The sequence below is a fragment of the Lampetra fluviatilis genome, chromosome 51 (genome assembly GCF_964198595.1).
Source record: "Lampetra fluviatilis chromosome 51, kcLamFluv1.1, whole genome shotgun sequence".
Lineage (NCBI taxonomy): Eukaryota > Metazoa > Chordata > Hyperoartia > Petromyzontiformes > Petromyzontidae > Lampetra > Lampetra fluviatilis.
The window spans coordinates 2,886,917-3,012,750 of NC_136325.1; the positions used below are offsets into that span (position 1 = coordinate 2,886,917).

The following is a 125,834-nucleotide window of genomic DNA, read 5'->3' on the forward strand; positions in this document are numbered from 1 at the left end:
CAAGCCTCAGGCCGCTCACGGTGCGTGGCCCAAGGCTTCCGAAGGAAGTTGAACGCCAGGGCTCTCAGTGTGCACAGCGAAAGCTGACCACTCGGCCCCCATGGTGCTTATAGCGTGAGCTAATCACTAGTACCCCCTAGCGCTTACAATGTGAGGGCCCCCAGACCCCTTGGTGTTTAAAATGTGAGCTGACCACTACCGCCTCCCAGACCGCTCTGCGCTTACAATGTGAGGGCCCCCAGAACCCTTGGTATTTAAAACGTAAGCTGACCATTAGGTTCCCTGGGCCCCTCAGCGCTTACAGTGTTAGGGCCCTCAGGCCCCTCGGTGCTTAAAGCCTGAGCTGACCACTAGGGCCCCCAGGCCCTGCAGTGCTTACAAGGTGAGGCCCCTCGGTGCTTAAAGCATGAGCGACCACTAGGGCCCCTGGGTGTTTACAGTGCGAGTTGACCACTAGAGCCTCCAGGCCCCTCGGTGCCTACATCGAGCGTAACACCTGGGCCCCTTGGTACATACAGTGCATGTGTAGTGGGTTGAATAACTAGAAGGCTTCTCTTGAGGCAACACAGTTTTTAGTTAACAATTAGCACTTAACACAGAGAGATAACGGCCCCTCACACCCGGTACACTATGGAGGTTACTCTCCAGACTGCTACGCCTCACTGGCTAATCTACAAGTCCTCCGTGAGTGAAGCTTGAGTCTTCACTGGTATACAAGCTGGAGCCGACCCTTGCCAGGGGTACGGCTCTGCCCTCTAGCTCTTCAGTCTTCAGGAGGCTTCTTGTCTTCAGCTGGAGGACGACTGCCGGGATCGTCCAGAGGTCCGGCTTTTATACAGAGCCGTGGCTCGCTCCTCCCCGGCCATGCCTTCCTTCTCGAACCTTCGAGAAGCATCTGGAGATGATGTCATCCCCCAGCACCTCTCCTGGGGTCAGGGGTCTGCCCCTTTTACATACTGTTCCATAGGGTAACCGTTGGACCCTATGGCGCAGGGACTCTCAGCACTGGGCTCAGTCCATCTGTTGCCCCCTATTGGCATGAGGCCGGTATTGCCGGCAACCGCATGGGAACGGCGCATATTGGCCCAATAACACCATTACATCACCCCCCCCCCCCCCTATTCGTAGCACTCAGCCGTCCTGGCAGCCATCAATTACCTTAATAAAGTGTTATAACAACACAAATCGAACCGTGTGTGCCTCGTTAATAACAGCGAACAAAAACACAACAGCAACCCCTAAATAAATACCCCAATCCACCTGTACAAATACACACTATGTACACAAATATACAATCGCGAACGGCTATACCCCCCATCCCTGCCACAACACACCAATCATGGCGAAACGACGTGCGCGACCCACAGTAAATAACAGGCGACATCCACCAACCGCGGCGATCCGGCGGGAGTTAAGGTAAGTGGTCGGCGCAGTGCGCGTGTAGGTGCATTGGGCATTAAAAGTCATGAAAAGTGCTCTGTTTTTGGCGCGCGTCCGTGTCGCTGGTCCGTCGTAAGGAACGGGGTGGATCGGCTTGGGGGTGGATGCGACCGGCTCCTGCGCAGGTACAGTAGGCAGTCCGGTTGCGTGGTCGCCGGCAGGGGTGGGCAGCGTGTACGGGGCCGGAGCCTTAAGGACCTTCATGATAGTGAGCGACCCTGCATCAACCTACGTGGCCGTGAGTCAGAGCCATTCCCTCTACACTTTGGGGTGCAACAGGGATGTCCTCTGGTTCCCACATTATTTTAGATATATTTGGACCACGTCGTTCGTGAAGCCTTCAATGGCTGTACGGGAAGAATTCCCATCTGCTACAGATACAATGGAAGGCTGATCGATGCCCGGGTGCGGTCGAGGGATGGCTCCCTATTGCTCAACCACGTTATGTATGCCGATGATCTGGTAATTGCTGCTTACTCAGAGTAGAAGTAGGAGGTGCTGCTGCTCAACCTGGAGCTTGCCACCAAGAGGTGGGGCCTTACCATCAGCCCCACCAAAACTAAGCACCTGCCTGGGTATTTTGTACCATCGGGCACTCCACTCCCACAACTCCCAATCGGTGATAGGGCAGTTGTGGAGAGAGTGGAGAGTTTGCCATACCTTGGCAGTGTGCTCATGACCGGCTCCGGTTTAACATCAGAGGTCTCACTCCCAATCAGTCGAGCGGCATTATCTTTTCATCGGTTGCGTAACGCTGTTTGGAAGCTATCATTCTGCACGAAGTTTCAGGTCTTCTCGGCCACGGTCATTTCCTCCCTTCTCTACGCTTGCGAAACGTGGATCCCCCTAATGGAACATCTTCGCCGGTTAGAAACATTTAGGCTGGCCTGCCTATGATCCATCCTGGGTTTAAACCACGCTGGATTGTGTGTGGAGCTCACAAATCCTTGAAATATGTGGACAAAGTCCCATCGGTGACCTCCTCCAGCAGCCAAGGCTGCGCTGGCTGGGTCATGTAGCCCGCATGCCCAGTCACCGCATGCCCAAACAGCTTTTGTTCGGCCGGATCGAGGGGGTAAAACGGGCGCGGCATGGGCTGGAGAATAGATGTAGTGATGTGGTACAGGAGGACGTGGAGCTGAGTGGACTTGCCGATGACTGCTTCCAGCGGTGTCATGATCGGCCTCTGTGGAGGAGGCAGTTGGAGGCAGTCGCCCTCCAACAGCAACGGAGGGCGGTGAAGCGATGCTCACAGCAACGAGTGGAGCGCCGGGTGGCTAAAGCACAGCAAATAGGGGGCACAGGTGGTGCATCAGCCAGTCGTCTCAGTCAGTCGACCTGTGGCACCTGGGTCTGCCCCGTGACCTCCTGCCAGCGGGCGTTCAACACTTCACATGGCCTCAAGGTGCACATAGCCTGGCACAAGCGTTGTGGTGACGTCACCGCCACTTAGTAGCGGTTGTTGTTGTTCAGTCTATGTATGTATGTGTGAGTTGATATGTGTGTGTAAGTCTATGTGTGTGTGTGAGTGGATTTGTGTGTGTAACTACATGTGTGTCTAAAGTTGATGTCTGTGTGTGAGTCCATATGTGTATGTGTGCGTGTAAGTCCATGTGTTTCTATGTGTGTGGGTCGATGTCTGTGTGTAAGACCATGTGTGTGTCTGCCTTTTTCGCCCGGGCAACGCCGGGTACTTACCGCTAGTCTAACCTATAAAAGTAATTTTTTGTCTGTCCGTCTGTCTGCGCACGTGCGCCTGCGAGGGATTTGGCTCTCGAACCGTGGGGTTTATGGCAAATTTGTTTTGGCAGGCAGCATGCCGTAAGCCCCATGGTGGGCAAGCGCAATGCTGTTTTCCCATCGGAAAACTTTAAAGTAGTTAAAATAGTGTTTTTGTGCGATTTATCTTCATTTATTTATTTCCCTGCCCCGCTCAAGCTGCTTGCCCCTGGAAACGCACGCGCGTCATCGGTGGAGGGTGGGGGGATTTCTCATTTGTGTTCAAAATGGAAAATAAGTAATATAAACAAAAACTTTTTTTCAAACACGCTTTCATGAAGTTTACTAGTAATGGAAGGACTCCACCACTCCAGGAAGTGGCCCCGAAGCTTGCCATAACGTAAGGGACCGTGGGCAATTACAGCCCACGTTAGTTGACCACCCAGGGAAGCCTCACGGCAGTTAAACTTTCAGTATTGGGATATTTGGCCAACATGACTTACATCGATTTTATTCATTTTGGAGTGACTGGCAGCGTCACTACCGAATGTACACACACACGCACACGTGTGACGTCAATACGTGGGGGGAGCGTCACTACCCCAGGGGTCGACACACGCATGACATCATCCCGTCAGAAGGCGGGAATGACGTCAGGGCTGGTTGAGGACTCGGGAGGCCAGGGGGGTGAGGCTACAGGAGGTGGTGTGAGGCCATGGCACTCTGTGTGAACCTGGCTGGACACGTGACCGAAACCTGGTGGGGGCCGGGGGCCCGCGGGGCACTTTAGGGAGCACGTGGCCAGCCGAGGGGTTTCGGAGAGGGTTCTTGAGGCCGTGTCGCTCGGCCTCATGTGCCAGCGAGTCCGGCGGCCCGATCTTCCGCGCTCGTTCAAGGTGCCCCTGGCGGTGCCCGCGATCTTCTCGTGCTGCTGCCTCGGCATCGTCGAGTACTCCATCTACTTCTTCCCTGCCAACCTGGGCGTGGGTGCCCTCATCACGCTCAGCGGCGTGTCCATCTACGCCGCCTGCCTCATGGCCCGTGGCCGGCGCGCGTGGCCGGAGGGCGTCCGGCGCCGCGCCGAGTGGATCACTGAGGAGAGCTGCAGTTACTCATGGAGGTGGTACCATAGGAGGAGACCAACTACTGATCTCAACTGACCCAGGAGTAAAGCATCAGCACAAGATTTCAAATGAAACCGATAACCCCAACCGGTATTAGGAGGCAACTACTTCCACAGTCCTCACTTCTCCTACTGGGGAACATTTTTCTGCCAAGACACAAATCGCCACCACTTTTTGTGACAAGTCACAAGGAATGAGCATCCAATTGGATAAGCGAGCCAAAAGTCTTCCAAGTGACCTGACAATGAAGTGTTCCTTTTTACTATTCGTTGTCGGTGATGTGGGCGAATCTATTGTTACAGTTTGGCCAGTGGGATGCGTACAATTTGAAAATCTTCTCGCAGACCACTGTCTGTAAACAGGACACTACTTCAACTCGACCGAGTTGTGCAACAGATAACTTTGGCCGTTTCAAAACTTAACACTTTCAATAAATGCAATGGACATCTTCGCTTTTGTAAACCACTTGATTCGTACAATGCAATATTAAAACGTGTATTGGAAGCTATTTTTACGACTTGCTTGACTTGCATTCCACTGGGATTTTTACACAGCGTTGGTGTACGGTGCTTTTTCTGGAAAATTTTGCTGTTTTTTCCTGGATTTTTCTGTTTGCACATAGTCACTTTAAGATGTTTTCTCGATCATTTTTTTTGTTTGTTGCGGTTGCACCTGATTCAAGAGCCAAATGGCTCACAGGGCTATACCTAATAAATGAAACTGAAAACTGAAACTTCTCGAAGGGGAGGCCGATATAAGCGGCCTCATTTCTATGTTCGGGGCTGTTCGTGTCAAGACTGGAAGAGGCATCGAGAAGACAGAGAGAGAGAAGAGTCCAGCCTCCAGTCAGCGGACCAGCCTGTAGCCCGGCTGGCTGAGTCAAGCTAATGTATCCGTAGTCCGTATATAGAGAGTGGTGGCGTGTGTCAGTAAGAATAGGCTGGTGGTTACCACCCTATGTAATAGATGTTGTGTTAACAAATAAATAGTGTTGCCTCCCAAAAAGTGTGTGTGCCTAATTGAGCCCGTTACAATTTTATCTACAGGCAGGAAAACCCATGCAGTACAGAGTTGAGAACATACAGACTCCTCACGGAAGGGCGGCAGAGTTAAGAAATCGAATCGAGGCCCGTCTGCTTGTGAGGCGCCGCTGTGAGCACTGTGCATGTCCGCAGCCCTCAATTTAAGACCGCGTTGAGTAAAAATGCCACAACGGAAACTCTCAAAGCTCTTCGATGCTAAGTGACGGCTGCGCACTTGTGATGCATTTTAAATGGATTCCTGCGTGCATGACCGGATGCTCAGGAGGGTTATGCGGTGATTAGACGCATGGGACAGCAATTCTTGAGATCTTACTGTGGTTGCCAACCACAGGAAAACAGCATCCCGTGGGCACAAAGGTGGTAATCTCAGCCCACGCATCGGTGATTGTCCCGAAACAAAAATGCTAAACACTAAATTTCTGCTTTCCCTAAAGTCGGCCATACTCATCTCCGGGGTTAACAGCACACCTGGAGGGATGCGTGATGAGTCTAGAGATCTGTGCATTCTCCTGGGAGAGAATGTACCCAAACGTAACGTGACTACATCTACCAGGAATCACCAAAACTGTGACATTGCTGTTAAATACCCACTAACATCATGTGCAAGAGCAGGCCAATGTGCCAGTGACATAACGAAAACCTCAAAGTTGAACATTTTCTGCAGATAAATTCTCACAAACACAAAGAGCAGACCCTTTCCTTGCACAACGATGGTCATCCAGACACGCGCGTATGCTTCAAGAGATACCTCAAATGGCCCCCGATTGCGTTGATAAGGTTCTTCAAAATTGCTTTTAATTGACCAACATCCTGACATAATATGTCTACTGATAAATGTAACATGAATGTAAAAAAAAAAATCTCCCACTCCATATCAAGTTCGTTTCCACTAAAAGCCCCGCATCTGTACTCGCTATGCGGCCATATAAGTTGCTTCGCCAGTCATGGATATTCTTTCTAGGTGTTGTTACCGAACGTGGCAGGGCAGTCCAGCTTTTAGCTTCATCCGTGAGGAATTGCTCGAGACGTTCAGTTGTATTAGGTGAGAAAACGACGGTGCCATGTGTATACTACGTTGATCATCTTCATGTTGATAATGATCTGCCACGAGAAAAGTAATAATAATAACGATCAATTCGTTTATCGGTACAGCGCCCCTCCTATACGCCGGGGCGTCTCGGGGTGCTTTGCATCATAGCTCTCATCTCAACACATTTCAAAGGGCACCCCCCCCCCCACCAAACTGGCAGCTGTCCCTGTGCAGCACAAGGTGACTCAGCACCTGACCTGCATGCGAGGATTGTCTGCCAACCAACAGGGCGAGGTGGTGGTGGTGGTGGCTGTGGTTGTTTCGGTGGTGGGGGCGAGGGCGATGATTACTACGTACAATCCAAAATGTAGTTATTTTCTCATTTGGAGATTTTGTGCCGTCATCGCGGCACACAATGGCCCACTCGTCTTGAATGACAAACCTCTGGAATAAGTGGCAAAACGGGCACTGGAGCTGCGCCGTGTCACCATCCCCAGGACTAACGACCTCTTGCTAAAACCGCCCCGGCACTAACCGCTCAAGCCATGCATTGAGGGACGGTGCTCATTTCCCGCTTACAATGCTGAAACCGGTACAGGAAATTGCCCGTGGCGGGAGCGAGTCTCTCCGTAGGACGACCACTGTTGACGAACACCACAAAGTCCGCACTTGATTTGTTGACACCAGAGAGACGATGGGCCTGAGTCAACTACCAAACAAGGATTTTTTTTTTAACTCGCAGCATTCCGATCGTGAGCCGTGTGTCCTGCAGCTGAGCCAACCGGCCGCCTTGCCACGAGACTAATTCACTACGGATGTCGCCTCAAACTAACTAATCATCTTCCTGCATCACCACTCGCCCCATCTGCACTGCTGCGACACCCCACTTTCCGCCAGTTTAATCCTCCATTACAGCAATGGAGAGAGCTCCTGTGACTGACACCAGCAAGCAGTGGCCATCGTTATCACAGCGGCCATCGCCGCATCATTGGTGCCATCTGCTGAGCTTTAACATCCCCCAATTAGGTTGTGGTCCCATGGGGGTTGCGATGGATATGTGATCACGAATGTGGTTAAGTGCCCTTAACAGTTAATTGGTCCGGTGAACCAGCAATTATGATGTGTGCTTAGGAGACCGCTACACTAAATATCTGTCACCGTAACCTTCTGAAAAACAGCGATGGAATCCGACGAAAACAGCGATGGGATCTGGTGCGAAAGAAATTCAACATATATATACCTGCATGCAGATGTAGAGGCCCTGCTTTAGTGCAGAAGGCAAATGCTGTGCTTCCTCCCTGGCAGTAAACGCTGAAGCCCCCCCACCTCTCCCTCATCGAATCCCACCACCACCATCATCATCATCCCCTGCACATATCCTTTTCTCGCCTGGCTGCTGGCATGTTGAGTGGCCGAGCACTGGCCACGAGGGGCTCGGTAAATCAGTGCAGTGCATTAAAAATAAGTAATATTTTTAAAAACACGCTTTTATGAAATGTACTAGTACTAGAAGAACTTCACGACTGCAGGAAGTGGCCCCGAAGCTTGCCATAATGTAATGGACCGTGGCCAATTCCAGCCAACGTCAGTTGACCATGGACAATTAGACCCAAGCCGAAACATAAGATATACAAAATTATGTTAAAAAATATTTGTATTACATTTTTTATGATAGAATATAGTATTTGCATCAGTATGACATAAGTATACCAAGTTTGCAGTCGATACCACTTTGGGAAGTGGGTTAAAATTGAGTTACAATATTTGAGGATACAACAACGACAACGACAGACAGTGAGTTAAATGAAAGGGTGTAATAAAAATACACGCAACGCTGAGGTAAATTCATCAAAGTGTCGTCTCCCCCCCCCCCCACCCAATGTGTGCACTTACTATTACAGGGTCGGTAGATACTAATATTCTAGCGCTTAGATAGTATTACTGTAGATGGTGGGGGGGGGGGGGGTAGCAGCCCAGCCCCCAGCCTGGCAATGTGTCACCTGCTCCGGCTGGGCAATCTAGGCGAGGCCGCGGGCTCTGCACGGGACTAGGCCTTACCACGTCAATGGAAAGTATAATTTTATTGAATATTTCGCTAAGAACTCAGGTTCATTGTTACTATTATGAAACAAATAAGTTGACAAATATTACAATGATGTTTGTGTGCAGATAAGAACTCAGGTGCATTTTTTACTATTATGAAACAAATAAGTTGGCAGATATTACAATGATAATGTTTGTGTGCACAAAACAAAATTTTCATTATTAGGCTGCTAAATACTTCCTTTTTTAGCTGTGTTGTTATGACACTGAGACGGTGTACTGCCAGTCTGTGCTGTGACCTGCTGACTGCTGAGTAACTAACGTCAGTGCACTGGTACTCTATTATCTACACTGCTAATTTATCTTTTGGCCATTATGAGTGTATGCCAGTTTATAATATGTTGCCTGCTTCTTTACCTCACTGAGTGTACTGCCAGCCTTTCATGTCGACTGTATCCTGCTTTTTCAGCTGCTGACCGTATTGCCAACTTTTTATGTCGACTGTAGCAATGCTTATGTCATTGAGTCGGCGTACTGGTAGTCTATAATCTAGACTGTAGCCTGCTTCTCAACTTACCTGTGCGTACTGCTGCTCTTTAATGTAGACTTATTTCAGCTTATTTCTTCAATGCATTTCTATTGTTTCTATTGCTCACGTCACGATTTTTACTGATACGTAGTACTGCAATGCTGATTATTATGTTATACTGCTAAATACGTTGAACTTTCTTAGCTACAGCCCATTGCATTTCGTCTATCGTTTTGTTACATTCGTGGGAACATCACCCATTTATATTTTGCCATACCGCACCTTTACTTTTCACCAAAGTGGGGAGCACGCAGGGAGGTTCAATGCCCCAAATATTGTTGACCTTGCTTTCTTACTTATGGGTGAGGGACATTGTGAGAGAGAGATTGTTCTTCCATACCAAGAAAACACCATCCCACGATTTCCTGACACTAACAATAACACATTTTCCTGTCACAAGGCCAAGATGGATACCACGTCAAGATTCCTCCAATTACAAAGCTGCAGGACAAAGACATCCTCATGAAACTGTCTCCTCTAAAAAAACGTATATTCCTTCGTGATCATGGACAGAGGAGGAAACCGCATATTATGGCGTGTCAACCTCTTTCACCAGTATGTTGTCGATGAGTATGCCAACATTGAAAGTGAGCGCCTTCTTTACATTCAACTGAATCAAAACCGCCTGCGTGGGAACAGTATGCTCATCTCTGCGATGCCATCAATGCCGAAGGAGATGCAAACGGTCACAATGTGGCCTGATTAGTTATTTTGCCTTCATCCTTCACACCTCCACCAAGACACATGCATGAGAAGACTCAGGATGCCATGACGTGCATCAGCCAATATGCCACACCCCATCTCTTCACCTTCACTTGCAATCCCAAATTAAAGGAAATCCAGGTTTACCTTGATTCAAACCAAAAGCCACCAGACAGACATGACATCTTAGCTAGGGTCTTAAAACTCAAAAGTTTATGACCTCGTGATGCTTATTACGACCAACGAAGGCGGCACCTTTGTATAGACAAGCAGTAACTTGCACACCATTGGGTGGCAAAAACGTCGTTTTCCTCATGCTCACATTTCGCTATGGATGAGGGAAACAATTAATGCAAGTTACATTCACACATTTATCAGTGCTGAGCTACCTCACCCCCATTAAGACCCTGCCCTTTTTCTATGTGGTCTGCAACCAAATGGTCCATGGCCCATGTGCCCAGTTCTATCCAAATGCACCATGAATGCAAGACCACAGGTGTACCAAGAGGTATCCATGGAACTACTTGACAGACAGTCAGTCGGGCCATGATGACTATCCTCTATATCGTCACAGAAATACTGAGCATAGTGGATTTCAAACAATGCTCAGACCTGCCACTAACTTGCTAATTAAAGTTCACAACCGGTGGATCATTCCCTACTTTCCTCTTCTGTGCAAGATCTTCCAGGCCTACTTTAATGTGAAATTCTGCTATTCTAAAAAAATTACATAAAATATGTTTGGCAATACATCAACAAAGGCTCCGACATTGCTGTCTTTGCTTCACAAAACAGAGGGCCAAAGTGTGCATGAGCTCAAACTTTTTTTCCAAGGAACATACATCAGCAACAATGAGGCCATTTGCTGAATTATTGGCTTCCCCATACATGACTGTTCCCCCACAGTTGTCCATTTGGCACTTCATCTCCAAAATGGTCGACACATCTATGACACCAAAGGAAATGCCCAACAACAGGCCCTGGCTCCACAACATACCACCCTTATGGCGTTCTTTGTTTTGTGCCCAAGTGACCCATTTGTTGCCAACCTGCTCTAACATTAAGTTCCCTCCTACTATACATGGACTGCTAAAAAAAAATGGAAGCGACGTGCTGCTGACGGTGAATCTGATGCCTTAGGACGAGTGTACACAGAGTTGCTGTATGTGTGTACGTCGATTTGTGTAACTCCATGTGTGTGTATATAAAGTGGATGTCTGTGTGTGAGTCCATATCTGTGTGTGTGTGTAAGTCTATGTGTTTGTGTGTGTGGGTTGATATCTGTGTGTGTGTCTAAGTCGATGTGTGTCTTTTTCGCCCGGGCAACGCCGGGTACTTCCCGCTCGTATGTTATAAAGGGGCCCTAAATACAAAAAAAACGTAAATATTAAAACACATACATTTTCACCTTGCATAGTAAAGTAATTGTATTTTTTCATTTGCTATACAGCCAAAAAATACGACAAATCGCTTACCTTAAACACCCAGTCGTTCATCAAAGTTGAAGGCAGTATAGCACTATAATGAGAGCAAGTGCAGAATCACTGAACCGGAATTGATAGCTTGAAATAATTTAGCATGGGGCCCTTGAAAGTGCGGGGCCCGTAGCTACTACATATGTTACTCGGATAATCCGGCACTGTTGAAACTCCCACCGCGGCCTGTGTTGTGCATAATGGTCACCCATTCATAGACTCTCCAAAGGCTCAAAAATCCTGCCTAGACTATGGGAACCTCATTTGCCAGTAAAAATATAATTGGTTTTTTACCCTTCTATCTGGCAACAAAACTGACACCTTTTTACAAGGAGTCATGTTTGCATAGACCGCAATACCTGCAGTCATAATACAAACAAAAGACATAACTCTGATAATGTGCACTGTCCTTGAACTGACACCTTTTTACAAGGAGTCATGTTTGCATAGACTGCAATACCTGCAGTCATAAAACAAACAAAAGACATAACTCTGATAATGTGCACTGTCCTTGAAGTGGACAGTGCACATTATCAGAGTTATGTCTTTTGTTTGTATTATGACTGCAGGTATTGCGGTCTATGCAAACATGACTCCTTGTAAAAAGGTGTCAGTTTTGTTGCCAGATAGAAGGGTAAAAAAACAATTATCCTGCCTAGCTTCTGAGAAATTTCACGGGACTCGGTGGATCCCGGGCGATTCGGTTGTGATGGTGGCGGGGCCTTGCGGTAGCGTGTTCGCCTCTTCTTGCAGAGCTTCGTGGTCTCTTAATCCCAGCCGCGACCCTGGTTCATACTGCACGTGTATGAATCGTAGTGGATGTTAGAAAAAAAAATCCCGTGACTTCGTTCGCAAGAGTAGAGCCATCGTTTAAACATCGTTACGGTCCAAATTTACCACGTTTTGAAAAAGTAACCTGCAGATTATTCAATTGGAACCTATAAAGCAATCATTGCCCCCCCCACGCCCTCTTGTATAAACCTGACAGAAACCTCTTTAAAAAGTCACCACTCTCAGTGAGGCTTTTCTGGGTTTAGAGGCGAAATAATGTGGTTATATAACGTGAGAAATATAACCATACGCTAGCCAATTAGTACTAAGATCCTCACAGGTTGTTTTTCTATTATATATAAACTAGCTTCCTTGCCCGTCCTTGGACGGAAGCTGTAATATTTACGAAAAAAATGAGCTGAGTAGAATTGTATCTTGTGTAAATGTAATGGCAGTGAATCTTGCACGAAAGTATGTCATCAAACACTTCACTGCATTTCACTGTAGCACTGTACAGTATATAACTGACCTTGAATTTGTTCAAATTCACTGCTCTGATACTTTATTCAGTCCCTCCAGAAAAACGCGGAGTTTTTTGGTGATTGTTGCGGGCAAAAATCGTTGATTATGCGGCACGTTTTCTTTAAAAATGCGATGGAATATGCGCGATATTTATGCAATTTTATGCGATTAAATTGCGGGAACTTGCAAAAATTGCGGGAACTTGCAAAAACTGCGGGAACTTGCAAAAACTGCGGTTTGATGAAAAAGAGAAAAAAAAGTGATTCCCCCAACACCCTATTCACTAGGCTACTACTTTAATGTAAAGAGTCATTTCTTATTCCTATAAGCAAGCATACTACATCACAGAAAGTGCTGGGAATATTTAAGTTCTCATCTTGTTTTATTTCAGACCTTAACAAACAGATGGCTCAAACTTACAAAACATTGAGTCGAACAAGTTCTGTAGCTTTACAAAATGAATATGCTACAACTTCTGTAAAAATGAATAAATAAAATATTAAAAAATAAAATGTGTGCTTCCTGTTTTACAGAGGTAGCTATATAAAACAGACATCTGTTAAAATAAGTGTTTTCAGTGCACAGTAACGTAAGCAATACAGTAACAGTACAGTCTTACAGTAATGTAAATTTACATACTACCAGAGGTGTGGACTCGAGTCATGTGACTTGGACTCGAGTCAGACTCGAGTCATGAATTTGATGACTTGCTACTCGACTTGGACTTGCATAACAATGACTTTGTCCCACCTCTGCATACTACTAACAAAAAAGTGCAATCTTACAACTGCTTTGCGCGGTCTTTTGCGCTTATGTTTGTTGGCAAATGAGAAAGATTTGCGGGCTTCATCATGGTTTCATTGGCATCGCGGGGTTTGCAGCTTTTCAATGATGTCGCGTAATGAGTGACGTCACTTCATAACGTTCCCATGGCAACAGGGGAAATGGCTGCGCTTGTGTGAAGTAAACGCAACATTTTTCAACTTTCTGCTAAGATATATGTGACTTTTTGCAACGAAAATGCGGGGATTATGAAATCATGCAAGCCCGCATATTTTGCGCGCGGAAATCTGCAATTTATGCGGCGAAAGTGCGGCGTATTTGAAAAAACGCGCCCCCCCGCATAAATATGCGGACTTTGGCTGATTTTGCGTGGAATCATGCGATCGCATAATCGCGTTTTTCTGGAGGGACTGTTTATTCTCTTCTGCTTTCGATTGCTGGGGTTGAAATAAATTGGAAATCAATACAATATCTGGAAAATCACCGAGAAATGTATATTTTACCATAATGTAGAAGTATAAATTTGACTTACCTTTTGTCTCAAGTGCTGAAGAAATAAATACACCAAACTCACTCTGTTGCTGCGTAGAATTACTCATTGGATTAACTTTCAATAAAGAAACGTCTAACTTAAAGCGAATTTACGGGAGAATATTTTTTTTCCGCTCAACCTTCTGCGGGAGTGAAAAAACCCACCGGCTCATGAATATTAATGACGGGGGAGGTGTGGCCTGTGGAGTGACGTCATGCACGGGATACACAAACAGACATTATTGGCTCATTCTAGTAGTAATCGCAGTCCGTTTTGTAGAAGTGTGGGGGGCTGTGTTCTGCACCCCTGGCCACAGCGAGGTCGGTGCGATAACCGCTTCGGTCCGCCAGGCGGCGCCTTGACAATTTGGAGCTTAACTATTTAAATAAACACATTTGTACGTGACCTTTCTTGCCAGTATTAAAATATAACGATTGGTTTTACCCTTTTAGGCAATAAAACAGTTGTGTCAAGATGTTAAAACACCAAACAGAATCCTTATTCAAGGAATCCTGTCTGCATTAACCACACACAATAGTTGATGGTGAACATACAAACAAAAATATGCTCTGGTAGTAGATGGTGCATTGGCTTTGATACTGATTGCTCCACACCATAAAGGTCCCATATTGTAGCTGCTCACCCCGAGCTATAAATGCCCTGATAGTGGCATTATCGTTTTGCTGTTCGCCCTTTGGCGTTCTCTGGTCTAACACTGTTTGAGACGAGGCTCTAAAGAAAGCTGTCTCTGGTGTGGAGCAATCAGTATCAAAGACAATGCACCATCTACTACCAGAGCATATTTAAGTTTGTATGTTCACCAACAACTATTGTGTGTGGTTAATGCAGACAGGATTCCTTGAATAAGGATTCTGTTTGGTGTTTTAACATCTTGACACAACTGTTTCATTGCCAGAAGGGGTAAATCATATTGTTAAAAATACATTTGCATTGTTTAAAATAAAAAAAACATTTAGATTTTAAAAAAGTGATGTTTTATTGTTAAACCAGCTAAGGCCCACTGGACTATACAGCTATTTTTTTGATGAGGGAATTCTTCTGGGATGAATGGTGGTGGGAATCAGGTTTTAGGTAGGCATCAGTATGGGTTACTTTCCTGGACACAGAATGGCTCATTGAGCCATCTGATCTCTTTTTGATTAGGACATTCAAGAAGGGTAGCTTGCCATCCTTTTCTACCTCCATGGTTAATTTGATGGCTGGGTGTATGGAATTGATGCTGTTGAGGAATTGGTTCAGAGCTGCTCGGCCATGTGGCTAGATGACGAACGTGTCATCCACGTACCTCTTCCACAAGGACGGGCGTAGAGTGGATGCCTGGATGGCGCCCGTCTCAAATTTTTCCATGAAAACATTGGCCACAACCGGAGATAAGGGAGAACCCATCGGGGTGCCTTCAGTTTGTTTGTAGAATGTTCAATTCCAGGTGAAGTAAGTGTTCGTGAGGCAGTGTCTCACCAGGGCCGGTACATCAGCATGCAGTCCTTGTTGGACCAAATCTTCAATGATTGCAATGGTATCGGGCACAGGATCTTTGGTGAACAAAGAAACTACGTCGAAACTGAGCAAATCACCTGGGGACAGTGAGATGTCCTTAATTGACGATACCAATTGAGCTGAGTGCAGAAGAGGTGGTCTTACCAGTGAATGGCTGCAAGGTCTCAGACAGATATCGGGCAGTTTGTAGGTGGGTGAGCCAATGGTGGAGACGATGGGACGAAGGGGTGTACCTTCTTTATGTATTTTTGGTAAGCCACATAATCTGGGTGGTCTAGCAGCAGAAGGTTTTAAGGAAACCGTTTGGTCTGTTTAATTAATGAAGCTGAATCAGTGATGATACTGTTCGTTTTTGTAACGAGGCTGTTGGTGGGATCTCTATTATTTTTTGTGTAGCTACCATCATTAAGTAGGTCCTGAATTTTATTATATACGGTTTTGTCCATGATGACCGTGGCATTGCCCTTGTCGGCTGAGATGATGACGATATCATCACTCTTTTTCAATTGAGATAACTCAAAACGCTCATCCTTACTGATGTTGCTAACTGGTATCTTAGCGTTTTTTAGGGTTGCAGCGATTTCAGATCTTGTCACGTCTGCAGCGATGTGTTCCAAACCCTTAAGGGATACATCGACCTGAGCAATAATGTCATCCACTGGTATGTGTTTGGGGGTGACTGCACAGTTAAACCCTTTAGCCAGAACCGATTTTAGACCATCGGAAATTGGACTATTACTCAGATTGAGAACGTTGTCAACGTCTAACTATTTAATGTGTGGATCTGGTTTCTTCTTGGAAAGGAGGTTGAACTTGGAAATCAGGTAATCTTTACATTTAGCTGACATTGTGGCAGCTGATGAAGCAGTCATGTTATCTACATATTCCCAATCAGATGTATACATTTTTTCGGGCAATGTTATGTGTGATTTCAAGAGTGTCTTGTCCACATGATCTAGTTCAGTACGGAGCAGTCAAATTCTCTCTGAGATCAGGGCCAAGCCAGCCTTGAACAACATTCGTTTGGCATTGGGAGATGTGACAGCAGCAGAAGTCAGTGTAAATGAGATCGGTATTAGCTTAGGGTCGCGGAATCTCTTCAGAAATGTGAGTGACTCGATCAGATGAGCTTTCTTGTCTGGGAGTTTGTTAAAAGATCCAATGATTATGTGGAAACCCTCCCCGTAGAGGGGGTAAATTTTTTACTTAAAACTTTTGTGACTGCAGGAATTCATATTCTTTGATTATTTCGGTAAAGTCAAGTAGATGGAAAAATAATAAAAGATATAGCATTGACAAAGCACACACTAGGCAGTATACACAGAACACAGCGGGTAGTATAGACAGTACACTTTAGGCAGTACACAGCATACACTAGGCAGTAAACACACATGAGGCAGTCGAGACACAGTACACATTAAGCAGTAGAGACACAGTACACATTAAGCAGTAGAGACACAGTACACATTAAGCAGTACACAGTCCAGCACTGTGCACAGCCAAAACTCTATTCTCGAATCAAACTCCACCTGGGACCGCACTTAACACGCCCGCCAATGACAATTGACAACAGGCGACGTTTCGGGCAACGGCCCTTTCGAACCGCGGGTAAGGGATCGCGGCGAACGCTCTCCGTTCGGCAGCAACGCGCGCGAAGACGTCGTCAAATCGCTGCGGACCCTACGTCGGAGCTCGTCCGCCATGCGGTCTCCTTCTCATCCTCCTCCTTCCTCCTCGTCGTCGTCGTCCTCGTCTCGGGTCTCCCCCTCCTCCGTCCTCGCTGCTACCGCGTGGGAACATTCTGGTGCAATGCTGCAGGTGAAACCCGCGCGCACACGGAGACACATGCAGAGAGAGAGACGCGAACAGGCGGGCTGAGTGTTCGGCGCTGTGAGCCGAGACCCGTGGCTGCAGTTGGGGTGGGAGCCCCATTGAGCCACTGGAACTGGGACCCCCCCTCCTCCTCCTCCGCTCCCCCCCCCTCCTCCTCCTCCGCCCCCCCCCCTCCTCCTCCTCCGCCCCCCCCCCCTCCTCCTCCTCCGCCCCCCCCCCCTCCTCCTCCTCCGCCCCCCCCCCTCCTCCTCCTCCGCCCCCTCCCCTCCCCTCCTCCTCCTCCGCCCCCCCCCCTCCTCCTCCTCCGCCCCCCCCCTCCTCCTCCTCCGCCCCCCCCCCTCCTCCTCCTCCGCCCCCCCCTCCTCCTCCTCCGCCCCCCCCACCTCCTCCGCCCCCCCCTCCTCCTCCTCCGCCCCCCCCCCCTCCTCCTCCTCCGCCCCCCCCCTCCTCCTCCTCCGCCCCCCCCCTCCTCCTCCTCCGCCCCCCCCTCCTCCTCCTCCGCCCCCCCCCTCCTCCTCCTCCGCCCCCCCCCCTCCTCCTCCTCCGCCCCCCCCCCCTCCTCCTCCTCCGCCCCCCCCCTCCTCCTCCTCCGCCCTCCTCCGCCCTCCTCCTCCTCCGCCCCTCTTCCTCCGCCCCCTCCTCCTCCTCCGCCCCCCCCTCCTCCTCCGCCCCCCCTCCTCCGCCCCCCCCTCCTCCTCCTCCGCCCCCCCCTCCTCCTCCTCCGCCCCCCCCTCCTCCTCCTCCGCCCCTCCTCCTCCGCCCCCTCCTCCTCCTCCGCCTCCTCCTCCTCCGCCCCCCCTCCTCCGCCCCCCCCTCCTCCTCCACCGCCCCCCCCCTCCTCCTCCCTCCTCCTCCCTCGCCCCCCCCTCCTCCTTCGCCCCCCCCTCCTCCTTCGCCCGTCAGCCATGGTCGATCCACTGCTGGATACAAATTCTTCCACCACCCCCACAAGTCACCAGCCATCGCGTGCGATGTCACCGTTCACACCTAGGGACCTGCACGGATTTGATCGCTCCCTCCTCGCCGAGGCTGATTCCATTGCTCCGTCTCCCTCCGTGGAAGTTGTTCTCTCGCTTGAGTTCTGCTCCTTGGCTGCTACTCCGCCACTGGTGCATGCATGTTGTATGCATGTTGTATGTATGCTGTAATTATGTTGAACTTATTTCGTACCGTACATAGCCAAGCGTGCCAGTCACCCACATCCCTTATTGCCATGAGTGTGTCCTGCTTAAGGCCACTTAGATTTTCTTAAATATTTTAAGAATCCATATTAGAGGTGTTTTTCGGGTTCGATAGCTTAAAGATAAATGTGTTGTTAAACCCGCCACCACCCGACAGCCAATTAGTAAGGTTTGTCACGTAACCGATGCAGTATTGCGCGATGCATTTCGTTTTCGTTTTCCCTCAACGTAAGAGCGGTCTTCTTCCGTCTCCTTTGTCTAGGACAACACAACCAGACCCATGATGCCGGGGTATCGGTGGGACCGCAAGAAGGGAGCACGCTGCACACGTTGAAAAGGTCTGCGATGCGAAGAGCATCGCGATCTGGTGCGAGAACCACATCGGTTTGGCTTTACACAGCGTCGAGATTCAAATGTCGCAGATGGCCTTTGTAACCAGGTGAGAGCTTAACGAGATTAGGAATATTTTGTACAAAGGAGACCCGGGTTTATGTACACGCACAGCAACACAGCCAATTCGAATGGGTAAAGCCATGCAGAGGACATCACTTTAATCAACAAATATGAATACACTTTTGCCGATGACCAAATCGGCCAGATTTTGACCGATCCCATCAGATCTCGGGAGGGCTGTATGTATGTATGTTGAACGTCTTTCGCACCGCATGTAACCAACTGTGCGAATCAAAGGTGCGGGGGAATGGACAACAAACTAAACACAAAAAAGTCAAGCAGGTTTGAGTTTGGATGGGCGGTCCAGGTTGTCTTAGCGGCCGCGGTTGCTACGTGGTGTGGTCAGCAGAGGGACGGTTTAGGAAACTCCATTATTGTTAAGCTCTCACGGTGACGAGATGTTCGCTACCTTGCCTGGTATACGGGAGGTCGTGGGTTCGATCCCGACCCTGACGGCCGTATATTCGGAGTTTGCACGCCTCTCTCCCCCTGGTCGCGTGGATTTTTCTCCGCGTCCTCCGGTTTTCCCCTCCACATTTAGAATCGACATCCGTTTCGAGGAGTATTTGGCTGCTATAAATGTCCACGTGATCAGCCACTTTGTTGGTCTATCATTTGTGGCCAGGTCACTTCTGAAAAAGAGCTACATAGCTCACTGGGGCCTTGGTAAAAAATATATATTTAAAAAATATATATACTACCGTCCGCTATTTACTCACGCATATGCTCCAGGCCTTCACTCACCGACTGACCGGCATGGTGAAGTTTGGGTAAAATAGACCCCCACAAGCCTCACGGCATGGGCAAGACCCTTGTACAGCAGTGCATTGACAAAAGCAGTGTCCCAAGTCAATTTAAAGATCACAGTTTGAGACAGTGAGCTTTTAAGCTCTTCATTTTCTAAAATGTTGGTGTTCGTAATAGCAATAGGAATGGGAATGCACAAGCAGGTATTCGTACACACCACACACACACGTACGGTGTGCACAAAACACCGCAAACTTGCAAACCAAAGGAAGCGAATTGGCCGCCGTGAGGTTTTATACACTCGTTTTTAATTCTGTGGAACTCTTCGGCGAACCAATGTGTAAGCGAGATTTAACACCGGACACAAGGAGCTTTGGAAAGATTTGCCGGAGTGCGCGTGTCACGATTTCACAATTGTTTTTTGGAATATGCAGAGTGCCAATTAAACGGATTTGCTTTGAACAGTGCGGTGCATGCAAATTGGCGGAAGATTTGTATTCACGGGAGACTGAGAGCGGCTTTCGTTGGAAATGATGAAACGGAGAGTAGTGGGAGTGTTTTGTTGTGTGTGTGTGCGCGCGTGTGTGTGTATCAATGTTTGATGTACACCACCACCACCAACCACATGGCAAAATTAACCGGGTCTGACGTAACCGAATGATGACCTTCGAGGAGCAAAGAGGCCAGTTTAATTGGCCACTGATTAAAAAAGTATACTGCCTGGTTATGCTTGCCTTGTGTAATATACACTCCATGTAATTTCACACACACACGCGAGTAACAATACACATAGTCCCCTTTACACATTCGTACAGCAGTGTGTGTATGTGAGTGCTCGTGGTTTTTTGTGCTGTAGTTGATTAACGTGTTGGGGTGGGGGGGGCAGTTTCACAAGGCGGGTCTGACAGAGCCCTCTCTGCAGTGGGGGGGGTGGTCTGCAGACGACCAAGTGCATCTGAAGCCAGTCCGCGCGATCGGCTCGTGATGAAAACACACACGTGGGCGCGCGCGCCCGCGTGTGTATGCGCACGCCCGCCCGCCCGAGTTGCCCCGTTTTGTGTTCTTCCAATGGACTCTCCACCAGGGCGGTGGCATCTCGGTTGCACCAGCTGAACCTCTGGTGCACCAGCTGAACCTCCGCCGTCCTGTGAGCTGATCCAACGCAGCGCGCTCTCAGTCCGAAATCCCGCACTGCTCCGTTCTAGTGACCCGGTTCGCTCTTGCAAATGAGGCTGTCCCATCGTCTCTTGAGTGTGCGTATGCGTGTTGAACTTCTTTCGCACCGTACGTAGCCAACCGTACTCATCGGAGATGCGGGGGAAGGACAGCAAACTAAATAGCTTGTGGTGGGAATGTTGCCTTTATTTTTCAGCGTGACCACAGCAAAGCCATCTCCACGTAACAGTTCATATGTCATGGATTTCTCTACTTATGAACGAGTTAGGTTCCAGAGGTCTGTTCGTAAGTCGATTTGTTCGTAAGTCCAACTTTACTCCGGTCGATTCCAAACATGTACGGTGTGTGCACTAAACACGGTGAATGGCTTTCTTTAGTTCTTCACGTGCAGAACTAGATGCCACCACCGCCATCTGTTGCGTGGCGGTTGCACTTATGACTGTCGATCCGAACAGGCAACTGTACATACGGACAGATTTGTTCGTATCTCTAAAAGTTCGTAAGTCGAATAGTCAGTCGATGAATCCCTGTACGTGTGTATGCATGTTGAACTTCTTTGGCCCCGTACGGTGCGAAAGTTGTTCAGCGTGCATACGTATGTAATATTAACCTTTTTTCATTGTGTTTTTTTCTTTCCACGCGCGATCAGTTCAAGTTGTTAATGTGGAAGTGTTACAATATATGTTTTATGTGCGATTTATTTCTTGAAAGGAAATTTAAGTTTTCACTGAAAGCAATCTAAGTGCGTACATGGGCATACAATCTACATGCCCGTGAGTTGCATCATTCACTGATTGCAATGCAACATTAGAGCGTATGAGATTAAGTCATGCCCGGGACCAAATGTCCTGTGATTTGTGTTTAGAGATGTCCACACAGTGTTTTGACATATCAATGAGTCAAATCCCCCGTATAGCCTTAACACACTTGGGGCGAGTGCTGTTCACGAGCACCGATGAAGGTCGGCACGGCACACGATGGGGATGGGTGGCCAGAACCATGCCCCAGTGGCGATGTTTACATATCACACATTTAAGGCTGAATCGACCTAGGGAAGGCCCAGGACCGGTTCAAATATTCGCCACTGTTATTAGTCGTGAATGCAAATCGAACTTGGGCCACTGAGTTTTTAGTGTGCGCTAACCACGACACTGCCACTCCCTATAAGTATCAGTTACTAATATAATAGCCCAGAAATGTGTGTAATGCGCGTGACGTCACTCCACATGCCGCAACCCCTTCCCCCCCCCGTCATTAACAATAAAATAATCATGAGCGGGTGGATTTTTACACTCACGCGGAAGGTCGAGTGGGAAGATATTTTTTGCAAAGTCGCTTCAAATATCACGTTTCTTTACAAAAAGTGACAGTTAAAATTAAATATACGCAGCACAGTGCGACATCCGTACGTGATGTCACTGCAAAAGAGGCCCCCCCCCCCCCTCATTAATAATCATGAGCGGGTGGATTTTTACACTCCCGCAGATCGAGCGGAAATAAAATAAAATTACGCAAATTCTCTTTAAATTTGACGTTTCTTTATTGAAAGTTAATCAAATGAATAATTCTATGCAGCAACAAAGTGGATTTGGTGTCTTGATATATTTCTTCAGCACTTGAAACAAAAGGTAAGTCAAGTTTTTGCGTCTAAATTATGATAAAATATTTACATTTCTCCTTGATTTTCCAGGCATTGTATCGAATTCAAATTGATTAGAGCGAAATCAGAAGAAAATAAAGTATCAGAGCAGTGATTTCGAACTAATTGAAGGTGAGTTAAATGCAGTGCTACAGTGGCATGAAGTGAGGTTTTTTATGACGTAGTTTTGTGCAAGAATCACTGCCATTAATACAGTACAAGAGATTCACACAAAATATCGAATACCGAGGTTTCATTTTTTAAGTTAAGAATGTTTTTTTTACGTGCAACAATTCCTAAAACAATTAACAATCGCACAAGAAAACGTGAATGTACATCTTTAATATTACAGTTTCTGTCCTAGGATGGGCAAAAGGCTAATTGAAGGTCAGTTAAACACAGTGCTACAGTGACATGTAGTGAGGTGTTTTATGACATCGTTCGTGCAAGCATCAATTCCATCAATACAGTACCACAGTTAAATGCAGTGTCGTGTTTGATGACATTCTTTCGTGCAAGATTCACTGCCATTACATTTACACAAGATACAATTATACTCTGCTCAACTTTTTCGCAAATATTACAGCTTCTGTCCTAGGACGGGCAAAAGGCTTGTAAAGTATAGTAGCCATCATCGCTGATTCTGTTTACACTGCATGACGCATAATATTTCGTTCAAAGTCTTCCATTGTGATGTTTATTCCTCGATGATTAATACTCGTTATTTTTCTTTCTGCGGTGTATCTTAAGATGCAGGCTACAGACTTGCAAGGACTTCCTTCATCATCATCATCAACCATGATCAATACCCTGCTGGATGAAGGGCTTCACAACCCCTCCTCATGGCTCAGCGGAGTACCAGTCTACCGGTCAAGTTTTCAAAACCAACGTGGGCACGTCACAAGCGCGGCAATGTTGCAAGAGACGCGCACGGTGTCTCAATTTCAAAACGAGCTCGCGTCACATCCGGCCAGACGACAACTAGCCGTGCCAAAGGTCGCCGTTACAATATCAGCAATACAAGCGATCGCTTGATAGAAAAAATGAATTGCTCGCTCAGGGAATTGAGCACACGTCGGCTCATTCAAACCTTGGCCACGTGAACAGACGGCCGTCAGTCTTGAAGAGGGCTTGGTGGTTTTTGCCAGTGGTTAAGAAGGTCAAGGTGCAACACCGCAGGGATCCACGTCTCGTGGGTGAATTTGAGCCACTCTTCCACGCTGGTTAGACGTCTTGAAAAGAGGTGGGAGTGCCTACCTTTTACCCCCACCATACCCAACCTTTTGTTAGACCAGTTAATTCTACTGAGTGGACAGGCTGGAGGAATTTAAGAAATTTGCACCGTTTCAACTGCCACGCCGGGAGTTCCAACCGCCGACCTCTGGGTTGTTAGTAAGTCCAGCGCGCCAGCGGTTAATAAATACAAATATTGTGCCGGCTTTCACATCCGTCTCGACCGCTTTGTTGCTACGTGTCAGCCGCTGACTGCTGCTGTGTATTTTGCTCGTAGATCAGCCACTAAGGCCGTCGGCTCGGAAGGAAGGAAGGCGGGGTCACGGTGTCTCCACTTCCCGTGGTTTTACTGCCGCGGTGAGGCGACCGAACCGTGGCGGCGGCGGCGCGCAAGGAAGGCATGGCGGAATCCGACCTCAAGCTGGAGGCGTCCGACAGCGGCGACGACTGCGTGGAGGTCTTGGACGAGGTGCTAGGGTCCTCCTCGGAGGAGGAGGAAGAGGAAGACGATGATGACGTTTCGTTGGTCGTCGTGGACGCGACCGACAACGCGACAAGGGGGAAGCCCGCGGCGGAAGAGGGCGGCTCGCAAATTCGCTGGACGCAGGAGCTCAGCGTGGACGAGGTAGCGACCTACGGTGGTGAAGGGTCGCACTCATTGCGCACAAAGTGCTTGCCACAAATGAACCACAATACCTTGCTGATCTCATCAAGGAGCATAAACCATCATCACACGAACTCCGGTCATCCTTCTGGCTAACCGTCAAACAAAGACGATCACCGTATCGCACTCTTTCAGATGCGCTTCTGCGGCCGTCTGGAACGCTCTCCCGATATTAATAAGCCACTGACGCTATACAATTTTAGATAATCTAGATTGAAAACTAATTTCTTTAGATCTGCTTTGTGTTTAGTTTTTTGTCCTTTTCCCCCACCTCCGATTAGCACGGTTGGCTATGTACGGTGCGAAAGAAGTTCACACGTATGAGGAGAGGCTGTGGATATTCATTTTTCAAACATCCCAAGAATTAAAACGTTTGTAGGTGTGTACATTCATTAGAACAGTTAGGACAATTTATTTAGAATTGCCCTGTGAGCTAAGAAGCTCTTGAATCGGGTTTCATTGATAATCCAAGTGTGGGAAAATTACTTAATTGGGACCATACATAGCAATTGGCGCCCTATAGTGGCACTATAGTCAAACTAAACGACTAAACTATTTTTATTTTACCAGGTAAGGCCCACTGAGCTATATGACCTGGCCATCACAAATGATGGCTCAGTGAAGTGGCTTATGTGGAATTTATTGCAGCCAAATACTCTCAACGCATGTTTCTAAATGTGGAGGGAAAAACCGGAGGTCGTGTGTGACCCTGCCTTATATTTGGAGTTTGCATTTTCTCCCTGTGGTCCTCCGGTTTTCACTTCCACATTAAGAAACGTGCATTGAGAGTATTTCGCTGCTCTACATGTCCACACGATAAGCCACTTTTTGTAGAGCTGTCATTTGTGATAGCCACGTCGCTCCTGTAAAAGAGCTATCCAGTAATCCCGTGCCAATCCGCGAGGGTTGGGTTCCTGAAAACCTCCCGCGGTTAGTAAATTTGCGGTTGGTAAACATCAAGTTCAAGTTAATTTATTAGGTATAGCCCTGTGAGCCATTCGGCTCTTGAATCGGGTGCAACCGCAACAAACAAAAAAAACAAAAACATGAACAAAAAAACATCTTAAAGTGACTATGTGACTATGTGCAAACAGAAAATCCAAGAAAAGACAGCAAAATATTGCAGAAAAAGCACCGTACACCAACACTGCAAAAATCCCAGTGGGATGCAAGTCAAACAACAACAACCACAAGACAACTTAGATTAAGGCCATCAGTCTAACTCTGTAACTCTGTACTACAACATGAGGACCTTAAGGGGAAAATAGGGTGAGGGTGACCAAGGTGGCGAGTGAAATCCCGTACAAATATTGTTTTTCGTTCACTAAAATTAATCGATGAACACAGCCAACTAAATAAAGATAATTTTAGTGACGTTTAAGACGTGCTTAATGAATAAAAGTGCGGTAAATTAAATTGCATTTACCTTTGATGATTATGATGGTGATGATGGGGTGATGGTTGAGGCAGGCAGGTGGATTGTTATTGAGTCCTCTGAACCCTTTTTCTCCTCCATCTCCACACTCTCAGGGTCGTCTGGGTCCGAATCAGAAAGTGGCTTGAGGCTTTAGCAGGCTTATCATCTATAGGGCGGAGGTAGCAATGTGGTGGAACGGAGAGAAGATTGGGGGTAGCTCCAGAGCTAGAGGCACCTTCTCACATCTCACGGGAGTCTGTGAGACAACGCGGCGGACGTGGCAAATTTTCTTTTGTTGTTTTATCAAAACACGAGGCCCCTTAACGGCGCATTATGAAGCTCGTACGACCCGTCATAGACGTTTGCGCGAGATACTCCCAATGGCAGCTGTACCGTTCGACAGACGTGGGGGAGATAGCCCGTAGGTTACGGGGGCCCCACCGTCACATTCAGTCGGGAGCTTCGAGGAGGGGATGTCTAGCAAGGGGGGGGTGGGTGGGGCGGCAGCGGCGATTTTGATTTGACGAATCGGCGCGACGGCTCGCGTTTCGCGTAGCACTCAAACCGAGATGCTCGTCGCGTTGGTTAACAGGTGGACGGGATTTAAAGATTTCGTGACTGCAGGAAATCATACTCTTTGGGTCTTTTGGTAAAGTCACGTAGATAGAAAAAATTATAGATCACGACGTTTCGATCGCAACAAAGGCAATCGTCTTCACTGAAGTCTTCACTGAAGACGATTGCCTGTGTTGCGATCGAAACGTCGTGATCTATCTTTCTATCTACGTTACTTTACCGAAAGGCCCAAAGAGTAGGTGTACGGGAGTCAATTTGCTTATACTCAAATCTCACGGTAAACAGCTATACAGACATAAATCCGCATATACAGTACTCTAATCTCACGCTTGGTTAAATTCCCAGTTGGGAAGGGGTTACTGTACACAGGTCGGTGAGCCTTAAGTGATCAAATAAAATAAAAGTTTATTCTTTGTTTAACGTGACTACCGCCGCTGTGCAGGTGAAGGTGGAGGCGTTCACTCGCAGCTCCGGGCCCGTGCACTCGCTCAAGCCCGGCGCGGAACCCCTGGAGTTTCTGAAGCTCTTTCTGGACGACGCGTTCATGGAGCGCATCGCCGCCGAGACGAACCGCTGCGCCGCGCAGAGCCACGCCGTCGGCTGGAAGCCAGCGACCCGCGCCACCGTGTCCACCTTCCTGGGCGTCCTGCTCGTCATGGGCATCAACGTCCTGCCCGAGCTCAACCAGTACTGGGCCACCGACGACTGCCTGGGAAACCAGTTCATACAGCGCGCCATGTCCCGCAACCGCTTCAAGAACCTCATGCGGTGCGTTCGTCGGCGAAGTGCCGGTGGGGGGGCGGCGGGGAGGGGGGTGCGTTAACATCTCACCAAGGTGGAGAGATCTTAACTACCTCGTCCGGTATATAGCAGGTCGTGGGTTCAATCCCGGCCCTGACACCTGCTGTATATTTGGAGTTTGTATGTTCTCCCCGCAGTCGCGTGGATTTTTCTCCGGGTCCTCCGGTTTTTCCCCTTCACATTTAGAAAAATGCGTTTAGAATATTTGGGTGCTATAAATATACATGTGATAGATCCAAGTCTGCAACGCTTAAATAATTTTCCAATGCTGTAAAATAAAATTCAAAGGGATCTTCCAATGAATGCTTTTCATTTCATTGGGGCGCCGTGGTGGCGAGATGTTGACTACCTCGCCCGGTATGCAGGAAGTCGTGGGTTCGATCCCGATCCTGACGCCTGCTGATATATTTAGAGTTTGTGTGTCTCTCCCTGTGGCCACGTGGATTTTTCTCCGGGCCCTCCAGTTTTTCCCTCCACAGTTAGAATCAACATCACGCGTTTAGAGTGTTTGTCTGCTGTAAATTTCCACACAATGATAAGCCACTAAGTGGAGCTATCATTTGTGATGACCAGGTCGCTTCTGAAAAAGCTACGTAGCTCAGTGGGCCTTACCTGACCGTGACACCAGCGCACGGGATAGCACAATAATCATCGGTGCCGTTTTGGAGAATGTACGTGACAAAATAATCGAACACTACATCTCCTTCAGAAATCCGTCTCTATGTAAAACATATTATTTACACAGCCAATAGGGCCAACAGCTTTCTGTGAGTGCATCATTTTAACAGTATTTATTCAAAACAATCAAACCGGTTGTCACCCAAAAGTCTCTGTACAGACTCAGAGACCGCCAGATGTTATCGGCAAGGTCCACCAAGATGTTTACTTATTCGATGCACAAACTCCTGCGACAGGTGACAAATGCGCTACCTCTCGCTCGGCCGGCCTTTGGGGCAAAAGGAAAACTTGCGTTGCGACTTTTGGGCGCGCTTTGCAAAGAGCTTCATAGCTCATCGGACTCCTCCAGGATAAATAAACATTCCGCTTCCGATTGTTACGCGATGGGCGCAGGTACCTCCGCCTCACCGACGACGAGAAGATGCCCAAGAAGGGCGAGGCCGGCTACGACCCCCTGTACCGCGTGCGGCCCTTGATCGACCACCTCCTCTCGGCGTTCCACCGGCACTTCGTGCCGTTCCGCGACATCACCGTGGACGAGGCGACGTGCCGCTTCAAGGGCACCATGGAGTTCTCGCCGTACGCCGAGGCGAAGCCCACCAAGTACGGCATCAAGGTGTTCATGTCGGCCTGCGCCGCGTCGGGCTACGTGCACTCCTTCTTCGTGCACACGGGCGCCGACGAGTACATCATGCGGCACGGCATGGGCCACCACACGATGATGCAGCTGACGCGCCGCCTGCGCGGCCACCGCCATCACGTCTACTTCGGCAGGTTCTTCACGAGCGCCCGCCTGCTGCGCGACCTGCTCCGCCGGGGGGTGTACGCGTGCGGCGCCGTGCGCGCGTACCACCGCGGCTTCCCGCTGGACCTGCGCGACGCGCGCCTCCGGAGGGGCGACGTGCACTTCCGCCAGAGCGGGCAGCTGGTGGCGTGCGCGTGGGGCGAGAAGAAGCGCGTCACCACGCTCTCCACCAACTGCCGGCCGATCATGGAGCCGGCGCAGAAGAGGCCCGGCTTTTGCTCCGACGGCGGGTGTCCCGAGCGGCCGCAGCCCGTCGGCAACTTCAACGCGTCCAAGGACGGCGCCGACGCCGCCGTGCACCTGCGCACCTGCTACTCGCTGGGCCGCGAGGGCAAGAAGTGGTGGCGCCACCTCGTCTTCGTGCTCGTCAACACGGCCGTGGCGAACGCCTACACCGTACACCGGCTGAGCAACGTGCCGCCCCCCAAGCTGCCCGCGAGCCACCTGCAGTTCCGCTTGCTGCTCGCCAAGCAGCTGGTGGCCGGCTACGCCGAGGGGCGCGCGGCGAAGCGGCCGCGGCGCAAGCGCGACATCGAGAAGGTGATCTCGACCGAGCACCTGAGCAGGCACGTGTGCGTCAAGTTCACGGGGCGCAAGCGCGTGTGCGTGCTGTGCAGCCGCCGCGGGTGCCGCACGGCGAAGGGGCGCGGCGTGCAGAGCAGCTACGGCTGCATCATCTGCAACGTGCACCTGTGCCGCGTCGGCTGCTTCCTGCAGTACCACGAGATGGCGCACCTGCCCACCGACTTCGTGGTGGACCCCGCCGTTCAGATCGTCCACTGCCCCGCGCCGGAGGCGGCGAGGAAGCCGCGGAGAGGCGCCGCCGCCCGGGGCTCGGCCCGTAGCAAGGCCGCCAGGAAGCCGGGCGGGAAGGCCGCTTCCAAATCCACGCGGGGGCCGGCCCCGCCGCCTCCTCCTCCTCCTCGGCGTCGCCCGCCTCCTCCTCGTGGTCGTCCGCGGCGGAGTGGCGCACGAGCCGTCGCGGTGGAGGAGAGCCCCGGGGACGAGTCGGATTGCGTCGTGGTGAACGAGTATTTGCCCAAGCGGGTGAAACTGGAGAGCGAACCGGAGGACGACTTGGAGGACGAGTTCGTGGAAGAAGTCGACCAGTGCACGCAGGTGTCCGAGAAGGAGGATGAGGAGGAGCTCTCGGGATCCGCTGGCGGAGGCGACGGCGGCGGAGCCTCGGTGGGCGCGGATCGCGGCTCCCCCGGACGAACGCTCGCTCCCGCAGACATCGACGACTCGGCCTGCCGCTCCACGCGCGAGCCGGCGGAGGAGACCCGTCGCGGCGCACGCGCGGAGCCCACGAGGGATTCGCCCGGGGGTGACGCCGCCGGCGGCAGCCGTGCCAGGTGGCGGCGCCGGGAAGAGGGGGCGGAGGGCGGGCGACGCACGTCGCCTGACGACGCTTCCGACTCCCGCAAGCTCCCCCACTTGGGGGCTGGCGCGGAGGGAAGAGGCGCGAGAAGCGATTGTTGCGCTCCGGAGGGATTTACCGAAGACCCAGCCCGGAGCGGTCGGGGCGACGCCGAGACACCGGCGGGCGACGCCGAGTTTCGAACGTACGATCGTGATCGCACAAGCGGGAGCGAGGCCCCGGCCGTTGACGGCAAGGAGGGAGATCGGTCGGGGGAGGAAGCGCCGGTGCCGGCGACGACGGAGAGCGGCCAGGGTGACGTCAAGCACCTCGCTCGGGCGCGCGAAGATGTTCCCGCTCGGGATCGCATTCAGGATTTGAAGCAGGAGCCAGTGCAGGCGTACGCCCAAGAGGCATCGGCCGGGAACCTTCACGGCGACGCGTGCTCATCTGACGCTTCTGTCGTGACCACGCGCGATGCGCCGGGCGGCTTACCACGAGGTCCGCCTGTCGACACGCTGCGAGGAATGCCGTGCTCCCTGTTCACTCGCGTCCAGGCCGCCCCGCAGGCGGTAGCCGCCGTGCCGGAGTCGGGCCGGGCTGTCGGTGTCGACGAGGCTCTGAGCTCCAAGTACGCCGCCCGCGAGCGAGCGCGGGCGCGGGCGCCGGCCGGCGACGCTGATGCTCGCGAAGTCCCGAGCCGGCAGTTCGGTGCGACCACGGAGCAGCTGTGCCCCCCAGCGTCCGCGGCGCTCGGGCAGAGCGCTGGGCGACGGTGCCCGCCGATCCCGCCGTACGAGTTCCTACCTCGAGCCTCGCCTCTCCGCGCGGGGTGCGGCGCTGAGAGAGCGGCGCGCGGGCGCCACGTCGAGCCGCCGCAGGGCCGAGAGCCCCATCGCGGGTTTCCCCGTCTCTGCCCTCCCTTGCCGCCGCCACCAGCGCTGCCGAGCCAGCACCCGCACCAACTTCTGGGCCCCATTGAGAGTCTGGCCGGGCAGCCGGTGGGCTCTGGGCACCTTGCCCGGCACACGGCCAGCCCGCAGCAGCAGCAGCACGGCTACCCGGCGTTGGGGCTGTACCCCTTCCAGGAGCTGTACCGCCCGCACCTCCCGCTGCTGCATCAGCTGCTGCCACCGCAGCTGCAGCAGAAACAGCAGCAGCAGCGGTGGCACGGAGGCGGCGGCGAGCCGGCCCCGCCGCCGTACGGGCTGCAGGACGGGCCGTACGGACTTCACGAGGGGCCGTACGGGCTGCAGCCCGGGCCGTACGGGGCCCGCGCGCCCACTCAGCACGGCGAGCAGTGACGGGGGCCGGTGCGCTCTCGCTCGTAGCGTTTCCATGCCGTCAACCCGGGAACCTGGGCCCCTCCGACCTGCGGGGCCCCGATACGGTCACTGCGCGCGCTCGACAGCCACGCCGGCACAGATCTTGTCGATGGCGGAATTTGCCGGCACCACCGGGGCTAGGATTTGACGTCGGGGTTTGAATGGACCGCGGTGAAAGTCGTGCAGCGTTTGTCGTTTGTTGCTGCACAGCCCCTTGGCGCGGTCGCACGCCCTCGTTCGTATCGGAACCAGAATAAACATCCACGCGCCGTCTGTGACGTGATTGTAGCTCACCAGTCGGAATCTTTATTTATACCGGAGGAATGCCATGAGCAATAAGCCTCTTTTTCACAGGTGTCCAGTAGGGGGCGGGTCAGAAAGTTACTACAACAAACACTCCTAAAGTATGATAGGAGTTCAAAGAATAGGAAAGGTAAGCTGATCACTAAAAATATAACTTTTATTTCATCAGGTAAAGCCCACTGAGCTATTAGCTTCTTTTATAGAAGCGACCTGTCCACGAAGTGGCTTTATCACGTGGGCATTTATTGCAGCCAGACGGAGCCGTGACTACGGGCGGCGGTCTCTCAAGCGCCCCCTAGTCACGTGTCAGGGAGTGAAGGCAAGGGCACGGCACGTGACACGGGTTTCTGATCAGCAAATGCAGCAGCTGCTGCTGCTGAAGACGATTTCAGTGTGTGCAGGGAGTCCAACACATTTCTAGCACTCCATGAAATTGTTATGGCTCAATTGCAGTGCAGTATAAATGATGGGGATATTTCGTGAAATTGTTTGAATTGTACGTGTACAGCTCTTTTGTCGATCTACTGCTGGATGAGGGCCTTCCTACACTGAGCAGGGCATGTTGTTACAACTATTTATATATATATGCTTATCTAAACTAAACTATTTTACCAGGTACGGCCCACTGGGCCTGGCCACAAGTAATAGCTCAACGAAGTGGCTTATATGGAAATTTATAGCAACCAAATACACTAAAGCATGTTGATCCTAAACGTGGAGGGAAAAACCGGAGGACTCGGAGAAAAATCCACGCTACCACAGGGAGAGAGACGCGCATGCTCCAAATATACAGCAGGCGTCACGGTTGGGATCGAACCCACGACCTCCTGTATACCAGGCGAGGTAGTTAACATCTCCTAGCCACCGTGGCGCCATGAGTATTGACCCATCTGGCCAGGATTGAGCAAAGACGTGCCCGCTCTTCACCCAGACAACCGGAGATCACAGCCGAGGTGTTTCACTTAAATAACAATTACATTTAAGTAAGAATGTATGAGTAAAACAAAAACACAAATATACCGTTCAGAAGAATTACAGTTTAGAAAAATGTCAGTGATTCTTATGATGTCCGGGACACTCTTCCAGCATCCAACGAAGCTTCTTAAAGCAACGTTCGAACGTTGCTGAGAGTAAAATGTGAATTTGAATGCAGTGCTTGATCGCCATGTATCTGGGCGCGGACGATAGGTAAACTTTCCTTTCAGATGACAAAATGGGGAGTATGTGAAACCTTGTGTATGGACAGGACGCAGTCTCTTTTCCTTCTGTCTGCTGAGGAGATTTTCATTTGAAGAGCTCAGTGAGGTGGTTAGTGGAGTGAGGTTCCTTGCATCTGAGGTCAAATGAAGAAGAATGAACAGTAACATCAGGCCCATTGAAGGCCTTGACTGAGGCACATAGATAATAGCAGAGTAGTAAAGGCCTTGATTGAGGCACATAGATCATAGCAGAGTAGTTAAGGACGTTGTTTAGTACTGCTTTATGTGTGTCTAGTTTGTTGTCCTTACCCTGCACCTCCAATTCGCACGGTTGGCTACGTACGGTGCGAAAGAAGTTCAGCATACCTGCATTACAGGTGTATAACTACGTTAAATTATAATCGATGCCTCACTGCGTGACCCAAGACTAAATTGTGTCTCATGCTTCTCGTGCTTAGGAGACACTGAGATCTGTCACTCAGTCCTGTGTCCATTCCAGGAGTTGTAGACCAAATATTAATATTTTAAGTTCGGTACTTATCAGGGTCAGGCGATCCACTCGGTCTGCTTCACAGGTGCGGCTTTAGATTATCAACAGGGCGCCACGGTGGCTAGGAGATGTTAACTACCTCATCTGGTATACAGGAGGTCGTGGTTTCGATCCCGACTCTGACTCCTGCTGTATCTTTGGAGTTTGCGTGTCTCTCTCCCCGTGGTCGTGTGGATTTTTCTCCGGGTCCTCTGGTTTTTCCCCTCCACAGTTAGAAACATGAGTTTAGAGTATTGGCTGCTGTAGATGTCCACGCGATAAGCCACTTCGTTGAGCTATCATTTGTGATAGCCGGTCGCTTCCGAAAAAAAAAGCTGTGTAGCTCAGTGGGGCCTTACCTGCTCAAATAAAAAATAGTTTCTCGTTTAGCTGGTCGGGCACACATTAGTGTCCCAAACACTGCATTGCAGACTGCACATTCCTTATTGCGAATCTGTGTGGGCACGTGGTCACAGCCGAACATGCGTGCGTCTACTGGAAAGGGACGTGCGGGCTTGACGTTCTCTGCTCGATGCCGCAAGTCGCTCGCAGTCGGCCGCGTCCAGTGGACGCCCTAACATGTGCACTTGAAACATTTGTCTGAAGCGTTGTGCAAAGACACTTGTGTTTGTGGTGGGTTTTTTTGGCGGGGGTCTTCGAGTCCAACTGCCGGTAACGTGTTTACAGTCTGTTGTCAGATGTCCAGTGTGTGACGTGGTGAGCGGAATTGTTTACTTCGTATTTAACCTATTTATTGCTTTGTACGTCTGTGTGTTTGTTCATGTTGAGGCCAACGTGCACATAGCCTGGCACAAGCGCTGTCGTGACGTCACCGCCACTTAATGGCGGATGGCGGTTGTTATTGTTGTTGTGTACATGTGCAATGCCTAAACGGTTAACTTCTTGACGTAAAACATTTCACAACGATCAAATTATTGCTGGCGTTGCACAGGATCGTCCATGGGCAGTTTGGCGATAATTTTCCACGTCGAGTCCCCTGCGAATGATCAACACCGAAAACGTTTGGCCAAACGCCTTCACGGGGAGATTTAGAAACGCGCCCTTACGTGGAGATGGGGTTTTAATTAAGAAATGCACTTTTCAAAAATGTTAACCGCCTGATGAGAGAAACGGCCTCCTGTCGCACACACGGGGTGCAAGCGTCGAGATCTTGGGTTCAAATCCCAGTTGCGAGCCGCTGCGCCATGTGATCAAACCGATATCTCGAGTGTCGTGAGTTTAGAGGTCGTTGCACCCATCACCAATGACTGCACGCACAAAAAAAATCTGATGGAATCAAATTTGTGCACTTAACCTGGCTAAATTCTAGCACTGAGAATGTCAAATATCTGATCGACTGCCACCCGACGAACATTGCTCTCATACGTGTAGCGGATGTGAAAGTGCTGCCCCCACCTCCCGCCTCGTACTCGGTGGACCAGAGGTGACCAAGGAATCTCGGAAGTAGCTCTGTGACATCTGCTTCCGTGGGCCGTGGTATCATAATGCCTCTGCGAGAGATACAAACGAATGCTGTTTTTTTTTACAACACAACATTTGTTTGCTCTAAACGTGTGTGGATACCCAGCTGTGCGCATGGTGCACTCAGTTATTGATATTGATTTGCGTGTCTATAGTTAAAGTGACTGTGTTTGTATTTAAAGTGTTTGATGGTTGTACAAAGGCATCTTGCCCGCAATGTGTAGCGCTGGCTCGAGCCGTCTTCTACTTATTATATTCTCGTACGCGACCGTCGAATACATTTATTTCCGAAATTTCTTACAGTATTTTAAGTTTCTCAGCAACAACAACAACAACAAACGTTGGCGCCAGGGGTGGGCCCCTTCGTCGAAACGTTTGAATTGTCGCCCAAGTTACAAGTGCCTTACGCGGCAGCGTATACTGTTAAGTGCGTAGCCAATGCAGTGGCCGAGTGAAGTAGGACAAAACAATTTGAGGATTTTTTTCCGCGTGAAATTCTTTGCGGCTCGTGCGGTGGGATCCTCGCGCGGAATTGACTTGAAAAGCGCGGCCGCTGGAAGAGCCCCCACCTGCCTGTGTCGTTGCGTCACAGAAGAACGCCGGTGGTGTCCGTATTTGTGAATCGCCGCTGTGCTGTGCGGTTTATACGAACGGTTGTGCATCTACACATTTGTGCGTTTAAACAGTGTGTCGGCAACGACAGGAAGCGGTGCCGGACCACTGCAATCGTCCTCGTCGTCGCCCCCCAACTGGCACACGGATGCTCATCTGCAGGCTGCTGCTGTGTACTCCTTGTGCTGCACAGGGACAGCCGCCACTGCGCGGTGGAAGGTGGGAGGGGGTCCCCTTGGAGAGACTGCAGCAGGGCATAAGAACGGCTGAGCTGCGAGGGACATTGAAATTGCCGTGGCGTGCGAGCGTCTTTTTAAGTGCAAATTCTTATCGTCGGCCGTGCTCAAGCCACTTGTGGGTGGAGGCCTGCCGAGGCCGTCGCCCTCCCTTCGATCTTCCACGATGTAACGATCCACCCGGCCGTTTTCACCGCTCCATCTCCGCGACAGACGGTCCCTCTTCGGCTGCCGCTCCGCGGTTCGTTGTCGACCGCCGGCCACCACCGTCCCCATCTCGCGACGACGACGACGAGGACGTCGTCCTGCCCGGGCCGGCTCGCTTTTCTAAACTCGTCGAAATGGTGTCGTCCCGTAGCTCCGCTGTACGACGTCGCAGCGGAGTTCCAGTGCTGTGTTTTGGCAGGAACTCTGCAAGTGGTGTTGAGGATGATTGTTTTTTTTGGAAGGGGGCCTCGTGTGTGTGTCCTCCCCCCTCCCCGTATTTTGTGCCGTGCAACCTTCGATTTACGGCGACGTACACGGGCAGCGGCCGTGTTCGTCGTGTGCTGAAGTGTGCCGCGTTTTGTTGTTTTCAATAAAGGTGCACTTGAGGTTTACACGCCCATATGTGTTTGCTTCCCGCCCGCTCTCCCCATGCATTCACAACGGTAGAGTTGGGACGTCCGTTCGTGTTTTTTTTTATACGCTTGTCTACCCAGGAAAGCCTCACATGAGTATCGAGACACGTCTTGACAAATGGTCCTTTCCAAGTCTTTTTTTTGCAGTTAAGGTCAAAGAAAATAACAAAAAAATTACGACGTTTCGATCCAACACAAGCAATCCTCATCAGGAGAAAAAATAGCGGGAAATCTGCTGTGGCAGGATGTTTGAAAGGTTTTTCCATCCTTTTTCAAACCTTTAAAACAACCTACCTCAGCTTTACCGCTATTTTTTTCTCCTGATGACGATTGCTTGTGTTGCGATCAAAACGTCGTAGTTTTTTGTCTTTGTTATTTTCTTTAAACCTGTCTACGTGACTTTTCCGAAAGACCCAAGAATATGAATTCCTGCAGTCACAAAAGCTTAAAGTCAATATTGAGTAATTGGGATGTTTTTGGCCAACCAATGGCAGTTACAGTGTATGGTTTTTTTGTTTTAGCTACTGGGGGAAACCAGAGATCCCAGAGGAAACGTGCAGAGCAGAGGGAGAACATACAAACTCCACACGCAAGGGTGCCCGAGTTGTAAATCGAAGCCAGCAACTTGCTACTGTGATGCACAAGTGATTTTCGACCCTGACGCCTGCTGTATATTTGGAGTTTGCGGTGTCTCTCTCCACGTGGTCGCGTGGATTTTTCCCAGAGTCCTCCCCGTTTTCCCTCCATTTACAAACATGACGCGTTTAGAGTATTTGGCAGCTGTAAATTTCCACGCGATAAGCCACTTCGTTGCGCTATCATTTGTAATAACCAGGTCGCTTCTAAAAAAAGGGCTTTATATCCCAGTGGGCCTCACCTGCTGAAATACAAAAGAGTTGATAGTTACCACTGCGCCATCCAGTTATGTCATTGATTACTTCGCTTATCGGTTTGATTACGCGACCGATAGTATAAATCGGGGAAAGTCTCGCCTCTGTTCCCACGTGTGCCGCTGGACGGGAGGTGATGGGCCGGGCTTGGTGATGCCATCGGCATTATTCGTAGATTGTAGGATCTCGTGGTTTAACTTACCGCTCCTGTCAGCCAACTGATTGATGGACTCCCCCCACCCCCCCCACCGGCATATGGGTCGTGCGGCTTGAAATGGGTGGCAGGGAGGTGAAGAGGGAGGGGGGGGTGCTCTGCCCTGCTCTTCCCAGCACCGATTCAGATACCACTTGCCACTAATGTTAGCCAGTGCCGGATTATCCTAAAAGCAAAGGGAGCTACATATGCCACGGGGCCCACACTTTCAAGGGCCCCGTGCTAAACGCTTTCAAGCTATAAATTCAGTGATTCTGCACTTGCTCTATTACTATAGTACTATACCGCCTTCGACTTTATGAACGACTGGGTGTTTAAGGTTCGCGATTAGTCGTATTATCTGGCTGTATAGCAAATGAAAAAATACAATTACTTTACTATGCAAGTAAAAAATGTATGTGTTTTAATGTTTTTATTTTATTTAAGGCCCCTTTATAACATCATGCTACAGGGCCCGCACGAGCTTCATCCGGCACTGATGTTAGCCGTGGCCGAGCAAGCAGCTCAGCTAGCTGGGTTCATGGCACAGTGCAGGTCTCCCCCGCGCCCGCGACATGGTGTACGTTGTATTGTATACTGCACGGTGTTATTATGAGCAGTGCTGCTTAGAAAGTGTAACCGTATAGCAAATGTTTTTTTTTGCCATTGGTAGATGATACTATTTTCTGAAGCTTTTGAAAACGCACACACGCAGGCAGACACAGGCACACACAGGCACACACATGCACACACAGACACGCTGGCACACACACAGGCACACACAGACACACGCTGGCACACACACAGGCACACGCTGGCAAACACACAGGCACACACATGTACACACATGTACACACAGACACACGCTAGCACACACACAGGCACACACAGACACGCTGGCACACACAGGCACACACAGACACGCTGGCACACACACAGGCACACACAGGCACACGCTGGCACACGCTGGCACACACACGCACACACATGCACACACATGCACACACAGACACACGCTGGCACACACACAGGCACACAGACACGCTGGCACACACACAGGCACACACAGGCACACGCTGGCACACACAGGCACACACATACACACGCTGGCACACACACAGGCACATGCTGGCACACACAGGCACACACGCTGGCAGACACGTGCCCCTTGCTTTTGACGCTTTCCAATTAAGGCTGAGAGTGGGGGGGGGGTGCAACTGCAGCTCCCTAAAAGATGATCAAATATAGAATGCAAGTTTAGTGCGTAGAGTTGCACTTAGACTCTTGAACACCGGCCAAATCCTCTCCCAGAGTATGGCGTTAAACCAGAGCCTACATTACTTTTTGCAAGTATGCAAACCCTTTTTGACCTTACGTACTGATCATTAAGCTAATAATGTTTATATTATACACGTAAGGCCCACTGAGCTGTGTAGTTATTTTTCAAAAGCGACCTGGCTATCACAAATGATAGCTCAACGAAGTGGCTTATCATGTAGACATAGCAGCAGGAAAAACTCCACGCGACCAAGGGGAGAGAGAGAGACACGCAAACTCCACATATACAGCAGGCGTAAGGGTCGGGATCGAACCCACGACCTTCTGTGTACCAGACGAGGTAGCAAACATCTCACCACCGCAGCGCCCGATATCGCTGAATGCAACAGCATTAAATGGTTCGGAGGGTTGACCACTTCTTAAAAATGTTATTGCGCAATCCATGCGCGTAAATCAGGATTTTTTTCCTTCCCCCCCCCAAAGTTGTTCTATCGGCGATGCTGTATCCCGTATCCCATGCAGCGTAACGGTGGCTCGTTACCCGCGTCTCCCGTGCTGAGCCGGGTTTCAGATTGAGTGCGCAGAACACTGTGTAACACGTTTTTTTATGTTCCTGAATAGTAATTGTTATTTCCTAATTGCTTATGCCTCATAAGTACAGAAAGTGGCTAATATTCCCCACACACTTCGCTTTTGTGACCAGGACATTGATATTTTGAAATTTACCTGTTTGCAATGTGTCTTTTCGTTCACGTAAAGTCAGAAAAAAACAACATATGAATCAAAATTAACATGTATTTATACTGAAGTAATACAAAAATGACTACAAAAGATTTAGACACCAAGGCGCACTACCACAGGTGTGACTGGCCACAGCGGACCGAGTTCTCTGTGGGGAGGAACAACGTCAAGTGGGAGCCACTGGCGGACCCCCGGAAGGTGCTGATGCCACCACTGCACATCAAATTGGGCCTCGTGAAACAATTTGTCAGAGCTGTAGATAAGGGGTCGGCAGCCTTCAAGTACCTTCAAGACTACTTCCCTAAGCTGTCTGAGGCAAAGGTCAAAGCCCGTGTCTTCGTCGAACCACAGATAAAGAAGATCCTGGAGTGCAATGAATTCCCCAAGAAGCTCACTAGTACGGAGAAAGTGGCTTGGAGCAGCTTTGTCGCAGTGGTTCGTGGCTTCCTGGGCAATCACAAGGTCGAAAACTACGTGGAGCTGGTTGAGGCTGGTGAAGAACTACGGCACAATGGGTGGTAGGATGTCCCTCAAAGTCCATATCCTTGATGCTCATCTTGATAAAGTTAAGGAGAAGATGGGCGCGTACTCGGAGGAGCAAGGCGAGCGCTTCCACCAGGATATACTGGACTTTGAACGCCGCTACCAAGGACGGTATAACGAGAACATGATGGGAGACTACATTTTTGGGGCTGATTCGTATAAGTGATTTACAGTATAATCGTAAATCTTGTAAAACTACTAACTTCTAAATTTTTTGTAGTCATTTTTGTATTACTTTAGTATAAATACATGTTCATTTTGATGCATGTGTTTTTTTTTCTGACTATGTGAACGAAAAGACACAAATTGGCCAGTTTTTTTCCATTGAAAATAGGTCAATTTCAAAATATCACTATCCTGGTCACAAAAGCAAAGTTTATGGAGAATAATAGCAATTTTCTATACTTTTTAGGCATTAGCAATTACGAAATCACACTTACTACCCAGGAACAAAATTGTGTTAACATAGTGAATAATCGTCGCTTTTGACACCGAGCTCCTTAAACGTAACTACGTGCGCGTACTCGTGTGCCCGAGTCCGATGGGACGCAGGAAGGCACCGTCAAGTTTGCCGAGAAGCTCGCGTGAACGCTTATCTCTCCGACACGTTTAGCACGCGTCCGGCCACGGAGACTATCCACAAGCTTGACAGCTGCCTTGCTCGAATGTTATATTTAGCTCTGGCATGCGTATGGTCGGTGCTGAATTCCAACACTGTACTCGAGCAGGCGACCAATTACCCGAGGGGCACCGTGAACGTGGTAAGATCTGTGGTGGTTCGCACCCGGCAACAGACGCGATTGTTCTCAGTATTACATGTGCATTGTATTCATATATATGAAACGTTACATATAGGGCATAATGCATTGTTATTATAACGTTGGGTGCATTGTATTCGTTTGCGTCGAATAGAATCTGATGGATGGCGTGCATGCGTGCGTGTGTGTTGTTGTTGGTGTGGTCGATGGTATGTGAGCATCTTCTAAATCTGGGTGGTTGATTTGCCTCCCATTGTAAGGTCGAAATCGTTACACGCAAAAATATTTGCCTCTTCTTGTGCCTGCATCAATCACACGTTCTGCAGGCGCAGTATAAATCAGTCTGGCGAAAGTTTCACGACCGCCTGCATATCCATGTTTTGCCTGGTGCCAATCCTTCTCCCGTCACAATTGCTCACCGGTATCGCGCGGCGCTTTCAGAGGCGCTGCTGCGGCCGTCTGGAACGCTCCACCGATATGAGGAAGCCACTGGAAGCTTACGCACTTTTAAATCATCTCGATTGAAAACTCATTTCTTTCGTACTGCTTGTTTTGGGTTTAGTTTCTGTTGTCCTTCCCCCCGCACCTCTGACGAGCACGGTCGGCTACGTACGGTGCGAAAGAAGTTCAACATACATACCTACAATTGGACTTGGGACCAACACACTCCGAAGCCAGAGAGATGCAGTCTGGTTGACATGGGCTCTGGTGCAAGGAGAGAAATCCCCCTCTCCCCCACCCCCCTGTCCAAATACTCCCCCCATCCCCCACACCGTCTGCACGAAATCTTCGTAGGCCGGAATATGGGTCCCTCCGGCCCATGGGCCCTGGCGCAGTTGAACCGCCTGCACACTCGATAGCCACACCGCCGCTACCACCGAATGTGTCAATAATAGCAGCATGGCCCACGGTGTGCATGGACATGAGTAGGCGCATAGCAGCAGGGCGGGGGACTTCTTTGCGTCGACAATGTGACTTAGAGGCAGGGCCATCCGTAGGAGGGGGTGCGGGACCCTGGGCAAATCCCCCGAGCACCCCCCCCCCCCAAAAGCGCGGGGACCGGGGCAGTCGTCCCCGATTCGCCGTGCCGCCGAGAAGGTGAACTTTACCGACACGGGTGTAGTGAGTTCAACTGAGTCGCAGACGTAGACTTGGAGGCAACACATTTATTCAACTCCAACACACGGGGTAACTTTCCCTTAACAGTGTAACAACCTATGGTGGTGACCACCAGGCTAGCTACACTAATTACAGGTCCACGTGTTGGAGACTCTGTAGGACGTAGAGCATAGACGAAGGTTTCTTCCAGGATGAACAACAACCCTGGTCCCTCTCGGGACCCGGCTTATATTCTCTGTGGCGTGGCCGGCTCCGCCCTTGGCCACGACCACCTTCCAGAATCCTCGGGAAGGATCTCGATCCCAACCACGTGACCACCCCTAGCCCCCACTTGGGGCCCCTTTGTAGACTTAACTAGTCACGTGTCTTCTCGGGTCAACCAGAGTAACCTCATCATACGGCCGGCACTCCCACACCCTGACCTATAGGGGCTGGCAATGCACGCCAAGCATGGTGCCATCGAGCGCAATCAATCAGCACTCACTGGGCCCCTCTAGGGCCGGTACTGCACGTTGACATCCCGCGATGTCACTACACGCGTAGAACTCCGAGCATCGCACGTGCACAGCTGAGTTGCTCAGTCCACTGCTGGATGGAGGCATCGCCACGCCGTGCGGCTCGTCGTGCCAAGCGGGCAGCGCGCGGTGCTCTGGATAGAACGCGACCTCCCTCGATCTCGCTGCTGTGCAGCAAGACCGTTGCCCGAACCGTCCCCCAATATTTGTTCCTCTTGGGGCCCGCGGTGTGGTCGACGAATGGCGTCGACGAATGGCGCGCACGCTGCGCTACGAACCCGGCGACCCGGGTTCGATTCCCGCTCACGGCCAAAACCGGTGACGATTATCTGAAGTGGTCCTGGGCCCCACTCTAGGTCGACTCGGCCTCAAATGAGTACCCGGTGCGGCGTGTGAACATCGCCACTGGGGAGACAAAGGCGGCCGGGCGCGGTGCTGGCCACCCACTCTTTTATGTTTGCGCCGTGCCGGCCATCATAGTTGCTCGCTGACAACACTTGTCCCAACAGTCTGTTTGAGGCTACACGGGGAGTCTTTGTCTTTGTTGGTAGTGCACGCGCGTCGTGCAAGAGCCTCCGCGATCTCGCGTCGACGTGTGTCAGTCAAAGGGGAACGGTTGGCCGAGGCAAATCCACGTGCTTCTCGCAGCGCGCCGCGAGTGCTGAACACTTAATAAAATACCGCGGCCCATAATTTATAGCGTGTCGCGAAAGCGTCACTTGCTGTGACATGTCCCACCGACGTGCCGCGGTTCGGCTAGGAGTCACCCCCTCTAATTCTTCGCTGGACGAACTCACGCACGAGTGCGTGTGTGTGTGTGCGCGGTACTGGCCACCCACCCCCTCTTGTGCCACGTGCCGGCCTTCATAGGCGTTCGTTAACAGCACTTGCCCCAACAGTCTGTTCAAGGCTATACGGGGCATCTTTGCCTTTTGCGCGCTGTCTGTTATGAGATTCATGAGACAGCTGCGTAGATACATTCCCCGTCTCGCAGTCCCCGGGCCGGCTGCTCTGCTGCGACTGCCAGAGAGGAGGACACATCGGCAGGGTGAGTTCAGTGATGGGGCCTGCACGGACGGTGACTTGGATGCAGCGGCGCAGAGCGACAGGGCTGTGGTCTTGCCGAGATCCCCTAACCTGACCCCCTCTGGGCGTGGTTATTTGCCGTGCGGCTGTGATGGTGTGAGAATACAAATTTGTCACCGAATTTCAGGCGTGAAGAATTAAACAATCGTCAGTTTTTGTTTGGTTTTTGGCCGCGTCGGCTCGCGAATCGCGGGGTTGCGTGTTTTGGATTGGGGTTTTTTCCCCGCTATAAATGTCCGCGTGATGATGATCAGCCACCTTTGTTGAGCTGTCGTTTGTAGGCAGGAATGCTTCTGAAAAATAAGCAAATCGCTCAAGTGGACTTTACCTGATAAGTAAAAAAAATACATCACTTCGTTTTGAGAATAGGTTTTCCCCTTTTTTCTGGCAACAAAACAGGTGTTAAGATGTTAAAACAGCAAACTGAAACCTTTTACAAGGAATCATGTCTGCATTAACCACAATACTTGTGGTTAGAATGCAAACAAAAAAATACTCTGATAGCATATGCATTGTCTTTGAAACTGATTGGTCCACACCAGAGACAGCTTTCTTTTGAGCCTCGTCTAAAAACGGCGTTAGACCAGAGGACGCCAAACGGCGCTTAGTTTTATTTGTATATTTTTTGGTACGTGATTTAATTACCTGTCCCATATTTTGCACTCATGTCGTGTGTTCGTTTGTTGTTTGTTGTTGACACGTGAAGCCCTACCCCTTCTGGACGTCTGTGAACAAAGAGCTTCATAGCTCATCGGGTTTCTCGAGTACAAATAAATATTCCGATTCTGTGTAGGTCCACCGACCGACGTTTTATCTCTCTCGGGTTGCTACCGCGTGTGCTTCGGCGTGGTGTCCGACGTTTCGCTGCACGTGCTGGGTGGGAGCCTTCGTCAGGAACCCGATTCAGCTATCGATGCTGTGAGAGCCCCAGATCATGGTGACGTTACAATTTCTGCTTATGAGCTTCCACGTCCCGTTGCTGAACAAGCTTCCACTCCGCGGAGCGAAACGTCGGACATAATTCCGAACGACACGCGGTGCAGCCAGAAAACAGATCAGAGCGCTAATGTATGTACAGTATGTTGAACTTATTTAGCGCCGTACGTAGCCAACTGCGCTAATCGGAGGTGCGGGGGAAGGACAACAATCTAAACACACCAAAAGCAGCTCTAAAGCAATGAGTTTTCAATCGAGATCTCAAAGCACATAGCTGCCAGTGGCTTCCCAATATCAGATAGAGAGAGAGAGAATGCGGCCCACAGTGGCTCCGTCTCGGTGTCTTGGTGGGACGCAAGGCGCTGCTGTGCTGGCTTGGCGGTGGTGTGTGTATGGCTTTGCCGGGCGGTGTGGCGATCGATGTGTGCCCAGGTTCGTCGGCCACAGGTTCCGTCCCATTCTGCTTTCTCGCTCCACTCGGTTTGGCTCCAGGTTACCGAACGAATGCAGCGTTATAAGGTCGCACACAAAGTGATTGCCACAAATGAACCACGATACCTCGATGATCTCGTCCAGGAGTATAAACCATCACGCGAACTTCGGTCATCCTCGCAGCGGATTTTGATTGGCCATCGAACAAAGGCGGTCACCGCATCGCGCGCTTTCAAATGCGCTTCTGCGGCCGTCTGGAACGCTCTTCCTTCCGATGTTAGGAAGTTACTGGGAGCTATTAAATAATCTAGGTTGAAAACTAATTTCTTTAGAACTGATTTTTTGTGTTTAGCTTGTCCTTCCCCCAGCACCTCCGATGAGCATGGTTGGCTACGTACGGTGCGAAAGAAGTTCAACACGCACGTATCTTCATCATCATCACTGCAGCTGCTGCGCTCTTGAGGAACAGCGAGGGCTGCGGTTGGTCAGATCACGAGAGAGAATTGCGCAATGGATGATGTGCGCGCAGGCGGCGCGGCCGGCGATTCCAAGCGGCTGCCCTCCAGAGCCAGCTGTTTGTCGTGTCGCAATGAAGATGACGATGATGGTGACGTTGGGAGTAGAGTAGAGTTTAGTGTGAAGCTACCGTGCTAATCGCACCTCCGGTCAGCACGATTGGCTACGCACGGTGCGAAAGAAGTCCAGCGTACGTGCATTTCAATGCTGCCAACATGAACACTTCAGCGTAACTTCTTGTCACATCTGGGCAAGCCTCCAGTACATCACATGACTTCTGTGTTTACACCCCCAACTCTGAATCCGTCTCACCGATATCTCTAGACCAGTGGCTCTTAACCTGGGGGTGCGAGATGCCCTTTCTGTGGGTGCGAGATGCCCTTTCTGTGGGTGCGAGGACGTGCCAACGCTTTTTAGGAGGTAAATCATCGAAAACATAAATTAAGCACGGGCACTACATAGTTTCATCAAACCCTATGTATTTGTTAACATTGTAAAAAAAACAATTACGATTGAGAACCAAAGGGGTGGGTGCATGCTGCAGTAAATGTTAAGAGCCACTGCCCTAAACAGAATCTAAATCAGCTAAAGTATTCCGTAAATCACGTGATTTCGATGTCGCCACCCCCACCGTGAACCCCCTCTCCCCCGCCGCCCCCTGTGAAAACAGACGCCGCTGCTGCGTGCAGCTCCCTCCCGCCCTTCTCTCGTCTCCCTCCATCATCATCATCATCCCCCTCTCATCCCTCGTTCTTTCTCTCTCTCTCACTCCCCCGTGGTACGGGTGGATTTTTCTCCACGTCCTCTGGGGGTTTCCCCTCCACATTTAAAAACACGCGTCCGGAGAATTGGGCCCGCTATGAATTTCCACAAGATGATGAGCCAACTTCGTTGAGCTATCGTTTGTCATAGCCAGGTCGCTTCTTTAAAAAAAAAACGTTACATAGCTCAGTACGCCTTACCTGGTCAAATAAAAAAAGTTCATAGTCACCAACCCACCATCCGGTTATTGAATTGATTAATTCATCGGTTGGATTACACGTGTGCCGCTGGACGGGAGGTGATGGGCCGGGCTTGGGGACACCATCGGCATCATCCGTCGATTGTAGTCGTCTTCTAATTCTTTCGTATGGCATGTAAGCAACAGTGTGTATAGATAATGTCATAGGTGAATGATAAGGCTCTTCAACCAATCCAATGCGACAGTAGATGCTGTACGGATTGTATAAATGATGTCATAGTGCAATGTCATGGCCCTTCCAACCAATCCAAGGCAACAGTAGATGCTATACGGATTGTATAAATGATGTCATAGTTGAATGATATGGCCCTTCCAACCAATCCAAGGCGACAGTAGATACTATACGGATTGTATAAATGATGTCATAGTTGAATGATAAGGCCCTTCAACCAATCCAATGCGGCAGTAGATGCTGTACGGATGGCAGCGATACCTCCAGGGTGTGCGGGATGACGCACTCGTCGGCGATGCCTTTGACGGTTTGGGCTTTACCAGTCGCGGAATTCGTGAATCTTTGATGTGGATCGTCGCCTTGGTTTGTATTTCCTCGATTGCCCTTTGAAGCAGCCGACCCTTAAACTCCCGGTCCCCGTGCGAGCTGCGGTGGCACGGACAACACCGCTACGTCGCCCCAACTACAACTCCGGTCTTGTGAAGGCCGTACGAGGGAGAGGGTTCACCACTCCGTGTCGTTTGTCTTCGTGTGGATTGGTCCTCAGCAGGCGTGCTCTCGCACCCTCGACCTTTGCTCGACCCCCCCCCCACGCCCTGCGGCAGACGGACATGAACTTCTTGGAGGAGGAGCTGACGTGCCCTGTGTGCTACTCGCTGTTCGAAGACCCGCGGGTGTTGCCATGTTCGCACACGTTCTGCCGCGGCTGCCTGGAGGACATCCTGCAGGTGCCGGGATCCGATTGGCGATTCGAGAAGCCGCTTGCTGCCTGACCCCCTCCCGCTACTCACCGCCTCCCAGGGGCTGACCTTTCACATTTAGAAAAACGCGTCTGGGATATTTAAATGATATTTGGCTGCGATTAATTCTCCACGTGATAAGCCACTTCGTTGAGCCATCACTTCTGGCCAGGCTGTTTCTGAACAAGAGCTGTAGAGCCCAGTGGCCATTACCTGGTAAAATAATAGTAAGAGTAAAATGTTTCACCACGTTGCTCAGTGCGGGGAGCTTAGACGTGGGAGCATAGAAGTGCAGCACAACAATTGAATTTGCTGTCCACCATGTAGCCCAGTGGCCCTTACCTGGTAAAATAACAATAGAAAGGGTAAAATGTTTCACCACGTTGCTCAGTGCGAGGAGCTTAGACGTGGGAGCATAGAAGTGCAGCACAACAATTGAATTTGCTGTCCACCATGTAGCCCAGTGGCCCTTACCTGGTAAAATAAAAATAGAAAGGGTAAAATGTTTCACCACGTTGCTCAGTGCGAGGAGCTTAGACGTGGGAGCATAGAAGTGCAGCACAACAATTGAATTTGCTGTCCACCATGTAGCCCAGTGGCCCTTACCTGGTAAAATAAAAATAGTAAGAGTTAAATGTTTCACCACGTTGCTCAGTGCGGGGAGCTTAGACGTGGGAGCATAGAAGTGCAGCACAACAATTTAATTTGTTGTCCACCATGTAGCTCAATGGAACTTACTGTACCTGGTAAAATAATAATAAATAGTTTAAGAATTTTTTTTTTTATCGTTGAGGTTTAATCATAATTGTCGCCGCTCACTGGAATATTTGCCACCTTGGCAGGGGTCCTTGCACCTGTCCCCGTGGCGTCCACTGCGGACCCCCTTCAAGTGCCCGTCGTGCCGGCACGTGTGCGAGCTGCCCCTGACGGGCTTCACCTCGCTGCCCGTGAACTTCTCCCTGCGCAACATCGTCGACAAGTACCGCACCTCGGTGTGCCCCGAGCACGACGCGCTCGCGATGATCGCCGGAGAGATCCGTTCGGTCTCCCCGGATGACCGCGGATACGCTCGGAGCGAGCGAGCGGGCGGGCTCCGTGAGAGACGTGACCGCACGCCCGTCACATGTACTCAGAATAAAACGTTTAGGTTTTTTTGTTTTGTTAGGTGGGCGGTTAGATCGCGTAACCGGCCACCACGCGACACAGGGCAATGAGTAAAGGTTTAATCTAGATTGGAAGCTTTCGTGACTGCAGGAATCCATACTCTTTGGTTATTTCGGTAAAGTCACGTAGGCAGAAAATAAAATAAAAGGGGCTTTCCCACCTGATGACGGACACTTGTGTTGCGCCCGAAACGTCGTGATTTATTTTATTTTATACCAACGTGACTTTACCGAAAGAACCAAAGGGCAATGAGTAAAGGTTTGTCACGTAAACAAAACGTGACGATTAGCTACTGCTCTCCGCACACCGGTGTACTGGAGAGCAAACCCGTCTCAACATTTACAATTTGAGCGCGACGTTTCGCTGGTGATTACAACCAGCTTCGTCAGGCGATTTGCCATGTATATCTATGTATGTGTTGAACTTTTTTCGCACCGTACGTAGCCAACCGTGCTAATCCTCGGTGCGGAGGAAGGACCACAAACTAAACACAAAAAATAACTTCAAAAGTAATGAGTTTTAAATCGATATAACTCAAAAGTGCATAGCTCCAGTGGCTTCCTAATATCAGAGGGAAGAGCGTTCCAGACGGCCGCGAAAGCGCGTCTGAAAGCGCGCGGTGCGGTGACCGTCTTCATTCGACGGCCAGCCACAAGCCGTCGCTGCGAGGATGACCGTAGCCCGCCCGATGGTTCGCCCTCCTCGACGAGGTGAGCGCGGAATCCGCGGCTCATTTCGCGGCGAGCAGAATTCGCAGGTTCCAGAATGGCGACGATTCAGGCCGGCGACGTCGCCCCCGTCCTGCGCACAACGGTGGAGACATTCGCGAGCCAGTGCCGTCCACGGAGACCCAGTGTTGTTTTGGAACTCGGGGGGGGGGGGGGGGGCAACAGGGGCCCCCCCATGGGCGGACTTTGGGGGGGGGCGGGGTACGGGGGTGGGGGAGCAACGCCCCAACCCAAACTGGACAATGAAGCTTAGGTTTTTTTTCGGTAAAGTCACGTAGGTCAAAAAATATAATTAATAGAAACATTGATTTATTACTTTATTTCGTTTCTATTAATTTTATTTCTTAATTATAAGCACCCACGATTCCTAATGTGAGGGTCAAAGCGCTGCCCCCCCCCCCCAAATAAAGAAGTTATACCCCCCTTCTTTGCCCCCCCCTTCTTTGCCCCCCCCCTTCTTTGCCCCCCCCTTCTTTGCCCCCCCCCCTTCTTTGCCCCCCTTCTTTGCCCCCCCCTTCTTTGCCCCCCCTTATTTGCACCCCCTTATTTGCCCCCCCCTTCTTTGCCCCCCCCTTCTTTTCCCCCCCCTTCTTTGCCCCCCCCTTCTTTGCCCCCCCCTTCTTTGCCCCCCCTTCTTTGCCCCCCCCCTTCTTTGCCCCCCCCTTCTTTGCCCCCCCCTTCTTTGCCCCCCCTTCTTTGCCCCCCCCCCCCTTCTTTGCCCCCCCCTTCTTTGCCCCCCCCTTCTTTGCCCCCCCCTTCTTTGCCCCCCCCTTCTTTGCCCCCCCCCTTCTTTGCCCCCCCCTTCTTTGCCCCCCCTTTCTTTGCCCCCCCCCTTCTTTGCCCCCCCCTTCTTTGCCCCCCCCTTCTTTGCCCCCCCCCTTCTTTGCCCCCCCTTCTTTGCCCCCCCCTTCTTTGCCCCCCCCTTCTTCGCCCACCCCCCTTCTTCGCCCCCCCCCCCCCCCCGTGCGCTGGCCAGACGGAGCGAGACGGCGCCGCGCCGCCGTGCCCGGAGCACGCGGGCGAGCCGCTCAACGTGCTGTGCGTCGACTGCTGCGCCCTCGCGTGCGGCCGCTGCCTCACGCGGGGCTCACACCGCGGCCACCGCATCGACGCCCTCGACTCGGAGGCCGAGCGCCAGCGGGGGCTGCTGCACAACCTGCAGCTTGCCCTGCAGGTGGGGGGGGGGAGCAGGTGGGGGGGACAGGTGGGGGGCATGTGGGGGGGCAGGTGGGGGGCAGGTGGGGGGGGGCAGGTGGGGGGGCAGGTGGGGGGGGCAGGTGGTAGGTTGGGGGGGACAGGTGGGGGGGGCAGGTGGGGGGGCAGGTGGGGGGGCAGGTGGGGGGCAGGTGGGGGGGGCAGGTGGGGGGCAGGTGGGGGGGGGCAGGTGGTGGGTGGTAGGTTGGGGGGGGACAGGTGGGGGGGCAGGTGGGGGGGCAAGTGGGGGGCAGGTGGGGGGGGGCAGGTGGGGGGTGGCAGGTTGGGGGGGGCAGGTGGGGGGGCAGGTGGGGGGGGCAGGGGGGTGGGGGGAGGTGGGGGGGCAGGTGAGGGGGGCAGGTGGGGGGGGCAGGGTGGGGGGGGGGCAGGTGGGGGGGGGGGGAAGGTGAAGGGGGGCAGGTGGGGGGGGGGGCAGGTTTGGGGGGGCAGGTGGGGGGGGCAGGTGGGGGGGGGGCAGGTGGGGGGGGGCACGTGGGGGGGGAAGGTGGGGGGGGCAGGTAAGGGGGGCAGGTGGGGGGGGCAGGTGGGGGGGGGCAGGTGGGGGGTGGCAGGTTGGGGGGGGGCAGGTGGGGGGGCAGGTGGGGGGCAGATGGGGGGCAGGTGGGGGGGGGGGCAGGTGGGGGGTGGCAGGTTGGGGGGGCATGTGGGGGGGGAAGGTGGGGGGGGGGCAGGTGGGGGGGGGCAGGTGGGGGGGGGCAGGTGGGGGGGGCAGGTGGGGGGTGGCAGGTTGGGGGGGGCAGGTGGGGGGGGGCAGGTGGGGGGGCAGGTGGGGGGGGCAGGTGAAGGGGGGCAGGTGGGGGGGGCAGGTGGGTGGGGGCAGGTGGGGGGGCAGGTGGGTGGGGGAAGGTGGGGGGGGCAGGTGGGGGGGGCAGGTGGGGGGGGGGGCAGGTGGGGGGGGAAGATGGGGGGGGGGGCAGGTGGGGGGGGGCAGGTGGGGGGGGGCACTGGGGGGGGAAGGTGGGGGGGGCACGTGGGGGGGGCACGTGGGGGGAGCACGTGGGGGGGGCACGTGGGGGGGGCACGTGGGGGGGGAAGGTGGTGGGGGACGGTGGGGGGGGCAGGTGGGGGGGGCAGGTGGGGGGGGGCAGGTGGGGGGGGCAGGTGGGGGGGGCAGGTGGGGGGGGCAGGTGGGGGGGGGCAGGTGGGGGGGGCAGGTGGAAGGGGAAGGTGGGGGGGGCAGGTGGGGGGGGAAGGTGGGGGGGGCAGGTGGGGGGAGCAGGGGGGGGGGGGCAGGTGGTGGGGGGCGCTCGCTGCAGACGTCTTTGAGGGTGAGAGCCTCGGCGTGCTTCTGTGGAGGCTCGAGCCGGGACGCGTGGGGCTGAGCCGCTGATGTCAGCCACGACGGGGAATTGAACTCGGGTGGTTGGGGTTCAATTGCAGAGCCGTGACGAGACACAACTTGCCATCCTCGCACCCCCCACCCCCCCAAACCAGCCCCCTCCACTCCGTTCCAAGTAAACACGCACTCACATTCGAACTAGGGGCCAGGCACACGCCAAGGAAGATTTGTGCGCTGCAGTGACGCAGTGTTTGCGACACGACCCACGTGGCGCTACCGAACTGTTGAATCCGTAGAAGCACGTCTCGGGTGCTTCTGCGTGAGATTTTTCGAACCATGACGAGCGCTGCCCAGCCAAACAACGAGGAGCAATCCAGGCGCATGCCTACGACCGACCGGCCCAGGGATATGTCCGATTTGGCAAGCCAAGCAGGTTTGGAGCCTGGACGGCGATCGGGTAGATGGGGGGGGGGAGGTAACGACGTGATGTCCGCGTGTCCTCGCCGTCCGTGTAGGAGGAGGACCGGTGGCAGCTGGCCCGCTCTCGCCTCGAGAGGCTGGAGAAGGTGCAGGCCACGGTGCAGGAGGCCATCGCGTGCGACGCGCTCCTCGTGTCCGCCTACTTCGACGGCCTGCAGCGGACGCTGAGCGAGAAGCGGATCTCCGTGCTCGACTACCTCGGGGAGCTCGGCGCGTCGCTGGATCACGAGACGGCGCCGCGAATCCGCCGCCTCCGGCAGATGATCCTGGACCGCCAGGAGGCCCTGGCTCTGGCGGCTGCCCTCGCGGAGGTGACGGACCCGCTGACGTTCGTCCAGCAGATGGGCAGCTTCCGCGAGAAGGTGGCCTCCCTGCAGGGCGAGGCCCTCCCGTCGGCGACGCTGGACCTCCCCGAGCTGCCCAGGGCCCAGGACTACCTGCTCAGGGACTGGGACGACGTGGCCCTGCGCGGCCTGACGGACGCCCCCGTGCCGCGGCTGCCGGCGGCGACGGAGGAAGCGGCCCCGAGCCGCCCCACGGGATTCGCCTCCGCCGCCGCCGCCGTCGTATCGCGCTGCGGGGCAGCCCTGGCCGGCGCTGGCAACGCGACGAGGGATTTCGCGCTCGACATCCCCGGCGGAATCCCGAAGATCTGGCGCGCCGCCGAGCGGCCGCGGTTCGCCCTCCCGCCGTCCCCCTTCGCCGCTCCGCTGCTGCTGCTGGCGCCCCTGCTGCTGGCGCTCGCCGCCTCGGTGCTCCTGTGCGATTGCGCTTCCGACCCTCCGGCGTCGGCGTCGTCGTCGGCGCTGGCGCACGCCCGCCGCTGCGTCTGCGAGCCGCTGAATGGCGCGCGCCTCTACCTGTGGGAGGAGGCGCGCGACTCGACCTGCTACCTGTGGGAGGAGGCGTGCGCCCTCCTGTCGCGCGTCGCGGAGCTCGCGGGGAGATCGCTGCCCCTCGGCGGAGGCTGCGCCGCGCTCGGAGCGCTCCTGGGCGCCGCGGCCGAGCGGCTCGGCGCCCTCTCCACCCGCGCCCTCGCGGCTCTCAGACAGCTGGTGGGGATTTGAGAGCGGCAGGGGGGGGGAGAGGGGGGCGGTATGGTGAATGTTTCACCGCTGTCGGCCCCGTCTCTCGCCATCTCCGTTTGGTCCTCCTCAGCACAATGGCAGCGCGGTCAGACTCAAGCTCGCAAGCTGCCGTGTTCGAGCTTCAGCTTTCTTCTTTATTTCATTCGTGCGCCCACCCCCACCACCACCTCTCCAACACCCCCTCCCGCCCCCACCACCCCACCGCCTTGATGATTAAGTTGTCAAGCGGATGGTTTCACAGCGAATTCTTGGCCTCTTTCCCAAACATCCTCCAAACCCCTTTCCAAAATTGCCTTCATTCGTCGAGCTTCTCCCTCCGGCAGTGGAATTCGCAGTGCGGGGCCTGTAGCATATGTTATGAAGGGGCCCTAAAATAATTTTTTAAAACACGTAAGTATTAAAACACGCAAAATTTGTAATTGCATGGTTAAGTAATTGTATTTTTTCATTTGCTATACGGCCAGATAATACGACATATCGCTAACCTTAAACACCCAGTCGTTCATAAAAGTCGAAGGCGGTATATTACTATAGTAATAGAGCAAGTGCAGAATCGCTGAACCGGAATTGCTAGTTATAGATTTGAAGTTTTCGTGACTGCAAGGATTCATACTCTTTGGTTTTTTCGGTAAAGTCACGTAGGAATAGATAGCTTGAAAGTATTTAGTGCGGGGCCCTTGAAAGTGCGGGGCCCTTGAAAGTGCGGGGCCCGTAGCATATGTAGCTACTTTTGCTACGAGGATAATCCGGCACTGTCCACGTGGAGCCCGTTCTGTTTGTCCACTGCTGACCGACGGACCTCCCCCGCACAACCGTGCAGGCTGTGGCGGTCGTGTGGCCACACTTCGCCTCGCTGGTCCGTGCGGCTTGGCTAAGCTAATGTGCATAGACGAGGGAGCATAGAGGTAGCATACAACGGCTGCTCGCCACGTAGCCCCCCCGCGGCTGCACTCTTGACAACGGCGTGTGTCGGCCAGCAATCCCCGAGCGCTAACCAGGCTCAACCACCCCCCGCTTAGCTTGCGAGATCCTGGCGATAACCAGGCGCACACCCCCGGGTGATCTGGCGAGAGCCGAGTGACGTGGCGTGTTTAGAAATTAATCGAAATGCCAAAGAGTGCCTGGCAACTGCCCATGTAGGTGAGAAGTAGTTTCTGTGTTCTTTACTAATTTTCAAAGAAACAGCGAAGTAATGCGCATTATAGCGGCGTTCCCCGACTAGACATCATCGGTGCACGAGCCGCCGCCACCAACGATTTGAAACCACCGTCACCAAAGATTTGAAACCACCGTGGGTTCGACAGCAGCACGATGATGATGATGATGGGGGGTGGGGGGGTCTTTTCACTCATTGTGTATTGTCGGGGGTCTGCGTTAAAGGCCTCCCAGGCGCCCCCCGCGGTGGCATTTCAACGCAGAACGCTGGGCTCGATGGCTGCATTTGACGTTGCTGCGCTCAAGGAATCAATCGCAAAGTCCAACGATGTCTCGAGCACTTGGGAATCGTGGAGGCGCGGCGTTTCTGCATCGACCGTGCCTGCATTGTTTCGAAGTGTACACATTTGCGGCATTTTTAACGAGAATAAAAAAAATATATATCATAACACGGGACTTTTGGGGCATGGTCATGCGTCTATTATGTCTCATGAAACCTCATCATTCGGGGATGCTGCTTCTGCTGCTGCTGCGGTGTTGACAGTGGTGTACAAGCACAAATGACGATACAGAGCCATTGCCAGAAGCGTCGCATCGTTGTGTATTTTTTACTTTGACGAGATGTGTGTCGAAATGTAGGACTCGCATGTTGTTTATGCCACATCAGAAGAAAAAAAACTGCACGAAACCACGTGCGCAATTGATTTAGGTTGGTATGGCATTCCTCAGTGCCAATGTTAACACACCGGACCAGGTACTCATTTAAGGCCGAATCGACCTAGAGGAGGCCCATGACCGGTTCACATAATCGTCACTGGTGTTGACCGTGAGCAGGAATTGAATTCGGGTGGCCGGGTTCATAGCGCATCCCGTCGACCACTACACTACCGCTCAACACACACACACACAAAGACCCTCCCAGCAGAACCTTCACAGACTGTTGGGGCAAGTGCTGTTAGCGAGCATCTATGAAGGCCGGCATGGCACACGAGGGGGTGGTTGGTCAGCACCACGCCCGGCCGCCTTTGTCTCCCTCGCGGCAATGTTTTTACACATCGCAGGAGGCCAATTCGACCTAGGGGAGGCCCAGGACCAGTAGAGATACATCACCGGTGTTGGCCGTGAGCGGGAATCAAACTCGGGTCACCGGGTTCGTGGCGCAACGCGCTAACCCATAAAAACTGGACTCTCTCGAGTTTTTATACAAAGCGAAACGTTTGAATGCCAACAAAAAAACATTATACCAGAAACACATTAAACTCATGATCATGAACGTTTGCTTCCGAATAACTTTATTTTCATACAAAATGATACAAAAATGTGAGGTTACCATGACGGCTATGGGAAAGCCTAACCAGCACAACTCACCACTGACCCCGGAGGGTGGCAATGTGTTCCTCTCAACTGAAATCGCGAACGTCAGCACGCGTGCTCCAAGGGGCCACATCAAATGGTAGCTGGGGGGGGGAGGTCACCAAACGCCACCGAAGAGGGATGGGCGCTTCAACCGACGCTTTCGCCACGGTGGCGGTGACCACGACGACCTATAACCTCCATCATACAAGTTTATTTTAAGTAAGATCGGTTTAATTTGGAATTTCTCCAAAAAACCTGTATTATGGATGATATTCGTCGCGAAAGCCTACGTGTTAAACAGACTTATAACGTACTTTCTCAACCTTGTTTTCAACGAACTGTTAAACACATCCGATACAAACAAACGAGAAAAAAACCCGCGATGGTTGCATCGTGTAATACGGCCGGCGTCGTTATCGTCGCCATCCTTGGGAATGCTGCGTTCAGCGGCGATCGTCCCAAAGGTGACGACGAAGGCTGGCGACTCTGGAATGCTTCCGAAGTACGCCGGGTGGTAAGGACGCGGGCTGTTGACGCCCTCGTTGTATGGAAACCATCATCTCGCTGAGCATCGCGGACACGTCATCGTCACGGTCCACGTAGGTGTCCAAACTGCACATTTCGTCTTTTGTTTCCGCTTTCCTGTCTTGTGCCAATATGCTCGAGTAGTGCCACACCGTTCTGGCACCGATCTCTTGATGTCGTGGACATGTGGCTTTCTCTAACCCCGACGACGCTGCGCAGAGATGGGCAGGAAGCTCACTGGTTTGACTGCACTGGTGTTGTTGCAATCCTTTTCTGCCAGCCCTGCTGAGGTCAACTGGCCCTGAAATGACTGCCTGGCCATGGCTTGACTGACCGGGCCAAGCGTTTGCTGCCAAGGGTGCGAATTTTGAAATGCTTCTGAATTTTCACATCATGTTTATCCGTGGTTGGGAACACGGCTGCGCAGTCCACATCCTTCAATCGAAACACGCACATGTGTAATGCTAATTATTTTCTTTACAAATGAAAGGAGGGGACTGGGTGATGCACCGCCGATTACACCCGCACCTCCGATTAGCACGGTTGGCTACGTACGGTGCGAGTGAAGTTCAACGTACATAGATACATGGAGACATATGGAGAGTGGTCAGTGCCCAGAGTCTGCATTCAACTGCTAACAGCAGTCGGTTGTGAGGTCGAGAAGGAAGTGAACGTGCACAAGCCGAGACTGCCCCTAACCGTCACCAGTCAAGATACATCCACTGCTGGACGAAGGCCTCCTCATGCCGGTGCCGATTGCTTGCACCTACGGCTCCTGCTGCTTGGGCTGCAGCATGACGCCCAGGTTCTTGTTGGTGACGAAGTCGCAAGTGGGAAGCGAGCAGAGTGCTTGCTGTAGGTGCTGAACACACATCTCTCTCGGAGGCCTGCATGCACACGGGCACAGCAAAGACAGAGGTCCCCCGTAGGAACGAGTGCCGTTGGCGAGCGTGTATCAGAATCAGAATATGGTATTAATACTGGAGGAATCCGATGAGCTGTCAAGCTCTTTTTCACACATGTCCAGTAGGGTCAGGTCAAGGCCGGCACGGAAAAACGAGGGGTTGGTTGGCCAGCACGACGCGTGACCACCTTTGTCTCCCTAGTGGCGATGTGTACACACCGTTTACACACGGGGACGCACGCACAGACACACACACGCAACTAGGATCCCCCCCTATAACCTTTATAAGGCAGCTGTAGGGGCAAGTGCACCATTAGCGAGCACCTAGGAAGGTTGGTACGGCACTCGAGCGGGTGCAGGGGTCAGCACCATGCCCGGCCACCTTTGTCTTTCTCGTGTTGACGTTAAACAAAGCTCAGATATCACTCGCCACCGATGTTGCCGAAGCCGGGAATCAAACTCAGGTCAGCCAACTCACACGGCAATGTACAAACCACTGTGCTCTCGTTCCACCCTATATATTGTACCTAAACGCATAAATATAACAGCCCTGTAACGAACCCATATAAAAGAGGGCAGTGTGGTACGAAACACGTGTGTGTGTGTGTGTTTGTTGGGAGCGGTTAGCGCGCTGCACTACGAACCCAGCGCCCCGAGTTCAATTCCCGCTCACGGTCAACACCAGTGACGATTATCTGAACTGGTTCTGGGCCTCCCCTAGGTCGACTCGGCCTTAAATGAGTACCTGGTGTGGTGCGTCGTAAACATCGCCACCGGGGGTAACAAAGGCGGCCGGGCGTGGTGTTGGACACCCAACCCCCTTGTGTGCCGCTCCGGCCTTCATAGGTGCTCGCTAACAGCACTTGCCCCAACAGTCCGTTAAGGCTATACGGGGGATCGTTGTCTTTGTTTTTACCTGTTGCGAGGAGAGCTGTCGTACGCGCAGCGCAGAGCTTCTCTCATGACGTCACTCATGAACTGCTCCGTAGCCTAGCGAAGACACGGGGCCCGGTTAGCCACGAGCCAAGCACACACGCGCAAGTTGCACGGCGGTGTGTGCGCGTGTGATCGTAAGCGGCGGTGGTGGGTGAAGCGGGTGGCGTGTTGGCACCGCACCTTCATGATCATCGTCTCCACCAGAGGGGCAAACACGTTTTTGTCCACCTCCGTTGGAGCCAAGTTGATCCCGATCTGCAGATCACACGGGGGTAACGTGGAACGCAAGAATCGCCCACGTGAACAGGATGTACATCTGTCAAATGGGTCAAGGGTCAGGGTGATAGCGCACAGCCCTGCGATGTCTCGCCCATGACATGGCTGGAAGGGCCTCCACTGAAGGGAGCCCTAGAAAGCCCCTTTCGCTCACCTCTCGCGCACTCTCCCGGACAAACTCCTCGGCCGGCCCGGAGCCCAGAAATAGCCTCGCGTCACCGTCGTGAGGGTGGCCGGCGGGCGCCCCCGGTTCCTGCTTCACCTCTCGCTTGACCCGCACCGCCGCCCGCGACTCGTCGCCCGTCACCTCCACCACGTCCACCTGCCCACACGTCGCCGGACCGGCGCGGGAGAGCGTTTCGTCAAAAGGCGGTAACAGTAAAGTGAGGACTGATATGCTGGCGCCGCCGCGGTGGCGAAATGTTAACGACCTCGCCTGGTATGCAGGAGGTCGTGGGTTTGATGCAGATCCCTGACGCCTGCTGTATATTTAGAGTTTGTGTGTAATCTCCTCACGTGGTTGTGTGGATTAATCTCCGGGTCCTCTGGTTTTTCCCTCCACATTCAGAATCGTGCGTTTATAGTACTTGGCTGCGATAGCTTTCCACACGATAAGCCACTGCGTTGAGCTATCGTTTGTGGCCAGGTCGCTTCTGAAAAAGGAGCTATGTAGCTCAGTGGGCCTTACCTGTTCAAATGAAACATTTTTAGTTTAATAGTTTATCTGTCCCTTCTGTATGGCGGAGAGAGCGTTGGCCCCTCGCACGCACGGACGCGTTGCTCTTTCGCCCGTGACGAACTCTGCACCTCTGTGTCTTCCTCATCGTCTTTCGCCAGTGCCTCTGCGCCGCTTAGCTGAGCCTCCAGCTCCTCCAGGCGGTGGTGCAGGTCCGAGGCGCACGACAGGGAGCTCGGCACCTCTGAGCGAGGCCAATTGACGGCGGAAAAACACATGCAGCGGCAGTGAGATTACAAACGATATACGGGGGGGGGGGGGGGGGGGTTAGGTTCCATCGGCGGAACATGCCGGCGGAGCATGCCCTAACTCCCTTCCTCCAGCCATCCATACTGCCGATTCCCTCGAGAATCACGTTATGCGTTTTCTAAGACAAAACCACAAAATTCACCTGCATGACAGGGAACGCGTAGGTTTGAGAAGATTCAAGATGCGATTCAAAATAAAAAGTGGGCTTGTCATGGTGAGAAACAATGATAGCCGGTGGTCTAGAATAGTGGCAGTGGTGGCCAAGGAATGTAACGCGTCTGAAAGAGCGTCCACCGGGGAGATGGAGCGATGAAATCAGCTGGCGTGTGGGTGCTCGGGTCAATTTGCTGCATCGCAGCACCGTGAGAGACGACAGCGACTTGGGAGGAGACGCCTTCAACCAGCAGTGGATTGATTATGGCCACTGGTCAGCAACCAAAATAATGAGGCATTTTTTTTCCAAATTCTGTAAGAAAAACCCCTCAATGGTCCTTAATAAATAACGTCAAGAAGCAGTCCTTAAAAAGCCACAGGTTTCTGACTCCTGCCCATGGTAAACTGGACTCCCAGGGTAAAATGGACTTCGTTGGTCAACTGGACTCCCATGGTTAGAGCGTCGGCAACCAAAATAACGAGCCATTTTTGTCGAATTCGTATAAAAAAACCCTCAATATTTCCAGAGCGCAAAGCAGTCCTCAAAGAGCCGCATGCGGCTCTGGAACCGCAGGTTTGCCGGCCGCTGACCATGGCTGACGACGACGACGATGACTCATTTTATTTCACTCCCAACTCATTTCTTTAAAACTGCCATTTGTGTTTAGTTTGTCGTCCTTCCCCCGCACCCCCGGTTAGCACGGTTGGCCACGTACGTACGGTGCAAAAGAAGTTCAACGGACACGTACACAACGGTTGACGAAGTGACGGCACCAACCTGGCTCGGAGTCTATCTGAGTGAGGATCTCCTCGAGCAGGCTCTCCTGGCTCTCCCCGGCCGTGGCCGGGTCGGGCGGCGTGTAACCGCGTTGGCGGCACCACGCCATGACGCGCCGTGTGCCGAGCGGCTCCGCGGGGTGGGTCGGCGCTGCGAGTCGCGGGTGGAAGCTGTCCAGGATCTCGGCCGCCAGCCTGCGCACGCACGCTGCGCGCTGCCACTGCGCGGTTCGCCAACCGCCCGGCGCAAGCGTGGCGCAACAAACACAAACACACAAACACAAAGACTGTTTTAGGGCAAGTGCTGTTGGCGAGTGACACCTATGAAGGCCGGCACATGAGAGGGTGGGGTGGCTAGCACCAAGCCCGACTGCCTTTGACTCCATAGTAGCGATGTTTACACACGGGCACGCACGCACACACACAATGATCCCCTGTATAGCCTTTAACAGACAGCTGTAGGAGCAAATGCACAGCTGTTAAGCAAGCACCTACGACGGTTGGTCTGGCACCACCCAGTGGCGATGTTTACACACCGCACCGGGTACTCATTTGAGGCTAAATAGACCTAGAGGAGGCCCATGACTTTTCAGATAATCGTCACTGGTGTTGGCCACGAAGGGGAATTGAACTCGGGTCACCGGGTTTGTAGCGCTACACTACCGCTCAATAGACACACACACAGACACACACACACAGACACACACACACAGACACACCTCCAATCAGCACTGACTGCAGCATCAGTACAACTTTTAGTGTCTTCTCAAAATACCAAACTAAAAACTATTTTTTATGTCACTTGGAAAGGTCAGAAGCAACCTGGCCACAAATGATAGCTCATCGAAGTGGCTTATCATGTGGAAATTTATTGCAGCCAAATACTCTCAATGCATGTTTATAAATGTGGAGGGAAAAACCGGAGGACTCGGAGAAAAAGCCATGCGACCACGGGGAGAACATGCAAACTCAAAATGCTGGCTGGGTCAGGAATTCACGAATTCACGACTCCCTGTATACTAAGCGAGGTCATTAACATCTCGCCACCGTGACGCCCCGAAACTGACGGGCTGCGTCGTTATATCCGATTTATTTAGACAGCGATGCTGCCACGGTGGTCCAACGGTCAGCACAACGGATAGATATGGGTTGGCAACCAAAATAACGAGAGCCATATTTTTTCGAATTTGGTAAAAAAAAAAAACCCTCTATGATTCAAGAGCTGCACTGCAGCCCTTAAAGAGCTGCATGCGGCCCAGGAGACACAGACTGCCTGTCGACGACGATGACGACGACGACGACGACGACTCATTTCATTTGACTCAACTAATTTCTTTAAAGCTGCTTTTTGTGTTTAATTTGTTGTCCTTCCCCCGCACCTCCCGATTAGCACGCTTGCCGATCCCTGCTCAAGAGGGTCTCTCCCCCCCTCTAGAGCTCCCTCTAGTGGTGAGGGGGGGGGGAAGAGATCCTTCTGCCAGCAGTGGCGTGAATGAGCAAATTGCTCGGCTGCACCTTTGTTTTTGAATAAAATAAAAGTTAAAAGTTTTTACTTTGACAAAGCCGACACGGGGCCACAGGTTTGTTGGGTATCAGTGGGGAGGCTGTACCTCTGCAGCTCTCCGTTTGCCGATATTCCAGCTGTAGTACTGCTCCAGAGACGTGGCGCAGAACGGGTGCGTTGATTCTCCTGCTGACACCCACACACACAATTAGCTGGCTATACCCAAACGCTCTTTAAAAATCGCCATCATCATAATCAACATCAATCAACCAACATGACGATCATACCATTGCAAAGGCAACGATAAGTCACACTGTGTAAGTTTTTGGCAGGCTAAGCTGCAAGGCCCTCCGATGCATTTTCACATAGCAGCGTTTTTGCGCGTTGTTCTCGAAGAGGCTCCGAAGTGCATGGAGAGAAGCGTCGGACGTCTTTCACAACGACACGCGGTACAACTCAGAGACACATCACAGACAATCTTAAGTTGTTATGTTGGACTACGGGTTGTTCGGGGGCACCAGCGGAGCCCCCACACAACCATTTATGGCCTTCGGTCAGGAAAGTCACAAAAAAATTGCACACGAACGACGCATTCATGCAAGCACCCGATGCTCCGTTTTGAAGTTTTAAAATGAAACATCGTTGAATTGTATTATGTTTTGAATTAGATAATTTTATTTCTTCATTAAAAGCTTATATAATTTTGCACCTGGAAGACTTAATTGAAAAGGACATTTCGTGTGAATTTTCTCTCGTCGTTAAGTTGATGGCCTTGCTGGGGAGTTCGGTTCGATGCGGACTTTCACCCGTTTGGGATTGCGGGATCGAGATAAGGTGACATAGAGCTGGCCGTGCGAGAAGACCGCCGTCTGCAGATCTATTCCAAAGTAATCGAACGTCTGTCCCTGTGCCTCCGTCGTTCATGCAGGGGGCGCGTAGGTTTGCACCGCCCCCTGCATGAAAACGACGTAAAATGCAGGGTTCATCACAGATAAAGTTGTGCGCTTATATAAGAGTATGAGTGACCCCCATAAGAATCAGAATCTTTACGAATACTGGGCGAATCTGATGAGCTATAAAGTTATTTTGCAAAAGATTGTAACAGGCGGATTGTGCGGCTACGTGGTGGGAAGCAGAAGGCAGCACGACAAAAGCTATTGTTGTACTACACTTCTATGCTCCTACATCTATGTTCTCCACATTACACCTAACCCACCCTGACCAGCGCGAAGTATGGTCAAATATCCTTCAATGACTCGCACGGCATGGGAAGGCCTTCATCCAGCAGTGGATTTGCATACGTGTTAGTGCACATGCATGTACTTACTTATGCTTGCATGCGCTTTTGGGAATGTCTTTTAATCCAATTTGTTGACCTTGTTAATCCAGGAAAATTCAAGCGAAGGTGGGGGGAAAACCCCCATACGCGGACGGTGTTACGTACCTTTCTCGCTCACCAGCAGTGGGACCTTCTTCACGATGGCGGTCAGAAGCTGGTCTATGTTCTCAATGTGATCAACACTGAGAGAAACAGAAACAATAACAGCAGTTAATGTTGTTGTTGCGTCTGCAGTATCCTGCATCGAATCGGCTAAGAATACGAGGAGACCTGAGCACATCTGGTGTACGGAGTGACGATGCCCCGGCCACACTATTCCTAAATAAATGATCATGCAATATAAAAGCTAAACTCAAATTTTTATCTAGATTTGAAGTTGTTACAGCAGCCCTTTTGCCCACTTCAGCAATTGTTTCTTGCTGTGGTTTGTTCACCTGATGACGGACGCTTATGTTGCGCCCGAAACGTCGTGATTAAATTTATTTTATTTTATACCTACGTGACTTTACCGAAAGAACCAAAGAGTATATTTTACCAGGTAAGGCTCACTGGGCTATATAGCTCTTTTTCAGAAGCGACCTGGCCATCACGAGGTGGCTTATCATGGGTAAATTTACAGCAGACAAACACTTTAAACGCGTGACGTTGATTCTAACTGTTGAGGGAAAAACCGGAGGGCCCGGAGAAAAATCCACGTGGCCACAGGGAGAGACACGCAAACTCTAAATATACAGCAGGCGTCAGGATCGGGATTGAACCCACGACCTCCTGCATACCGGGCGAGGTAGTTAACGTCTCGCCACCAGGGCGCCCCAATGAAATGAAAAGCATTCACTGGAAGATCGCTTAGAACTTTTTTTTTTCACAGCATTGGAAAATGATTTAAACGTTGCAGACTTGGATGTGATGGGACGGGTAAGGTCAGAAGAGGTTTACAATGAACATAGAATTGAAATAACAACGGAGCGTAGAATAAACGCTGGGAGCAAAATCACAGAGCAGAACAGCAAGCTCAAAGGTCAAGGGTGTCTGTGTACACTGACGCACCGCTGAGTCGACGTTTTCACAGCCGGCCAAAGGGGAACTGTGGTCTAATGATTGTCAACTAAAAAAGGTTGCAAAGGAGGTGACACGTCGGCCCAGAGGTCGCAGCAATCGGCCGGCACCTCCACCGTGACCCTGGGTACGAATCCTCGAAACCAACAGAGATTAAAAGGATTCCCGCGTGCTGCTATTTAAAATGTTTTTTTTTTTCACTTAATTTGGCAAATACCAGCTCTGAGAATTTAACATTTCCCGCACCTCCGATTAGCACGATTGGCTATGTATGGTGCGAAAAAAGTTCAACATACATACATAGGTACATTTACATATGACTGCTATGGGACGAGCATCCCTATAGCAAAGCAAATGGGAAAGTGCAGCACTTCCAAGTGTGGAGGAGAGGCAAATTAGGGAGGCTGAGCAGTAGCTCTGTGATAATCTCAGTTAAGAGGCCCTCATCAAACATGAGTGATGGAACAGCGAATTCTGACAAAGTGGACACGTGCCCATGTGAACTTACACGGTCTCGGAGTGTAACTGAGAAAACTACAAAAAATATCTCATAAGCTTGGTTTGATGCAAGGGGCGATGCACTTTAGTTAAAATGTCCATCGAATCTTATACATAATTAACTGGGCAACCACAAAGGTGGGGAAGCTTTTCTTTACCGAGGGCCGAGTAGCACTGTCAAATACCTCTTGCCAGCCACACATCACCACACACAGCGCTAAAATTACCAAGTAAAAAATATTCCCCCTTAGCGGGTCTGAGATGCTTGCAGCGACGGATAAATGTCTTTTGTGGGCCGTTGCAAAGTGGTAGCGCCGTGTGAAATGAAGTTGTGAGCTGTAAATAACAGGGTTGCGTGCCGTATACAAATTTAAGTCGTGGGGTCGTATCTGGTCCGTGGGCCTTAAGTTCCCCACCCCAGCATCTCGTTGTATACAGACCACGGCTGATGACCGAGGCACGGTCATCGTCAAAGTCGGCGCTGTCTGGCGGCGCGAGAGAAGCTCACTCAACGAGGATGCTCGTGAAGGTGCTCTCCTGCACGCCGGGGGAGGGCAGCTCCGACTTGACCTCGAGCAGAGGCCCCGAGGCTCCGGGCAGCTCCACGGGCAGAGGGGCAGTGCCAGGCTCCGTTTTCACTGCACGTGCGTTCATGCATTCGCACACACATACGGCATGCACACACGTACCAATACAAAAGGTGCATAATGCGGAAGGTGACGATGCATCCCATCCACGATTTAATGAAATAGCAAGATTCTGGGTCACGATATGATTTGCAGGAGAACTCCGGTCATCGTCGCAGTGGCTTTTCGCGAGCCATCAAGGACGGTCACTGCTTTCACATGCGCTTCTGCAGCCATCTGGAACGCTCTTCCTTCTGATATTAGGAAGCTTCTGGAGCTATGCACTTTTAATTCTAGATTGAAAACTCATTTCTTTAAAACTTCTTTTTGTATTTAGTTTGCTGTCCTTTCTCCTAAATTTCCGATTAGCATGGTTGGCTAAGGTATAGTGCGAAAGAAGTTCAACATACATATCTATTCCTTGTTGATACTTTTCGGCGCGTACAGGATCTATCGTGGTAAGAAAAGAGAACCTGCAGGAGTATACATTTATAGAACCGATAGTGGTATGAAGATCATGTCTTGAGACTCCCAAGACGAAAGCAGAGCTGAGATGATGAGTCAACTTAGTCGATTAAATGACAAAAAATTTGATTCTATTTTATTTGAAATCAAATACTCGGGCCCCCCTTAAAAATGGCAGCCGCCCCAACATCCTGCCTCCCGAAGGCAGGAAACCTCCGCCACGCCCAGCGTGACGCGGCTGATGCCGATGCCATCACCAAGCCGCGCCCAACACCTCCCGTACAGCAGCACACGTGAGAACGGACACGCTACTTTTCCCCCCCCCCCCCCATATATTTCTTTGTTATCCGACGGGTGTCGAGTAAATTAGTAATCAAGTAAAAAGTTTTATCGTGGCGCCCTTCACGCAAGGCCTCCGCAGCGCTTTACAACACAATCCCAGTAAAAACCCTGAACATTAAAACTAAAGGGAAACAACCCCACACAGACGGATACGCGAGAGAAATTAAACGTTTTTTCAGACGAGCCCCAAAAACCTCGACTCACGGAGAGTTCCTAACGGTCTGGGGCAAGGCGCTCCACAAACGAGTTGCCTGACTACCAGAGGTCGCAACCGGGTACCCGATACCCGTACCCTACCCGATACCCGGCTACCCGTACAAGGCCGGGTATGGGTACCCGTTTGTGACCCTGGTGCGGCTGGGTACGGGTACGGGTAGACCGTGAGTCACTGGTGAGTCACCGTTTGTCACTCATTTCCCAACGTCTTGTCTCTTCTCACAATTCAAGTTCCTAGAATCAACCCACCCGCGCCTGCAACATGGCTTCATCCCAGAGGTTGCAATCTGGTACCCGATACCCGTACCCTACCCGTGCCTGGCTGGGTATGGGTAGGGTACGGGTACGGCCGAGTACGGGTACGGGTACCCGTTTGCGACCTTGGTGTGGCCGGGTACGGGTAAGGAATCAAAACCCGTTTGCGACCTCTGGTGACTACTGAAAGCTCGATCCCCCATCGAACGCCGATTTGTCCTTGGTACACTCAATGTGCCGGGAATCGGCGGATCCAAGTTGCCGGACAGGGGCATACGGTTTCAGCAGGTCTCAGATTGAAGCCGATAATCGGTAGAGCAAGAGATGACTTGAACAACGGGAGGGCCCAGCTCTGGACGACTGAGGCTGTGAACCCTACGTGGTGGGCAGGATGAGGACATTTACCTTGCAGAGAAGTGGGGCCGGGGGAGTTGGGAGGCAAAGCCTCGGTGCTGGGGCTCATGACAGGCACCGAACTAGACTGGGCCTGAGCTACCGGACGCAACAGACACACACGGGAAATGAATAAAGGACACACAAGCACGCGTGGTGAAATTATAAAAACGTAAACAGAAAATGAGAATAAATAAATCACTTTTGGAAATTAAGACAAAAGGGAAAAAAACACAATGTAATATCAGAAATGTAATGCTTCTAAAATGGTGTCCATGGCATATAGACTCAGCAGAGTTATTTATTTCAACAACGAAGGTATGTTTTTTTTATTAAAATTGTTGTTCTGCACTTTGCTTCCTTCACCAACCCGCACTGTGGGGAAGTATAGTAAAAAAATCCCTCACGGCCCGCGAGGCGTGTGAAGAGGCCCTCATTCAGCAGCCAATGAACAGGCAGGGACTCGACACGTACGATACATTTACGCACTCCTTTGAGTAGCCGAGTACTGTAATGCATCGTCGACTGTCATGATAATAAGGCAGGCGATCCTCGGTTTACGTGCGTTTGCGGTACGCCATTTTGGAATAACGCGCGCTTTGTATTTAGACCTTCAAATCGACACACGCGAAGCCATTTCCGGAATAACGTCGTCTGCAACGCGACGTACGCCACCCTAGCCTGGCACCTTGACCCAATGGCGTTGCCAGCAGCCAGTGCGGCAGGATGACGAGCGTGCTACGCCGTACAGCATCTCGCCACGTGTGCACCGTCTCCATCCATCCTCTCTCCACTACGCAACTCCGGCGTAGTACCAGGTAGGTAATGCTGTAATTATTTATTTACTATTTTTTTTATTTTATAGGAAGTAAATTAGAGTTGACGTGATTTTCTTTTTAATTGAAAGTATGTTATTGCGTGTACTTGTATTATGGATGTATTGTACTGATATAGGTTAGGGTAATATAGGCGATTATGTCTGTGAATGTAAATGAAATCCCATAACCTCCTCCCTTTACCATTATTTCTTATAGGAAAATTGCTTTTGACGTAAAGCGATTTTGAGATACGCGTGCTTTTCCAGGAGCGCATCTATCGCACACATCAAGGCGTGCCTATACTGTAATTAAGTTTGCACAGTAAGGGGCACAGGTGGTGCATCGGCCAGTCATCTCAGACAGTTGACCCATGGCACCTGGGTCTGTCCCGTGACCTCCTGCCAGCGGGCGTTCGACACTTTCACGTGGCCTTAACGTGCACCTAGCCTGGCACAAGCGCCGTGGTGACGTCACCGCCACTAAGTAGCGAATGGCAGTTGTTGTTGTACTGTAATTACAATAGTTTACAGGCCGTTGTCAATCCACCGCCGTGTCAACCGTGGGCGTTTGTTTGACCATATTTCACCACGCTGGTGTAAGTAGGTCGATGAAGGGGTAAGGGGGCCAAGATCCATTCTGATCAAATCATTATAATTATTGTTGACGCTTGTTCATCCAGGAAAGCCTCACGACTCTTTTTTTCAGGCGGGTCCTGCCCAAGTGTTCGCAGTAGCAGGGAGCGATGTTGCTGCTCTGCGTAATCCCAACTGGGTAATTTTGCAGGAAAATGTTCAGCAACGGGAGGCAGCGTGCGTGTGGTTCAGGGTGTTAGAGCAAAGGGAGTGCAGCGCTCAGTTGAAAACCACAAAAATAAACAATAAACTCAAAAGGTGGAGCCATGCGGTGGGTAGAGCGAGCGGGAAATGGCACAATCACGCCATCACTGGAGACCTCTGAGACATGACCCCTTCACGTTAAACCTGAAGCTCGGTTAAGGTGCGAGCCAACGCAATGGCCACACAAACGTCGGTCACACCTGAACGAACCGAACTCACCGGACGCATGCACTCACGCTCTCACACTCGTCTTGTTTTTGTGTTAAGTTGGTTGTCCTTCCCCCGCACCTCCGATTAGTACAGTTGGCTACATACGGTGCAAAAGAAGTTCAACGTATATACATACAAAGACAAAGATCCCCTGTATAGCCTTCACAGACTGTTGGGGCAAGTATAGTTAGGGATTACCTATGAAGGCCGGGACGGCACATGAGGGGGTGGGCGGCCAGCACCACGCCCGACTGCCTTTGTCTCCCCAGTGACGATGTTTACTACACACCACACAAGGTAGTCACGTGAGGCCGAGTTGACCTAGGGGAAGCCCAGTACTGGTTCAGATAACCGTCACTGATGTTGGTCTTGAGCGGGAATCAAACTCGGGTGGCTGAGTTCAGAGCGCAGCGCGCAAACCGCTACACTACCGCTCCCATACACACGCACGCACGCTCGCACACACCCCCGTGTGGCCTGGCACCTTTGGCAAGCGTCTGCAGCGGCAGCAGCACGGTGTGAACCCCAGAGCTGGCGCTGGGGACGGCCAGCTGCTTGAGCTGGCTGGCGGGGATGGTGAGCACCGTCTGTTGAGGCCCCGCCGGGGAGCCACTCGCCTGGAGCTTCAGGGCGCCTGCTGGCGCAGACCGCACGCAGAAGTGACGCGAGGGGAGCGTACGCGTTAAGCGTGTGACCGCGCAGCGATTCAGCGATTATGCATGTACGCATTTAGAATTTATTTTGCACCGTATGTAGCCAACCGTGCTAATCGGAGGTACGTTCACCATACTGGCATCAAACCGTGCGCGTGACTGTCGATTAGTTTACAAAACGTGGCTGCCAGAGTCCTCGCCCGCATCTACAAACGAGACCACATCAGCGCAATCCTCCGTTCGCTCAGCTGGCTCCCCAATTTGAATCTCGAATCAATTTCACGATTGTGCTCATCGTCCACAAGATCTTCCATGAAGTCGTCCCTGCGTACCTCTCTCCTCTCATCTCACTCTGCTCCTCTCCACACACTCTTCGCCCGAGCAACCAAGGCCTTCTGTTGAAGACCCCAGTCACCCTTGGCTTAGTGGGATGTTGCTCACTCTACTCTGCCTGCCCCCACGGTCTGCAACTCCAACAGCCCTCCTCCTGTGTGTATCGAGTCGCGCCACCCAATCGTGAAACAAAAATCGTCCAACGGTGAGTGGACACGGTAGATTGTTCCAGGTCGAGTGTTTAAGCGGACTGCAGCAGGACACGTCGCTGGAAGGATTGGCGGCCGGTTGGTCAAGACTTACGATGGAGTGGCAGCCAAGGAATGGAACGCACGCGAGAAGCACCCACTGAGCAATGGCATCAGCTCCTGTGTACGTTCTAGGCCAGGGCCCGGCAACCTGTGGCTCCGAAGCTGCACGCGGCTCTAGGAGGAGGACTGCTGCGTGACGTTATTTATCAAGGACCACCACCGTCTCGAATTCACAAGCATCGTGGACCTTAAAATATTTCGTATTTTTCACAGAATTCGAAAAAATGCCTCATCTTGATTATTTTGGTTGCCTGTGCTAGGCAGATTGATATATTGCAGGACCAGGTTTGATTATTGATTGCTTAAATACACATCCATCAGTGGGCATTGCTGAACAGGTTCTGTAGAGGGTAAGATCTCTGTGAAGCCAATCTCCACCGTTGGGGGGGGGGGGGGTCCCCCTTCATGAAAACCCACAACTGCCGCTGTGGCACCGTACAAAACCACCACGTCGCGTGTTGTTGATGACTGTCCGCCAAGTTCGGCGGAGTGCTACGAGAACTGCCCATGGTCACCGAGGATGCTATCACACGCCTTGGGCAATTACGCTCTCGCTGAATGAATAAATCAAGATGATAAGGATGCACTGCTCTGGCGTACAAACCACGAGCTGCCCTGCCGCGCGGGCACACTTGTGTACGTGCGTGAGTGCAAGGCGCGTGGAGGAGGCTCCAGGCGCGGCGGCAAGGCCGTCCAAAGCCACGTGTGGAAGGGCTGCTACCGGACTTGGTGGTGACGGCCTTTCCGGGGAATCCGGCCGCATGGAGGGCAGCCATCCCAGCCGTTGTCGTGGACACCGGCTTGTTGCCGAGGGAGACGCCGGGGGGGAGGACGACCTGGGACAGCGGACAGTCGTTTTGTTGGCCAATTTTCCATTTCTGAGCTGACAACTGAATTTCAGTTTTGTGGAAGAATTCAGTTTAGCATGCACCTATAGTATTTCAAAGGTCCCACGAGAAAATGTGCCAATTAGTTACTACTTCAGATCACCGGAGTGTTGGAAAGTAAACTCAGCATTTACAATGTGAGTACGACGTTTGGGGTTTACTTTCCAACACACCGTTGTGCTGAAGTAATTGGAACATTTTGTTGACGTCACAAACCATACTAATTGTCTGTGTCGGGTGGTTGCGGGTTTTAACGACACATTTATATTCACGCGATCGAATCCCAAAAACAAATCCTTGATTAGGATAATATTTGTTCGCGAAAGCCTACGAACGTGTTCAACTGCTCTTTTCCCTCTCACCTGATGCGCCGGGGAGCAGCCGCTCTCTGGCGTGGCCACGAGCTGCTGCCCCGGGGAGAGGAGGATGTGCGCCGAGGGCGGCCTGCTGAGGGGCAGCGTCATCGTGCCGGCGCCCAGACCCGACATCGTCGCGCCCTGCGGAGCACGCGCACACAGCCACGTGTTGTTGGAAGCTGCGGGGGGGGGGGTTATCGGCGAGATGAAAGGTGGCGCTCGCAAGTTCGCCAACCCACTCTGTCATCGGAGAAAAAGCGGAGATACACCACGCTCTCATTATGTTAAATGGACTCGACTGCTGGCTGCTAACTCGGTACGGAGGCTACTGCTTTGTGGGCTACTGTGTAGTTTGTTTCGTATGTTGTCCTTCCACCGCACCTCCGATTAGCAAGGTTGGCTAAGTACGATGCGAAAGAAGTTCTACGGAAAATCATGTGTATTTACAGGTTAAGTTATCGGCATTATCGGCATTTAGGGAACCTTTATTTAGTTGTTCAAAATGTTGTGGGTGTCTCCTAGGCATATCTAAAAACACGTGGAGGTGTCTAGCCACCCACGACATAGCCCACATGATGAGACTCATATCTGTAACTTGACTGTATAGGGGCCGTCCAGAAACGACGTCACGCGATTTTGGAGATTTTTTACCCCCCTTCGTCACACGGCGTCACAAAGCTCTGCCCCCCCCACCCAAAAAAAATAAAACATGCTTCAAATCGCTTTAAACTATTGTCATTGTAGTGCGTATTTAATGTGACGCTGCACTCTGATGTTGTAAGAGAAAACATTCATTAAAAAGTCTATTTAATTAAGAAGAACGTGCGCATTTTGATGTGACGTCACATTTATAACCCCCCTCCCCACCCCCACCGTCACACATCACCACAAATGTCTGACCCCCCCCGCCTGCCAGGTGTGTGATGTCATTTATGGACGGCCCCATAGTCCACATGATGATACTCCTCGCAGTAACCTGGTCACAAAGCCCAGGTCATGGCCAATAGCCTATAACCTGTCACCAGCGCTATTTACAACCGACACGTCAGAAAGTGTGAAGGCGCATTCATTTATAGAACACAACGTTGCTTTGCAGCCTCACGGCCACTGGGTGGCAGCATCTGCCAGGCTACCGCTGTAACGACAGCAGCAGGCGGAGAGAGAGAGAGGGCCCCCCCCCGTCCCGATTTGTTTGTGAAGTGGAGATCGGGGGCCTGGGGCGACAGTGACGGCGGCTGTGCCGTAGACGGAGCACGCGAAGTGCCCGGCTGACATGGCGGCAGGGAGGAAGGTGGGGGCACATGGCGTCCCGCAGAAGCAGGGCCCTACGTCTGCGTGCGTCACCGCTGGCTCGCCACTAGCGTCATAACCATCACCCCCCCCCGCCCCCCCACTGTGGTGACAGGGTGAGCTGTCGTGATTGTTTCTAGAGGATATGGAGGTCTCCAGATTCGTTCACTTCTGTTCGTCTGTTTTAAGCTTTCCGAGTATTTCCTGGATTTGTTTACGTAAGAAATATTTTTGTTTAAAAATAGTGTACATTTTTGGACGAGTGGGTATTTTTTTATATCCTGCCAAAGAATAGGTAGGTCATTGGATCGCTGAAATGGGTGGAGCGGTGGCGCAGAGGTTAGCACACTGCGCTACGAACCCAGCAAGCTAAGTTCAATTCCCGACCGTGGTTAACATCAGTGGCAAGTGATATCGGAATCAGTCCTGGGGCATCCCACCTTCACCGACCCACGCACTGACCAGCGTGGTGCAGAATGGGAGCACAGCCCTCATTACCGACACAGCGTGGAGCAGTCTTTCATCTAGCAGTGGAATGACAAAGGGCCTTACATGTTCACAGCCATCTATCCAGGTTACACGCAGACTTGTTTACCAATTTGTCCGTGTCGACTACATTTAGTTTATTTTTGTAACTCGATAAAAAAATCCACTCACAGCTGAGCTAGCTGTTTGGTTCAGCGAACACCGGCAAACAGGAACGTCAATTCGACATCAAACACGCGCGTTGCCAAACCATCTAAATTCAACACATACGGTGGAACTGAAACGTGTCACACCATGCTCTCAATTGTTCTAAAAAAAAAATAAGATTTACGTACATCACACACACACACGGCAGAACATAGCTAAAAAGGATTACATCAAACCGTAAACAGCACTTTGGTCAAGGCAGAAGGCAGCGTGCAACACGGACAGCGGGTTAGGTAACAGATGTTGGCACGGCTTATTATAGAAACCCAAGCCCTTTCTAGGAAAGACTGGGCTTTACGTTTGTTTACCCGGGCACAGTCACATCTGTGCTCGACCTGTCTGGCCACAATCTGCCTCGGAGGGAAAAAAACCACCCCAATTGCTTCACCAAAACGCCACCCGCGCTTCGGCCGTAATAGCGAGGACAGCAATAGATGTGTGGTAGGTAAGCGCTGTCGCAAAATGGTTTCCCACAATAAGATACGGTATGCAATCCTTCGATGTGATTATTATCGCGAAAATCGTTACCCGTACCTTTGCGATTGCATGCATTTTTTTTCGATGGTATTGTTTGTGAGCTCTTGCGTACCTCCGGTTGGAATGAGGATTACTAAATCGTTCATCATCTGCAATTCGCTGAACTTCAACTTGCCACCAGTGTAATCAATGCAACGTTACAAACCGTAACGCTTATAACGCACATGACTGTAATGATTAAGCAATGAAATGCACGGCAACAATGACGCAATTTAACAACCATGCCACCAGTTAAGAAAAACAATTTTTGCAAGGTGCTAATTTAATGGTTGTGTTTGTTTCAAAAATTTTTTGTCAGAAAATAAATATTTGCAAAAGTTCAAACGTTCAATGTGACAATGATATTTAGCCAAATTGACGATATGATTATCGTGACTGACAAAATGTACAGTACTGTAGTATTTCCATCTGAAGGCGCCCCTAATTACAAGCAAGGAACATCACAATCCTACTTGCGGAGCCTACAGACCCAAGCGGAAGGCTGCCAATATTTAAATCCTTGTACTGCATGTTGATTTTAAAGCAAATCATATCAAACTAAACGATTTTTTTTATTTGACCAGATAAGGCCCACTGAGCTATTTAGCTCTTTTTCAGAAGCGACCTGGCCACAATGGATAGCTCAACAAAGCGGCTTATCGAGTGGAACTTTTACAGCAGTCAAATACTCTAAACACGTGATGTTGATTCTAAATGCGGAGGGAAAACCTGAGGACCCGGAGAAAAACTCATGCGACCACGGGGAGAACATGCAAACTCCAAATATACAGGCGTTGGGGTTGGAATCGAACCCATGACCTCCTGTATATCTGGCGAGGTGGTTAACATCTCGCCACCGTGCAGTTTAAAAAAATAGAATGCACGTTTTGCTTTATTTGCTGATGTGTTTCTTTTAGACGCGGCTGCTTCTATTGTTATCTGCTCCCAACTCTTGTCCGCATACTTTGGTAAACGTTAAAAAACGAATGACGCAATATTTCACCTTCGCTCTCTGCAGCTATGCAATACAAATGTTATTATTTCCCAGCTGAGATAGTGTCGGCATTATCTCGGTTTTTTGTTTTATCCTCGCCATCACTCCCTTCCATAACCCTGGAAAATCGAGAGAGCTGACCAATTATTCAGAGCCACCAAAACTTGAATTAAAACGTCACTACGGGGGTGAGTAGTAGTAGTTAGTATCGGCAGCAGGCGTGGTATCTGAAAGCCCCACGTCGTCACACGTGTGTAAAGTAGCAGGGTGGCGTTGTGGTGACCCGAGTGGCCAACCCAAAGCGACTTGACGGGCCCAGACTTTGCTTTAAAACACACACACCCCAGGGGCTATTTATAAAAGTCTTAGCTGCATAAGAAGTGCTGTTGTGCCCCCCCCACCCCGGGCACTTTCCAGCTGACACTGTAAAGGAAAACTGAAAACGTTGTCGCATTAGCGAGGCTGCTGCACTGGGGGAGGGGGGATGGGTGTGACTGTGCCAACACCAACTCGATGGGCGTGAAAAGTGTAAATTATACGTTAAATTAGCTGCTGCTGCATAGCTGGAAGAGTGAGCGCATGGCTCACTTCATTTCCTTGGCTGCCCTACTTCTTGACAGTGGAGTTTGAAGATCGTAGCAATCACGTTCTTTATTTAGACTGCAGGAATCCGACGAGCTATCAAGCTCTTTTTCACGGATGGCGTTCGGGATACGTGGCGGTTACTGTTCCGTGTTTTTGCGGTGCGTGGCATGTCGTGAGACTGTCGTGTTGCAGGTCATCGCGGTGCACGCTACGCGAACGGACAGGTAAAAGGTGCGATTCAGAGGCGGATATATTTCTACCGAGCGCTGGCCAACTCAGAATGCAGTCTAGAGTGCATTTTAGCAGGCAACCGATATTGAATATGGATATCCGCAGAGGCAAATAAATATACCTAGAAATATAATTGGTGCGGCCTTGTAATTACTTGCTCACACCACCGATGACGAAAGAGCCCCCACCCAGCCCCCCCCCCCCCCACTATAAGAGGATATCTAGCCATCACGTCCACACTGGTCAGACACGTTCGAAGAGATGGCAGTACCCCCACACTTTACCCCAGCACTACGCGACTCAGCTGCCGAGCGACTCATTGTAGTGGACGTCCTTTACATTGCTGGGTGGGACAGCGGCGTTGGAGCGGGGGATTTTGCCGTTTCTCGTTTCGACTGCCGCGCCGTGAGAATGAAACGGGGACACCGGTGACCTTAGGGGCCCTCCATAAATAAAAAAGACAAACATTCTCTCACAGAGACAGACAACACATGAGTGTGCTCAAATATACCTATTCCAGATTACAAACTCACAAAACTCAGGATAAATGCTTAAACTGTAGGACTACACACTTACACAAGGAAATAACACGATTGGCTTAAGCCAGGGGCAGGAAACCATTTCCTTACTGAGAGGCGAATAGGATTTTCCAATATATCTTTGGGCGAGCCACACATTAGTTGACACTTAGGGGCCGTCCATAAATGACGTCACGCGATTTTGGACGATTTTTGACCCCTACCCCCTCCTCTTCGTCACACGACGTCACAAAAAGTCAGACCCCCCCCCTCAAATGACGTCACAAAACTCTGCCCCCCCCCCAAAATAATTAAAACATGCTTCAAATCGCTTTAAACTATTGTCATTGTAGTGCGTATTTAATGTGGCGCTGCACTCTGATGTTGTAACAAAAAACATTGATTAAAAAGCATATTTAATTAAGTAGAACGTGTTGTCTATATTTATTCAAAGTCGCGCATTTGATGTGACGTCACATTTCTCAAACCCACCCCCCCCCCCTTCGTCACACATCGTCACAAATGTCTGACCCCCCCCCCCCATGTGCGTGACGTCATTTATGGATGGCCCCCTGCAAGCACCCTAACGTCGGCGGTGGACATTCTCAACCGACAATTGTCGCTCAGAAACGCCAACTGCCGTCCACATTATATTAGACGGCTGCGATTTACAACTATCCGCTTCTGCCTGTGAAATATGCCGCTTAATAAGCATGTAAACGCAAAAAGAAAATCTCTTTGATAATGGCTGGAAATCGTTGCAGCGTCAAGACGTCAGAATTGAATTAGACGGGTCATCGTGTGCTTGCTGTGCGGCAAAATTACTCACCTCTGCCTGGTGATAAATCTGACACCACCAAAACATAACGTAGACCGAGTCCTCTTAAAAATAGTCGTCGCACGTGGATGAATATTTCAGCAGCGCTATGCATATAGTAGACACATTAATATAAACACACGGACATGATAAAACCCCACAATCCGAGCTTTAAAATCAGGACAGTCTGGACAAAAACGAAAGAAATGAACACCTGATGTACAAGACAATTTATAAAACACACCGTCTTCATTCGAAAAATGTTTGTCTCATCATCATCATCATCACCAGGCATGATCAATCATCTGGCCACCTCTCACGTTCCTGCGATGTAACGACCAGCCATGCAAATCCAAACCACATAGCTCCTGGGCCGACTGTGTTGCTGCGTCTCTACAGTTGGATGTGTGTTTAGTTGAACAATATTAGGAAGGGAGGAAAAGGGAGGTTTACAAAATATTTAGTATCTGGCGTGAAGCATGTTTAATGACAAAGGTGTGCTTTCTCTGTGTACACGCTCATGGCTGGTGAGATCGCTTCAACCAACGGGGGTCAGGAAGGAAGAGCCATCTGCTCCCTTCATCAACGCAGAGGAAGCTAAACATCGTAACAGGGACTGGCAGGAGGGCAGGCAACACTGCTGCTCTTTTGTATGTGAATGTATGTTGAACTTCTTTTGCACCATATGTAGCCAACAGAGCTAATCGGAGGCAAGGGTGAAGGACCACAAACTAAACAGAAAAAGCCGTCCTAAAGAAACGAGTTTTCAATCTAGATTTAAAAGTGCATAGCTCCAGTGGCGTCCTAATATCGGAAGGAAGAACGTTCCAGATGGCCGCAGAAGCGCATCTGAAAGCGCGCGATGCGGTGACCGTCTTTGTTCCATGGCCAGCAGCCAAAAGCTGCCACGGCGAGGATGCTTCACTTGTACTATCAACGAGGTGCAAGTCAAACACATGCTTACGTGAACTCCGGTCATCCTCGCAGAAGCGGCTTTTGGCTGACCATCGAACAAAGATGGTCACCGGCATCGCGCGCTTTCAGACGCGCTTCTGCGGCCGTCTGGAACGCTCTTCCTTCCGATATTAGGAATCCACTGAAGCTATGCACTTTTAAATCTAGATTGAAAACGTATTTTTTTAAATCCTTTATATTAAGTTCACTTGCTTGCTTGCGCGCTTACGACCGTGCAAATAGTTCGGTCGTTTTTTAACCCACTTCCCGTGATCCAATCGAGCTGACATTTTGCACACAGACTCGTTGTGCGTGACAATGTATTTTCGTGAAAAAAAATTCAAAAATTGTACCCTTTTTAGGAATTTTTTTAAATATTTAATTACCAATTGCATATAAAGGATTTATAGTGAAAAACTTTGTTTTTACGGGTTAATTATTTTAGAACTGCTTTTTGTGTTTAGATTGTTGTCCATTTCCCACGCCTCCGATTAGCGGGGTTGACTACGTACGTTGCGAACGACGTTCAACATACATACCTGCATGCGTACAAATCGCCCGGGAAATGCACCCACTCTCTCCACTACCGATGGATAACTAAGAGTTGACTCTGCAACGCTTTGAGCCACACGGAAGGGAGAGAAAGCGGTGCGAGGTGAAAACGCCAAGGTGCAAGATGCTCACAGCGGCCGGCACGGCATGCTGGGGCAGAGCAGCTGGCGTAGTGGTCCTAGCCGGGCTTGCCTCGGGGCCCGCGGGGCTGGAGGAGGGCGTGGGGTGCACCGACGGGCTTCCCGGGGGCTGCATGATCTGTGGCGTGCAGTCACAGACACCTCCAATCAATCAACCGCTGGAGCCAGCAACTAAAGACACCGTCTGGCACCACAGGCACACCGCGCACGGAAGGGAGCACTCGAGACACACAGATGGGCTGGTGAGCATGCTGTCACGACCTACGCAAGGACGGCAATGTGTATCCCTTTTACATTGGTACACCTGAGCTGAGCCAGGTCAAGGCCCTCAGCGTGGTATGGGTGGTTATCCGCTGGCTATTTGCCAAGCCAGAATAAAACGGTGAAAATCTGGCCTCGAAAGGAATCTAAATGCTGTTTCTTGCCACATATGAAACACTCATTAATCTTGACTTAAAGTTTAATCCTTTCCCGTTCCGAGTCGTCTGTAAGTTGCAGGGTGGGTCCCGTTCACTGCTGAATCTTGGAAAGCGCAAACGGTTCAGCATCATTTTTTAGAGAGGCATAGCTCCCTTGTTATTAAAGACATTGTAGTCTCCGCACAGAACTGTAAAAACATGGCCTTTTATGCAGAATTCATACGTGTATGTCATCAGAATTGGATCGTGAAAAATAAAATGATGATGTACACGTACGTCATCGGAATGGGAAAAGACTAATTGCAGTGGCCATCTATCCCACGCAGAACCCTCCTGAAAATGAGTCTTGGAGACTCAGTGAGGCATACCCAGGTAAATATTGGGGCATTCTTATTACGACTGTTGTCCTCGGTCATTGCCCGTCAGCCCAGACCCGAGCAGAAGGCTTCCCGAGCCTCGAGCTAAATTCAAGCTCAGATCAATTACGTGGCAGAAGGTTTCCTCCTGCACCCCATCCCCCAACAATGAGTCATAACCACTCGGCGTTGTCTAAGGGTGTTAAAGAAAATAAATTCATAACGTAAGCACGCCCGCAACAGCGCCAATACATGGCCATCCTCGACATTTCTCGACGTACGTTACAGACACTTTTCAGATGCAGACGTATAACATCGGACACAGTATGATCACCAAGTGGCTATTTACTGAGCCATAGTTTCGTAAAGCAATTAGGATTTCTGTAAATCAGTTATAAATCATTTGTACAGCTTTCTCGACAACGGAGGAATGCGCAAATAATAATAATAATGTGGTGACGGACGTACACAGACAAACTGAAATTTCCACACTTGCGGGAGAGTGGTGGTAAGTTTCGTTTTAGCACTGTGAATACAAAGGTAGCCACGTGTGTGGTGGTGGTCACATCCCCACGCTTGCCATGCCGGCCGCAATAGGTGCTCGCAAACAGCACTTGTGTCTGCACTCTGTACGGGTCTGCCTCTGTGTTTGTGCGTCTCCCGTTATCTCCGTCAGCATACAAGTACGAGTGAAGTACCTCCCTTTGCTTACTTCCTAACTTGGTCTGGAAGTGGACTGCTACTGCACACATGACAGGCATACATATCGTACCGTTCTTTATTTAGCGAAGCCCTATGAGAGTCTGTGTCGTTCACGATCAGCAGCTTACATTTCCTTCGGCCTGTGCCATTTTTCCAACTACCATTACATTAATTCCCATGTCTTCTCTGGCGCAGTCTTCTAATTTTGTTGGTGCCCACCCTCCACACCTCGACAGAGTGGCAGCCGAGGGAGGGAACGCGCCCCAGATCGTGTCCTCCCCGTAGGGGGGAGCGATGAAATCTGCTCGTGTGCTTGGTGAATTCTTGCGTCGCAGTATTGGTGGCGGCTTGCGGAGTCCTTTAACCAGCAGTGAAATGATACATCATTTTAATTACGGTTGAGATTACTGACTAAAAATAAACTTTTCAACTAATTTTATTTTCCAGGTAAGGTCCACTGAGCTATACAGCTATTTTCAGCAGCGACCTGGCCACAAATGATAGCCCAGCCAAGTGGATTATCACGTGCAAATTTATTGCAGCCAAATACTCGATACACATGATTCTAAATGTGGAGGGAAACACCGGAGGACTCGGAGAAAAACCACGCAACCACGAGGAGAGAGAGACACGCAAACTCCCAATATACAGGCGTCAGGGTTGGGATCGAAGCCACGGCCTCCTGCATACCATGCGATACCGTTAGGAATGGGCGATACCTGTGTGATGACAGCCGCCTGCTGGCTTGGGGTGGGCACACGGGCGGGGCCAGGGGAGGGGCTCCCGGGGGGGTGGGGCTGCACGGGGGAGCCGGCTGCCTTCACTGGGGATGGCTGCGATGACGATGACGACGATGCCGGTTGCCCCACAAGGAATGTTCCCTACGGCAGAAAGTGGGGGGGGGGGGGGAGACGTAGGTCAACACGTTGAACACGACACCAGGCGAGGCTGCCGCAAGACACCCATCCGCGAATCTTATTTTTTTTCCCACTGTAATACCGAGCCGTGCCGGGGCCATGCCGAGTCAGCACGGCGCGGCTCAGGAGGCTCCAGCTTGTTTTTCCACTGCAGAAACCTGAACAAATATAATGAACCATACTATTATCTTACATTCTGTGTCCACCTCTTTGTACATCCTGAGATGCGATGACATGGCCCAGCAGCGGCGCATTCGCCGAAGCCCAACCGTGCCGCTGATGTCACTATGCCACGAACGAGTGGACACATAACCAACTGTACTAATCGGAGGTGCGGGGGAAGGACAATAAACATGTACATGCGGTCATGCTGTGTCTTCATTGGGTACTGACTGATGTCAAACGCAATGATGTGGACAGATGTCCTAACCTACTGGAAATCTGTGAAAAAGAGCTTCATAGCTCATTAGATTCCTTCAGTCGAAATTAAGATGCCGATTCTGAACAATTTTGTAGATTTAAGCGGTGATGCTGTGTTCTCACAGTGTACCAACTGACATCGCACGCAATAAATGCATCATTATCAACACCCCTGGCCTTGCCTAACCCCCAAGTCTCATTAAAATGTCTTGTGAGGTCAGTATATAGTGGTTTGGTTACAGCTCGGCATGGAAAGTATCCAACAAAAAACACCCACACCGTGAGGGCCTTGTGGTGGCTCGGCTCAGATGCATTCCCACAATTCGCAGTGGAATCCCAACATTTGCATATAATGTGCATTTATTTGCATAGAGTGTATAAAACAACACCTGATTGCCGAGCGTGAGATCAATTTCAATTGATGAAATGTTATGACACGATTCGTCTTACCGCTCTTGGCTGGTATTTAGACGAGTATCTTGGCTCAGTTATTTTGCCTATTAAGTTATTTTGAGCTCGTGTTAATGTGTACGCCAAACCAAATACGTAATGAAAGCATGCCTACAGATGGCAGAGTAGGGGTCACCAGAAATGAGGGGGAGTATGGCGGTCATTTGCTTATCGTGTCAAATCTGGTGTGCTGGTTTCCTGTAACATGACCAAACACATGACCAAACACACCGTCAGACAATAGAAATACAAAACATTAACAAACATACATTCAACTCGGGGAAGTTCCAAGTGAAGATATCCAACCCTGAACGTGTCACAACTGTTTCATCACCGAATGCCGTCGATGACCGCTGAAATATCCGAGCGTTGGGGCGAGTAAAATGTCACCCGTTTTGGCTGTCGGGGATGCCTAGTTGCTCTTTCGATGCTGTTGCCTGGGGCTTCTGAGGAACGCTAGCCAAACGTATATATTTCCAAACTAGGCCAGTGCTGCCACAACCGTTGCTGTGAGCCATAGCTCGCTTGAGCCAGGGCCAAAGCCTGAGCCGAGCCGTGACTAAGAATAGGAGACCAAGACTGTAAATATAACAAAAAATGCCGACTCGATAGAGAAATATGTACGTATGGTTAACTTTTTTCGCACTGTACGTAGCCAACCGTGCTAATCGGAGGTGCCAGGGAAGGACAACAAACTAAACACTAAAAATCAGTTTGAAAGAAATGAATATGGATTATTTAGTTCCAGTGGCTTCCTAATATCGGTAGGAAGAGCGTTCCAGACGGCCGCTGAAGCGCATGTGGAGGTGCGGGATATGGTGCCCATCTTTGTTCGATGACTCGCCAAAAGCCGCTGCGAGGATGACCGGAGTTTACGTGATGGTTTATGGTCCTTGACGAGATCAACAAGGTATTGTGGGCTAATTTGCGGCAAGCACTTTGTGTGCAATGAGCGCGGCCATATAATGTATTCGTTCGGCAATCGGAAGCCAATGCGGCTCGGCGAGCACCGGACGGGCATCTTGCAGTACCGTCACGATACGCGCCAAACAATTTGATACACGCTGCAGCCTGAGGACAGCCGCAGCAGGCAGCTGTGGCGTCAGCGTGTGAGCGGGGTTACCTGCGGGGTCTGTTTCAGGATGTAGGAGGTGTAGGGCAGGGAGGGCGGCTGCTTCCCGTGCTGCTGCAGGGAGCCCAGGACGGCGCTGGAGGAGGAGGTGACGCCGCTGCCGGCACCTCCGGCCGAGCCCTGCAGCGTCTGGCCAGCTGCACGAGACACGCGGCGTCAACGCTCACTCGGAACGCACACCGGCATTCATTAACGGCGGCCTCTCAACGTGCTCGGTTGTTTAAGCGCATGGTTCGTTTTTCAACGAAAACCGTTGATCTTGATTGATTTATAGGCGCGGTTTAAAGTAGCGTAGAAATCAAGTGGCGTTAAATAAAACACGTATGTATATATGTTGAATTTCTTTCGCATCAAACGCAGTCAACAGTGCTAACCGGAGGTGCAGGGTAAAGACAAAAAACTAAACACAAAAAGCAATTCTGAAACTTTCGGTAAAGTCTCGTAGGTGAAAAAAAAAATCACGACGTTTCGGAGGCAACACAAGCTTCCGTCTTCAGGTGGAACAACCACAGCAAAAATGTTTTTTTAATTGTAGTGGGCAGAGAGAGCTGTACAAGCAGGTAGTGTCATGTGCCCGCATTGCAATATGAGGGGACATCCTGTGAGGCCGACTGGGCCACCCTACGCTACAAAGAGTAGGTGAATTCCATCATAATTTACTGCGGTTTAAGGGTTGACAATTGACTGAGGGTAGATGCGAGTTAAAACTGAAACTGCTTGTTTATTTCATGGTTGTTAATACGTGAGTTTGGCCACGCCCACCAGGGGCAGTGGGCGTGGATTGGAGACACCTCCTCGTCACGTGGTCTGGCTGAGTGTAGCCCCTCCCCCCTTTGGTCATGTTGCTGTACGTGAGAGAGAAAAGCCAGACAGCCGGAAAGATTTCATAGGGGAAAATCTCGGAGGTGTTGTGGGGGTAAACCCTCCGGTAGTGTTGCAGACTACTCTGGGGAAAAAAACATAATAAAATGACACAACGCAGACATGCCCATCCATGCTCCAGTGGGCGCATGACGGACACATTCGTGAGCCCGGACACAGGCGTTCGAGAGGATGATCGAGACTCCGCGAGCCGGACGCGAAACGGACGCCAGCCCGTCCGGAGGGGCGCCGACGAAGGCGTTTTGCACGACGGGGTACATTACCGCTGGTGCGCAGCACTGCTCCCTGCGGGATGAGCAGCAGCTTGCCACGGCCAGACGCGTGCTTGCCGTGCGTGCTCAGGTACAGCTTGGTCCCGGGCGGCAGTGACGCCAGGTTCGCCAGATTTGTGGCGGGGAGCTGCAGAGTTGCCAGCACTGCACGGGCACGCACAACATCACCGCCCGCGCGCGTGTGGCACCGATTCTACTGCTAAAGCGCTCAAGACTTTCTTAACGTGCTGCGCCTACGATTGTGAAGCGTCTTCATTCGCACATTTATGTGTATGTATGAACGTCTTTCATCCCGCACGTAGCCAACCTTGCTAATCGGAGGTGTGCATCATGTGGACTGACTCACCCCCTTTACCTCTATGCCCTTTAGCCTGATGAACAAATGGAAAATTAAAAACTCGCCAGTGTGCAACTGTGGTCATCCATAACAGGCCATACACAATGTATAACGACGCAATGCCCGATCCACAAATATACGAAGGAGATATCGCAGACAAACACTCCTGATGCACTTTTCTGGCTTGACCACGTTAATGTGAAATTGGAGCTGTTGCTCTGCATCTAAATCAGCCAAACGAAAGAAGCCTGCCAGCCCTCACCGTCTCCCCTCTGTATGAAAATAACCTCAAATCACATCAACCATACCATTATGTTGTCGTCTATGTCCGACTCTTTGTACATTCTGAGATGCGATGATATGGCCCAGCAGTGGCGCATTCGCCGCGTATTGCACCTGGTTCGAAGTTTGCATCCGGCAGGCCACCCTGGTTATTACTGCAGGTGTATTGACCATAAAATGCACTCTGATCCAAAGTGGACAGTTAAAGATCCCCCCATGTCATTCGAAATGAGGCCATTATTGGGAATCAAAGCAAAATCGCCCCCTACTGTGAAACTACCGCAGACTGTGTGAAACGTAGCACCCATCTTCGTGAGAGCCTGGCACTATCACAATGTTGTAAATACCAAATGTACTAAATAGTTGAATTATATGTTTCAAAGTAATAATTATTACCAGTGTTACAAATGTAATGTTATAGGCCTTCACCCAACAAAGGATAGATTCACGCCGATTATGATGATTACTCCTTGTGCAGAGTAGTAGACATCACCAGAGGGGAGACAAAGGCGGTCAGGTTTGCATGATACTGGTCTCACCATCCCTGTCTGTGCCATATTACATCAAGACTGAATAGCCATAATAGGTCACTCACTATCAGTATTAACACGTAGGCTTTCGTGACCAATATTATCCATAATAGAGGTTTTTGGGTTAGATCGCGTAAATATAAAAGTGTCGTTAAACCCACCACCACCCGACACGGCCAATTAGTAAGGTTTGTCACGTAAACAAAACGTGCCCATTCGTTACGAGTAAAGCACACCGGTTGTGTGTTGGAGAGCAAACCCACAACATTTACAATTCGAGTACTGTGACGTGTCGCCAATAATGACAATGAGCCTCATGAGGCGACAGCCAGAGTTGTGGAGAAATCCTCCTCTCAAAGAAATCCCTCCCTTCCAGCACCTACAATAGCAGTCTGTAGGGCTAATCAGTGGACCTAGATCTGTTCTTATGAATATTAACAGTCAAAACCATTAAAATATCCCGCTGAATGCCCACATATTAACTGTCTTTTACCAAAACATTCTAAGTTAAAAAAAATACTTCAATGATACAAGCAATGCATAAGACAACATCTCGTTCCCAAATGAAACACCACTGTATCCTGTGGTTTGTTTACTTATCCACAGTATTTACTTATTTCATTGAAAGCACATGCGGCGATATAACACGAGGGTTTTACTTTGGTAAAAAAAACAATAATACTTTTGCAGCCTGATAGAAAATGTAGTTAAAAGTCAAGTTGCATAATACATCACCCCGCACATGTTGGGGCATGCGATATTTAATACGCTAAAAAACACGTATGGTTGTGGCGTGTGTTGTTTTACACTGTACACCCAACTCTTGGGGCAGGGAGGCAGAATGGAAACTGTTTATAAAAACGTAGTTTCCGTTTGTCCTTGGCAGACGCACGGGCACACATTGCACCTCTGTGTATTCGATCGCAAAGGGTCGTGGCCCCGCGTTCAACTCCCTTCCCATTTTGCCCATTGTTTTTCCCCAACTTCGTGAGAAATGACACAGCCACTCCTAGCAAGGCCCTGCCCACCTTTTCTTGCCAGCCGCTGCCGCCATCATTTGCCGGCGCTTACAATAAGGCGCTGCCTCCCTGGCACCCAAAAAACGCGGGGGGGGGGGGAGGATTTCGCGTGGCCCCTGTGCTATTTATTTGGCGAGGGAGAGAGAAAAAAACCCTAGGAACACCATAAACTCTGGCTCCCCCCCTCTCCCCTGCGCTTCCCAAGGCCACGTGCGTGTTTATCAGTGGTACGGTCACCAGAGTTCACCAACCATCCACATAAGCTGTGTTGTCAACATTGGCAGCTCACTTGCACTTCCCATAATCCCATTTCGGTTCTGCCAGAGGAAAAATCCATATTTGAAACCTCCGCTGGGATGCGGTTTGGGATCACTGCTGCTCGATGTGGATTTGCGAATAGCAACACGTTCGCCTGCCTCGACAAGTAAAAGTAGAATGCAAATTTACATTTTAGTCGATCGGCAGGTCACTCGTGGTGAAGTAAAGTGCGGGTAACCGCCACCGCTTCCAAGACGTCTCGCCAGCGTGGAAGAGCTGGCAAAATACTTCAGAGAGGGGACTCTCTAAACACTGCTCTGGTGGAGGCCCTTTTGCCAGCAGTGGTGTCAGCAAACCATTGCAGGGCTGCACCTTAACCTCTTTCAGCCCTATGGGAAATCTTGACCATTGTTTTCCAGTAGCGTTGATTTAATATAAGCTTGACTCTGCTGACGAGACTGTGAAAAATGGTCCAGAATGTCTCTCTCTAAACAAATGAACCGAAAACAACATTAGTTCTGGACTCAAATAGGCGGCTGAACTGTTACTTTACGTTATGTTTATGTGGTAAACCAAACTCCAGTTTGTTTATTTTTAATTTATTGCCCACAATCTAGCACAATAACGAATACTGGGCCCTGATTCACCAGCACTCCCAGAGTGAATCTCAGGAAGCCCTCCCCTTCCATGTATGTATGTTGAACTTCTTTCTCACCGTACGTAGCCAACCATGCTCATGAATGCAAAACAATGACGCTCAATACAACTGTGCAATGTACGTGCCACTAGAGAGAAAAAAGAAGTCGGATATAAATACCTCTCCACCTCTAATCTGTTTACTTCAAATGTAATCTCTTCTCCGCACAGTTATTCCAAATGGAAAACAATGCTCCTTCCCATATTTGATATAACCTCCATATCTATAATCTAGCATCTCCCTATGTTCTTCAGTGATGATGTATACAAAGATATAAACTGTATTTAAAATTTCGCATATTTTCTTTCTGGCACAAGCTCCGGTTTCAGACTTCAAAGCTTGCTCGAGCAAATCCGTATCATCATAAGACCATGGAAAAGCAAGTGGATATAACATCAATGTAATCACATTTCTCAAGAATAGCTGGGGTGAAGCGGTGGCACAATGCCAACTCGTATGAGTATATCACACGGACGCTACGTAGAGACCATATGCACAAATGCACTCCAGGCCACTGCAGTACGAGCGTGGGGTATAACTTCAGAATCAGAATCTTTATTTAGACTGGAGGAATCCGATGAACTGCGAAGCTCTTTTTCAAAGATGTCCAAGTAAGACATGTTCAAACAACTGGACATCTCGTGCCCAACTGTTCACTGTTACTCACTCTGTAATGGTACTCCGCATCTCCCAAAGCTGTCGACTGGATGTTAAAGCCTAACATCAAACTGTAAAATGTTACCGTTCCTCCATACTACGTCAACATAATCATCATCGGCAGCCGCACCGCCCAATGACGCCTTTCTTACCTTGGCCCTGGGTGGGTTTGGTCGTGCCCGACGATGCTGTGGCCACTCCTGGGGGATGTTTGACCCCTCCGGTCGTCGCCGAAGACTGGGAGAGGATGGATGCCCCGACGCTGCTCACCATGACCGCCTTGCCAGCCGCCACTGTCGCTGACGCGTCGGGCAAACGTTAGTGCGGCGGTTTGTGCAAGCCCAGTTCGTCTACAATCGTTCCTTCAAGTACAAATCATAGAATCGCAATCAGCTCTCGATTATCTCGGGTCATGGGGTGAAGGAGATGGCCGGGATAAAAGAAAAAAACAGATGGCCCAGATAACCAACAAAAAAACCCGATTGCGTAGGTCTGGCTGCAGCGGTGGTGAGATGTTAACTACCTCGCTTGGTATACAGGAGGTCGTGCGTTCGATCCTGACCCTGACGCTTGTATATTTGAAGTTTGCATGTTCTTCACGTGGTCGCGTCGATTTTTCTCCAGTTTCTCCGGTTTTTTTCTCCACATTTATAAACACGTGTTTCGAGTATTTGGCTGCTAGAAAGGTCCACGTGACATGCTACTAAGTTGAGCTATCAACTGTGGCCAGGTCACTTCTAAAAAAGGAGTATACAGCTCCGTGGGCTTTACCTGGTAAAATAAAAAAAAGTTTAGTTTAATAGTTTAGTATAGCTCGGATTAATTTCTGAAGAAGCTCCGAGAATGTGGAGAGAAACGTCTAAAATGACGCTTAACGACACGCGGTAGACCCCAAAGGCACATCGGAGAGAAATGCAAAAACGTCTACATTTAGGGTAAGAAAGCATATTTGTTGTTTACTTATAGAGAATGTGGGTGAGGATTTGAAAAGCGTCACCTGTTTTTAGTATTTCTTAAAGTGATCCCATGACGTGTCAAAATATTTGTGGTCACATGGGCAGCCAGTCAATCACTGGCCCTTGACAGTGACGGGCAGTGGATGATTAAATCAGCGCGCAGGCCAAAATGTGTGAATGGGAACGTTTAACCCACAATCCGGATAATCCATCCAAAGGATAATCGAGAGTTAACAATAGATTTATGACATATTGGCTGAAAAATCATGATCCCACAATATGGCTTAACAATGCTCTGTGTGGTTGAAAACTTTAAAATTGTTGGATCAAATGTTTTTTGGTTCCCTAAAAGGATCAGTTCTGACACCACTCGCCAATGATGTTAGCCGTGACCGGAAATCAATTTAAGGTCTCCAGGTTCATTGCAAGGCACGATGGACGTGGCCGAGCTGAAGTGCGTTTCCCGCTTATTTGCAGAGGTTCGTGGTTGAACACAAGCGGCCACCCTGGTTAAGACTGCAGGTGCAGAAAAAAAAATACTTCAGCGTCTGCTTCACAGTGGACTTGAAAGATCCTGTGATGTTGTTATAATTTTAATATTACCCGCATATTACTTCATTACGAAACAGGATACAACCACATGACAATATTGCCAACTACGAGCAAGCCATACCCATCTGTGATAGATAGCGCCTTCACGATAGCCTTGCGCTAATGCCATTTATATTGTTATTATCCACATACATACATCATGGACTATGGTAACATCCACGGCGGTGGGCGGGTCTTACCTGTCCCCATTAACATGGGTTTCTGAACACCGCCAGCCGAGGTCGTAACCACGGTGATGCCCTTTTGGCCGGCCGGCCCCGAGGTCGATGCAGCGGCTGCCTTCTGCGGGAGGAGCTTGGCCGTCTGAGGTAGCGGCTTTGCGAGCAGGATCTGACCGCTGGAGAGCGTCAGGGTCTGCTTGGCGGGCGACACGGAGCAGCCCGCCTGGATCCCCAGCACCTGCGGTGGAAGGACAGCACAGCAGGGCGCGATGTTAACGACCTCGCCTGGTACGCAGGACGTCGTGCGTTCGATCCAGACCCCGATGCCTGCTGTATATATGGAGATTGCGTGTTCTCCCCGTGGTCGTGTGGATTTTTCTCCGAGTGATCCGGTTTTTCCCTCCACATTTGGAATCAACATACATTTAGAGTATTTGGCTGCTATACATTTCCACGTGAAAAGACACTTTCGTTGAGCTGTCATTTGTGGCCAGGTTTCTTCTGAAAAAGAGCTACATAGCTCAGTTGGCCTTACCTGGTAGAATAAAAAAAAATAGTTTAGAAAGGGGGAAAAAAACACAAGGAAGAAAAATCATGCACATGCATTTATTCTATGCTTTTAAGCATGTATTTTTACTCGGGAATTTTTATTTATTTGACTCTAGGTTTTGTCGCCAACTGTGAAGCAACCAGCATAAAATGGACTGGTTTTCCACAGGGTTAGTGGGGAATAGAAACTCAACTCTGTACTAAATGTTCATTCGTATTGGATAATATGCACAAGACTTATTGCGGATAACGCTCTGATGCATGTTAATGTGGCCCGCCCAAAAGGCATTTAAAAAATTAGAGATATATTCCCAGGTCCAGTTTGGCCCTCCACACTCATGACCTAAATCGTGAAAAAAACACAACAGGTTGAATTTGTGCAACAGCCCTTGTCCTGCATTTCTCGTTCAAATTGTGAGGCAAACGGGGCAGCATGCAACAAACACGCGACGTGCGGGCCGCAAAAAACCTGAGCACCTTGGTGGGCGTGTGCGTCGTCGTGGAGAGCGAGGCTGTCTTCTGGGAGGGCACCGTGATCACCGGGCCTCCTTTCATCGTCACAAACTGCTGCAGGGGCTGCTGGGAAGGCCCGGCGGAGGGCGACGGCTGGACGTCCATCGGCTCCTGCTTGATCACCATCTGGGAGATGTTGTGCAATAACACCTGTCCCGCGGTTCTTAGTGGACTTGTAAGGTGACGTCAAAATGTTGGCAAAGCATGCGACAGAGCACAGACTGGAGACGTTGCGTTATGTACCTTGGGCAAGGTGGTCTGTGTAGCCATGGTAGCTGGGATAGCCTTGGGGGTCTGCAGCTTTGCCTGGCTGCCAATGGGGCCCAGAGGTGGCATGGTTGCAAAGAGAGCCTCCTCCTAAGTCGCCAGGCACACAAAAAGACAAATATTCTCCGGTTAGCCGTACGGGATAGTATTCAGCCGGGCACTGGCGATGCAGCACTCCGGTGAACCAGCACTGTGGAGGTGAGGGTTGGTGGATCAGACAAATGTTCCGCCACTCCTTCCCATTGGGTGTTGAGGTAACCATTTATCTGGCTTGCCAGGAGAATGTAGCGCAACAAGCGTGGACTCGTGTCGTCCGTTCCATCTGTATGGGATAATGATACCCCCTGACACGCGTGGGTTTCCTCCATGTGCTCTCGTGTCCTCCCACATGCTTACACACCCATTAATTGGCCGAAAACACCTCTATATACTTCATTCATCCTCGCAGCGGCCTTTTGGCTAACCATCGAACAAAGACGGTGACTGCATCGCGCGCTTTCAGATGCGCTTCTGTGGCCATCTGGAAGGTTCGTCCTTTCGATATTAGGAAGCCACTGGAGCTTTGCACTTTTAAATCCAGACTGAAAACTCATTTCTTTAAAACTGCTTTTTGTGTTTAGTTTCTTGCCCCCCCCCCATACCTCTGGTTAGCACAGTTGGCGACGTAAGATGCGAAAGACGTTCAACATACGTACATACATACAATGCAGAACCATCCTCAAAAAAATATTTTTAAATACTTTTTAAAAAAACACGCTTTAATGAAATGTACCGTACTCGTAATGGCAGAACTCCACGACTCCAGGAAGTGGCCCCGCAGCTTGCCATAACGTAAGGGACCATAGTGATTTACAGGCAACGTGAGTTGAGCATAGATAATTAGACCCGTAAAAAAAGATTGTTTAAAAATATATAGTTCTAATGTATTGTCATCAGTATGATATACCTGTACCAAGTTTGCAGTCGATACATTGGGAAGACGGTTGAAATAGAGTAACAAGATTTGAGGATACAACAGATAGAGTGAGTTAAAAATAAAATGTTTAAAAATATATTTTTTTTTTATTTTTATGATAGAATATAGTCTTGTTATCAGTATGACACAAGTATACCAAGTTTGCAGTCGATAGCACATTGGGAAGTGGGTAAAAATTGAGTTACAATATTTTTTAAGGATACGACAACAGACGGAGTGAGTTAAATAAAAGCGTGTAAAAAGAGTATTGGCTTCTTGGGTAAATAAGTAATAATTATAACTGTGTCAAGTGACGTCAGTAAACACTCACATTCAGTCTGGCATAACACAAGCTAAAGTTCGCTTGGTGGGCAATACTTTCAGCCCCCATTGTCTCCCCAGTGCTGATATTTATGTAGGGGACTGCACATCAGAGTTATGGTTGGGGTACACGTTGAGTAACAGTGGACGCGTAGGCATGGGAAACTGTACAGGAGAATATTCGGGAATGCACACGTTGAGTGAATTAAGAGCAGGTCCACGTGGGGACACTGGCTGACTGAGCTCAGAGCCTTTAGGAGGGTATTTAAGAGGGTGATAGAAGACGACCAAGGTGGAGTGCAACTGAGCCAGGTTCAACGGAACTGTAACCGATTCTCCAAGTGAAAATAAAGACTTACCCCTGTTGAGATGGACGCCTCCAAAGACCTTCCTTTACATTTGTACAGCGCACCGGGTAATCATTTAAGAGCGAGTCAAGCAAAAGAAAGCCCAGGACAGGTTCTGATTAACCACTGTAGAGTAATCCACGGCCAGAAATTGTAGTCGGTTGCCTTTCAACACTCAGTAGAATGACCACCGCTCCACAAACAAAAAACAAAGATCCCCATACGGCCTTGAGAGACTGTCGGGGCAAGTGCTGTTAGCGAGTAGCACCTATGAAAGCCAGCATGGCACACGAGGGGGTGGGTGGTCAGCACCACGCCTGGCCGCCTTTGTCTCCCCAGTGGCGATGTATACACACCACAACAGGTACTCATTTGAGGCTGAGTCGACCTAGGGGAGGCCATGACCGGTTCAGATAATCGTCACTGGCGTGAGTGGGAATCGAACTCAGGTCGCCGGGTTCAAAGCTAAGCACGCTAACCACGACACCACCGCTCCCCATACATACGCATACACACACACAGATAAAACATTTAACAGATTTCCAGATGCCTAGGACTAAGACCACCAGGTCAGACATATTTTTATTTTAGGTGAAATAGCGTGACTGTGTTCTTGCTGTTTGCACGCTCTGCGAGGGTGTCCATGTAATCTGTCAAATGTCAACACAATTCTGGATGGATGGAGGCCTCTACACATTGTGCAGCCATGAGGGTTGTTTATCCATACTTCACCAAGTTGGTCAGTGGGCATTGGTGAAGTGGAGGAGTGGGGTATAGGATCTGTTCACTTTCCACCGATGTCAGCCCTGGCTGGGAACCCATCTCAGATCGGCAGGGTATCATAAGCGTAATTCGCTATTCGCTGTGCTAACCACCGCCATGTCTGCGCGGGCTGTACCTTGACGGCGGACATGCTGACAAAGCTGCCGCCATGAATGTGCAGTTTGGAGACTGGCGAGCGAGCGTCCACACCCCCGGCCGTGCCCACCTTCGGCACCGGGCTCGGAGCTGTGCCAACGAATGCAGAAAAAACACACACACACGGCACAAATGAATGACAGTGGACAACAAAGACAAAGATGACCAGTGTAGTCGACACGGGCCGTTGGGGGCAAGTGCTGAAAGACGAGCACCTGGGAAGGCAGGCACGGCACGCAATGGGGTAGCGTGGCCAGCATCACGCCTTTGTCTTTCCAATAGTCATGCGTTCGTATCACACAAAGTACTTTCTTTTTTAAGGCCGGGTCAACCTAAAGGAGACCCCAAACAGATTCAGATAATCACCAAGGATGTTGGCCATGAGCAGGAATTAAGCTCAGGTCGCCGGGTTGGTTGCGAGTGCTTAGTGCTCACCACTACGCCACTGCTCCTCAATTATAAAAAAAGACAAACATTCTCTCACAGAGACAGACAACACATGAGTGTGCTCAAATATACCTATTCCAGATTACAAACTCACAAAACTCAGGATAAATACTTAAACTGTAGGACTACACACTTACACAAGGATATAACACGATTGGCTTAAGCCAGGGGCAGGGAACCATTTCCTTATTGAGAGGCGAATAGGATTTTCCAATATATCTTTGGGCGAGCCACACATTAGTTGACACTTAGGGGCCGTCCATAAATGACGTCACGTGATTTTGGACGATTTTTGACCCCCCCCCCCCTTCATCACACGGCGTCACAAAAAGTCAGACCCCCCTCAAATATGACGTCAAAAAGCTCTGCCCCCCCCCCCCCCCAAAAAAAAAAATTAAACATGTTTAAAATCGTTTTCAACTATTGTCATTGTAGTGCGTATTTAATGTGGCGCTGCACTCTGATGTTATAGGAGAAAACATTTATTAAAAAGTCTATTTAATTAAGTAGAACCTATTGTCTATATTTATTTAAAGTTGCGTATTTGATGTGACGTCACATTTCTCAACCCCCCCCCCCTCGTCATACATCGTCACAAATGTCTGACCCCCCCCCCCCCCCCCGAGGTGCGTGACGTCAAAGACAACAGGAGACTGAGCTTGCCAAAATTAGAGACACAATTCCGTCATATCGAAAGTATTCCCCACTAGTACTCAGTGCAGCTAACACGCTTGCAGGAACGGATAAACATTGCTTTGTGGGCCGTTTCACGCCAGTGGCAAGCCTCGTGTGGCTGCGGCCCATATGATATGAAATGTCAGGCCGTCGGTTCCCCCCAATAGCTTAAACAATATGCATGACAATGGAAGGGAATTGAACGATGGTGTTGGCAGGTTTGGGGGGGGGGGGGTTGGGGAGGAGGTAGTAGGGTTGACGCACAGGGACTGCCAATGATGTACGGGGTCCCCACTGAGAGCACGGCCGGGCTCTGCTTGCCAGACACGGGTGAGAGCGAGGACGTGCGAGACAGCGGGGACGCACTCGGAGTCGACACGGGAGAACCTGGAGCAGAAGCGGTGAGATAAGTGGCAAGGAACACATTAATGGTGCGGCCCAACATATTGAATAGCTCTTTATTTCACAGACTCATGCCTAAGGCTGTGTGTGCACACCGTCCAAACATCTGTTAGAAGATTAGTTTTCCTGGCCAGTGTGGCCGGAACCTGTCTCATCTGACCACAGAGTGCCAATGTTTAGAGATTGGCTCTTGGTACTCCTTTAAAGCCGAGTTCAACTCCCCAGGTCACCGATCTCAGCCGTGGCTGGGAATCAAACTCTAGTTGCTGGGTTCGTAGCGCAACACACCAAGTCGTGTAGCGCCGCTTCCCGTAAACACAAGACAAAGGTCCGCAATATAGCCTTAACAGACTGTTTGGGCAAGTGCTGTTAGCGAGCACCTATGAAGGCCGGCACAGCACACGAGGGGGTGGGTGGCCAGCATCACGCCCGGCCGCCTTTGTCGCCCAAGTGGCGATGTTTACACACCGCACCAGGTAATCATTTGAGGCGGCGTCGACCTAGGGGATGCCCAGGACCGGTTAAGATAATTATCTTGATCACAAAAGCAAAGTTTGTGGGAAATAATATAAATTTTCTGTACTTCTGAGGCATAAACAATGAGGAAACAACACTTACTACCCAGGAACAAAAAAAAAATTGTTACACAGTGTAATCATCACTGGTGTTGGTGGTCGTGAGCGGGAATCGAACTTGGGTCCTTGTTCATAGCGCAGGGCGCTAACCGGTACACTACACAAACACACGCACGTGTGGGGCGAGTGAGTGAGTGAGCGCGAACAACCTGAGACGATTTTGCAGCTGACGGTGAGCGGCTGGAAGGAGCGCCCGGGCGACTCCCCAAGCGTCGACAGCTTTCCCTGCGGCACGATCTTGCAGCTCGCAGTGATGGGCTGGAAGGCCGAGTTGCAGTGGGGGCTGAAGGTGGGACGCTGTCCCGCGGGTTCCTTTGTGGTGCCCGGCTCGCCGTTGGGCCCCTCCACCCGGGACCCGCCACCCGAGACGGTCGAGAACCTGTCCACGCACTCCTTCTTCACCTCCACGAGCTTCGCACCTGCTCAGGGAGACAACCGGCATCGAGCGGTTTCGTCAAAATGTAAAGCAGGGCTTTGGGAACCTTTCAAATATATCCTTTGGTGGGCAACCCACACATTGACACTCGCGGCTCAAATAACTTCTGTCACTGTAAGAGGCCCTTGCAGTGACAGCAGTGACTGAGTGCGCTAAAGTTAGGAACAGCAATGTTAAGTATAAAAAAGATTCAGCGACAATATCTGATTAGTACGGTTAAAATGTTTGCAGCGATGGATAAATATTACTTGCAGGCCATTTCGCAGTGGTAGGCCCCGTGTGGCCATGGGCCCGATGAAATAAGGAACAATAGAACCCCTCTTAACGACCACCCCTGTTAACAAATAATCGCTTAACGACGGGCCTCCATAGAGCCCAATGTGTAGTGTATAATGTAGTGTATAGTAGTGTAGGTCCTCCACAGAGCCCAAAGTGTTCGCTTACCGACCATTTCCTTGTTAACGACGGGATGTTGTAGGTAAAATAAATGTTAATTAATGCATTGATTATAATCAATGAAACGTTATCAATTAATCACGTTTCTTTTAATATGAAGTGTTTATAATGCTGTCAGTAACTTTGTGTTAATATCAATTGCTTCAATATTATAAGGTACTTTTTTTGGCAGAAAAAAATTAATGTTCGATGCTATCAGAACGAATTAACTCTTTAACATGTAGTTCCTACTACCGGGAAGTACCCGGCGTTGCCCGGAGGGAAAATATATTTGAAAACTTCTCTAAAAAACATAACATATACATACACAAATACTAAGCTATTGTGAAAGCCCGGCGTGCCGTTTGTCTGTCCATTTGTCCGTCAACAAAATTATAAGAGGCTTTCAGAAGTCCAAAGTGGGGGGTAAATAGTTGATCTAAAAGGTTTCCAAAAATTGTTGACCCCTCCCTGTGGTCGCATGCATTTTTCTCCAGCTCTTCCGGGTTTTCCCACCACATTTAGAAACATGCATATGAGAGTATTGGCTGCAATAAATATCCACATGATAAGCCACTTCGTTGAGCTATCACTTGTGACAGACAAGTCACTTCTGAAAAAGAGCGACATAGCTCAGTGGGCCTTACCTGGTCAAATATCAGTTTAGTTTAATATGTATATTGCTGGGTGAACAGAGGGATTTCAAAAAGACTTGCCCCATTGATTCAACTGCTGCTCTCGGAGAATTAAGCGCAAGCTTTTGGACGGCAAGTCCAGTGCACGAACCATCACACCACGGCAGCATCCCCCGACACCTGACCCGTGCCATGACCCGCCCCAGAACCAGCGAGTGCGTGGGGCCGTGCCTGAGCTGGCGGCGTCGGGAGTGTCGGGTGCGGGCGGCGCCCCGGGCGTGACGGCGGGCGAGGACGCGAGGGAGGAGGAGGAGAGCGAGTGAGGTGGGGTGGACGGCGTGAGCGATGCGCTAGAGCTGGCCATGTGCGGCACGGGCGACACCGAGTGATCAGCACTGCCACCGCTGCTACTCGTGGTGCCGCCTCTGCTCCCTGCACACACGGCGCCTCGTTACCAGAGATACCCGTGGGGCGATATCACGCGTGTGCGTCATCAGTTGAGTGATATCATGTGTATAGCCCATTCAAAGGTAAAAATGTCTCAATGTCCAAGCGAGATTGGGGATGTACTCACCTCCAATGGTGGCGAAAATTAAACATTCTCATGTTTTTTTTTTAAGTGGTACTTATTTTGTCTATTTATTTTTCAGATTATGAGTACAGCACTAATTACCAAAGCATCATCTGGCCAGATTGGAGAACATCTAATTATTATACAAATCCTTTAGTCAGGTGATCACAAAAAGAAGGCCTCTCCACACCTTGTCAGCCACTGAGGTTGTTACCACGCTGGTCAATGCGGGTTGGTGAAATGGCAGAATTCAAACCTGGTTCAGATGTCACTTGCCACTGCTGTTAGCTGGGAATCGAACTCAGGACGCCAAGTTCATAGCGTAGTGTATCAATCACTGCACCGCCACTCCACCCCCATATATCCAATCAGCAAAGCAATATTACCTTCACGTCATGGGATAAAATCGGCAAGTTTGCCTTTAAATCCGGCTCACCCGAGCAGCCGGCGGTGGTGGTGGTGGCGGCAACGGCCTGGGCCCTGGGCGAGGGGGACAGCGCCGGCGTCGTGTCTAGCGACGACGAGGAAGAGGAGGAGAAAGCGCCACCGCTCGGCAAGCTTCGGCCGCCCGTTCCGGCGACGGCCGCGGCAATGGTTGTGACGGCGGGAGGCGGAGACGACGGGAAAGGGGAGGCGAGCGCCGACACGCACGCCGTGAGGTGCTGGCGTAGCACCGGCGCGGGAGGCGGCAGCGACGCAGAAACGGGTTCGTCGCTTAGCGAGCGCCGGTCCAACTCCACGTCCACCACCTGTTGCCGTAGGCCACACGTGCGGTTCAGTGCCACCCCACGCCCTTCGCTGATATCGCCTTGCAGAGTCTCTCTCTCTCTGTCTGTCGCTGCATCTTTCAACTGAGAGAGCTACCATCCCCCCGTTTGGTGTTTGACATCCAGTCAGATAGTGGTCTTCCCTGAGCACCTTCCAATGTTTCCTCCATCACCATCTTCCGCAGCCGGTCACCATTCTTTTTGCCCACATGTCTGACATACCACAGTTTTCTGTGCTTGACCTGACTTTAATAGCCTCGATTCTTTGTCTGCGTATGAAACACGGCGTGTCCTCGAAAAAACGTGGAAGGACATACCGAGTCCTCCATATAATGGGGTTGTTTTGGGGGAGACTACATAAAGAGTAAAAACAATGTAGATTTGTTTTTTTATTCCACTTCTGAAGCTCAAAAACTGAACGTGTGTAGCATTGCCAACTCGTTGTTAACTGCTTCCCAACGCTAAGCAGAAACGAACACATGCCAGTCCCAGTTTAGTACTGTACTGCATGTCCTGCCCAAGCCTACTTACTTTTCTGAACAGTAAATACAATGTCTTGAACTTTAATTGTTCTCGAATCTATGCATTACTCTAAGGCAGGGGTGGGGAACCTTTTTTCTGCCAAGGGCCATTTGGATATTTATAACATCATTCACAGTCCATACAAAATTATCAACTTAAAAATTTGTCTGTGATATTTGGTCAAACATTTAATTAACTCACCCCTAATGTGATGGCTGTAACTGCTTCTCTTTGGTGAGGCGTGGTGATGTTAGCTGGTATTGATGATGTTGCTACTCGCAACTGCTTTTCCAGGTTTGCTCCTAGATTTATTGAATTTCGAGTCCCGCCTGCGGTTGCCTTGGCAGGGCTAGATCAAATGATTTCACGGGCCTTATACGGCCCGCGGGCCGGACGTTCCCCACCCCTGCTCTAAGAGTATGTTAGCCAAGCATGCATCTCTCCATGCTTCATGGTAGGTTCCATGGAGAGACATCTACCATGGCAAAGTCAAATTCAAAGCGATAAGGCCTGGTTTGTACTTGGATAGGTGACTACTACGGCTTTCCAGTTGATATCGTTCTGGGCATGTGAGGTAGCCTGGAAACAGCAGTGCTGATGAGGATCCCATCACATTCATGGGTCTTCCCTGTGTACTCCGGCTTCCTTTGCAAATGACAAAAAGTTCCATTGGCTCAATAACAAAATGCGAGACAATCCTTAGAATGCTTTGAGACTCCGTGTGTCTCTGGCTCAGGACGATCACCATCACATTGTGTTTTTTTTATAGATGTGCTATGACTTGACTTTAGACTTGTTGTTAATTCGGTTTGCTTGAGGATTACAGCAAGTAGATACCTGAAGACTGGCCTGTGGCGTGTTCTTTCAAATCAACATGCCATTCTTCAATGCGTCTGGTCACATTTTTAGCAAAGCACACACTGCACATTACGCATAAACACACAGAATACTGTCATTCTCTCAAGGCAAATTAATCAGCAGACAAAACAAACCCATTATATAAAACCCGTCAGAGTTAAGTGTCAGCTGTATTGTTAGGATTACCAAATGCCATTTTATTCAGTGAGGCATTCATAATTATCACGTGAAGGGCAGTTGGGGGGCATACAGCTTTGCTGCAAAGCGGATATAACAATGTAATGCGGGCGTAAGCGACCTTCCGGATGTGACGTCACGGGGGGTGGAGTCATGTGACGTGGGGGGAAGGTTCGGGTCCTTAAGCGGGTAAACCGGAAGGGGAAGGCAGTCGGGGTGTGAGCGGAAAAGAGTGAGGCCACGCGGGCGAGTGTGGAGAGGGGGGGCGCCGACGGCCATCGGGAGCCAACCCCGAAGATAAGAGGAAGCTGCGGAGTGGTGTGCAGCTGCAGAGGAGACAGCCAGAAGGGCTGCGTGTTAGAGGCAGCGGTGTGGCTGCCAGGAGGAGCTGCGGAGAGAGAGAGAGAGGGCTGCATGTTAGAGGCAGCGGTGTGGCTGCCAGGAGGAGCTGCGGAGAGAGAGAGAGACAGCACGAGGCTGCCAGGAGGTGGAGAGAGAGGAGTTGCAGCGAGTACAGCCAAGGGGGGCTGTGTGAGAGAAACAGCAGCGGGGCTGCTGTTGTGGATCGGGCCGACATTGGAGTCAGCACCGTGGAGAAGCTACAGAGTAAAGACAGCCGTGTGGGTGTACAGCACGAACCGAATAAAGGACACTGAGCCAGACATCGTGGTCCAGTCGTTTATTACACTGGTGTCGGAAGTGCAACGGCATGTCGAAACAAGTGAGGAAGAAAGTTAATCCGGTGCCTGCATCGGCTTCTTCGTCCGACGACGACGAACTCCCTCCAACCACGGATCCTGTTGGGGTGGTGGAGGAGAGCCCGGCTGAGGCGACCACGGGAACGGGAGTGGAGGATGTTGGCGCGGTGGCGGGTCCGTCGACATCATCAGACGCGGATCAACGATGGCAAGCGATGGCGGTACAACTGGAGGCACTTAAGGACGTCCTGGCGCATCTATGCCATCTCGTCGCGCCAGGGACGATGGATGATGCAAGTGGTGCTCCGCGGGCCGCCACGTTGCCTGTCCTGCCGCCGCCATTGCCCACGCGGCAAGAGGCCGCCATTTTGCGCGCTCCGTGGCGCCAAACCGCCATCTTGGCCACGCCGCGGGCCGACGCCATTTTGAATTTGCCATCACAACCACCACCATTGGAAGACGGCGGGAAGAGGAGTCGGAGTCGCCACCTTACAACGGTTAAAGAATTTTCCGTCGGTGGGGACTGGAGCGCGTTCGCCTGCCGCTTCTTGGCGGCGGTACGCACAGCAAGATGGACCGATGCGGAGGCTTTGGAGGTGTTGCCGACTCTCCTGGACGACGAATCTGTCCGATTCTTCCGTTCCATAACGACCGATAAGAAGGCAACTTTATGTGGTGTTTTTCAAGAAATGGCCGATGCTTATGAGCCACCAGATGATGCGCATCGGCGATTCGCTCAACGACAACGAGCACCAGAGGAGTCGCCCGTGGCGTTCAGGGGTGCGGTGCTGGAGCTGGCCATGGCAGCTTATCCTGAGACGCCACAGGACCTGCTCGAGCCTCTCATATTAGGGAAAATGTTGGAGCTGTCTCGGGATCTAGGGATCCCCATGCCTGTGTGTGGGCATGAGAAGCTAACTTCCCGGACGGCTGCTAAGTGTCTCGATGCGCAATTCAACCTCCGTCGCTGGAAACAAGTGACGGCGTGGACGGGGGGGCCCGTCAAAGAAGGGGATGCGCTGGGGTGGAACCCTGCGCAGGCTGTCTATGTTCCGGATGACCGGGGCCCTCAACAACTGACGGCCGCCTCCGCTCCATGGACGGGACGCGGCGGGCCGAGACCGCGCGCGGCGCTACCAGAACGGGGCCGTCAGGAGGCGAGGCCTGCGCTTCGGCGCAACGAGGCCGAATGTTTCCGCTGCGGGCGTAGGGGCCACTACGCCAGAGACTGCTGGGCCCGCTTCCCGGCTCCGCCGCAGCAGGAGGCCTCGGCACCGGTCAAGTCGGCTAAAGATCCTCCGAAACAGGCATGTCGGCACGCACCAGACACTCGGCAAGGCTTTACACCTCACCCATCACCGTCGTTGCGCCATCCTAACGTTGTGGTTAAAGCATGCCCTTCGACGGGGCCTTGTCGCTCGGTCACGCAATGGCGCAAGTTGGCACGGAGAGTCGTCGCGGCCGCTACGGGCTCGTCCACTGTACCGGGGTCTATACAAGGGGTGGACGTACGCATTTTGGTCGACTCCGGCGCGTCTGCGACTATTATTTCGGATGTCATTTTTCATCTGTTGGGCATCCCGCCGGGGGCTGTGCGTCCGGTTTATGGGTCGTGCGTCGCTGCCAACGGGGGTAGCATGGGTATCGTGGGTCAGGTGGATGCTAAGATATCTATTGGGGATGTGTCGGCCTCGGGTGTTGTGTTGATATCGAGATCTTTGGCGGTTCCTTGTTTGTTAGGCACCGATTTTTTGGCTAAGATGCCCATTTTGATCAAAATCAATGAGAATTGTATTGAACTGCCGGGGGGCCGTCAAATCTCGTTTCTGCCGTCGCCCTGGGGGCGACCTGCTTCGGCCGAACAAGTGCAGGCGCTGTCCGTCGCATCTGTGGACATCCCACCTGGTACACAGATGCTTATACCCTTGCGGTATCGGAAGCCCCTGCCTGATCGGCTAGGAGCAGTAGGGGTCTTGTTGTCACCGTCCGCCGCGATAACAACCGGGTTGGCGTTAGTGGGGGCACAGACCATCGTCCGGCCGGATCAATTACCGTTTTTACAGGTGCTTAATGCGGGGGGAGAAAACGTCCGTGTCCCGGCCGGTACGGTTGTGGCACATGCCACTACGGCGTTTGCGACCCAGGATTGTCCACATAGCCGGGGAGTTGTTGCTGGGGTTTCCGAGCCAAGGAGTTCGGATGATCGTTGGGTTGCTCATTTATGTGACGAAAATTCTTCCCTGTCCATGGAGCAACGTGGTGCGCTGCGTAAATTGTTGTTGACATATTCCGATGTGTTCAGCTCCGATGATTTGGATTTGGGCCGCACTTCGTTGCTTTACCATCACATTGAGACGGGCGATGCTGCCCCTATTCGATTAAATTCGCATCGGATGAGTCCTGCGGAGCGAGAACACGTACGGGGGGCAGTGGAAGACATGTTGGCTGCGGACATTATATCGCCATCTAACAGCCCATGGGGCGCTCCAGTCGTCTTGGTTAAGAAGAAGGATGGCAAATTGCGATTTTGTGTTGATTTCCGCAAATTGAATAAGATATCGGTGGCAGATGCGTACCCCCTGCCGCGTATGGATGACTCCCTCGACGCATTGTCGGGGGCTAAGTTCTTTTCCACACTGGACCTCTCTTCGGGATTTTGGCAGCTTCCCCTTGACGAGTCCTCACGGGAGAAAACCGCATTCCGTACGCCGCAGGGGTTATTTCAATTCAACTGTCTCCCGATGGGATTGAATGCGGCCCCTGCTACATTTCAAAGATTGATGGAGCTCGTTTTGACGGGGTTGCAGTGGGAGACATGTCTTATATATTTGGACGATATCATTGTCTTCAGCCGCACATTTGATGAACATTTGACGCGGCTGGAGACAGTGTTCACGAGGATGCGTTCTGCCAAATTGAAATTCAAACCAAAGAAATGTCACCTACTGCAACGGTCCGTCCGCTATTTGGGGCACATTGTGAGTGCTGAGGGAGTGTCCACGGATCCGGAAAAGACGGCGTGCGTCCGGGATTGGCCGACTCCGGCCACCGTGGGGGATGTTCGGCGGTTTTTGGGATTTGCCTCGTATTACCGAAGATTTGTGCCGGGTTTTGCGACGATTGCGAGGCCCTTGCATCTCCTTACGGGTAAAGGACGGAAGTTTGTTTGGGGACAGCCGGAGGAGGCGGCCTTTCGGAGTCTGCGTGATCTATTGGCCACGGCCCCAACATTGGATTATCCCGATTTCGATCACCCATTCATTCTTGATACGGACGCGAGTGACACAGGTATTGGGGCGGTGTTATCACAGTCTAAAGGGGGTGTAGAGCGTGTCGTGGCGTATGGTAGCCGAGTCTTGTCTCCTGCGGAAACCCGCTACTGTGTCACTCGCAGAGAACTATTGGCGGTTGTTTTTTTCCTACGGCAATTTCGACCATACCTCTACGGTCGTTCTTTTATTGTGCGTACGGATCATGCGGCCTTGCAATATGCCCTTAAAATTGACCAGCCATCCGGACAGTTGGCACGTTGGTTGGACACGCTACAGGAATTTTCCTTCCAAATTCAACATCGGAAGGGAGTGCGCCATGCGAACGCTGACGCACTTTCCAGATTACCGCGGCGCGCCCCTTGTAAATGTGAGTCGGGGACGCATAGGTGTTCGCCGATTCCAAACCCCCCTCAGCCGCTTACGTTGGCCGTCGAGAAGTCGGACACTCCGATGGAACCGGGACCGGCTGACGGGGTTTTGAATCTGCCGCGGTCTGTCTGGATCCGGGAACAGATGATGGATGAGTCATTGGTGTCCTTGCGGAAGCGGTCTGCTAAGGACAATGGGAGTCCGAGTACGGCTGTGGGGCCGCAAACCGCTCTCCGAGATGGTCTGCTTATGTGGCGGGAGGGGTTCCAGGAACGTTGGCGCCTGGTGGTACCAACGTCCTTGCGATTCGAGTTGATTAGAACCCTCCATTGTGACACTCTCTTACATTTAGGGGTGCAGAAGACCTTGTTGACGTTGCAACGTCATTATTTTTGGCACGGCATGGCGACAGATGTCGTAGGGCACGTGCGCGCGTGCCCTGCGTGTGCACGACGTAAGCCGCCGAAACATCCTTACGTGCCGCCTCTCCAGTCGATTCAGGTGTCTCGAGTCAATGAATTGGTGGCACTGGACATATTGGGACCTTTTCCACCATCGGCGAGGGGTAATAAATATTTGCTGGTAGGGGTTGAGTACCTCTCCCGTTGGCCGATGGCCTGGCCGTTGCCCGATCAGTCGGCCGCGGCCATTACCGACGCCTTTTTGTTTGGGTATATTATGGATAAGGGGGCGCCTGAGAGACTCCTCACGGACCAGGGCAGGAATTTCTCTTCTAAATTATTGGCGGAAGTGTGCGCGGGCCTTGGGACTAAGAAAGTACGGACATCCCCATACCATCCGCAGACGGATGGTATGGTTGAACGGCTGAACAGGACATTGTCTGCCATGCTTTGCCATACCGTGAGTGAACAACAATCAGATTGGGATCTGCACATCCCCGGGGTGCTTTCGGCGTACAGGATGACGCCTCATGCGGCTACAGGATATTCGCCGTTTTACCTTATGTATGGTCGGGAAAACGTGCCGCCGGTGGATGTGCAATTGGGAACTGGGGTGAAGGGACCTCGTAAACCACTTCCTGAATACATTCAGGACACGGTTCGCCGAGTCACGGAGGCGCGGGAGAATGCCCGCGTGGCTACGGCCAAAGCCCAGGCCCGGAACGAGCGATATGCGCGACGGTCTGAGGGGGAGTGCCCTTGGAAGGTTGGGGACCTAGCCTGGCTTCATTGTCCACAGGTACGTCCGGGGACCTCGCCGAAATTGCACAAACCCTGGCATGGTCCCGTACGCCTCATTGCGGTTCCCAACCCACAGTCAGCACGCGTCCAGATTGGGTCTCGTCGCTGGGTTGTGCATACGTCGCGTTTGAAACCATATGTTGCTCCCTTACATGATGCGTCATCCCCCAATGTTGCCTTGCCGGGGTCTGTTGCTGCTGACTCTCCCCTGCCTGCGTCCATTGATCTTGCTAGAGCGCCTGTCGTACCTGTTCCAGACAGGCCGGCCGTGACATTGCGGGGGACGAGGGGCCCTGCTCGGAGGACGCCTGCCAGGTCTGCGGGACCTTCGAGCCCTGCAGCCCTTCCGACCCAGCTGCGGGCACGGTCACAGGACAAGCCCAAGACTAACTCTTTAGAGACACGGGACGGCGGTGGACTTCCAGCTGCGACAGGGGGATTACCCCCTGTCATTCCTCGACTTTCATCGCGTTCCCGTTCTGCGAGTGGGCCGCCGACCGTCCGGGACGGGCCGGCGACCCGCACACGTTCCAAATCGCTTACGTTTCGTTGATTGTTGTTGTCTTGTTATTTTTTTCTTACAGTTGTATTTATTGCCTGCTTTTTGTACGTTCGTTGATGTTAATTGCGTTGTTGTTGTTGTTCTTGCTGTTACATTGTATGCTTAGTGTCCTTTAGGGGGGGAAGTTCGGTTCGCCGCATTACGATTTGCTATTGGTCAGCCGAGGTCGGCTGGGATTTTTCTACGGGGGAGGGTGGTGTAATGCGGGCGTAAGCGACCTTCCGGATGTGACGTCACGGGGGGTGGAGTCATGTGACGTGGGGGGAAGGTTCGGGTCCTTAAGCGGGTAAACCGGAAGGGGAAGGCAGTCGGGGTGTGAGCGGAAAAGAGTGAGGCCACGCGGGCGAGTGTGGAGAGGGGGGGCGCCGACGGCCATCGGGAGCCAACCCCGAAGATAAGAGGAAGCTGCGGAGTGGTGTGCAGCTGCAGAGGAGACAGCCAGAAGGGCTGCGTGTTAGAGGCAGCGGTGTGGCTGCCAGGAGGAGCTGCGGAGAGAGAGAGAGAGGGCTGCATTTTAGAGGCAGCGGTGTGGCTGCCAGGAGGAGCTGCGGAGAGAGAGAGAGACAGCACGAGGCTGCCAGGAGGTGGAGAGAGAGGAGTTGCAGCGAGTACAGCCAAGGGGGGCTGTGTGAGAGAAACAGCAGCGGGGCTGCTGTTGTGGATCGGGCCGACATTGGAGTCAGCACCGTGGAGAAGCTACAGAGTAAAGACAGCCGTGTGGGTGTACAGCACGAACCGAATAAAGGACACTGAGCCAGACATCGTGGTCCAGTCGTTTATTACAACAAGACTGCAGCATCTATGGTCATGGATATGTGTTGTGTCTTCTTGGTTCTTTCGGTAAAGTCACGTAGAAGGGAAATAATAAAATAATAAAAATAAAACATAAAAAAATATTATATTATTTTATTATGTTTTATTTTTATTATTTTTATTATTTTATTATTTCCCTTCTACGTGACTTTACCGAACGAACCAAGAAGATGAATCCCTGCAGTCACGAAAGCTTTAAATCGAAATGTGTTGTGTCATGCAGTACGGCACTCCTCTGACATGCAAACAACTCACCCTCTCACTGAAATATAGAGAAACACAATCCACTCTCCAGTGTTTTACGCGGAATTACATTGTTTATTATTTTTATTATTAAAAGCGTACTTACTGCTTTGTGAAATGGATCAGAAACATGAGACATTTAAAAAGAAAGTGGGACAAAACTGAAAAAGATGCAAGACTTTGGGGATAAATGGAACACGTATATATTTAGGAGATCACATAAATCCACGAGACCATTCAGAAAAGTAAGTGGGCTTGGGCAGCACATGTCAGGGCTTGCAGGAATGATGGCCTGTGGTTGGATTAATGACAGTGATAGTCAAGGAGCGGGCGACCGCACTTCAACCGTGGCGATGGAGCAATGAAATCAGCACGTGAGCAGGTGCTGGGTAGATTTCTGAATTAGAGGACCGAGCTGGCGGTGGCTAGGCAAGGCTTTCAATGTTATCGTGGCAGCCTTTACGACTTGGTGCAGTGGTTCACACATCACACTAGGAGCCCAGCGACCTGAGTTTGATTCCTGGCTATGGCTAAATGTCAGTGGTGAGTGATATATGAATCGGTCCGGGGTCACCCATTTACCAACCTTTACTGAACAGTGTGGTGGAATATGGTCAAATTACCCCCATGACCATCACGGTGTCGGCCTTCATCAAGTAGTAAATTGACAAAGGGTTATAAAAATTAAGTGAAATTATAATTTTTTGAAATCTTTTATTCACATTACAATTACACATGCAATGAGAATTACGTAAAGGAAACGTGACTTCTGCCACAAACGAGCGATGCAAACAGAACTTGATGTACTCACAGTTTCAGCCCCGAGGGTCTGCAGTCCTGTGTAGGTGCGATCCAACTGCAAACGCAATGTACAAACCCACGTAAATTATACGGCAACACGGCAAAACGCACAATTGTTATAAAACACCACGTAAAGAAGCATTGGGAATCTGCCGCCGCGGTTTAATGAACGACGCCAATGTAGAGGTCTCCTGTTGAATCTCTCGGCGAGGCAGCTGAGAAACAATAGGAACGTTTCTTAAATCCCGCTCGCCGCCTCGATCCACGCAGTGGTACAAATGGGTATCCCGCAGTTATGCGATTGGAAGGTCGTGTGTGGTGGGGTAAAATGAGAGTACTACCACCTCTTTCACGACATTTGAGACATCTTGGCCAGTGTGTAAGAATTGGTCAAATGCACTCCAGAGGAGCTCTCTAGATATCCCCCTAGTTGAGGGCCTCGTCGTAGCATTGGTGTAGAGCAAGCAATTTCAGGGCTGCACCTTTACCTTTTATCTTGAAAGTTACATCACCTACCGTTTGTACTAAACTATTTTTTATTTTATACTAGACTTTTTATTTTAAGGGCCACTGAGCTATCCAATAAGTCCCAACTTACGGAAATCCGACTTTATGGAAATGCTCCCCTAAATCACGTTAATATTTTGAATATGCCGAAACTTTGCGTTTGTTACGTAAGCGCAAATAGTGCGGCGCGGTGAGGTCTGCGGATCAATACCACAGAGCGAAGCGTAAGCCCCACCTTACGCCTCGCTCCGCCAAAACGCCGCCTTCACCGAGCCCGAGCTTCACTAGGTAAATGAATTTGTTTGTAACGTAATTGTTTGTTTTCTGGATACAGTATATATTCCATCAGTTTAATTATGGGTAGTGTTATGGTAGATATTCGATGAATGAAAGAATTATATGAAGGTGCACAGCGTATGTACAGTGATACCATACAGATAGCGATATAAGATGGACAGCGCGATACGGTACCGAGAGAAAACGGTCAAGAAGGAACAACTATTTATGGGATTTTATCGTTGATTTTTGGGGGAAAATTGTTCAGTCTCCGAAATACGGAAAATTCGGGTTACGGATCATTCTCGGGAACCTAACCTTTCTGTAACCCAGGGACTGCCTGTATAGTTATTTTTCAGAAGCGATCTGCCCACAAATGACATCTCAACTAAGTGGATTATCATGTGGACATTTAAAGCAGCCAAACACTCTAAAGGCATGTTTCTAAATGTGAAGAAAAATCCACACAACCAGGGGGAGAAGATGCAAACTCCAAACATACAGGCATCAGGGTCGGGATCGAACCCACGAACTGCTGTATACCAGGCGAGGTAGTTAACATCTCGCCACCATCGGGCCCCATGGCTGCACCTTCAGCTGGTGGATGATGTCGACACGCTTGTTGCGCAGGTCCTTGAAGTGGAGTTGAACTCGCACGGGAAACTCGCCCCAGCCGCGTCGCGTCAGGTGAAACGGGGGCTCGCTGCAAAACATGTGTTCGGCGTCGGTAAGCGCGCAACATGCGACAAGGCGGTGACGAACCCAGGAGAAAACATCGTGGATTAGTGACGCAACGTAAAAGTTACAAAACAGAGCGTAAGATGGCAGCCTTCATGCGGCCCACTCTGTTAGGTGGGAAATCACAATGAATGCCACCAACGCATCGACCGAACATCGATCATCAATCTCCCTGGTCTCCAGAGCAACAACACAAGCCACGCCAACGGCACTTTCCAGGGCCAAAAAACGTGCTGGGGAGCATCGGCTCCAGTGCTACGGATGTCAACGATGGCCCTGGTGTACACTGTGTGCAGTTACAAAACAAGTAAGATGTTTCAGCAGAGTTGAAGAATCTACATTACTGACAGAGATAAAATATTGGTATTCAAAATGTATTGCTATAGAAGGATACTGCATCTAGACTGGTCCCAAAGAATGACGAACGTAGAAGAAAAAGGTTGCACATAGAAGAAATCCTGATGATGCAGGCAGTGAAAGGAGGACACTGGCACTATTTGGACACATAAGTAGGATAGACAACAGGAAAATATAGGAGTAATGGCAGAACTCCACGACTCCAGGAAGTGGCCCCGAGGCTTGCCATAACGTAAGGGACCGTGGTGATTTACAACCAACGTGAGTTGAGCGTGGACAATTAGACCCAAGCCGAAACATAACATATAAAAAAGATTGTTTAAAAAATATATATCATTTTTATGCTAGAATATAGTATTGTCATCAGTATGACACAAGTATACCAAGTTTACAGTCGATACCACATTGGGAAGTGGGTTAAAATTGAGTTACAAGATTTGAGGATACGACAACAGAGTTGAGGATATAACAACAGAGTGAGTTTATCAAAAGCGTGTAAAATAATGTTTTAAAATATGTTTTTGATTTTTTATGATAGAATATAGTCTTGTCATCAGTATGGCATAAGTATACCAAGTTTGCAGTCGATAGCACATTGGGAAGTGGGTAAAAATTGAGTTACAATATTTTTTGAGAATACGACAACAGACAGTGAGTTAAATAAAAGCGTGTAAAATGGAAGGAACCGGAAAGAGAGGAAGACCTAACAGTGACCGGCTTGACGACATAAGAGTTTGGTGACAGAAAGATGCAGCACACGACTTCAGCATATTGCCACAAGACAGAGGAAACTGGAAACAAGTGACAAAATGTGCAGTGGACACCTACAGGCTATCTGCCCATGGAGCGTGATGATGATGACGATGACCAGGCTTGATTCATACGGCCCGCAACCACGTGAGATTTACCGATGCCGCAAACCATCAGAGCAGCGCTCGTCATTTTCAACCCGTCAACGCAATCGCAGCCACTTCTATCGCTGCAAGAGCCTTTCGTGCTAACAACACAAGCTAATGAGATTTGTGATAATGTGCGGCCCGCCAAAGCTATTGTAACTAGCCCTCATTAAGGAACTGTTCCCCATGCCTGAATTCAAGCACGATGGCAAGGTTTAATCGAGAGAGCCGTATTTAGTCATTTCGTACCTGACTTCCACCAGGTCGTTCGGCTTGTAGCTCGGGTGCAGGAAGAACCAGACCTTCTTGACGAAGTAGTCGATGCGTGGCTCCCGTCGCGACCCGCGCACATAAATCATCCACTTGTGTGTCGACTGGTCGTTCTCTTCGCGCTTCTCCGGTGCGATGTACCTGCGCGGGAGAAGGTGGCATTGCCACATATCCTTCATCTCTTGACACGCAAGTGCAATGATCACACCCGAAATCCATTTGTAGGTTTCTGTAACTTTAGTTTCCTCAGGATGGTTTTTAAAAGTAAAATACTCGGAGACAATTTTCATGACGCGAACATTATTTTATTGTATTTAATATAAATGTATGTTTGTGCACCGTTTCGAATTTCTTCTGTTGCGTGGTTTGCTTTGGCTCTAATTTGTATATCGTGATTTTTGTTCTTATTTCTAATCGCTACATTGTTGTACTTATTGCCTTGGTCTTGTCTGGGATAATGTACGTGTAGTGAGTCCAACCGAGTCGCAGACGCCGTCTTGGAAGCAACACTATTTATTTCACCAACTCAACACAACATAACGCAACCTACACTTGGGTGATGAACGCCCATCTAACCACACTACGGCAGAACTAGACACGGTTCGCTATCCCGGTCCGGACCACAAGCTGGGTCCCGGACTACGTGGCTAGAGGCTTCTTCAACCCGACGTGGATCTTATTCACCAGCAACACGAAGAACCCCGAGCCCCTCGCGGGGCCCCGTTATATCGGCCTGGGCTGGCTCCGCCCCCCGCCCCGCCCACCTTCTAGATCTCTTGAGCTCTTTCCCGAAGGCTCCCGAGAGCTCCTTTATACCATGTGACCACCCAGCGGCCCCCGTCCAACGGTGGCCCCCCTACAATATCATCCAGTCACGTGTCGGCAGGTCAACCAGCGTATCATGCCACAACGTAACCCTGGCTGGCTGACGCTCCCTCTTGCTCCCTCACCGGGAGCCCGCACCGCACACTGTACGTGGTGCCTCCGCGCTGACCGGCACTCACCCAAGCACCGCTAGAGCTGGTACTATGCCCAGTAACCGGGCTGTACATAATGACAACATATTATCCGCCGTGGCTTCGCAAGCCCGGCACCACACAGTGACATTCACAGTCACATCATATGTATGTATGCTGCACTTCTTTTCCACCGTACGTAGCCAACCGTGCTAATTGGAGGTGTGGGGGAAGGACAACAAACTAAACACAAATTACTTTTCAATCTAGATAAATAAAAAATGCATTACTCCAGTGACTTCCTAATAAGAAAGGGCATTCCAGACGCCCGCAAAAGTGCATCTGAAAGTGCGCGATGCAAACGGGACAAGTTCAGAGCGCGCAAAACTAGTGACTTACTTTGAAACATTTCCAACGACGATCGTTTTCTTGAAATATAGACGGGATGGATCATCCCCCGATTGGAGGTAGGTCCTTCTCTTTTCCACCTCTGCAACACTCGGAACTCCAAACGTGTCCTGTATAGCCGAACAAAATCGAGAATTTAACGTGAAGAGCGACCACAGGGAAAAGTAGGTGTGAATGTTAGGTTTCAATGCTATTTTTCATTGCTATCATAATGGAAAAGGATTATTTTAACTAGGCAGCTTTATGTGGTGGGAGGCATGTGATTATCTATAGCCATTAATCAATACAATGCTAGATGGTTGCTTCCCGCTACCACTCGGTCATGTCATAATAAATCTCTCTTGCTACTTAACTGACCTAAGTCGATGTGTGCCCTCGTGAGCCTAAAGGACGAACAAAGCACATTCAAAACGAGAAACAAAGCCACACCTTGGGAGTGTTCCTACAGGGGCGTCTCTCCTCCCTGGCCAAGTCTGGATCCTCTTCTGTTGCCCTCTCCCTCTCATCCCGGTACCCATCGCGCTCGTCACTCGGCTGGAAAATCGACTCCGTCTCCGACTGGCCCTGGGACGAGCAGTCCGACCTCTGGTTGGCAGGCGAGGACGACCTGGAGGGAGGGTCCATGAACTTGCGGATGGCCGGGTGGTTGAACGCCGTCGATTCCACGGACTTTTTGCGCTCGCCACCCTGGAGAGAGCCGAATACAACAACAGTAATTTACAGTGTGGATTTACAAAAGCGTCCAAAGACAGGTACATCTCGAGGTGAAGTAGAAAGACAAAAATCCCCTGTATAGTCTCAACAGACTGTTGGGGCAAAGTGCTGTTAGCGAGCACCTATAAAGGCCAGCATGGCACAGGAGGGGGTGGGTGGCCCGAACCACGTCCGACTTTAACACATTGCACCAGGTACTCATGTGAGGCTGAGTCGACCTAGGGGAGGCCCAGGACCGGTTTAGATAATCGCCACTCGTGTTGGCCATCAGTGAGAATCGAACTCAAGTCTCCGGGTTTGTAGCACAGTGCGCTAACAGCTGTGCCACCAATCAGTGTGACATGTGCATCGACTACACAGAGGGTAATCACCATCATCAGCCATGATGAATCCACTGCAGAATTAAGGTGTTCCCAAGCCACCGCCATGTCATATGGTTTCTGCAATGTAACAATTCACCTAGCACCTGCACAGGAGCCGATTTCATCGCCGCATGATGGATGTGCGGGATGCGTTATACTCCTTGGCCGCCATTCCGTCACTATTCTTGATCATTAGTCATATCTCCTTCTTGGAACACGTCCTGCCAAAGCCAATTAAAATCAGTGAAGTACATGTAAATGGATCACCCCCTGTTTACAAATGTCACCAATGCGGCACCTACCAGTGCACGTGCTAAAGCTCATACAAACGAACGCGGTGTGTAACGTCAAACACCTTTGGGGAACCGAGAAAAATTCATTGAAAAGACGAACAGTTCTGACCTCTGAAGCTCTGGGCTGTGCAGCTGACGCATAGTAGCTCGCCACGATGCAGGCGCGAAGCTTGTCCATCATTCTCCGCGCTTCGGCCAGCCGCTGCATCAGCACGGGGTGGGCAGCAGGATGTGGTGGGAGAATGCACAATGACATTGAGCCTATGCTGGAAATGAAAGTTTACTTATAAATGTGTGTATAGGTATGTATTAATTCTTTCTCACTAAGGCCGCCAGGCATGGTGCAGGCCACCCACCGCTTCATGTGCCATGCCGGTCTTAATAGGTGCTCGCTAACAGCACTTTACGCAAGTCTGTTAAAGCCTTTACGGGGGGGAGGGGAGCGGCAGGGGTCCACATCCATTCCATTCAATTATTTCTTTCCCACTAAAAAAACCAAGATGCCGTTGGGGCAATAACGAACCACCTCAGCATGGCTGAGGAGGTGCGAGGTTGTTTTTTCACTGCAAGAACGCGAGTCGTGCCACTGATGTCACACGCAATTGACATGTAACGTCAGCATCAAATGTTCAAGTGTAGTGACTGATGCAACATAGGCCCCTGGCCCTGTTTGGTCATGAGCCAGATTCAGGTGCCTTGTGAGGCCAGCGTATCACGATTTGGTTCTGGTTTGGCTTGGCAAATAGCCAATCCAGCACAGCCGCTAAAAGTCACGCAGTGTTAATAAAATCTAATTCATTGAAAGTCACAGGTTCACATACCAAGTCTATTATCTCAATGCACTGTTTGGTCATAAGCCAGATTCAGGTGCCTTGTGTGGTCAGCGTATCACGGTTTGGTCCTGCTTTGGCTTGGGAAATATCCAATACAGCACAACCACTAAAAAGACACGCAGTGCTCATTAAATGGGTTGACAGTCACAGGTTCACATACCAAGTCTATTATCTCAATCTCATGCTCCTTATTCTTCACCTCCTGGGCAAACTGTTCTCGGATGATGGCTTCAATGCGCTGGACAGTGGCGTCACGTGCTGCAGAGGCACGGAACAAGACCATTTATGCACACAGCCCCAGCACGCATTACAGAATTAAGACTACATTTCCCGAAACTCAGTGGGACGCGACGATACAATTGTTTACTTGGGTCGACAGCGAAAAGTAATGCGAACACTACATATAGAAATGCACGAACGCACAGAGAGGAAATATTAAATGTCTTTCTCGAAAACAGCCCCAAGATGTCTTTCCCCCGTCGTCCTTCACCCGCACCTCCGGTTGGCATGGTTGGCTACACATGGTGCAGAAGAAGTTCAACATACATAACATTGACAGCAAGGTAAAACCAAAACTACAATGAGACGGATGGGTTAGTAACCCAGAGGAACTCCGTTGACTCATGATGCTGCACAACTTCCTCATTTTCAATTTTTGTGCATTTATAAACTCTGCTGCTACACGGCCAATGAGGCAATGAACATATTAAGTGGAATAAATGATAGATAATGCCAACTATACATTTTGGGTCGATAGTCTACTGATGAAATGTGGGCACTTAATTTTTAAGTCAGGCATGTCAACAGTACCATTGTCATCAACATCATCAGCAATCTTTTTTCTGGAGAAAGGCCCCAATCACATTCGCACCACTTCCACAGGTCCTGCTGTAAAGCTACATTACTTTTGTGATAGCATGATTATTGTGCAGTGTAGTGCAGTACATTACATAAATGACCATCACATATCCACCCTGACCAATTAACTGCCCCACCCAGTGCAGTATCTATGCATGGTGTAACTGTAATTTCCTACAGATGCTCATAAATCCAACCTCTTCACACATCTGCCTATACCTCAGTTCTCAACGAGTCAGATATGCAAGTTTGTACTGCACCGTATTTACATGCAGCATTTGAAATGAGCCCTGGGTTTGGCAGATGGAACAATGGGTTTACGCGAGGCAATCATACCTGACTGCTCCATGACACGCTGCCGTTTATTCTGAACAACCGTGGACACATCTTCATAGTCGGGGTCCTTCCCCTCAAATAACCTCTTCACACCAGACATGTCAGCTTCTCCTGTAGCAAAGGGGGTGTTAATGGTTAGCACAATGGACTTGCAAATCAGGGGTAGTCGGTTCGATCTCCCGACAAGGAGATTAAACAACAGACACTTACTCTTTGGTTCTTTCGGTAAAGTCACGTAGATATAAAATAAAATAAATCACATTTCGAGCGCAACACAAGCGTCGATCATGTGTTGCGCCAGAAACGTCGTGATTTCTTTTATTCTAAACCTACGTGACTTTACCGAAAGAACCAAAAAGTATGGATACCTGCAGTCACGAAAGCTTCAAATCAAAACAGACACTTATTTCATCTATGCGGCCTATATCTACCCAGCAGAGTAAATGTCTACACCACAGTTGGCCAATCAGAAGGTAATGTGTGGTGTGGTAAAGTGTGGGTACTCCCCCATCTCTTCAGAGACATGTGGCCAGCGTTGAGGAGGAGGCCAAATATTCAATTAAGGGGATCTATTGAGCTCCTTATCTAGTGGAGCCCATTCTACCTGCAGTGGCATGAACAAGTATAGGCAGGGCTGAACCTTTACCTACCAAAAGACTAATTAGCATTAATAGATACAAATATAACTCAACAAGGCAAACAACATTACTGGTGAGTTTACTGCAGTATCTACCAGAGGTGGGACAAAGTCATTGTTATGCAAGTCCAAGTCGAGTCGCAAGTCATCAAATTCATGACTCGAGTCTGACTCGAGTCCAAGTCACATGACTCGAGTCCACATCTCATAGGTGGGACAAAGTCATTGTTATGCAAGTCCAAGTCGAGTCGCAAGTCATCAAATTCATGACTCGAGTCTGACTCGAGTCCAAGTCACATGACTCGAGTCCACACCTCTGGTATCTACACAAGTGCTGTTTGCATGATGTTTTCAAATTATTACGAAGCATAAAAACAAGCAAACACAACCTCACTGGGAAATGTTTGAAGATTGTACCCAAGTTCGCAAATAGTACAGCAGTTCAGAAAAAAATCCAATATGCGAATGACGAGAAAAGCCACCAAAATGGAAAAATTTCGCAAGCTGTAAAACCGAGTTCAGAATGCACTTATTGTATCGTGTTACTCTACACACTGGTTTACGGTAAATCTATTCTTATAATTGTGCACACCAGTGACCATTCTCTACACCGGTATTTACTTGTGCAAAACACATTTTTAAGTGGTGCGATTCCTTTCGTGACAGAATGCATCACATCCTCATTTTCAATGTGCGTGCAATCAATCATTCCCTACACCCCCTCGCAAAACAGTTGCATCCCAAGGAATAACCCAGTTAAATATTTGAATGAAAGAATTAGAATGAACTCAGCTGCAACGATGCCAGTGCGGCAGGGACGACGTGAAGTGTGAATGCATCACAGACCCAGGTGGAACCATAAAGCGCAATCAGAACATGAAGATCTCCTCCATGAATGGGAAAATTCAAGACAAACCGAACGGTTTGAAACTAAACTATAAAAATCTGTTTAATAATTTTACCAGGTAAGGCCCACTGAGCTACGTAGCTCTATCTTTAGAAGTAACCCTGACAACGAATGATAGCTCAACAACGAAGTGGCTTAATCATGTGGCAATGTATAGCAGCCAAATACTCTAAACGCATGTTCATTCTAAATATGGAGAGAACAAAAACCTGAGATAAATCCACTCGACCACGGGGAATAACAATGCAAACTCCAAATATACAACAGGATCGAGATCGAACCCACCCCCCTCCTGTATATCAGGCGAGCTGGTTTATATGTCGCCACCGTGGCCCCCTACAGGAGTACGATTGTGGCCATACAACCCAAACTATGGCTCATATACTAAACCCACAGAGATACGGTGACGCAAAGAGATATATGGAGACTCATTGAGATACACAGAGGTATATTAAAGCCAAGCCACGGTGCAATTGTGGCCATGCAACCAAAACGGAACTATATTGCAAATCGCTGCAGTCTACGCCTCTTCAACGAGGAATGTCAAAACGACGATCTCGTGGGCCAGCAGACATCAACATTGGCATGCAGCTCCTGGACATATTATCACGTGCAGGACGATAATTACGCAAATGACAACTTTGAGATTTGATTTGAATTACCATTACTGAGTATAACAAAACCAACCCCCCCTGATCCTACTACCGACAACGCTGACATGGCATAACCATAACAAACAACTGTATGGAATGGTGCCTTTTTCTTGCACCCATGAGCAATCGCCGTATATCGTTCCCCACGTGAATTTCAACACAAAAACACTCACCTGCCCAACCACTCACTCCACTGTCATCCCTCTAACGAGAACAACACTGCCCATGTTCCAACATTTAAAAGATCCCTCGACACCACTGAGCTTGCACAACGGCAATGACACAACGCAACGACGCTACAAAACAACCACAAATTAAAGAAACCAAAAAAATGTCATGCCACTCGCCAGGCCCTACCATTAAAGCCACCACGCCACTTTCCTAGATTCCCTACCGGGCGCGGCGCACCTCGGCCCGGGGAGGCACCCCCCAAGCCACCGGCGATCTCCTCGGTCCCGTGCCTCTTCCCGATTTCTCTTCCACTCCCGGCTCTCGTCGTTTTCCACCGCGGCAGAATCGACGGCTGCGCGTTCGCCTCTTTGTTCGCGTCGTCAAGGATATTGCGTGGTTTGTAACGAGGGGTTTGCGAGCGGAATGATCATAGACGGAGACCGCCTTTTGTACGCGGCCGCGGCCCTTTAAGTCCACGTGGGGGCTCAAGGGGGTTGAAGCCTAAGAAACGCAACCAATTCGTTTCTCGTAGTGGACAATTGCGGATAACAGGAAGAGAGATACATTTATTTTGTTGTTGTTTATATGTCTGAATAATTCTTAGAAGTACTTGGGAGATAAGAGGATAACTCCGATTATCCGCATCCCCATTATTATTGTCCCGTCCATTCAGATTAACATAACTGTGTTCACACACACGGTTTAACCCCGTATTCTTTTTCTTCTTCTTGGTTCTTTCGGTAAAGTCAAGTTCATTTATTAGGTATAGCCCTGTGAGCCATTCGGCTCTTGAATCGGGTGCAACCGCAACAAACAAAAACATGAACAAGAACACATCTTAAAGTGACTATGTGCATACAGAAAATCCAAGAAAAGACAGCAAAATATTGCAGAAAAAGCACCGTACACCAACGCTGTGTGCAAAAATCGCAGTGGGATGCAAGTCAAACAACAACAACCACAAGACAACTTTGATTAAGGCCATCAGTTTAACTCTGTACTACAACAAACATGGCCAAACCAAAACACTTTTCGAAAGTCACCAAAATAAAGCCATAAAAGCAATGAAACAGTGATCATAGGAACTGTGACCGAATTTTCACAATAAACGACGTAAACAAAATGTACTACCAAACTCTGCAGCCATAGCTGGCTGCATGAGTCACTCCACAACAGCAGGAGCATCAGTCGGAGTATCAACATTTATCAATGCACCTTTAAGATCAGCACACTAAATCAAAACACAGATCATACTTTGCAGCGATCATCCGGAGCGAAACATTGTATTTTAGGCCACTGAATTGCAAGTCACGTAGAAGGGAAATAATAAAATAATAAATATAATCCCTCCCCGTAGAAAGAACCAAGAAGATGAATCCCTGCAGTCACGAAAACTTTAAATCGAAATTGAACCACCTCTACGGGTAGGGATTATTTTTTTATTATTTCCCTTCTACGTGACTTTACCGAAAGAACCAAGAAGATGAATCCCTGCAGTCACGAAAGCTTTAACCCCTTTTCTTTGTACAGGGAAATTGAGTGTTTAGGTCTGAGTGTTCATGTCCATGCGACGTACTGCCGTTTCGTTACGGGCACATTTATAAAATGTCACTTTGTTTGTGTTGCTCTCCTTGTGATGGGATTTTGTGAATTGAACTTTGAGATTTATAAGGGCACGGGTGACCAATAAGGTCTGAATTGGTCTGACTTAAAACTTTCGTGACTGCAGGAATTCTTATTCTTTGGTTCTTTCGGTAAAGAATAAGGTAGGCACTGATAAGGGGCTGACAGGTACGGGTTCGGATAAGAGTGATACAGTCGGAGAACTTTGAATAATTATTAGAATTATACTTTGGAGATAAGAGGATAACTCCCATTATCCGCAACCCCATTATATTTGTCCCTCAAGCCCCAATTAAATTATCTGTCAACCCCTTATCAGAGCCCTATCTTATTACAGACCAATTCAGACCTTATTGGTCACCCCATGCCCTTATAAATCTCAACGTTCATCACACAAAATCCCATCACAAGGGAGAAACACAAACAAATATACATTTTTTTTGCCCGTATTGAAACAGTTGTACGCCGTATGGACCTGAAAACTCAATTTCACTGTACAAGAATACGGGTAAACCGTATGGGTTGACAGCTATGAGAGAGATATATTCTTAGAACTCTGAATAATTATTATAACTACTTATCCGCATCCCCACTCTTACTGTCCTGCACCTCCGATTAACACGGATGGCTACGTACGGTGCAAAAGAAGTTCAACATACGTACGTGATTAAAACGCATTTCCCCTCTGCCCCGCATTATATAACCGGATTTCTGTTGTCCTTACATAGTTTTTACAGTGGATACAGGTATATTGCGTGAAAAAGTAATCCTATTATCCGTAAAAAGAAAAATCCTCGATAACAGGATATGGCAATGTTCATCCGCCCCACATCGCCATCGATCAGAGGAGTTCTGAATCGGTTCAAGTAACATTTTCTTTTCTCGGTTGTTGCTTCTTCCTTCGTATCCATTCTCTCCCGCCAGCAGTTTTCAAGCATGAAATGAAAAATAATGGACCGGTTTAAATTTTCTGAGGCTCATCAGCACTGATGTTCATGTGGTGCCACGGCCTCGGAGCAACTCTGCAAGCGCCGCGACTCCCCCCTGGTGCCCACCCTGAGCACACACACGCAGCGCACACACGTAGTGTCCTGGCGGGGGATCGCCTGATGCGATGGGTTTTTATCCGAAGGGTCCCTAGGAGGAAAGTCCCACGGTTTCCCGGTGCCAGGAGATTGGCCGACCCTCGCAGGACAGATCACATTGCGGTGCCCCTGAGTTGGCTTCAAATTGTATGGGTGCAAAAAGGTTCACCGGGCCAGCTGCATACACGACATCGGGAGGGGCTGGGGGGAATAGAAAGCGAGAAGCACAGACAACAAAATCGGGGGATCGCAGCGCCACACAGAGCGCACGCCCGGGGTACGATGCCGAGATCATTGATGACCTCGCCACCAAGAAAGTCCAGCGATATCAGACTTGCACATCGTGGTGGCAGCCAGATGCGAATTACCCGCGTCCCCCATTTAACACCCTTGTCGAGCACATGCGCGTGTGTCAGAGAATTGCTCATGAGCGCGTGCAGTTTCGAGGGCTGGGACGGGAGTGCACCATTGCAAGCCTTCTTCCAGAGGAGAAGCTCACCAGGACGGTAAGGGGGGGGGGACGAGGGAGCCTCCGGGACCCAGTGAGACAACCCCAGGATCAGTGGCAGGGATACAGACTGGCATAGGAGATATCGCGGGCCATGTGACCTATTTACGCGGGGGAGGTGACCCAAGTACCCGACAATGTGAACAAACTGCAATCCACAGTGGAGGTAGTCTAGGCCAAGGTGGGAGGGCGATGCTCTACGGTAGGGGGGCTAACCGGGCGGGTGTCTCAATTAGAAGCAGAGTTCGGACAAATGCGCCTCGGGAGGGGAAGGGGGAGTGGGCAAGGAGCCTCCTAACGAGCCACCACCCTTCCCTGGGGCGTGCTATCTATGCAACCGATGGGGGCATCTCGTAAGAGACTGTCCCTAGATTGCCTGCGCTAAAAAAGCATCGGGGTTAAACGCCAACGTCCCCTAGAGAGTGGCCCAATTAGGGGTGCAATCGACGCGGTCCCAACACAAATTGACGATAATGAGGTGTGTGATTCGCCAGCCGGGCGGCTGTCCCGATTACCCAGGGTGCATCACACAAGAAGGAATATGGCTGGATGGACAAAGGGTAGCAGGGGCCGCCAGTGCAGCACTCCATGTAAGGGAATGGAAGCGGGCGGTGGTCGCAGGTAGGCACACAATTGGCTGCGCGGTGCGGCGCGGCCCCGGGATTTTGAAGTTAGGGGGATAACAAGTAAACCCGTAAAAACAAAGTTTTTCACTCTAAATCCTTTATATGCGTGGCGGCTAGAGTCCTCTCGTCCTCTGGCTTGAGATGGCTGCAATCTATGGGTCAGATGATTGTCTGCCAGTATTAAGCAATTGGTAATTAAATATTTAATTTGTTTTCCCTAAACAGTGTAAAATTTTGGAAAAAAATTTTTCACAAAAATTAATTGTCACACACAACGAGTCTGTGTGGAAAATGTCAGCTCGATTGCATCACGGGAAGTGGGTTAAAAAACGAGCGAAAGATTTGCACGGTCCTAAGCAAGCAAGCGAACTTAATATAAAGGATTTAAAATATATTCGCCTGTGGAGGACACGGGGATCGATCCCGTGACCTTTGGCATGGGAAGCGAGGGCGCTACCAACTGCGCTACTCCGCCACGGCCCGTGGAGGGGTTACGCTCTGGGCTCTTATACTGTGACGTTCAGCCAAAGCCAAGAATGAGTTCTATTTGAATATATGTAAAATATTTTTTTTTTGCCTAAAAAGTGTAAAATTTTGGGAATTTTTTTTCACGAACATTAATTGTCTGTCACAACGAGTCTGTGTGGAAAATGTCAGCTCGATTGGATCACGGGAAGTGGGTTAAAAAACGACCGAAAGATTTACACGGTCGTAAGCAAGCAAGCACGCAAGCAAGCACGCAAGCAAGCAAGCATGCGAACTTAATATAAAGGATTTAAAAAGGGGAGCCTGGGACAATTCACCGCCTGTTGATAGGTAAAGTTTTCTCTCGTCCTCCCTCTGACCTTCACAGCATCCGTGCGACGCTGTGAGTACAGCTTCGAGGTATGTGGTAGGACGTTTGAGTGGCTGGGCACTTAGGCAGCAGTAGGCTAGGCTCTTCTCGCAAAATATTTGCGCCGCAAATAAAAGTTAGCACAGAGCATCGGTGTGGTGTCTGTGATTTGTGTGTGGAGCAACTGCGTGGGAAAACGCACTGCGAGAGTGGACGCGGAGCCGCGGCACGGGCGGTTGGTGAGGTAATCGCTCGCAGGTGTGGGCCTACCGCTGTGCGCCGTGTTAGCGTTAGCTGTGGCGTCCGCGGGTGTGTGGGTTAACTCCTTGCTGCTGTGAGCCAGCAGCACGAGTATGTCCCTCAGAGAGGGCGCTAACGAGGGGGGCCTGATCACTCGGTCGGCGGGGGCCCAGCAGGAGGGAGCGGAAGGGGCGGACGTCCCGCCCCACCTGCCTAGCGAGGACAGTGGGTTGGACATCGGCCCCCACATTCACCGTAGACTGCACTGGACCACTACTCCATTGCTCAGCAACAATACCCATCATACCAGTAGTACCTTATTGGCAATCACAGTTGCAGAAAATATGGTGAATAATTTGTGTAATTTTACACACACGTGAATTACATTAACACTAGCATGGTACATTGGGGTCCTGATTTAATAAACAAAAACAATCTGTCTCATTTGTATTGTCGCTTACGTTCTTTGTCCTTGTATCGCCCATTTCATTCACAACATTTGCAGTGACATTGTACAAGGGGAATCTTGATCAACGCGGCTTTACCGAACGCGTCTTTGGCTCTATGCGGTTTTACCAAAATGAGGTCTTTTTTTCCAGTGACAAGGGAGTGATGTTTCGGCTGTTCGCGGTTGGACGCTGCTAAAGATTATTCGTCTCTGCATCGAAAAGGGGTGCCGTGAGAGTGCTGCATCCTGTCGGAAAGGCATGAATGAAGTAACCGTGAGCAGGATGTGTATTTATACCATGGGGAGCAGTGGTGCAGTGATTAGCATTACATTGCGTTCACGAACCCGGCGACCCGAGTACAATTCACCGCTCACGGCCAACATCAGTGACGGTGGTCTGAACCGGTCCCGGGCTTCTCCTCGCCTCAAATGAGTACCTGGGAGCGGTGTGTAAACGTCGCCGCTGGGGAGATAAAGGCGGCCGAGCGTGGTGCTGGCCACCCACCCACGTGTGTGCCGTGCCGGCCTTCATATGTGCTCGCTAACAGCACTTGCACCAACAGTCTGTTAAAGGCTACACGGGGGGAGCCTTTGTCTTTGTGCCTTTGTGTGAGCGATTTGTCATATTATCTGGCTGTATAGCAAATGAAAAACATACAATTACTTTACTATGCAAGTTAAACAATTGTGTTTTCATATTTAAGTTTTTTTTTATTTAGTGCCCCTTCATAACAAAGGCTACAGGCCCCGCACTAGTTTAATCCAGCACTGACTATACTCCCATGGTCTCCTCGCCTTCAACCCGTAGTGACCAGCAAGTCGCATACGCCCCGTGTCCCAAACGGTGTGAGAATGCCCTCACCCAACAGTGTATTGACAAAGGCTGCACCTACATCATCACCTTATTGCCATAATCGAGTGTAATCGATGCGCCATCAACTTGTTACATGTGCAGTGAGCGACTTCCGAGACACGTCGTATTCTCACACTGAGCACAACACTGGGCGATACATGTATGTAAATGTCTCTAAATATCTACACATAGCCGACCCTTCTACACAACCCCATCGTCGGCGTCCAACTGACGACGATGAGAACCTTGCAGAAGATCGGCCACGTGGCCGGATCATGAAGAGAGATGCCGGCGATGAGCGACGCAGCCAGGACCTCTGGTTCGGTCCCCCTTATATACCTCCGGACAAGCCCCGCCTACGGCCACGCCCGCTTCCAGAACCTTCAAGCAGGTTACCGGAGCTTCCAAACTGACTCTGCCTTTCACCCTTACCCCAGATACGCCCCCTTATAATTGGTCATCATGTAGTGGATTCAACTGAGTTGCAGATGTACTTCTTGGAGGTAACACATTTATTATAATCAACACATTAACACAAAGGGGTTACTGCCCCTTTACCAGATAACCTAAGGTGGAGGACCACCAGGCTAACTAAGCTAGTTACTGGGAGTAGCTACAACGGACGGTCTTCGTCCACGTGTTGGTGACTTCTTCTTGGACGTAGATCGTAGATCTTCAGATGACAACAGCAACGCTGAGCCCTGGTCCCTGTGTGGACGTGGTTTATATGCTCCCGGGTCGTGGCTGGCCCCGCACCTTCGAGAAACCTCTCGTTGTTTCTCGACCCTTCCCGTAGGATCTCACCCTGACACGTGACCACCCCTGAGCCCCCACCTGGGGCCCCTGTGTAGATCTTACTGGTCACGTGCGTTCCAGTGTCAACCAGAGTGCCATGGCCTGGGGTAGCCTCATCCCATGGCTGACACTCTCACACTCCATCCTGTAAGAGTCGGCACTGCACGCCACGCGTGGTGCCACTGCGCGCTATCCCAGCGCTCACCGAGCCCCCTCTAGGGCTGGTACTACACCCATCTACGGGGTGTACGCGATGACGATGCATCGCACGCCGTGCCTCGCTAGAGCGACATTCACGATGTCGCTACATACGTGATGTCCGTGATGCGAGTACATTGCACGCTGTGCCTCTATAGGGCCGGCACCACACAGTGACATCCGTGATGTCACTACAATTACATAACTTGCCCATAACCGCGATTACCCCTCCAGGCCGACAGGTGGCACCCTGCCATTACACATGCATAACGACAATAATGGGCGATGCTGGTAGATGCTTTTGAGAGGAGAGGTCAGATATGTATAGCTTGTTATTCGAAGCTATGATGGACGACTTCCTTATGGATCACAATAGTTATAGAACGGGTACTACTGCGCTGCAGAAGTTCAATTAATGCATAAGCTCTATCCATCTGTCTGCAATAGGGGGGCGGGGGGGAATAGCAACTCTCTTGTAAAGATGGTCCAATAT

At 50.5% G+C, this 125,834-nt stretch overlaps 3 protein-coding genes across 15 annotated transcripts; 2 read left to right on the top strand and 1 right to left on the bottom strand.

Moving 5' to 3' along the window:
* Positions 1-16,983: 16,983 nt before the first annotated feature.
* Positions 16,984-36,236, top strand: LOC144948862 (uncharacterized). Of its 5 annotated transcripts, XM_078878543.1 has the most exons (7): positions 16,984-17,109; positions 18,568-18,744; positions 23,071-23,712; positions 23,831-24,178; positions 26,653-26,978; positions 28,083-28,292; positions 28,464-36,236. In XM_078878543.1, exons 4-7 carry the CDS (start codon positions 23,954-23,956, stop codon positions 31,156-31,158), a joined length of 3,456 nt encoding a protein of 1,151 aa, XP_078734669.1. In that variant the 5' UTR covers positions 16,984-17,109; positions 18,568-18,744; positions 23,071-23,712; positions 23,831-23,953; the 3' UTR covers positions 31,159-36,236. The 5 variants fall into 5 exon arrangements, with proteins under 5 accessions (XP_078734669.1, XP_078734665.1, XP_078734666.1 ...); XM_078878539.1 differs by having other exon boundaries at positions 28,083-36,236; XM_078878540.1 differs by having other exon boundaries at positions 18,568-18,672; positions 28,083-36,236.
* A 10,695-nt stretch (positions 36,237-46,931) lies between these two features.
* On the top strand, positions 46,932-53,368 carry TRIM59 (tripartite motif containing 59). The gene is made up of 4 exons (XM_078878422.1): positions 46,932-47,088; positions 47,943-48,092; positions 49,969-50,166; positions 52,002-53,368. The coding sequence occupies exons 1-4, from the start codon at positions 46,972-46,974 to the stop codon at positions 53,031-53,033; spliced, it is 1,497 nt and encodes a 498-aa protein (XP_078734548.1). The 5' UTR covers positions 46,932-46,971; the 3' UTR covers positions 53,034-53,368.
* Positions 53,369-55,494: 2,126 nt separating this feature from the next.
* Positions 55,495-118,611, bottom strand: YEATS2 (YEATS domain containing 2). Of its 9 annotated transcripts, none has more exons than XM_078878549.1 (34): positions 118,354-118,611; positions 115,763-115,873; positions 114,729-114,826; positions 113,845-113,937; positions 112,796-113,053; positions 112,358-112,476; positions 110,982-111,143; positions 109,333-109,444; positions 107,969-108,013; positions 98,111-98,423; positions 95,747-96,016; positions 94,825-94,947; positions 93,419-93,528; positions 90,874-90,987; positions 90,595-90,756; positions 89,587-89,806; positions 87,992-88,138; positions 84,051-84,203; positions 82,897-83,042; positions 80,706-80,867; positions 78,502-78,627; positions 71,226-71,360; positions 70,698-70,812; positions 69,164-69,316; positions 66,828-66,914; positions 65,027-65,156; positions 63,070-63,146; positions 61,732-61,814; positions 60,123-60,342; positions 59,014-59,126; positions 58,361-58,528; positions 58,111-58,185; positions 57,911-57,984; positions 55,495-56,977 (listed from the first exon to the last, which is right to left on the bottom strand). In XM_078878549.1, exons 2-34 carry the CDS (start codon positions 115,860-115,862, stop codon positions 56,857-56,859), a joined length of 4,584 nt encoding a protein of 1,527 aa, XP_078734675.1. In that variant the 5' UTR covers positions 115,863-115,873; positions 118,354-118,611; the 3' UTR covers positions 55,495-56,856. The 9 variants fall into 9 exon arrangements, with proteins under 9 accessions (XP_078734675.1, XP_078734674.1, XP_078734672.1 ...); XM_078878548.1 differs by having other exon boundaries at positions 89,587-89,791; positions 90,595-90,780; XM_078878546.1 differs by having other exon boundaries at positions 69,164-69,313; positions 90,595-90,780.
* Between the last annotated feature and the right edge of the window lie 7,223 nt (positions 118,612-125,834).

Bases quoted from the DNA above. Each gene is read 5' to 3' on its own strand.
- LOC144948862 (XM_078878539.1), top strand. From the start codon at position 23,954: ATGGCGGAATCCGACCTCAAGCTGGAGGCGTCCGACAGCGGCGACGAC. The intron at 24,179-26,652 runs GTAGCGACCTAC...GCCGCTGTGCAG, and splicing joins AGGAGCTCAGCGTGGACGAG to GTGAAGGTGGAGGCGTTCAC. The intron at 26,979-28,082 runs GTGCGTTCGTCG...CGATGGGCGCAG, and splicing joins CGCTTCAAGAACCTCATGCG to GTACCTCCGCCTCACCGACG.
- TRIM59 (XM_078878422.1), top strand. From the start codon at position 46,972: ATGAACTTCTTGGAGGAGGAGCTGACGTGCCCTGTGTGCTACTCGCTG. The intron at 47,089-47,942 runs GTGCCGGGATCC...CCACCTTGGCAG, and splicing joins GCCTGGAGGACATCCTGCAG to GGGTCCTTGCACCTGTCCCC. The intron at 48,093-49,968 runs GTGTGCCCCGAG...TGCGCTGGCCAG, and splicing joins TCGACAAGTACCGCACCTCG to ACGGAGCGAGACGGCGCCGC.
- YEATS2 (XM_078878544.1), bottom strand. From the start codon at position 115,862: ATGTCTGGTGTGAAGAGGTTATTTGAGGGGAAGGACCCCGACTATGAA. The intron at 98,424-107,968 runs GTGAGTACATCA...CTACGGCAACAG, and splicing joins AGACCCTCGGGGCTGAAACT to GTGGTGGACGTGGAGTTGGA. The intron at 57,985-58,110 runs GTGCGGTGCCAA...TGTCTTCGCTAG, and splicing joins TGGAGACGATGATCATGAAG to GCTACGGAGCAGTTCATGAG.